This window comes from Chiloscyllium plagiosum, unplaced genomic scaffold, assembly GCF_037043375.1.
Source record: "Chiloscyllium plagiosum isolate Xiang-an unplaced genomic scaffold, Cpla_swu_hap1 HiC_scaffold_53X, whole genome shotgun sequence".
NCBI lineage: Eukaryota > Metazoa > Chordata > Chondrichthyes > Orectolobiformes > Hemiscylliidae > Chiloscyllium > Chiloscyllium plagiosum.
The window spans coordinates 19,759,422-19,881,317 of NW_028270191.1; the positions used below are offsets into that span (position 1 = coordinate 19,759,422).

At 42.3% G+C, this 121,896-nt stretch overlaps 1 protein-coding gene across 1 annotated transcript; it reads right to left on the minus strand.

Moving 5' to 3' along the window:
- Positions 1 to 58,347: 58,347 nt before the first annotated feature.
- Positions 58,348 to 120,695, minus strand: lmbr1l (limb development membrane protein 1-like). The gene is made up of 17 exons (XM_043681824.2): positions 120,559 to 120,695; positions 97,306 to 97,390; positions 91,332 to 91,365; positions 88,897 to 89,036; positions 87,021 to 87,124; positions 85,394 to 85,520; positions 83,902 to 83,970; positions 83,244 to 83,308; positions 79,858 to 79,930; positions 79,459 to 79,545; positions 79,305 to 79,381; positions 75,667 to 75,744; positions 73,574 to 73,647; positions 71,784 to 71,874; positions 69,449 to 69,515; positions 67,319 to 67,480; positions 58,348 to 62,952 (listed from the first exon to the last, which is right to left on the minus strand). The coding sequence occupies exons 1-17, from the start codon at positions 120,616 to 120,618 to the stop codon at positions 62,870 to 62,872; spliced, it is 1,476 nt and encodes a 491-aa protein (XP_043537759.1). The 5' UTR covers positions 120,619 to 120,695; the 3' UTR covers positions 58,348 to 62,869.
- Between the last annotated feature and the right edge of the window lie 1,201 nt (positions 120,696 to 121,896).

Below are 121,896 nucleotides of genomic sequence, written 5' to 3' on the forward strand. Positions count from 1 at the left end.
AAGGCAGCAGCACAGTGAGCCTTGTATCTTTGGCTGAGGAAGAAGGCAGCAGCACAGTGAGCCTGGTATCTCTGGCTGAGGGACAAGGCAGCAGCACAGTGAGCCTGGTATCTCTGGCTCCGGGACAAGGCAGCAGCACAGTGAGCCTGGTATCTCTGGCTGAGGGACAAGGCAGCAGCACAGTGAGCCTGGTATCTCTGGCTCCGGGACAAGGCAGCAGCACAGTGAGCCTGGTGTCTCTGACTCAGGGACAAGGCAGCAGCACAATGAGCCTGGTATCTCTGGCTGAGGGACAAGGCAGCAGCACAGTGAGCCCGGTATCTCTGACTGAGGGACAGGGCAGCAACACAGTGAGCCTGGTGTCTCTCGCTGAGGGACAATGCAGCAGCACAGTGAGCCTCGTATGTCTGATTGACGGGGCAGGCAGCAGCCTGGTATCTCTGGCTGAGGGACAAGGCAGCAGCACAGTGAGCCTGGTATCTCTGACTGAGGGACAAGGCAGCAGCACAGTGAGCCTGGTATCTCTGGCTGAGGGATAAGGCAGCAGCACAGTGAGTCTGGTGTCTCTGGCTCCGGGACAAGGCAGCAGCACAGTGAGCCTCGTATCTTTGGCTGAGGAAGAAGGCAGCAGCACAGTGAGCCTGGTATCTCTGGCTGAGGGACAAGGCAGCAGCACAGTGAGCCTGGTATCTCTGGCTCCGGGACAAGGCAGCAGCACAGTGAGCCTGGTATCTCTGGCTGAGGGACAAGGCAGCAGCACAGTGAGCCTGGTATCTCTGACTGAGGGACAAGGCAGCAGCACAGTGAGCCCGGTATCTCTCGCTGAGGGACAAGGCAGCAGCACAGTGAGCCTGGTATCTCTTACTGAGGGATAAGGCAGCAGCACAGTGAGTCTGGTGTCTCTGGCTCCGGGACAAGGCAGCAGCACAGTGAGCCTTGTATCTTTGGCTGAGGAAGAAGGCAGCAGCACAGTGAGCCTGGTATCTCTGGCTGAGGGACAAGGCAGCAGCACAGTGAGCCTGGTATCTCTGGCTCCGGGACAAGGCAGCAGCACAGTGAGCCTGGTATCTCTGGCTGAGGGACAAGGCAGCAGCACAGTGAGCCTGGTATCTCTGGCTCCGGGACAAGGCAGCAGCACAGTGAGCCCGGTATCTCTGACTGAGGAACAAGGCAGCAGCACAATGAGCCCGGTATCTCTGGCTGAGGGAAATGGCACCAGTACAGTGAGCCGGGCATCTTTGGCTGAGGGACAAGGCAGCAGCACAATGAGCCCAATATCTCTGACTGAAGGACAGGGCAGCAGCACAGTGAGCCTGGTATCTCTGACTGAGGGACAGGGCAGCAGCACAGTGAGTCTGGTATCTCTGACTGAGGGACAACGCAGGAGCACAGTGAGCCCGGTATCTTTGGCTGAGGGACAATGCAGCAGTACAGTGAGCCCGGTATCTTTGGCTGAGGGACAATGCAGCAGTACAGTGAGCCTGGTATGTCTGGTTGACGGGCCAGGCAGCAGCACAGTGAGGCTCGTATTTCTCACAGAAGGACAAGGCAGCAGCAAAATGAGCCTGGTATCTCTGGGTGAGGCACAAGGCAGCAGCACAGTGAGCCTGGTATCTCTGACTGAAGGATAAGGCAGCAGCACAGTGAGTCTGGTGTCTCTGGCTCAGGGACAAGGCAGCAGCACAGTGAGCCCGGTATCTCTCGCTGAGGGACAGGGCAGCAGCACAGTGAGCCTGGTATGCCTGGTTGACGGACCAGGCAGCAGCACTGTGAGCCTGGTATCTCTCACTGAGGGACAAGGCAGAAGCACAGTTAGCCTGGAATCTCTGGCTAAGAGACAGGAGAGCAGCACAATGAGGCTGGTATCTCTGACTGAGGAACAGGGCAGCAGCACAGTGAGCCCGATACCTCTGACTGAGGGACAAGGCAGCAGCACAGTGAGCCCGGTATCTCTGACTGAGGGACAAGGCAGCAGCACAGTGAGCAAAACATCTTTGGCTGAGGGACAAGGCAGCAGCACTGTGAGCCCAGAATCACTGGATGAGGGTCAAGGCAGCAGCACAGTGAGCCTGGTGTCTCTGACTCAGGGACAAAGCATCAGCACAATGAGCCTGGTATCTCTGGCTGAGTGACAAGGCAGCAGCACAGTGAGCCTAGTATCTCTGGCTGAGGGACAAGGCAACGGCATAGTGAGCCTGGTATCTCTGGCTGAGGGAAATGGCAGCAGCACAATGAGCCCAATATCTCTGACTGAAGGACAGGGCAGCAGCACAGTGAGTCTGGTATCTCTGACTGAGGGACAACGCAGCAGCACAGTGAGCCCGGTATCTCTCGGGGAGGGACAATGCTGCAGTACAGTGAGCCTGGTATGTCTGGTTGACGGGCCAGGCAGCAGCACAGTGAGCCTGGTATCTATGACTGAGGGACAAGGCAGCAGCACTGTGAGCCCGGTATCTCTGCCTGACGGTCAAGGCAGCAGCACAGTGAACCTGCTGTCTCTGACTCAGGGACAAGGCAGCAGCACAGTGAGCCTGGTATCTCTGACTGACGGAAAGGTCAGCAGCACAGTGAGCCTGGTATCTCTGGCTGAGGGACAAGGCAGCAGCACACTTTGCATGGTATATCTGGCTGAGGGACAAGCTAAGGCAGGGATGTTGTGAGTATCCAGGTTGTCTCAGAGTGAGGGAGCACTGAGAGAGTGAGTGAACTGGCCTCAGGTCCGGCCCACTGCTGTCCATGGCTGGGGCCGGTGGCCCAGAGCATATATCCTCACTGTAGCATGACATTGAGAGTTCCTGGGGCATCCTGAGGGGCAGCTTTGAAGGGCTGAAGGGTCTTGTAAGTTGACTGAAGATGGGCAATGATGGTTCTTTGAAACTGCCACATGTTGGATGCCCCAGTGGCTCAGTGGTTAGCACTCCTGCCTCACGGCACCAGGGTCCCACCTTTGGGCAATGATCTGTGTGGAGTTTGCACATTCTTCCCCTGTCTGCGTGGGTTTCCTCCCACAGTCCAAAGATGTCCAGGTCAGGTGGGTTGGCCATGCTAAATTGTCCAAAGTGTTCGGTGCATTAGTCAGTGAGAAATGGGTCTGGGTGGGTTACTCTTCGGAGGGTTGTCGTGGACTTGTTGGGCTGAAGGGCCTGTTACCACACTGTCGGGAATCTAATCTATGCACATGGGGTATATGTGGCTAGTGCTCATGGAGCATGCCCTGAGATATTGGTGCCCGGAGTCCAACATGGAGATCCTTTGGAACATGGCAAGCTGAAATTGTCAGTTGCCGTCCCTAACTTCCATTCTGAGAATTCTCAGTGACTATTCTGTAGACGGCAGGTTGTGGGATAGGAGGCTGCATATGAATGAGGTGTGATTGTACAATTAATAAGGTCGTTAACAAACAACAATCATCTTCGAGTCATAGAGATGTACAGCACAGAAACAGACCCTTTGGTCCAACCCGTCCATGCCGACCAGATATCCCAACCCAATCTAGTCCCACCTGACAGCACCCGGCCCATATCCCTCCAAACCCTTCCTATTCATATACCCATCCAAATGCCTCTTAAATGTTGCAATTGTACCATCCTCCACCACTTCCTCTGGCAGCTCATTCCATACACGTATCACCCTCTGTGTGAAAAGGTTGCCCCTTAGGTCTCTTTTATACCTTTCCCCTCTCACCCTAAACCTATACCCTCTAGTTCTGGACTCCCCAACCCCAGGGATAAGACTTTGCCGATTTACCCTATTCATGCCCCTCATAGTTTTGTAAACCTCTATAAGGTCACCCCTCAGCCTCCGACGCTCCAGGGAAAACAGCCCCAGCCTGTTCAGCCTCTCTCTATAGCTCAAATCCTCCAACCCTGGCAACATCCTTGTAAATCTTTTCTGAACCCTTTCAAGTTTCACAACATCTTTCCAATAGAAGGAGACCAGAATTGCATGCATTATTCCAACAGTGGCTTAACCAATGTCCTGTACAGCCACAACATGACCTCCCAACTCTTGTACTCAATACTCTGACCAATAAAGGAAAGCATACCAAACGCCTTCTTCACTATTCTATCTACCTGCGACTCCACTGTCAAGGAACTATGAAACTGAACTCCAAGGTCTCTTTGTTCAGCAACACTCCCTAGGACCTTACCATTAAGTGTATAAGTCCTGCTGAGATTTGCTTTCCCAAAATGCAGCACCTCACATTTATATAAATTAAACTCCATCTGCCACTTCTCAGCCCATTGGCCCATCTGGTCAAGATCCCGTTGTAATCTGAGGTAACCCTCATCACTGTCCACTACACCTCCAATTTTGGTGTCATCTGCCAATTTACTAATAAACCTCTTATCCTCACAATAGACAATAGACAATAGACAATAGGCGCAGGAGTAGGCCATTCAGCCCTTCGAGCCTGCACCGCCATTCAATATAATCATGGCTGATCATCCTCAATCAGTATCCTGTTCCTGCCTTATCTCCATAACCCTTGATTCCACTATCTTTGAGAGCTCTATCCAACTCTTTCTTAAATGAATCCAGAGACTGGGCCTCCACTGCCCTCTGGGGCAGAACATTCCACACAGCCACCACTCTCTGGGTGAAGAAGTTTCTCCTGAGCTCTGTCCTAAATGGTCTACCCCGTATTTTTAAGCTGTGTCCTCTGGTTCGGCACTCACCCATCAGTGGAAATATGTTTCCGACTGCCAGAGTGTCCAATCCTTTCATAATCTTATACGTCTCAATCAGATCCCCTCTCAATCTTCGAAACTCAAGGGTATACAAGCCCAGTCGCCTCAGTCTTTCAGTGTAAGGTAATCCTGCCATTCCAGGAATTGACCTCATGAACCTACGCTGCACTCCCTCAATAGCCAGAATGTCTTTTCTCAAATTTGGAGACCAGAACTGCACACAGTACTCCAGGTGTGGTCTCACCAGGGCCCTGTACAGCTGCAGAAGCACCTCTTTGCTTCTATACTCAATCCTTCTTGTTATGAAGGCCAGCATGCTATTAGCCTTCTTCACTACCTGCTGTACCTGCATGCTTGCCTTCATTGACTGGTGTACAAGAACACCCAGATCTCTCTGTACTGCCCCTTTACATAAATTGATTCCATTGAGGTAGTAGTCTGCCTTCCTGTTCTTGCTACCAAAGTGGATAACCATACATTTATCCACATTAAACTGCATCTGCCATGCATCTGCCCACTCACCTAACTTGTCCAGGTCACCCTGTAATCTCCTAACATCCTCATCACATTTCACCCTGCCACCCAGCTTTGTATCATCAGCAAATTTGCTAATGTTATTGCTGATACCATCTTCTACATCATTAACATATATTGTAAAAAGCTGCGGTCCCAGCACGGATCCCTGCGGTACCCCACTGGTCACTGCCTGCCATTCCAAAATGGAGCCGTTTATCACTACCCTTTGTTTCCTATTAGCCAACCAATTTTCAATCCAATCTAGTACTTTGCCCCCAATACGATGCGCCCTAATTTTACTCACTAACCTCCTGTGTGGGACTTTATCAAAAGCTTTCTGAAAGTCCAGGTACACTACATCTACTGGATTTCCCTCGTCCAACTTCATAGTTACATCCTCAAAAAATTCAAGAAGATTAGTCAAGCATAATTTCCCCTTCATAAATCCATGCTGACTCTCTCCTATCCTGTTACTACTATCCAGATGTGCAGTAATTTCATCCTTTATAATAGACTCCAGCATCTTTCCCACCACTGAGGTCAGACTAACTGGTCTATAATTTCCTGCTTTCTCTCGCCCACCTTTCTTAAAAAGTGGTATAACATTAGCCACCCTCCAATCCTCAGGAACCGACCCCGAATCTATTGAACTCTGGAAAATAATCCCCAACGCATCCACGATTTCCCGAGCCACCTCCTTCAATACCCTGGGATGCAGACCATCAGGCCCCGGAGACTCACACCCAAATCATTTCTATAAATGATGAAAGGTAGTGGACCCAGCACCGATCCTTGTGGCACTCCACTGGTCACAGGCCTCCAGTTTGAAAAACAACCTCCACCACCACCCTCTGTCTTCTACCTTTGAGCCACTTCTGTATCCAAATGGCTAGTTCTCCCTGTATTCCATGAGATCTAACCTTGGTAACCAGTCTTGCTTCCCATGGGGAATCTTGTCGAATGCCTTACTGATGTCCATATAGATCACATCTACCGCTCTGCCCTCATCAATCCTCTTTGTTACTTCTTCAAAAAACACAATCAAAGAGGACTTATACACTTAATGGTAAGGTCCTCGGGAGTCCTCTAGCAGGTGGGACTAGATTGGGTTGGGATATCTGGTCGACATGGACAAGTTGGACCGAAGGGTCTGTTTCTGTACTGGATATCAAGGTGTGGGGAAATGACAGTGAATTTTATAGCTGAGAGAGGGCAATGCGGAGCCATGCACCAAAACATACAGAGACTCTCTCAGGTGGAGAGGGTAAAAAGGGCTCTGATCGATATGATGTTGTTCAAATAGATAATTACAGTATTACTGAAGAGGTGGTTGTAAAAAATCAGAGTTATCCTGCATTATGCCTCCACTTGTGATGTCTCAGTCAGACTAATTCTCCTTCAATTCTATTATTTACAATTATTTTTACAAGTTCATTGCGGTCTTTTAAAGGCCAGTCGATCAGAGTTCAGGATCAGCATGTTCCTGTAAGAATGAAAGGTAAGGATGGCAAGATTCAGGAATCCTGGATGACAAGAGATATTGAAAAGTTTAGTCAAAAAGAGAAAGGAAGCTTTTGTAGAGTTTCAGAAATTGAAATCAGACAAGGCTCTTGAGGAAGAGAAGCAGGAAAGAACTGAAGCAAGGAATGAGGAGGGCTGTAAGGGGCCATGAAATGTCCTTGGCAAGTCGGATTAAGGAGAATCCCAAAGTATTTTATACATATATTAGAAGCAAGAGGGAAGCTAGGGAAAGGGTAGGTCCACACAAGGACAAAGGAGGGAATTTATGCGTGGATCAGGAAGAAGTGGGTGATATCCTTAATAAGTACTTCACATCAGTATCCACCAAGGAGAAAAACATGGATGATAGTAAGATTAGGGAGAAGCATGTTGATAGTCTCGGGCATGTCAATATTAAGGAGGAGGAGGTTTTAACTGTCTTGAAAAATATTAAGGTTGGTAAGTCTCCAGGGGCTGATGGGATCTATCCCACGATACTGCGGTAGACAAGGGGAGAAATTGCTCAAACCTTGACAGAGATATTTGTTTCTTCTTTAGCCACAGATGAGGTCCCAAAAGACTGGCAAATAACCAATGCTGTTGCTTTATTTAAGAAAGGCAACAGGGATAATACAGGAAGTTGTAGGCCAGTGAGCATTTAATCAGTGGTAGGGAAATTATTGAAAAAGATTCTTAAGGACAGAATTTACTTGCATTTGGAAAAGAATGGACTTATGAGAGATAGTCAGCATGGCTTTATATGGGGAAAGTCACGTCTTAAATTTGTTTGAGCGTTTTGAGAATGTGATGAAGTTGATTGAGGGTAGGGCAGTAAATGTTGTCGACATAGACTTTGCTAAAGCATGTGACAAACTCCCTCATGGTAGGCTGATCCAGAAGATTACGTTACATGGGATTCATGGTGAGTTGGTAAGGTGGATGTGAAATTAGCCTGGGTGTCGAAGACAGAGAGTAGTTGTGGAGAGGTGTTTTTCTAACTGGTGTTCTGTGATCAGTGGTGTTCTGCAAGGATTAGTGATGGGACCTCTATTGTTTGTAATATAAATAAATGATTTGGATGAAAGTGTAGGTGATCTGATTAGTAAGTTTGGCAAAGACACAAAAATTGGTGGAATTGTAGATAGAGAGGAATGTTGTCAAAGGATACCACAGGTATAAATCAGTTGGAAAGTTGGGTAGAGAAATGGCAGATGGAGTGTAATCTGGACAAGTATGGTGCATTTTGGGAGATCAAATGCAACAGGAAAGTATATAGTAAATGACTGGACCCTTGGGAGCATTGATATACAGAGAGATCTTGGGGTGCAAGTCCATAGCTCCCTGAAAGTGGCAACACAAGTGCATAAGGCATTAAAGAAGGCAAATGGCATGCATACTTTCATGAGTCAAAGCATTGAGTATAAAATGTGATGTCATGTTGCAACCGTATGAAACTTTAGTTAGGCTACATTTAGAGTATTGTGTGCAGTTCTGGTTGCCACACTACAGGAAGGATGTGGAGGCTTTGGAGAGGATGCAGAAGAAGTTTACTGGGATGTTGCCTGGATTGGAGGGTATTAGCTATAAGGAGAGGTTGGACAAACTTGGATTGTTTTCGCAAGAGTGTTGGAAGCTAAGGGGCGACTTGATAGAAATATATAAAATTATGAGAGGCAAAGATAAATTGGATAGTCTTTTCCCCAGGAAAATACAAGGGCGCATAGGTTTAAGGTGAGAGGGGTAAGTTTAAAGGAGATATGTGAGGCAAATGTTTTACACAGAGGGTGGTAGGTGCCTGCAAGGCATTGCCAGGGGAGGTGATAGAAGCAGATAAAAGGCATTTAAATAGACACATGAACATGCAGGGAACATAGGGATACAGATCATGTATGGGCAGATGGGGTTAGTTTAGAATAGCATCATGGTTGGCGCAGACATGGTGGGCCAAAGGGCCTGTTCCTGTGCTGTACTGTTCTCCCAAAAACAGGATGGGAGTTTTGGATCAATTCAGCTGGTGGGAGCTGGCCACACAAGTTCTCTGTCATGTTCTTATTATGCTCAAATTCTTCTGCTGAACATGAAGTGGACTAGCCCACAGAGTTGTGGGCTAAAGTTCTCTTTCTCAACAAATTTGATTTCCTCCGTAATCTTGACTTTCTTAATCTCAACTTTTTTCTCTCTCTCCCCACTTCCCTCTCCCCCATCTTCCCCCACTCTCTTGTTCTCAGTCAGTCTTTCCCCTCATAGTTCCCAATATGCAATTCTCTCCACAACCTTTCCTATTAGTATCTCTGGCTCTATTTACATTATCAGATTACAGCCAGTTACGATCAGGATGAACTGAATTCAATGTACTGTTGCATCCTTTATACAGTCCTCTGCCCCGAATCTGTTTATGCATTGAGCCGTATTGAATTACCAGCCCAACACATGTACTTGGCTTTCCTTCAGCACAACTGATCCCAGGAGGTTCACATCAGCCTCTTACACCTGCAGTCGATTTTAAATGTGGTATCAGCACCTGGGAGCGTGTCAACTAAAATTGGAGTGAACTCTCTGTGCACAGGTTACACTGAAAGCAGTGCCAGATATCCATATAATAAAGAAAACCCATTACTAGTTTATAGGTGGTTTCTCTTTTTTTTTAATGCTTTATTTCAGGTCTGATTTTGTTCTCATTAATAGCACTTCTACGCTGCTCTCCAGTGCAATAAGCCAGTGGACAGGAGTAGCTGATATTGTGCAGCTCACACTGCCCTGCTGATGCTGGTAGCCAACACCACTGATTATATGCAAACTGATACCAAAAAAAAATGAAGAGGTGACTCCTGTGCAACTAAAATAAAAATATGTTTATATCCTAATTGTATATACTAACCTGCTGGGGGTTAACATTGAACTGGACTATCCATATGAATCCTCATGTTTATAAATGATTTGGATGAGAATATAAGAAGCATGGTTAGTAGGTTTGCAGATGACACCAAATTTACCAGTGGGCCGAGGAATGATAGATGGACTTTAATTTAGATAAGTGTGAGATGTTGCATTTTGGTAAGACAAACCAGGGCAGGACTCTCATAATTAATGGTCGGGCCCTGGGGAGTGTGGTTAAATAGAGAGACCCAGGGTTGCAGGTTCATAGTTCCTTGAAAGTGGCGTCACAGGTAGACAGGGTGGTGAAGAAGGCATTTGGCATGATTGCTTTATCGGTCAGAGCATTGAGTATGGGAGTTGCGACATTATGCTATGGCTGTACAAGACATTGGCAAGGCCACACTTGGAGTACTGTGTACAATTCTAGTCACCCTGCTATAGGAAGGGTGTTATTAAACTGGAAAGGACGCAAAAAAGATTGACAAGGATGTTACTCAGACCGGAGAGTTTGAGTTATAAGGAGAGACTGGACAGGCTGGGACTTCTTTCTCCTGGAACATTGGACACTGAGGGTGACATTATAAAGTGTTATAAAATCATGAGGGGCATAGATAAGGTGACTAGCCAAAGTCTTTCCTCCAGCATAGGGGAGTCCACAACTAGAGGGTATAGGTTTAAGGTGAGAGGGGAAAGATTTAAAAGGGCCCTGAGAGGCAACGTTTTCATGCAGAGGGTGGTGCATGCATGGAATGAGCAGCCACAGGAAGTGGTAGAGGCAAGTACAATTACAACATTTAGAGTCATAGAGTCATAGAGATGTACAGCATGGAAACAGACCCTTCGGTCCAACCCGTCCACACCGACCAGATATCCCAACCCAATCTAGTCCCACCTGACAGCACCCAGCCCATATCCCTCCAAACCCTTCCTATTCATATACCCATCCAAATGCCTCTTAAATGTTGCAATTGTACCAGCCTCCATCACATCCTCTGGCAGCTCATTCCATACACGTACCACCCTCTGCGTGAAAAGGTTGCCCCTTAGGTCTCTTTTATATCTTTCCCCTCTCACCCTAAACCTATGCCCTCTAGTTCTGGACTCCCCGATCCCAGGGAAAAGACCTTGTCTATTTATCCTATCCATGCCCCTCATAATTTTGTAAACTTCTATAAGGTCACCCCTCAGCCTCCGACGCTCCAGGAAAACAGCCCCAGCCTGTTCAGCCTCTCCCTGTAGCTCAGATCCTCCAACCCTGGCAACATCCTTGTAAATCTTTTCTGAACCCTTTCAAGTATCACATCATCTTTCCGATAGGAAGGAGACCAGAATTGCATGCGATATTCCAACAGTGGCCTGACCAATGTCCTACACATCCGCAACATGATCTCCCAACCCCTGTACTCAATACTCTGACTAATAAAGGAAAGCATACCAAACGCCTTCTTCACTATCCTATCTACCTGCGATTCCACTTTCAAGGAGCTATGAACCTGCACTCCAAGGTCTCTTTGTTCAGCAACACTCCCAAGGACCTTACCATTAAGTGTATAAGTCCTGCTAAGATTTGCTTTCCCAAAATGCAGCACCTTGCATTTATCTGAATTAAACTCCATCTGCCACTTCTCAGCCCATTGGCCCATCTGGTCAAGATCCTGTTGTAATCTGAGGTAACCCTCTTCGCTGTCCACTACACCTCCAATTTTGGTGTCATCTGCAAACTTACTAACTGTACCTCTTATGCTCGCATCCAAATAATTTATGTAACTGACAAAAAGTAGAGGGTCCAGCACCGATCCTTGTGGCACTCCACTGGTCACAGGCCTCCAGTCTGAAAAACAACCCTCCACCACCACCCTCTGTCTTCTACCTTTGAGCCAGTTCTGTATCCAAATGGCTAGTTCTCCCTGTATTCCATGAGATCTAACCTTGCTAATCATGTCCCATGGGGAACCTTGTCGAACGCCTTACTGAAGTCCATATAGATCACATCTACCGCTCTGTCCTCATCAATCTTTTTTGTTACTTCTTCAAAAAACTCAATCAAGTTTGTGAGACATGATTTCCCACGCACAAAGCCATGTTGACTATCCCTAATCAGTCCTTGCCTTTCCAAATACATATATATCCTGTCCCTCTGGATTCCCTCCAACAACTTGCCCACCACCGAGGTCAGGCTCATCGGTCTATAGTTCCCTGGCTTGTCTTTACCGCCCTTCTTAAACAGTGGCACCACGTTTGCCAACCTCCAGTCTTCTGGCACCTCACCTGTGACTATCGATGATACAAATATCTCAGCAAGAGGCCCAGCAATCACTTCTCTAGCTTCCCACAGAGTTCTCGGGTACACCTGATCAGGTCCTGGGGATTTATCCACTTTTAATCGTTTCAAGGCATCCAGCACTTCCTCCTCTGTAATATGGACATTTTGCAAGATGTCACCATCTATTTCTGTACAGTCTATATCTTCCATATCCTTTCCACAGTAAATACTAATGCAAAATATTCATTTAGTATCTTCCCCATTTTCTGTGGCTCCACACAAAGGCCGCCTTGCTGATCTTTGAGGGGCCCTATTCTCTCCCTAGTTACCCTTTTGTCCTTACCATATTTGTAAAAACCCTTTGGATTCTCCTTAATTCTATTTGCCAAAGCTATCTCATGTCCCCGTTTTGCCCTCCTGATTTCCCTCTTACGTACACTCCTACTATCTTTATACTCTTCTAAGGATTCACTCGATCTATCCTGTCTATACCTGACATATGCTTCCTTCTTTTTCTTAACCAAACCCTCAATTTCTTTAGTCATCCAGCATTCCCTATACCTACCAGCCTTCCCTTTCACCCTGACAGGAATATACTTTCTCTGGATTCTTGTTATCTCATTACTGAAAGCTTCCCATTTTCCAGCCGTCCCTTTACCTGCGAACATCTGCCTCCAATCAGCTTTCGAAAGTTCTTGCCTAATACCGTCAAAATTGGCCTTTCTCCAATTTAGAACTTCAACTTTTAGATCTGGTCTATCCTTTTCCATCACTATTTTAAAACAAATAGAATTATGGTCGCGGGCCCCAAAGTGCTCCCCCACTGACACCTCAGTCACCTGCCCAGCCTTATTTCCCAAGAGTAGGTCAAGTTTTGCACCTTCTCTAGTAGGTACATCCACTTACTGAATCAGAGAATTGTCTTGTACACACTTAAGAAATTCCTTTCCATCTCAACCTTTAACACTATTAAAAGACACTTGGACAGGTACATGGATAAGAAAGGTTTAGAGGGATATGGGCCAAACACAGGCAAATGGGTCTAGTTTAGTTTAGGAAACCTGGTCGGCATGGACACGTTGGGCCGAAGGCACTGCATGACTCTAAATACTGTGGGTGCAAGAGCAGGTCAGATGCTGAGAATTCTGAGGCGAATACTCACTTCCTAATTCCCCAAAGCCTGTCCACCATCTACAAGGCACAAGTCAGGAATGTGATGGAATATTCCCCAATTACCTGGATGTGTGCAGTCCCAACAACACTCAAAAATCTCAACACCGTTCAGGCCAAGGAAGCCCACTTAATTGACACCCCATCCACCACCTTCAACATTCACTTCCTCCACCATCAAAGTCCAATGGTACGACTGGACACCATGTACAAGATACACTGCTTCAATTCATCAAAGTTCCTTGGACAACACCTTCCGAACCATGACCTCTACCATTTAAAGAACAAGTGCAGCAGATACATGGAAACACTACCACCCGCAAGTTCCCCTCCAAGCCACCCACCATCCTGACTTGGAAATACATCGCCATTCCTTCACTGTCACTAGGTCCAAATCCTGGAAGTCCCTCCCTAACAGCATTGTGAGTGTACCTACAGCACATGGGCTACAGTGATTCAGGAAGGCAGCTCACTACAAATTTTCTGAAGGGCAATTAGGATGGGCAATAAATGTTGACTCAGCCAGCAATGCCCACATCCCGTAATAGAATTTATAACAAAAATCCACAGACCTTCTTCCTTCTTTTTAAGGAATTGCCATCAAGTAGAGGTTGGAGAGAGAGAGGAGAGTGTAAAATAGTCCAAGGACAGGCATGGGAAAGTAGAATGGTGGAGGTTACTGGGGCTGGGAGTTCTGTTGACAATTTTAAAAATATATAAATGCATTTCTTCTCGTGACTATTTTGAAGTCAAAGTGGTCATGACTAAATAGGTGTTTAGATATGAACTGTTCTATAACCTGATGAAGGGCTTATGCCCAAAATGTTGATTCTCCTGCTCCTCGGATGCTGCCTGACCTGCTGTGCTTTCCAGCACCACACTCTTGACTCTGATGTCCAGAATCTGCGGTCCTCACTTTCTCTCTGTTCTATAACCATGTTAATGATGATGGTCGATACACTAATAATTTCAGCACATTTAAAGTCATCTTGTTTACAATAAGAAGAATGTAGCGGTAGTGCCCTTCCTATCCATTTAAAAGTGCCAGTCATGCTCTATTCATCAGCTACTAGGTCAGCTCCTGGGGAAATAAAAAAAGAGCTTGCGTCAAATTTGAAGAGAATGTAAAAAGTTTTTCCCTAATTTCCTAAGGTAATCGAGCAAACCCAAGGAAGGCACAGTTATCCATGATTCAGCACCAGATGTGCCCAATCCTATAATCCTGATCCCTTTAGAAAAATAATTCTGGATCAAAAAAAAGTCGCTTCATATCCATTGGGCTAATTTTACTTTGTGTCTGGCGAAAGCCATTTTTCCTCACGCCTCTGAGAATTTATCCATAATGACTTGGTGTGGTAATGAACCAGATAGCACAGATAATTGAGGTTCACTCCTTCTGCTATGCTGAGTTGTTAATTTCAGCCAGGGAACCAACATAACTTCTCTCCCCTGAGCTTAGTAGGGGGATTAAAAACACCTTCGTGGAAGGTGCACTTTATGAGAATGTTGGACAAGTAGCATTCTCCACCTCTTCAGCCTCACCATTGGCAATTGTGCCAAGCTCTGGGATTTCTTTGCTGAAACCTCTCTTTCCTCCTGGAAGACAGTCTGTAAAATGTGCCTCTATGGCGAAGTGTCCGGTCACGTGTCCACATCATTTTTGGATCAAGTTCTATTTCTGTCCAATTATGTTCTTGCAAAGCACCTTGGAGTGTCTTACTTTATTAAGAAGTGCCATATAAAGGCAATTTGTTAATGAAGACATGATTAGACTTGGGTCTCACAGAGTGAATATTCGACACTCACCACCTTGCCTCACAAATGAAGAACAGGAGATAGGTAAGATACTGGAGGGTTATATGCACCTATGGAACTGTATCCAAATAGAAGCTAATGCATTGAGTAGGGCCAAAGGGATGAAAACTGATTCAAAGGGTGTCACTCAGTCTTACTTCACACGCAGAAGTTTGGAGCATTTATAGGTTTATGCAGCATTCAATTCTGGCTTTTTGAAGGATTGTTGTTGAAATAGTTTGGTTTTAATTGAAACAGAATACACTCAGAATTAATTTTATGCATTGTGTTGTAGTTCATAAGGCTGAACAAAATGCCATCGAATTCTCTCAGTTATACAATTCCGTTGTGTTACTGACTCCGCATTGTCACACCATTGCAATTGGCTGTCTCACTGCACTGTTACCATTCGCTCACTCACCCCCCCAGTGTCAGTAGCAGTAGTGGGACACAAGTGACTGTGTGACAGCACTATGGTAATATAAAATTCAAATTGCAAAGCCATTATGTCATTCTTCTGGAATGAGAAGCGAAGTTTTAGTACAATCTGTGCCATTGTTTTGCAAAACTAGAACTGATCCTTAAGGGTAAAGTGCCAAGGTTACTCACCTTCCAAGTAACGTGTTCCTTCTACATATTTCTACCCAATTTCTTCCTACAGTACTGTCAATTTTCATGATGATTTTTAAAAAATCAATAAGTCTGAAATATTTAACTCTATGCATCCTGAAACAGTCACAATATTATTGATGCTTCCTTTCACAGCTGAGCACTCACAAACACTCTGAGTATTAACTGCTATGGATGAATTGACTCAGATAGACAATATTAGCTGAGACATCGACAGTGGCTCAGTGGTTAGCACATCTGCCTCACAGCGCCAGGGACCTGGGTTCAATTCCTGCTTTGGGCAACTCTAACTGTCTGTGTAGAGTTTGCACATTTCCCCCTGTGTCTGCGTGGGTTTGCTCTGGTTTCCTCCCACAGTCCAAAGATGTGTAGGTCAGGTGAATTAGTCATGCTAAATTGCCCATAGTGTTAGATGCATTAGTCAGGATAAATGTAGGGGGGGGGGGGAGTGGGCTGCTCTTTGGAGGGTTGGTGTGGACTTGATGGGCCAAATGGCCTGCTTCCATACTGTACGGAATGTAATCCCATAATTATTCTACGTAAAGATCAAGGATTTCATTTAGTGAGCATCTGAGGCATCCAAATCAGGAATGGGTCAGACTCAAGGATTAATTGTTTGCAACAGAATAACCATGAGAATTGGCCTCAGCATCCCTCATTTTGGGGGAGGGGGAATCCAGTTAGGATGTTCCTGTCTGACCCTTGTGTACATGAACATGTGTAAACTCAGGATTGGGTGCAATTGTGACATGCTGCAGAGTGAGACAGCTTTCCAACTTACTGTCAGGCCTCATACATAAGTAATGACTACTTCGACAAGGGAACCCCTATAGTAAGCAGCTACAAGAAGGATGAAATACTGTCTGAAGAAGAGGTTAATAAAATAGGAGAGAACAAGAATCTACAATCGAACATAGAAAACGAGGAGAGAATTGTACTAGCTTTTTTTTCAAGCTGTCATTCTGCAGAATGTGGGGATTATTTTTAATTGGAATTACTGAACTTTGATCCAGGTCATTTTGTCAAATGGTATGGCGACATCATCAAATGTGGGTGGAGAGAGAGAGTGAACCTGAATTCCTCTACTGTAAACAATAAAAAAGAACTATGGATGTTGGAAATCAGAAATTGCCGGAGAAACGCAGCAGGTCTGGCAGCATCTGTGGAGAGAAAGCAGAGTTAACATTTCAGGTCCACTGACCCTTCTTCACAGAACTATTTTGGAAAATGAATGTTTGAGTGTCAGCTGAGGGCATGATCAGGTTTCTTTCCCCCCAACGTTCAATAACTTCACACATGAAGAATTAGCACTTGTAGATGAAAAAAAATTGATGCCTCAGCACTGAACCAGAACCTGACTCAGCAAATATAGTCTTCAAAGCTGTTCGGACTCTGACATGTTTAAACAGAAGACTGAGGATTCAAGTTCCACTCCAGCACATCATTACAGTTGATGTTCCAGTGCAGCATTGAGGGCATCTATACTGTTGCTATCCTTAAATTAAATGTTAAAACAAAGTCCTGTCCGATCGTTTTTCTGAAGAAGAGCCAATGAGCTCTCCCAGTGTTAACCAGGTTAATCTTCCTCCACCAACTCAATATCCTAACCTGTTCATTGAGTTCATTGCTGTTGGCGACTTCTTAGCAGAATCCTGCTCTGGGTGATGCTTGTTGCATTCGCCTTCAAAACAACAGTCACTGTACTTCACAAAGGCAGCAGTTGCAATGGGAAGTCACACCTTCCTGACTTGTACATGTATCGCTATTCTTTCATCATCATCGGGTCAAAATCCTGGCACTCTATATCAAATAGCACTCTGGGTGTGCTTTCACCATATGGACTGTTAATGGTTCAAGAAAGCAACTCATCACCACCTTCTCGTGGGTAATTAGCGACGGGCAACTGCAAAACCCCTATCTCCCAAGAATTGGGGGAAAAAAGGCAAGTCAAAGATATAGAAACACTTAGAAATGAGCCACATGTAAAAGCAAATCTTTCTTCAATTGACAACGAAATTACCCTCATGCACATGTTATGTGTAATAAACATTAAACAACCGAAATGGAGCAAAGAGACAATTTTTACTATCTGTCCAATTTGTATTTTTGGTCCTATTTAGGCAGGATGTAAGGCCATTGAGAAGGTAAATTCCATTGTTTTGTATTTAGTCCAGAAACAGATCCACCATTAACTTCAACAGAAAACAAAATATATAGGGTTGGAGGATTTGAGCTATGGGGAGAGACTGAACAGGCTGGGGCTGTTTTCCCTGGAGCGCAGAGGTTGAGGGGTGACCTTATAGAGGTTTACAAAATTATGAGGGGCATGGATAGGGTAAATAGGCAAGGTCTTTTCCCTGGGGTCGGGGACTTCAGAACTAGAGGGCATAGGTTTAGGGAGAGAGGGGAAAGATATAAAAGAGACCTAAGGGGCAACTTTTTCACACAGAGGGTGGTACGTGTATGGAATGAGCTGCCAGAGGAAGTGGTGGAGGCTGGTACAATTACAGCATTTAAAAGGCATTTGGATGGGTATATGAATAGGAAGGGTTTGGAGGGATATGAGCTGGGTGCTGGCAGGTGGGACTAGATTGGGTTGGGATATCTGGTCGGCATGGACGGGTTGGACAGAAGGGTCTGTTTCCATGCAGTACATCTCTATGACTCTAAATGACATGATTTTTACTTTCACAAATACTATGTTTTAAATAAAGATGCTTCAACCTGTAATTTCATGATTTTGAAAAAGTATTTGGTGACTTAATTAACATGATAAATAGCATTAAGCTTTAGGCACCGTGCTGTTTCTCCTGAAGATAAAAGGTTAGTATACAGGTACAGCATGTGATCAGGGCTAAGGGGATGTTATCCTTTATTGCAAGAATCGAACATAAAAGTAAGGACATTACGCTTCAGTTATATAAGGGCATTGACAAGACCATATCTCCAATATTGTGAGCAATTTTGGTCTCCTTATTCAAGGAAGGATGTTCATGTGTTGGAGGCAGTTCAGAGGAAGTTTACTCGATTAATACCTGCAGTGTCTTATAAGGAAGTATTGGACAGGCTGGGCTTATTTCCACTGGAGTTTAGAAGGGTAAGGAGTGATGACTGAAATATACAAGATCTCAAATGGTCTTGACAAGCTGAATGGAGAAAGAATATTTCCTCAGTTGGGACAGTCCAGAACTAGGAGCTACTCTTTAAAAAAAAAATAAGTGTTGCCCTTTTCTTCCAGAGATGTGGGGATTTTTTTCCTTTCTCAGAAGGTTGTGCAACTTTGGAACTCTTTGCCTCAGAATGCAGTGGAGGTGGGATCATTGAACATTTTTAAGGTGGAGGTAGACAGATTCTTGTTAGGCAGGGAATTCAAAGGTTATTGGAGATGGATGAGAAAGTGGGATTCGAAATGCAAGCAAATCACCTATCATCTAATTGAATGGCAGAACAGGCTTTCGGGACTGAATGGTCTACTTCTGCTGCTAATTTGCATGCTAGCATGGGCCTCTCCCTTCTGTTATTTTTCACAAAATTAGCCATTTGTCCCTGTCCCTTTCTTTCCCAAATATACACTGTACATAGCAGGCCATTCACAACCAAAGCAAATGTTTCCTGCTCCCCTGAGTATTTTTCTGTTCCCACTACCCACTTCTCTGTTCAGGATAATGATGATTAGATTAGATTCCCTACAGTGTGGAAACAGGCCCTTCGGCCCAACAAGTCCACACTGACCCTCCGAAGAGTAACCCACCCAGACCCATTTCCCTCTGACTATTGCACCTAACACTATGGGCAATTTAGCACGGCCAATTCACCTGACCTGCACATCTTTGGACTGTGGGAGGAAACCCACGCAGACACGGGGAGAATGTGCAAACTCCACACAGACAGTTTTCCCAAGCTGATGATGATGAAGATGAGAGTTACTTGGACTATTTCCTCTGAATGGCAAACAGGTTTCAGTCAGCTATGGAGGGTGTCTGCAGTCTATGAAGTTTCATAAAGTTGGTGGGATCTATAACAAATCCCCAACATCCCCCAACAGTAATACAACACTACAACAGCCCACAAAGGGTATTATTCTCAAAACAATGAGCACTCATCAAGTTTGTACAAAATTCTTTGGTCACCTATTTAACATAGGTGTTCATTAAAATACACTAAGATCCATATGCCAATAGTGCCAACAGTAGTTTCTTGCCTTACCAATTTCACTGATGAATTTCACAGGGTGTCTCTCAGGGGCTCTGTACAACCTGTGTAAAAGGTACAACCCTATCATTTCAGATAAGATGGGCTGATAACATTACTGAAATGTCCCTTTAAGATGTGAAATCACTTGAACTCATCTACTTTGCAATGTGAAAGAGTTAACAGTGCACACTCCTCCACGATGAACCAAAGGGGGCCCTTCTCTCGAATGGGTCAGTATAAAGTATGACCTGATTGTAGCCTCAGTCAGTGCATTGTGGGCAGATTGCAAGTCGAGGCTATCACTGTGAGCCCAGTTGGTGTAGCGTGGGCAGAGTCTGAGCAGATTGTACATGCTCTGTCTGAGTTCACAGACTGCTTAAATTCCACTCACAGCACATTGAGTGTCAATGGTGCTTGCTTAGGATTTGATTTTGCAGCCATTTTCTTTCTCCGCCTGCTCCTTCTCTCCTGAAAATGCTGACTTTGGAACTACTGATCCACAGGGTGGCCCCCTCTGGTATCTTGCTCAAGTGACCTTCTTGTATCAACTTGGCAGGGTGTCCACAAACTATTTTACAAGGCATCACAGCTAAGCCATGTCATCTCCTCATTGAATTTTCACACACACGTGCAACTTTCTGACAAGGCACTGGGAAGTAATCAAACATGTGGTTTCTAGTTGACTACCTTAGTTCAGGAGTACTAAAGTCAATTGTAGCTGCTCCTTCACATCTCCATCAAGAAAACATCATGAAAGGTCATTGGTCACTGAAGATTTGCCATGTGGTTTGAATTTTATATTCATCAATAACTGGGAAAAAATTAATAATTTTTAATGGCTCCAGTCACCTGAGTGAAGGGGCTGGAAGCTGACTTGTTCCCTGATGTCTGACAATGCTGTTTCTAGCAGTGCACAGGAAGGCTTATCCTGGGGTTTCCCCCCTCTTTTTTGGGAAGTCCTTCAACCCAATGTGTTTCCCTAATAGCGGTGAAAAGTATGTGAATCAAACTGTTCAGGTAATTATAGATGACCATTCCAAGCGGTTCTTCAATGAATCCCAAGTCTTCCACCTCCACTACTCCATCCAAGAATCTGCAATGTCCATTGTACCCACAAATAAAATTTTACAGCCTACACACAGTCCTCCAGATCAGAACTACATTTAGCATTTATTGCAGTAAAACATTCCAGCGTGCTCTGTAAGGACGTTAACAAACACTGACCCACATGAGATATTCAGGGACAGCTGCCAAAGCAGGAGTCAATATGAAGGAGTACCTTAAAGGCGAAGAGAGAGAGAGAGGCGGAAAGGTTTAAGGAGGGAATTCCAGAGCTCCAGCCCGGGCAGCTGAAGGCAGTGCCGCCGATAACAGTGTGATGGTAACTGTGGAGATGGAAGAGGCTGGAATTGGAGCAGCGCAGAGATCTCACAGGAGCAAGGAGGATGTTGTGATGAATTCGTACACGTTCGCTTAAATAAAGCAATTGCGTGATTTCCCATCAATGTTCATTGAGAAGTTTCAAAACGCTCAATGGTGCGGACTGGATAGCAAAACTTACTGAAATGTGTCGTGTGGGGTCATACCCCCCAGTTACAGGTTGCTCAAGAGGTACGGGGGGGGGGGGGGCAAGCGGAAGTGAAGATTAGTCAACGTCATGAACAGAGGAGTGAATATTGTTGAGAAGGCAAAGAAAAGTTTGCTTTTTGAATGAGATTAATGGAAAGAATCAGCCTTTGGGGGGAGGGGGGCGCTATCAGTACTGTCCATGGCACTTGTTTTACAACATTGACTTAGAGAGAAACCAGGAGAAAATATATTTCAATGGGACTAGGGGTGGATCTTTCCTACTTACATCTGGTGTAATAAACCCGCCCCCCCAGCACCAGTTCATCGGTTCTGATTTCACGCTCCAGTTCCGAGTAGAAATGTCATTTGCTGGGTTCGATGTACAGGATTTCGTTTCCTCGCTTGCAGCCAAGTGAGAATATACTGTGCACTATCCAAATACACATTTCAGTCCCCTCTCCACAATTCCCCGAGAAAACTCGAACACACTCATTCTGGCACTGAATTCCTTCCCCACCCTTCCTGCCTGATTATAAAGACGTTCAACTCTTCACAACTTCAAGACTTCACGCATTCCGAGAGGGCCCTAGACTGTGATAACCAGGGTCTAATTCTGTCCTCACTCAACGTCCACGCACACCGGCATTTCGAGCAGGGGAGGTGCACTGATAGTGATTACAATCCTTTCTATGCATTCCTTTAGTGGAGAATTACCAATGGGAACTCTTGATGAGGCCAAACCAGCTTTCAGTACACTCAAGCTGAGGTCACTGCTCATCATCTATATTCAATCAACACACGTGGACTTTAATGTGACATTTGCACATGTATGTACAGAAATATTACACAAATACCAGGTAAAGAGGCAGTGCAATGGATTCTAGGCTGCCAGCCCCTCCTCTTCTCATTTCCCTAAAATAGAGAGTTTCCAGGCAAAGATGGGCAAATGATGTGGGATCACAATTGCCCTTTTAATGATGAAGATGCACCAAAAAGCAAAGTAACAACAGTTTGTATTTTTATTCCGGTGCGTCATCCACAGAAAGCAGAAAGATGCCTCAGGGCATTTTGTAAGAAATAACTAGTGACTCCAGTAACTACTATGAATTAAATAACATTCTTGATTACTATCCTTTCTAACCAATGACTAATGCTGAAAAAAAGCCTACTGTTGTAGGTTTGTGTCTTGCATTTATTTGGACACATGCAATAATGTCAGAACTCAATTCAGAGTGCATTAGAAGACAATGCTAATTGCTTGACTATATAATTCTGATTGGTTGAGGCATTGGCATAGACAATACAGCATGTCTCTTCTTTCAGCAATACTCAAGTTCTTTACTATCAAGTGAATATTACTCATTAATGCTTCACATCATTAACATAGAACTGCCAGTGAAATCATTAATCTTCACTTTTGAAAAAAACAAACTTTTGGTGCTCATAAAATCATGCAGTGTGAGAGGAAGCTGTTTGACCCATCATGCATGCTCTGTTTTTAAGGAGAACAAGCCAATCTCCTTCAGCCTCCCCACATAACTAAATCACCCATCCTTATACTATTTTAGTAAATATCCTCTGTGGCTTCATCAAGACCCAAACATCTTCCATAGTACGGTGTCCCAGAACCGAAGACAGTACTACAGCTGAGAACTATGCCGTGATTTATAAAGGTGTTTCAATTTATAAATCATGCATAATTGAGCCGTCTCAACTTGTCGTGCTACTGGCAAGAATTTATGAACATGAACTGTCAGGCCTCCCTATTCCTGGACCCCCAACATTTTACAAGATGGAGTTTTGGATACCTTTCACAAAATAAAGGGCCATCCTGTCCAATACAGAGAAGTGAAAGCAGACAACTTTTTGCTTACTTCCAATCAGCAGCCAGCTAGTTGGCTGACCTCACTTCAGAAGGTTGACTCCACTTCAGGAATCCCCATAAAAGATTCGACTCCCAATGAAGATGTCAAAAAATCTGGTTATCTGTTGGTTGGCAGCAGAAAACCCATAGAAAAATCCACTGTTCCACTGATGTTCGGGGATGGGAACTAGTTATCTCTGTTTTGGCTTCACCTACATTGAACTCCAATTCTACACAACATTATTGGCTCTTGTACTCTTTGCTATGATCCCAGCTCATAATAATACTGGATAAGTCATATCCTTGCATGAAACCTGGCTTGATAGATCTTAAGTTTAATTTTTGCATTTTGTTACCATGATGGTCAGTTACTGAACATATTCGTATGAGGCTGCCAATGTTCTTAAATGAAAGAATGCAAGATTATTAAGCACAAAAAAGTTATAAGACTGTTTAGAAAGATCTAAGCAAACAGCAATCAAAGTTTCAACCTGTTTCCCTGCAATGACCTTTGCAGAAACTCAATCCCAGAGATTCGTACCTCAACTCTACTTGGACTCTTTCTTGGACTGCTGAGACTGTTTTACAGTTGACTTCCAGTTCTGCTGACCTGAATCTCCTTTTGGTTCTGCTTGTCTAAACCTCTTCAATTATAAGTTCATACGTTCATAAGATATAGGAACAGAATTAGACCCATCGAATTTCCTCTGCCATTCAATCATGGCTGATATGCTCCTCACCCCCATTTTCCTGCCTTCTCTCCATATCCCTTCAACTCAATACCAATTAAAAATCTGTCGAACTCCTCCTTAAATTTACTCACTGTCCCAGCATCCACCACACTTTGGGGTAGGGAATTCCACAGATTCACAACCCTTTGGGAGAAGTAGTTTCTCCTCAACTCTGTTTTAAATTTACTACCCCCTTATCCTGAGGCTATGACCCCTCATCCTAGAATGCCGCACAAGAGGCAGCATCCACTCCATGTCTATTTTATCCACACCTTTTATCATCTTGAATACCTCAATTTGATCTCCCCTCATTCTTCTAAATTCCAATATGACTTTTTTTTAAATCCAGAAGTCATATTTGATCTCCCCTCATTCTTCTAAATTCCAGAGAGTATAAACTGTTCAATCTCTCTTCATACAACAAACCCTTCATCTCTGGGATCAGTCTAGTGAACCTCCTCTGAATTGCCCCCAATGCCACTACATCTTTCCTGAAATAAGGAGCCCAAAACCGTGCACAATATTCCATGTGCGGTCTCACCAATACCTTGCATAGTTGCAACAATGCTTCCTTACCTTTATATTCAGTTCCTTTAGATATAAAAGCCAATACTGACAAGGTAAAAACTTCTATATGAACTCTCACATCTTGGCAACTTCACAAACTTAAAACCCCTCTGCTATGGAGAGAAAGAGAAACAGAGTTAACATTTTTAGTCTGATATGACTTCTGGATTTAAAAAAAAGTCATATTGGACTCAAAATGTTAACCCTATTTCTGTTTCTTCACAGATGCTGCCAGACCTGCTGAGTTTCTCCAGCATTTTCTGTTTCTAATCCTTCTAAACTGGAGTGAGCCCTGATCATTTGTTTCTCTGTAAGTCTTAAACTTAACAGTTCAAACATTTCATCAGTTAACATCACAGTCATTCTGCTCAGCACTTAACTGAATTATAGGTCTTTTCTCTGGAGTGGGGGAGTGCTGAACTAGAGGGCATAAGTTTAAGGTGAGAGGGGAAAGATTTAACAGGGACCTTAGGGGCAACTCTTTCACGCAGAGGGTGGTATGTGTATGGAATGAGCTGCCAGAGAAAGTGGTGGGGGCTGGTACAATTACAACATTTAAAAAGCATCTGGATGGGTACATGATTAAGAAAAGTTCAGAGGGATATGGACCAGGTGCTGGGAAATGGGACTAGATTAATTTAGGGTATCTGGTCAGCATGAATGAATTGGACTGAAAGATCTGTTTCCATGCTGTACATCTCTATGAATCTATGACTATATATTTTCTTGGAACTGATATATTTAGGTGACTGTTCCAAATAACCTTCTGGCCTCTTGTAAAATAAAAGTTTACTTCACAGAACTGATACCAAACTCTGGTAAAAACAATGATTGCAGATGCTGGAAACCAGATTCTGGATTAGTGGTGCTGGAAGAGCACAGCAGTTCAGGCAGCATCCGAGTACTGCTGTGCTCTTCCAGCACCACGAATCCAGATACCAAACTCTATTTCATTCTATTTTAACAATCCAAATTCCCACATGATAACAATATGTACTGTGCACCTTTATCATATCTTCAATAAAGAATTCAGTTGTAAAAATCATCATTGCAAAAGATCTACAACTAGTTTCTCAGGATAATTAAGGAGGAGAATAAATGCAGCCATATTAGGATCACCCAAATCTTAACAGCAGATTAAAGAAGGATACTGTTTACTTTTTTGTTTGCTTTTATTGAGAAATGAATTATCTGATTGGTCACCCCATAGGCAATCCCTCTCCCATTGGACAGTGATGTCCAGTTGTTGCCCACTATTCCAAAGGTCAAGTGCTAGAAATGGGTTGATCTCCAAAATCAGGCTTAGTTAAATCAATATCCTGCAACTGAATCTACCCTGGGCAAAAGGGTAGATCCTTGTCCACTGCACTGTAGATCGAGGTGGAAGAGCTGGAAAAGGAGAGAGGTGGACTGTATTGGCAGCAGCAGGAGAAGAAGAGCAGGGAGGCAGCTGGAGGCCCGCCTGCTACCTGATAAGAAGGAAGTGAGCTGCTCCCCTCTCCCCTCCCCCGCCCACCCCATTCCTCGGTGAGCTTCTCCTGTGGATCTTTGAGCCATCCTGATGGTCTCAAGTTCAATCCCTGGTTTGTGCTGCATTCACTGATCTCATTTGGAATGCAGTAGAGGGTGTCACATTTGATCTGTACATGATGCGAAAGGAGGATAGAACAATTGTTGGCCAGAGCTTTGTCTCCTGAATGCTATTTACTCTCGGCATGCACACATGAAATGCCCTCTGTAGAAAAAAGTACAAACCTGCATTTACATGAATGAATTAATGATGATTTATTGTCATTTGTATGAATAATACGGTAAAATACAGTGAAAAGCTTCAACAGTCACAACAATCTGTCGCCATTTTGAATAGTTTAAGAATAAAAAGATATGTCTGAAGGAGAGTCCATCTTTGTTCCGCTGCCTCTGCCATGAGTCCTGAGCCCTGAGCTGGGGCACCAGTAACACCTGCACTACTATCCCTCCTCCACCACCTCACTGCTGCCTGTGCAAGACCCACCAATGTCAGAGTTGCTGCTCTTCAGGCGTCACCCCTTCACTGCTGGGCCCACCTCGACGATCTAAGTCCCATGCTAGACCCACAATTGCTCCGCAACCAGGAGCCCCCTTCACACTGCAATCGCCTCCACCTCGCCGATAACCAGGAGTCCCCAGCTCTGGGCCAACCATAACCAGGAGCTGCCATCGCTGCCCCACTGATAACCAGGAGGCCCCAGTTCTGGGTCTACCATAACGAGGAGCTGCAGTCGCTGCCTCACCGATTACCAAGAGGCCCGGCTTTGGGACAACCATAACCAGGAGCTGCCATCACCGCCTCACCGATAACCAGGAGCTGCCATCACCGCCTCACCGATAACCAGGAGTTCCCAACTCTGGGCCTACCATAATCAGGAACTGCAGCTGCTGCCTCACACAAAACCAAGAGACCCAGCCATGGGCCTACCATAACCAGGAGCTGCAGCCGCTCCCTCACCGATAACCAGGAGTCCCAGCCATGGCCCTACCATAACCAGGAGCTGTAGCCAGTCCCTCGCCAATAACTAGCTGTCCCCCACTCAGGGCCTATCATAACCAGGAACTGCAGCTGCTACCTCACTGACAACCAGGAGACCCCAGCTCTGGGCCTACCATAACCAGGAACTCCACTCGCTGCCTCGCCGATGACCAGGAGTCCCTGACTCTGGGCCAACCATAACCAGGAACTGCAGCCACTGCCTCGCTGGTAACCAGGGGTACCCAGTTCTGGGCCAACCATAACCAGGAACTGCCATCGCTACCTCGTCGACCACCAGGAGTCTCCGGCTCTGGGCCTACCATAACCAGGAGCTGCAGCCGCTGCCTCGCCAATAACCAGGAGTCTCTGGCTCTGGGCCAACCATAACCAGGAGCTGCAGTCACTGCCTCGCTGGTAACCAGGGGTATCCAGTTCTGGGCCTACCATAACCAGGAGCTGCAGCCACGGCCTCGCAGATCACCAGGAGTCTCCGGCTCTGGGCCTACCATAACCAGGAGCTGAAGCCACGGCCTCGCCACTCACCAGGAGTCTCCGGCTCTGGGCCTACCATAACCAGGAGCTGCAGTCACTGCCTCGCTGGTAACCCGGAGTCTCTGGCTCTGGGCCTACCATAATCAGGAGCTGCAGCCACGGCCTCACCACTCACCAGGAGTCTCCGGCTCTGGGCCTACCATAACCAGGAGCTGAAGCCACGGCCTCGCTGACAACCAGGAGTCTCCGGTTCTGGGCCTACCATAACCAGGAGCTGCAGCCATGGCCTCGCCGATCACCAGGAGTCTTCGGCTCTGGGCCTATCATAACCAGGAGCTGCAGCCACGGTCTCGCCTATCACCAGGAGTTTTCGGCTAAGGGCCTACCATAACCAGGAGCTGAAGCCACGGCCCCACGACTCACCAGGAGTCTCTGGCTCCGGGCCTACCATAACCAGGAGCTGCAGCCACGGCCTCACCGATCACCAGGAGTCTCCGGCTCTGGGCCGAGCATAACCAGGAGCTGCAGCCACAGCCTCACCGATAACCAGGAGTCTCCGGCTCTGGGCCTATCATAACCAGGAGCTGCAGTCACTACCTCGCTGGTAACCCGGAGTCTCCGGCTCTGGGCCTACCATAACCAGGAGCTGCAGCCACAGCCTCACTGATCACCAGGAGTCTCCGGCTCTGGGCCTACCATAATCAGGAGCTGAAGCCGCTGCCTCGCCGATCACCAGGGGTCTCCGGCTCTGGGCCTAACCAGGAGCTGAAGTCGCTGCCCCGCCGATCACCAGGAGTCTCCGGCTCTGGGCCTACCATAACCAGGAGCTGAAGCCACGGCCTCCCTGGTAACAGTGAGGTCCTCTCCTGCACTCATGTCATGTGGTGGCTTGTTATGTTACTCCACTGCCCCCCCCCCCCGGTCTGACTACAGATTGGCTTCTCAGTTGTTGAGTACATTGTCGAGTAGTTGGTTGGGATTCAATATTGGCTGTCAAATGAATAATGACTATTTGGGGGAAGCTGATGGAGAGCAACCAGTGCTTATGGAACTCAAACTCCAGTAAGAAATCAACTTCATTACGGGAGAAGAATCCAGAGGAAGAAAAAAATATTGGACTCATAAACTAAGGCAGTGTGTAATATTTCCATATTTTTGGATCCATTCTACACTGCATACAAAACAATAGGTTTTCAATAATGTAAAAGAAAGTTTCCTCGGATAAAGATCTCAGTTTATGTGAAACAATTAGCTCTACAAAAGGCACTCCTTTCCCTCCAAGAGTCCCAAGATCTTTCCTCCAGTTTTCAGGAATGTTTTTAGAGCTGGTGTTACCCCCCCCAACTCCGGTAAAGAGATTTACTGGGATCTCATTCTTTGGCCCATGAGTTCCCGGCTAAATTACAGTGCTTTGCATGTAACTTCCTGCAATGCAACATGGTTTCCTCTGCTTCCGAGCTGCAGGAGTAAAAATAGCTGAGAGTGTGACACATTCTGGGTTGGGAAATTGGATGCTCTAAAATCAAAATAAAATTGTTTTACTTGGTAGTAAATGTACAATTAATAGAGCGCGCCTCTCCCACATTCCGGAATATTGTTACGCTGCCAAAATCCATTCCAAAGACACAGGCCTTTCTCAGGATGGGAGTGAGTTTCAGAAATGCTTCCTCTCCCATTAGGACCTGTTGGATGAATTTAATTAAACTCTCTCACCAATGAAATCAATCAGCAATTTCAGACAGTCATCAAATCAGAGTGGAGACATGCAATTAACAGGAACTCATTGCAGCAACTCCAACAAACCATCACCATTCAGTACTATCATGTGGATAGCTATGTTACACCTGCTTGAGTGTTGCTTCCCTATACTGCAAGGCAGGAGGCATTCTGCAGGCAAACTTTCACCTGATAAAGTAAACTTGGTTTATTTTCTATTCTCCCCACCCCATTTCCATCAGCAACCAGTCAATGGTCGGCCAGTTGAGTGTTAGCAGGTGACTGGGGTTGCAGCCAGTACCAAAGTCAAGCCCAAACTTGTTCTCACTTGATATGCCCCATGTTTGAACTTGATGACAAAGCAGCAGAAGTTGTCAGGGTGGGGGGGGTGTTACAATTGGCATCTTTGTCTGTGGATTGTGAAGGGAGAGAAAATAAGCCAGGAATCACCATTTGTCGGCTTCTCATTAATAGTCTGTTCCCATTAAGACCATTTTATTGTATGCAGCTCTTCAAAGATAATATATTTATAGAGAACCCCTGGGTGCTTAGAGTCAAGTAGGTTACTCAAATAACATATTCTATATGGATTCTACATGACAAACAATTGCTTTTTGAACTGTGAAATTTATTTTGGTGCAATCGGGGGAGAGGGGAGAAAATGAATCACAATTAACACTGAATAGCACCGTGGAATGGTTCAGCAACAGATACTGCTAATGAGAAATGGGAGCTCACTCCAGCAATGCAATTGCCCACAAGGCACATTCTCAATCTCAGCCTGGCAAATAAAACAGCAGGAATGCCCATTTGGTTCTCAAGGGGTTAAACAAATATCAGTACAGTAAATGTAATGGGAACAGAACAAAATCCAGCCAATATGCCCTAGGGTTAAAAGCCAGAGGTCAGCAGCTCTGCAGATTGTTCCTGGCAGGAAGAGTCCTAAATCCCAGCGGTGACTACAAATGGAGCAGTCATTCAAGTATTTAGATGATGTTGAAACACAACATTAATTGTTGAAGTCGGATAGCTGAGGTTATAGCTATTCACAATGGAAATCCTATTGGGATCCTTAAGCAAGCCAACATTATTTTGACTAGTGTTGGGACTCTCTCTCTCTCTTTCTAGTCTCAACTTTCTGGTGGTCTCACATCCCAAGTGATGTCAGTTATAATGCCCACAATTGTACCAGCCAGAGACATTTACAATTGTACCAGCCAGAGATACCAACACTTGTACCAATCAGACATTTTCACACTTGGACCAGCTAGAGATATTCATACCCGTACCAGGTAGAGACGCGCACACTTGTACCAACCAGAGACATTCACACTTGTACCAACCAGTGAGCCCCACACTTGTACCAACCAGAGATGCCCCACACTTGTACTAACCAGAGATGACCACACTTGTACCAACCTGAGACACCCACACTTGTACCAGCCAGAGATGCCCACATTTGTACCAGCAAGAGATGCCCACACTTGTACCACCCAGAGATGCCCACAGTTAGGGGGAGGTGATGGCCTAGTAGTATTATTGCTGGACTGTTAAACCAGAAACCCAGGTAATGTTCTGGGGACACGGGTTCAAATTCCTCCACAGCAGATGGTGGCATTTAAATTCAATAAACATCTTCGATTTAGAGTTTAATGATGGCCATGCATCCACTGTCAATTGTCAGAAAAACCCATCCGGTTCACTAATGTCCTTTAGGGGAGGAAACTACCATCCTTACCTGGTCTGGCCTGTATGTGAATCCAGACTCACAGCAATGGGGTTGACACTTAGCTGCCCTCTGGGCCAATAGGGATGGCCCAGTGACTCCCATGAATGAATAAAATAAAAACTTGTACCAGTCAGAGACATTCACGTTTGCATCAACCAGAGATGTTCACACTTGCATATATGTGTGTGTGAGAGAGTGTAAGGGACAATGTATATATGTGAGAGTATGTGAGAAAGAGAGCGTGTACATGTGTGAGCTTGTGTATCTGTGTTTGTATGTGTGTCTGTACGGGAGTGTATGTGTATGTGTGAGAGAGAGAGCACGTCTGTGCATTCGTGGGAGAGAGAGCGGATGTTTGTGACAGACAGCATGTGTGTGTGTAAGGGAGAGTGAGAGTGTGTGCATGGGGAGCAGTGGGGTACTGCAGGGGGAGGTTAAATTCAAACCTAATCTGCTAAGTAGTTCAGTGAGTGAGTGGTCAATCTATGGAGCAGATTCCCTAAAGACATGGTGGAAGCAAATGACATAGATCTTTTTCAGACAATAATATTTTAGGATGCAGTGTATGAGTTACAAGGGACATGACGTAGTGAGCATAGTATGATCTGGAGTAACAGTGATTGTGAACCAACTGTATTAAAGCTCTTCATGTCTTGAGTTCTCCCTTGTCTGTCTCTTGGTCTGTTGTAGACCCATTAATCGAGATCATCATGATGGTGAAAAGTGATCTAGATACATCCCAGTCATTAAGTTTGCAATTTTTATGTTAGAGAGAAGATTTACAGAGACACAGGAATTATTGTTCAAAAATATAGCCCACTGCACTAGTCGAGGAATGACACAAGATACAAATTGTCCGAAAAGAGACACCTCAATCAAGCTATGTTTTGGTAGACTGGGGCTAAAAATAGAATGTACCCACATGACATAAACCTTTTGCTACATTGTCAAAATCTACCTGCACATCACACTGAGGCAGACACAGACAAATCTGCTTACTAAGCTGTGGGACATCCTGGCTTATAAAACGGACAAGCAAGTTGTTGGATGGAAATTTGGTTCCCTTCCTTCAGGTTGAGGATAAAACCCGCAGCAAGTGTGCCCACAGGCTTCCAAATTGCAAAGCCACAGCTCTCCAGGTTGCTGAGTGGGTCATGACAACATCTAATGAGGTGCTGAGCCATACAAAGCAGGCTCCATCTTCACTCTGGCTTCAAACACAAGCTGAAGGGGGTAAAACCCAGTGAAACTTGTGAATGACGCCTATTGGGTCCAGACTGTCTTGTATATCTCAGTCTCAGAACAGAGCTCCAGTACAACCAGTCCATTCATTTCCCAGTATTACTGTTTTTTTTCTCTTTGGGTGGATAAGAGATCAGAAACAAAATGCCCACAGCTCCCAATGCCCAGTTATTCTTATTGAAAAGTATGCACACATCTAAGCAGACACACAGCTCCCACCTCACGCACACGAACAGTCTTAGCTTGAGTGAAATCATCTTTATTCAAGGGATCTTGCTTGTGTCACAAAAAGGCCTTTGGACCCATACCCTAGCAGAGAGCAAAGCCTCAGATAATCTACCCCGATTCCAGCATTTGGCTCTGACAGTACATTTCATTTGTTTGTTTCCAGGATGAAGCAGATTGTCCAATTCTCAAGGGGTTAAAATACAGCAGAGAAAAAGAACATCAAGCAGTATTTTTGGTTTCCTGAAACAAAAGACAGGAAATACAATCGCTGTATCTGGAATATATAACATTTACTTTGAGAAAACTGTTAGATCACTCAAGAAAAGAAATGGGTTTTGCTCGCCTCATTGTCTCTGGTCCAGTAAACTGCCAGGCATTGCTGGGAGTACAAGGCCCTCAGGGTGTGGCTGCCTGTCCATCGCCTGCAGGTAGTGGCTGACACTTGGCTGCTTTCCCGCACTGAAATCATTTGTAATTTTATTGCAGATGATATCTGATAAATCAGCATTCTTTGTGACAGCGTATTGTCCTGATAATCCAAGCATTTCTGATTCCAGCATGTGTGGAGGAATGCTGGGGGAAGGGTGGGGCCCAGGACAGAAAGAGAAAGCCTCTGAATCAGGGTTAGAAACTGCTGTGATAGGAAATGGCAGGATGTAAATACAACTTGACTCCCAAGGCCAGTTTCCAACTGGCTGACAGACTCGCGTGAGAGACAGGCACTCGCACCTCATTGTATAGGCAAGGCGGATTCAACTTGTCACTTCCAGCGCTGGCTGGGCACAAGGCTGAGCAAAGACAGCTTCATTCACAGCCTCATGTCTCAGCGCAGGCCACTCACTGGCTTTCAACACATAACATATCAGAATGCTTTCAGTCTTCAACAAAGAAACAAAACTCCCTTCCCCTTCCAAATAAACTAACCCTAGTCTCAGGAACACAGTCCTCAGTCACCAAACCCCCCCCCCCCGCCACCCTCACAGCAGTGTCTTAGCCCCATCGGCCAGTCAGTCCATGTGCATTTGGACAGAATAGTTCAGATAGTTTTTTTTGTGCCAGTGAGCTAGCTGTGGCTTCAAAGATGCCAAGTTCAAGGCCCACTGTGGGGCTTGAACACAATAATTAAGGCTGATATACCAGTGCATCACCAAGGGAGTGCTATACTGTCAGAGGTCAGAGGCACTGTCTTTGGAGGAAATACAGAACTGAGGCCTTCCCAGCCTGCTGGGGTGGATCTTGTGACCAATATGTATCCCTTAATCAACATCACAAAAAGGTTTGCTGCTCATGGGAGCTTGCTGTGTGCACATTGGCTGCTGCATTTCCTACATCAGACACAACATGCCAGGAAATTCTTTTAAGTGTTTCAGAGATGTTCAACGCTTGTGCCAAACCATTAGGAATGATAGAAAGGCAAAACGTTTCCTCCCCACTCCCATTTGATTCCAGAGTGCATCCCAGGTGAGGCAAGCGGTCCTCTTTCTGACTCAACATCTTCACATACATTATTTGTAGCTGGGGTACTGATCTTTGGCTGTCCTGAGCTAACAGTGGCTGCTGGAAGGGAAGAGGTGCCAGGTGCTGTATTCTAACCAATAAGCCCGGGCTGAAATCAGCTGACACAGGTCAGAACTGTTCACTGAATTTCAATCTGCTTCACTGTGAAGAATGGCAGGACTGGGGAGCCTGCTTTACCCCACCTTCAACATGTCTTACACCCAATGGAATGGTGGAAAAGCTCCGATATACATTGCCTACAGGGCAGCAATATGTGAGCACAGGGCTGGAGAAAAACACAAGCAAATATCCTGGTGGTGAACAGATGCCTGTGGCAGAGTACAGTTGGATTCCGTGTCTCTTGGGGCACGAGGCATGAAGCTGGTGAAATCAGACAATGCTTCTGATCACAGTCTAGCCAGTCCTGCTAGAAATGACAGGTGTGGAGGACAGGGCTGGCGAAGTGATCCAGTCATTCACTCACATGCCACTTTGGTGGATCACCAGAAGGTCACAAACACACATAGAATGGCACCCAGAGTGGCTGCCTTCCGAGAAGGTGAGATCAGAGCAGAACGTGGTGCGTATGTATGTGTCTCAGGCTTTATGTATGTCCATGTCAATAGGTATGCATCTGTGTGTGTAAGTATGTGTCTGTGTTTGTGTGTGACTGTGTATGTGAGTGTGTGTATCTGTGATGTGTCTGTGTATCTGTGTGTGTGTGACAGTATGTGTCTGTGTGTGCCTGTCTATCTGTATGTCTGTGTGTACTTGAGTGTGTGTCTCTGTGTGTATGTGTCTGTGACAGTACGTATCTGTGTGTGAGAGTGTGTATGGTCTGTGTGTGACAGTAGGTGTCTGTGTATGTGTGTGTGTGAGAGAGTGTGAGTGAGTGAATGTGTGTGAGTATATGTGTGTGAGTATGAGTGTCCGTGTGTTCCACAGTGGTCAAATCAGATTACCTCAGCCTGGAATCAGAATGTCACTTCAATATACTGTAGCTATGGGACTCCTTACGTCACAAGGCAGCACCCTACTGTCCCATTCATTTTACACATTCAGTACAGTTGATACAGTTAATAAAGAGAAAGAATGTTAAATATGCAAGTGTTATACTGGGGCAGCTTTGACTTTATTAAAATAAAAAGAGGATTGGCACATTGACCTTATAATTCAGTTCAAATCCAGCCCAGACAGATGGATTTACAGTCTCTGGTGCTTGTAAGGGTCCCCTGTGAAATGAACTCGAGGCTGTCTCAACCCAGCTCCTCGTGTGTGTGTGTGTGTGCACCCATAGCTCACTGGCACTGAATTTACAGTCTCACTCAGGGGCTAGAAGGGTGGTGATTCGAACAAAAGACATTTTCAAACAGCTGCAGTAGGGGGCACTGTCTAGTGATAAAGACACATTTAATGGGCCCAGAGCAGAGAGGTGAAGCGTTCCGTTGCTTACCTTTGACAGAACATCAATTCAAAATTAAAAAGAAGCAGATTCCTATCCCTGCCAGCCAGAGATAAAAATCCTTTATTTTTCAGTTGCAATGTTTCATTAACTTCTAAGTTCCCAAAATAGTGTATAAACAAACCATTAATGTGGTTCTGTTCGCCGAGCTGGAAGTTTTTGTTGCAAACGTTTCGTCCCCTGGCTAGGCGACATCCTCAGTGCTTGGGAGCCTCCTGCGAAGCGCTTCTTTGATGTTTCCTCCGGTGTTTATAGTGGTCTGTCCCTGCCGCTTCCGGTTGTCAGTTTCAGTTGTCCGCTGTAGTGGTTGGTATATTGGGTCCAGGTCGATGTGTTTGTTGATGGAGCTTTGTTTGTGTGTGTTGGGGTGGCGTGTTGAAGCTGCATCAGGACACTATTCAAAAGGGCCACAACACACTGCAGTACACCAGGACTGCAAAAAGAAGAAGAGGAACACCTATACAAGGTATTCGCCAAAAACGGATACCCGCGCAACTTCATCAGCAGATGCCTAAGAGAAAGACCACGGAACGAGGACATACCACAACCAAAAGGACTAGCCACACTACCATACATCAGGAGCATCTCGGAACTGACTGCCAGACTACTGCGACCCCTAGGACTCATAACGGCACACAAACCAACAGCCACGCTCAGACAACAACTCACCAGAACGAAGGACCCAATACCCAACATGAGCAAGACGAATGTAGTGTACAAAATACCATGCAAGGACTGCACAAAACACTATATAGGACAAACAGGAAGACAGCTAACAATCCGCATACATGAACATCAACTAGCCACGAATCGACACGACCAGCTATCCTTAGTAGCCACACACGCAGACAATAAGCAACATGAATTCGACTGGGACAACACTACTATCATAGGGCAAGCCAGACAGAGAACAGCCAGGGAATTCCTAGAGGCATGGCATTCATCCACAAACTCCATCAACAAACACATCGACCTGGACCCAATATACCAACCACTACAGCGGACAGCTGAAACTGACAACCGGAAGCGGCAGGGACAGACCACTATAAACACCGGAGGAAACATCAAAGAAGCGCTTCGCAGGAGGCTCCCAAGCACTGATGATGTCGCCTAGCCAGGGGACGAAACGTTTGCAACAAAAACTTCCAGCTCGGCGAACAGAACCACAACGAGCACCCGAGCTACAAATCTTCGCACAAACTTTGAACAAACCATTAACTTAGAAGAAATCGGAAAAGGAGTAAACCATTGAACTGTTCAAATTCACTCCACCATTCAATATGATTATAGCTGACGTAAAAGAGCTTTGAAGGTTTTCACAATGAGAGTATGGGCTTCTTTTCAGAACAATCTTTTTGTGCTATGAATATAAAATTGAACGTCATAGCTAAACGTCTGGCTGAGCTCAGCTTTCTTGCCTACTCCCCACATCCTTTGAAAATGCTGAGAGATTAAAGATTTATCCAAGAAGCTGAATGGACAACATAGTTCTCATATTGCTGTAAAGAACGACGTTATTGAAGCTTTTCATCTTGCACTCCTCTGGACCAGGGCAAGAATGCCAAATTTCAAACAATTACAACAAATGATACCACTAGAGTAAAGGGTACTGATTGGTCAGCAGGTTGACTGTGATTGGCCAGGGCATTGTCATGGAAAAAGCAACAAGCAACTATAGTATAGGCTCACCTAGATCTTGTATAATTCAAAAAAAGGCATAAGACTTAACCATATTCCTTTTGTTTGCTGAGAATGTGATCCTGTGAATGAGTTTCAATTCTAGCATATGTAAATGAGTCACATTACAATCTCAACTGATTATTTTAAATTGGTTGTTGTTCAGGTATTAGCGCACTCAGGGTTGCTTACCAAGTGCCGCACAGTCACAGAATCACAGCACCAGGAGATGTTTTGGTTTGTGTTTTGCCAGTGAGGTGGGTTCAGAACAGGATGTGTTCTAGTTATTACATTCAACCGAAGGGACATGCCATTTGATTGGATCAGCCAATCACTGCGAGGTACGGTTCACACACCTGATGTTGCATCAAAGAAATTCATACACAACACTGCTCAGTTGTCTGGGAAACATCACCTCTTTTTGAAATGACAGCATCATCATATAGTGGGAAATAACCCCCTCACAGCTACCATACTATGGCACAACAGCAGTATGAATTAGCTTGCTTCCCCTGTTTTTGATACCCATGGTAATTTAAGGTAAGCCAGGTATTTTTTAAAATTTGATTGATTATTGTCACATGTACCAAGATACAGTGAAAAGTATTGTTTTGCGTGCTATCCGGACAAATCATACCTTACATAAATACATCAGGGTAATAGAACAGAATGCAGAATACAGTATTACAGCCACAGAAAAGGTGCAGAGAGAGCTCAACTTTAATATATGAGAGGTTCGTTTATACGTCTGATAACAGCAGGGAAGGAGCTGTTCTTGAATCTGTTTGTCCATGTTTTCAATCTTTTGTATCTTCTGCCTGATGGAAGAGGGTAGAAGGAGTCTTTGATGACATTGGCTGATTTCCTGAGGCAGTGGGAAATGTAGACAGAGCCAATAGAAGGAAGGCTGGTTTGTGTGATGGACTGGACTGTATTCACGACTCGCTGTAGTTTCTTGCAGGCTTGGGCAGAGCAGTTGCCTTACCACACTGTGATGCATGCGGATAGGATGCTTTCTGTGGTGCAGCTCTAAAAGTTGGTAAGAGTCCTTGTGGACATGCCAAATTTCCTTAGCCTCCTGAGGAAGTAGAGGCGTTGGTGTGCTTTCTTGACTGTAGCATCGATGTGGATGGACCAGGACAGATTGTTGGTGATATTTACTCCGAAGAACTTGAAGCTCTCGACCACCTCTGCCTCAGCATCGTTGATACAGACAGGGGCATGTCCTGCACTCTGCTTCCTGAAGTCAGGGGAGGACTGATACACTTAATGGTAAGGTCCTGGGGAGTGTTGCTGAACATAGAGACCTTGGAGTGCAGGTTCATAGCTCCTTGAAAGTGGAGTCGCAGGGAGATAAGATAGTGAAGATGTCGTTTGGTATGCTTCCCTTTATTGGTCAGAGCATTGAGTACAGGAGTTGGGAGGTCATGTTGTGGATGTACAGAACATTGGTTAGACCAGTTTTGGAATATTGTGTTCAATTTTGGTCTCCCTCCTATAGGAAGGATGTTGTGAAACTTGAAACTGTTCAAGATTTACAAGGATGTTGCCAGGATTGGAGGGTTTGAGCTACAGGGAGAGGCTGAATAGCCTGCGGCTGTTTTCCCTGGAGCGTCGGAGGCTGAGGGGTGACTTACAGATGTTTATAAAATCATGAGGGGCATGGATAGGGTAAATAGACAAGGTCTTTTCCTTGAGTTGGGAAAGTCCAGAACTAGACGGTATTAGTTTAGAGTGAGAAGGGACAGATTTGAAAGGAATCTAAGGGGCAAAGTTTTCATACAGAGGGTGGTGCATGTATGGAATGAGCTGCCAGAGGAAGTGGTGGAGGCTGGTACAATTACAACATTTAAAAGGCATCTGGATGCGTATATGAATAGGAAGGGTTCAGAAGGATATGGGCCAAGTGCTGGCAAATGGGACTAGATTAATTTAAGATATCTGGTCAGCGTAGATGGAGTTGGACTGAAGGGTCTGTTTCCGTGCTATACATCTCTATGACTCTAAGTCAATAATCAGCTCCTTCATTTTGCTGACATTGAGGGAGACATTGTTGTCCTTACACCATGCCACTAAGCTCTGTATTTCCTTCCTGCACTCGGTCTCGTTGTTGTTTGCGATCCGACCCACGATGGTAAATGTGTAAATGGAGTTCGAGCTGAATTTGGCCACACAGTTGTGAGTGTAGAAGGTGTATAGTAAGGGTCCGAGGGGGCAATTTAGCATGGCCAATCCACCCTAACCTACACATCCATGGGCACTATGGGGCAATTTAGCATGGCCAATCCACCCTAACCTGTACATCCCTGGGCACTATGGGCCAATTTAGCATGGCCAATCCACCCTAACCTGCACATCCCTGGGCACTATGGGGCAATTTAGCATGGCCAATCCACCCTAACCTATACATCCCTGGGCACTATGGGGCAATTTAGCATGGCCAATCCACCCTAACCTGTACATCTCTGGACACTATGGGGCAATTTAGCATGGCCAATCTACCCTAACCTGTACATCTCTGGACACTATGGGACAATTTAGCACGGTCACTCCACCCTAACCTGCACATCCCTGGGCACTATGGGACAATTGCACATGGCCAATCCACCCTAACTTGGACATCCCTGGGCACTATGGGTAATTTAGCATGGCCAATCCACCCTAACCTGCACATCCCTGAGCACTATGGGACAATTTGGCATGGCCAATCCACCATAACCTGCACATCCCTGGGCACTATGGGACAATTTAGCATGGCCAATCTACCCTGACCTGCACATCCCTGGGCACTATGGGTAATTTGGCATGGCCAATCCACCCTGACCTGCACATCCCTGGGCACTATGGGTAATTTGGCATGGCCAATCCACCCTGACCTGCACATCCCTGGGCCCTATGGGACAATTTAGCATGGCCAATCCACCCTAACCTGCACATCCCTGGGCACTATGGGTAATTTAGCATGGCCAATCCACCCTGACCTGCACATCCCTGGACACAATGGGACAATTTAGCATGGCTAATTCACCCTAACCTGCACTTCTCTGGGCACTATGGGTAATTTAGCATGGTCAATCCACCCTGTCCTGGACATCCCTGGACACTATGGGACAATTTAGCATGGCCAATCTACCCTAATCTGTACATCCCTGGGCACTATGGGACAATTTAGCATGGCCAATCTACCCTAACCTGTACATCCCTGGGTACTATGGGACAATTTCATGTGGCCAATCCACCATAACCTGTACATCCCTGAGCACCATGGGACAAATTCACATGGCCATTCCACCCTAACCTGCACATCCCTGGGCACTATCTGTAATTTAGCATGGCCGATCCACCCTAACCTGTACATCCCTGGGTACTATGGGTAATTTCGCATGGCCAATCCACTCTGTCCTGCATATCCCTGGGCACTATGGGTAATTTAGCATGGCCAATCCTCCCTGACCTGTATATCGCTGGGCGCTATGGGTAATTTAGCATGGCCAATCCACCATGTCCTGCACATCCCTGGACATTATGCGACAATTTAGCATGGCCAATCCACCCTAACCTGCACTTCCCTGGGCACTATGGGTAATCTAGCATGGCCAATCCACCCTGTCCTGCACATCCCTGGGCACTATGGGTAATTTAGCATGGCCAATCCACCCTGACCTGCACCTCCCTGGGCACTATGGGTAATTTCAGCATGGCCAATCCACCCTGACCTGCACATCCCTGGACACTATGGGACACTTTAGCATGGCCAGTCCACCTTAACCTGCACATCCCTGGGCACGATGGGTAATTTAGCATGGCCAATCCACCCTGACCTGTACATCACTGGGCACTATGGGTAATTTAGTATGGCCAATCCACCCTGTCCTGGACATCCCTAGGCACTATGGGACAATTTCACGTGGCCAATCCACCCTAACCTGTACATCCCTAGGCACCATGGGACAAATTCACATGGCCAATCCACCCTAACCTGCACATCCCTGGGTACTATGGGTAATTTAGCATGGCCGATCCACCCTAACCTGTACATCCCTGGGCACTATGGGTAATTTAGCATGGAAATCCACCCTGACCTGCACATCCCTGGGCACTATGGGTAATTTAGCATGGAAATCCACCCTGACCTGCACATCCCTGGGCACTATGGGTAATTTAGCATGGCCAATATACCCTAACCTGTACATCCCTGGACACTATGGGTAATTTAGCATGGCCAATCCATCCTGTCCTGCACATCCCTGGACACTATGGGACAATTTAGCATGGCCAATCCACCCTAACCTGCTCATCCCTGAGCACTATGGGACAATTTAGCATGGCCACTCCACCCTAATCTGCACATCCCTGGGCACTATGGGACAATTTCACATGGCCAATCCACCCTAACCTGCACATCCCTGGGCACTATGGGTAATTTAGCATGGCCAATCCACCCTGACCTACACATCCCTGGACACTATGGGACAATTTAGCATGGCCAATTCACCCTAACCTGCACTTCTCTGGGCACTATGGGTAATTTAGCATGGCCAATCCACCCTGACCTGTACATCACTGGGCACGATGGGTAATTTAGTATGGCCAATCCACCCTGTCCTGGACATCCCTGGGCACTATGTGACAATTTCACGTGGCGAATCCACCCTAACCTGTACATCCCTAGGCACCATGGGACAAATTCACATGGCCAATCCACCCTAACCTGCACATCCCTGGGCACTATGGGTAATTTAGCATGACCGATCCACCCTAACCTGTACATCCCTGGGCACTATGGGTAATTTAGCATGGCCAATCCACCCTGTCCTGCATATCCCTGGGCACTATGGGTAATTAGCATGGCCAATCCACCCTGACCTGCACATCCCTGGGCACTATGGGACAATTTAGCATGGCCAATCTACCCTAACCTGTACATCCCTGGGCACTATGGGACAATTTGGCATTGCCAATCCAGCATAACCTGCACGTCCCTGGGCACTATGGGACAATTTAGCATGGCCTGTCCACCCTAACCTGCAAATCCCTGGGCACTATGGGTAATTTAGCATGGCCAATCCACCCTGACCTGCATATCCCTGGGCACTATGGGTAATTTAGCATGGCCAATCCATCCTGACCTGCACATCCCTGGACACAATGGGACACTTTAGCATGGCCAATCCACCCTAACCTGTACATTCCTGGGCACTATGGGACAATTTGGCATGGCCAATCCACCATAACCTGTACATCTCTGGACACTATGGGACAATTTAGCATGGCCAATCTACCCTAATCTGTACATCCCTGGGCATTATGGGACAATTTAGCATGGCCAATCCACCCTAACCTGCACATCCCTGGGCACTATGGGTAATTTAGCATAGCCAATCCACCCTGACCTGCACATCCCTGGGCACTATGGGACAATTTAGCATGGCCAATCCACCCTAACCTGCACTTCTCTGGGCACTATGGATAATTTAGCATGGCCAATCCACCCTGTCCTGGACATCCCTGGACACTATGGGACAATTTAGCATGGCCAATCCACCCTAACCTGCACTTCTCTGGGCACTATGGGTAATTTAGCATGGCCAATCCACCCTAACCTGCACATCTCTGGGCACTATGGGTAATTTAGCATGGCCAATCCACCCTAACCTGCATATCCCTGGGCACTGTGGGTAATTTAGCATGGCCACTGCACCCTAACCTGCACATCTTTGGAGAACCCAGAGGAAACCGGAGCACCTGGGGGGAAACGCGCAAACTCCACACAGACAGTCACCAGAGGGTGGAATTGATCCCGAGTTCCTGGCGATGGAAGGGAGCAACGCTAACCACTGAGCCACCCCAAATGTGGCATAAATGTTGTAATTGTACCTGCATCCACCATGTCCTCTCGCAGTTCCTTCCACACTGAAAGCATTCTCTGGGTAAAAAGGTTGTCCCTCATGTCTGTTTTAAAACTTGCTTCTCTCACCTTAAACATATACCCCCTAGTTTTGAACTCTCTCACCTTCGGGAAAAGATCCTTGCTATTCACCCTATCTATGCCCTTCACAATGTTGTAAACCTCTGTTAACCTCCAGTACTCCAGTGAAAAGGTCCCAGCCTATCCAACCTATTTTTATAACTCAAACCCTCTATTCCTGGCAACTGCCTGGTGTATCTTTTCAGAACCCTCTACAATTTAATAAAATCCTTCCTTTAGCATGGCAACCAGAACGGCGCACAGTAATCCAGCAGAGGCCTCACCAACATCCTGTACAACCTCAACATGACATCCCAACTCCTATACTCAACGGTCTGAGCAATGAAGGCAAGCGTGCCAAACAACTTCTTCCCCACCCTGTCTATCTGTGATGCAAATTTCAAAGAATTATATACCTGAACCCCTAGGTCTCCGTTCTACAACACTACCCAAGGTATTACCATTAATTGTATAAGTCCCATCCTTGTTTGTTTTACCAACATGCAATATATTGCATTTATCCAAATTAAACTCTATTTGCCACTCCTCAGCCCATTGACCCACTTGATCAAGATCTCTTTGTAATAGAGTCATAGAGGTGTACAGCATGGAAACAGACCCTTCGGTCCAACCTGTCCATGCCGACCAGATATCCCAACCCAATCTAGTCCCACCTGCCAGCACCCGACCCATATCCCTCCAAACCCTTCCTATTCATATACCCATCCAAATGCCTCTTAAATGTTGCAATTGTACCAGCCTCCACCACTTCCTCTGGCAGCTCATTCCATACACGCACCACCCTCTGTGTGAAAAAGCTGCCCCTTAGGTCTCTTTTATATCTTTCCCCTCTCACCCTAAACCTATGCCCTCTAGTTCTGGACTCCCCGACCCCAGGGAAAAGACTTTGCCGATTTACCCTATCCATGTCCCTCATAATTTTGTAAATCTCTATAAGGTCACCCCTCAGCCTCCGACGGCTCCAGGGAAAACAGCCCCAGCCTGTTCAGCCTCTCCCTATAGCTCAAATCCTCCAACCCTGGCAACATCCTTGTAAATCTTTTCTGAACCCTTTCAAGTTTCACAACATCTTTCCGATAGGAAAGAGACCAGAATTGCACGCAATATTCCAACAGTGGCCTAACCAATGTCCTGTACAGCTGCAACATGACCTCCCAACTCCTGTACTCAATACTCTGACCAATAAAGGAAAGCATACCAAATGCCTTCTTCACTATCCTATCTACCTGCAACTCCACTTTCAAGGAGCTATGAACCTGCACTCCAAGGTCTCTTTGTTCAGCATTACGACCTTACCATTAAGTGTATAAGCCCTGCTAAGATTTGCTTTCCCAAAATGCAGCACCTCGCATTTATCTGAATTAAACTCCATCTGCCATTTCTCAGCCCATTGGCCCATCTGGTCAAGATCCCATTGTAATCTGAGGTAACCCTCTTCGCTGTCCACTACACCTCCGATTTTGGTGTCATCTGCAAACTTACTAGCCTCCTGTATTCTCATCTAAATTATTTATATAAATGACAAACAAGAGTGGACCCAGTGGAAACCTGTGGAACACCACTGGTCACAGGCCTCCAGTCTGAAAAATAACCCCTCACCACTGTCCTCTGTCTCTGCCATTAAGCCAATTTTGTATCCAATTGACAAGCTCACTCTGAATCCCATGCGATCTAACTTTACTAATCATTCTACTGTGCAGAACCTTGTCAAAGTCTTTCTAAAGTCCATGTGAACAATATCTATTGCTCTGCTCTCATCAATCTTTTTGGTTGCTTCTTCAAAAAACTCAATCAGGTTTGAGATTCACCATTTCCCTCGCAAAGCGTAGTGGATCAAGGCAGCCTAGGAGGCTGGAGTTGATATGTGCCATTACTAACCTCTAGAAATACTTTATAATGATGATGTCAGAGCCACCAGGCAGTAGTCATTAAGGCCTTTTGGCTGATTTTTCTTTGGAACTGGGATGATAGTGGTGCTGTTGAAGCAGGTGGAAACATCACATTGGAGTAAGGAGAGGTTAAAGATGATAGTGAACGCTCCCGCCAGCCGGTCTGCACAGGATCTGAGTGCACGGCCAGGGACTCCATCTGGGCCAGTTGCTTTCCGTGGGTTCACTCTCAAGAAGGCCAATCTGACACGTGCGCCCCAGGCTTTTCATAAAATCCATACACATTTCATGCAGGTCTGAAAGTGTCATCCTTTGGCCCATTTGGCTTTACCTGATGTACAGTGAGCATTAATCCGATCAATGTAGCCATTGTCCTGCCAGAGAGCTTTGACATGCTCTATTTCTGCATCAAGCTTGTAAGATGAACAGATATCTAGGGCCCTACTTGCAAGATTGGTGATAAGGCCAATCTTACAGAGTATGGAGCTATGTGAATCCTAGTGAGCTTGTTAGTGGTGGAATAGGCTTGCAGTGGTGGAGAATCCGTTATCAGATTTCTCAACCAACTCATTGAGGAAGTGGAGTGTGTTAGATTCTGACATCGCAAATATCAAGCTGAATGCAGGTGCGTGTATATTCCAGTCTTGAAGGAAAGCCTTATGTGTGGTTATAGATTCAAAGATTGTGAAATATGCACATGGTCGGAGGTTCAACTACATTCCATCAAAAACACATTCTTTGAAGAAACCAATGAATATGTTCAGGAGTGCTGGACCCAGGGGAGAGTCTCCTGATGACACCATCTATTTGGATACACTTGGTGCCACTAAAACTGAACTTGACTGCGCAAGTTGCTAAATTCACAATTTCAATTAATACACATTCAGGAGATAGCGGCACATGTATGTTACTGTGATATAATGATGTGGCACAAATGCCACGGCCTTCAGTCAGTGGTATATTCAGAAATAAGGTAGGAATGTGTATGAACATTAGTGCCAGTGAAATTCCAGATACTTGGGATGTTTGAATTGTCTGATTGAATGACACAACACATTCCTAAGCCTGGCTTACAAAACCAAAATAAAATGTCTGCTGTTAGATGCATTTCTGTAATTGAGCAGCAATTGCCAAACAATCCTGGGTGTGCTAATAGTTGCACTAATAACCAGCTTAAGATATTCATACAAGTTTGTAAAGAGACTCATTTATACTTGCTCAAAGTGACTTACATTCCCACACAGGGATCCAGGACTTTGTTCAAGCTTTGCACCCTTTTTGGTCCCTTTATCTGAGAGAAGATATACAAGCAATGGAAGCAGTCCAGAGAAGGTTCACTAGGCTGCTACCAGGTTTGGAGGGACTGTCTTATGAGGAGAGGTTGAGTAGATTGGGCCTGTAATCATTGGAGTTTAGGAGAACGAGAGTACACTTTATTGAAACACATAAGGTTCTTAGGGGAATTGACAGAGATGCAGAGACGTTGTTTCTCCTTGTGTGAGAATCTAGGATCAAAGGATATGATCTCCGAATAAGGGTTCATTTAGGACTGAAGTGAGGAGGAATTCCTTCTCTCAAAGGGTGATGAATCTGTGCAATTGTTTACCACAGAGGGCTGTTGACGCTAGGTCATGAAGTATATTCAAGGCTGAGATTTTTAATCAGTAAGGGATCAAGGGTTTTGAGGAAAAGGCAGAAGAGTGGACTTGAGGATGATCAGATCAGCCATCATCTCATTGAATGGCAGAGCAGACTCAATGGGCTGAATGGCCTATTTCTGCATTTACGTCTAATTGAATTGCCTTGAAGCTTACGGAGCCAATCATTACCCGTTGTGTTTCGAGGGCCAATCAGAGTTGACTTGTCAACCAATCAGCATTGTTCTCTCCCGCGGCATTACACTTTTATTTGAACTTTGCCATTTTTGTGTTTGTCTTGGTGAGCGTAAGGCAAGAAGATTCAAAATTCAACTCTACCTTTACTTCTTGGTTACGAATGAGTCTGTCTATCCGATGACAAGGTCCATAATCATCTGGTATGTTGATCTTTCTTTTAAGAATAGACTATATGGAAAGTTAAGTTCAATGGAATTGTTTTTTAGTACTTTCTCTAGTCTGGAGGTCATTATCCACCAGAAAATATTCAAGGTTATTGCTAAACAGTCCACAAAAATATATCCACCTCTCACACCAACTGATAAAGTTAACCCTGCACAAAACAGATGGAGAGTCAGGTACATCAAACGCACAACTACAATACGAGCAGCAGAACCAGACCACATCATTTTTGCCTGGGTTTGGAAGAGGATGTTATATACTCAATCATCAGCCACCTCTTCCTCTCATCGAAATCACTTCTTACCTTGTGCCAGCTTACTCTGATAATTGCCTGCATTGTGATATGAACAGCTAATCACTTCCTCTGGAACATTTTCCAAGTTACCCTGTGAATCAGTTATTACTGACAGCTCCTTTCCTCTTCCAACACTGTCAAAGCTCAGTTGGCACGACAGCAAGGACAAGTCTGCACTGTGCATTGTTAACCATTTTGCTGCCAAATCGGTTTACTTTCTACAGCATGACATTAGCTAGGGGATTGATTGACTACATGCCGTGTCTAAGAACCTGATGTTACTCATGCTCGTGCACACTGAGCTTGAACCCAGCGATGCAACATGGTACAGGCTTGTGAACAAAAGACATTCTTGGCATATATGTGTTCCATTTCTCCTGCTCTCTGAGTTCCTTCGAAGTCCCTGTTTCATTTATTCAACACTGCTGTAATCTGTAGATTTAGCAGAAGTGAACGTCAAGGGGCAAAAAGGTTAGATCCAGCGAGTAGTTACCACATTTCACACCAATACATGCATTGGCTTGACAGAGTTCAGCTGTGGGTTAAGACGGTCACTTGTAGCATCTCTGCTTCTGTTTACATTGCATACAAGGGGGAACCTGAAACAAAAGGTGTGACATTTCCACAGGTAATGTGAGCTGCTGTTTGGGGAGAGGGCAGGATGGAGGGCAAAACCCAGACCCTTCACCACTTTTGCTGTTGCAAAGAGAGTCTGGGTCAGGCTTATGTTGGCATCCAGCATGATTGCACCCATCTCGCTCTAGGAGTGGCAGCGTTATGCTGTTGCAGGCTTTGAAAAAGGTCACATGTTGGCAGAAGTTGGCACACAGTGTGGCAAATGAAGCCACCACAGAGTCCATTGTTGCCTGCAGGCAAACGGGAAGATGAAAGGCCTCGTCCCTTTGTGAAGCCAGAGGCCATTATATTGTACTGGTACTGGCACCAGATCAGTACAACAGGGGAGAAAAAATGCTACTTCTTTTCATGAGTCTTATCAACAAAGAGATCTCAGGACAACTTACACTTATGAACCTGGCAGCTACTTTCATACGTATCCTGGAGACTAAAAGAAAAAAAACAAATATTTGCGCAACTTAATTAAACGATTGACCATTGACATCTCTATACTACTCAATTCATAGTAAAATATATAAACAATCAATCAAGTGACACACTTCAGTTGTCCTGCAATTTCTGTAGCGAATACATTTCCACAAAGAACTTTTCCCTCCTGAACCTCCGCTTACTCCCTTCTCCTCTCCTGAACGAATGGCTTCTTCCTGACATACAACTCATAGGTGCTAACATTCAAGTTACCTTGACTAGGTGAAGGCTCCTCAAACTCCTTTTCCAACCAACCAGTCTTCATGGTGTTCAGGACCATGAATGCTAACAAGCTGTTTGACTATGTGGACCATCACAGTGTTCTCTAATCTATTCGGTATCCAACCACCGCACAGACACATGCACTTATCAGCAAGAGTCACTGAATGTTATTAGGAGCAGGGAGAGTTAAGAGGAACAAAACTAATTAAAGAATAGCATTAAGTACCAGCAAATGAAGAGAAAGGTGAGTGTTTTGAAGAGCTCAGAATGTGGGAAATATACTAAGGATTTCAAAACTTGTGTCTCAGGAAGCCATAGATTTAATAGCACCAGTAGAAACTTGTTTGTAGACTGGGCAGGTTTGGACAGTAAACATTGAATTGTAATTTTGTTTTCCTTAGGAGGGACAGAATAAGTAAGAAAGGCGATAGACTGGCAATAGGATAGGATAGGAGATAGAATTGCCTTGTGGTATTTTTGCTAAACTATTAATTCAAAGATCCAGATAATGTTCTGAGGATCCACATTTGAATTCCACTCTGCCAGATAGTGGGATTCACATTCGATAAAAATCTGCAATTAGAGTCTAATGACGATCATGAAACCACTGCCAATTGTCAGGAAACCCCATCGTATTCATTAGTGTACTTTAGGGAAGGAAATCTGCCATCCTTACCTGGTCTGGCCTATGTGTGACTCCAGATGCACAGCAATGTGGTTGATGCTTAACTAGGGAATCCACCTAGGGATGGGCAATAAATACTGGTTTAGCCAGCAATGCCCACATCCCTGAATACATCTTTAAAAATAAAAGATCAAATAGAATGTTGTATTGAATAGAATTCTTCACTAAGGTGGAGTATGATGTAGTTGATTCTAAGACTAGGGTCCTGAATTTAAATAAAGGAAAATATGATGGTATGGGATGCAAGCTGGCTGTGATAAATTGAGGACCTTTATTTAAAGGGATGACAGTAAATAGCCAATGGCAGAAATGTGTGTTGTGAGGAACATGTGAAGCAGCATCAGGAGGATTTGGCCAGGCTTCGTGAATGGGCAAGAACATGGCAAATTGTATGTAATGGGGAAAAAATGGGAGGTGATCCACTTTGGTAGGGGAAACAAATGGACAGAGTATTTCTTAAATGACAAGAGGTTGGAAAGTATAGATATGCAAAAGGAGCCTGGGTGTCCTTGTAGATATGTCACTGCTGGCTAACGTGCAAATACAGCAAGTTTTTGAGGATTTGAGTACAGGCGTACTGAGGTTTTGCTTTTATTGTACAGGAACTTGGTTAGACTGCACCTGGAGTAAAGGACTGTGTACAATTTTGGTCTCCTCATCTCAAGAGAGATATTTTTGCCAGCAGACTTGTTCCCAGCCAAGTCAGGATTGTCCTATGGAGACAGGAGGCAGTGGTATAGTGTTCATGTTACTGTCATGTACTAAGTACTTCTGATTTTTTTCTATTTCAGATGTTCAGCATCAGCAAAATTGTGTTTTTTTAAAACTATTTTCCCCACCGTGGGTTCTGAGCACCTTCTGGCATTCGGCCTCAGTGGCCTCACTTCTTCACGCACAAGTTGAATAGCAGCAGCCCATTTCTTCAAAGCAAAGTTGATCCTGCCCTCACCAATGTCCACACAAACCATGGAATGAATATTCCTGGGTAGCAAGCAGGAGTGGAAACCCCATCCTTCCCTTCCTCACCTGAGGACACTACAACCACTTGAACTGCCCTTACTGGCTGAGTGCAAAGGCAGCACTGGTCAAAACATCCTGATTCACTAACTGGTCCAGGCATTGCAATTGAGCATTTGGGAGTTCCCGTATGGTTAATCTCTTAGAGGCAACTTCCAAATCCTAACAGGAAAGTAATAAAGTCATGTAATTGTAAAGAGTAATACTAATCACAAGATACAAATTAAAATCAGTCCAGTTTCAAATTAGGTCTCTCTATCCATTAAAGTAGCATTGCTCAATCTGACCAATTTTACTTGCTGTCTGTTCAATGACAGTCAGAGTGAGCCAGGAGCCTGTTAGGCTTCAGGATGGGATAGGTTTACCAGAGACACCTATCTTCACTCCTCCCCAAATTTAAACTTCAGACAAAATTTGAAAGCCACAAAAAAGCCTTTGAATGTAAGCCAGTCAGGTGACTCTAACTTGAACAGTTACCCAAGTCAGACAGGAGTTCCACACGATTTGGAACGGTGACAGTGATTTGAATCATACATTTGTTTGACTGTGTTCAGAAGGTTGTCTTGATGATGCTTGTCACCTCACCATTATTTTCTGATAAAAACTGATGTTATCATCATAATGTTTGTTCAAAAGCTGCTCACTCCCTTGTTCATGGTGTAACTCATCCTATGGATATCAATAAAGGCCCAAGGGCTTAATTTAATATCCATCATGAAATTACTTGCAACATCATTCCAGTGACGCACGTCAACTATGACTTCAAGCATTAAATGCTTCCTCTTTCATACAGGAAAGAATGAGGCAGCTAGCTTGTTAATTCCCAGGCCAGGGCCTAAGAGCATGGGAAAATATAGCAGGAGAAAAGGACCACGAAGCTAACTCGGGCTTGCTCCTTCCACAGATCACAGGAATGTCAATGGCATCTAAGTTCAGAATAGCCTTGCTGCCTATCCTCTCCTGTTTAGGGGAAGTAGCTCAGCGAAATAAACTAGAAGGAGAAGAGGAAGGATTATTCTTGGAGCTCTTTGTGGACAGTTGAATGGGACAATCTCTACTGAGAATTCACATCAAATTTTTTTAAATGATTTTGAAAAAATCTTGCATTTATATAGCTACTTACCATCAAAACGTCTCAGAGCAGTTCAAGTCATGAATTCTTTTTAGGCACAATGATTGTTGTGATGGAGGGAAAACTGCCACACTGAGAACAAGCCTTGGAAGACCCCCTCACAGTTATAATGAATTCATCCACCCACACCACGTTCAGATTAAAGCTAAGCTTACATTTGTTTTGCAAACTCATAGTGCTGTTAGAAGCCAACCTACATTTGCAGTTCCGTAACTCTAATCATTGCCTGATATTTCAGCATGAGGTAGATTTCACAGCTCAAATAGACTGGGGGAGCATCAGATGAACACAGATGGGGACATCTCATTGTGAGCTGGAAAACAGCCACTGTCCTCACTGCTTTGGGAATGAGCTACAAGTAGGTCTAATGCAAATGGCGCTGTTTCATCCTCACTAATCCATAACAAGGCCTTGCCTTGTTCGAATATATCTGTAAAAGTGTTCTCTCACGGTGCAGAAGTTGTATCCCTACTCCTGAACTGAGAGATCAAGTTCAAGTCCCACTTGCTCCAGAGATGTGTAATAACTTCTCTGAACTGGTTGATGAGAAAAGTAGATTGAATGTATCTGTATGGCATTGGAACCAAGATACCGCTCATCAACTTGGATAAAAGTAACATTCATGAGCAGCTTGAAAAAAAACTGGTTGGTTGCTAAATCTGGAAGTGTAGGCACCATTTAAATTGTGAAACTGCAATTATGAGAAAGAAAGCCTTGAATTGATATGCTGTTTTTCACACCCCAGGGTAACCCAGCTTAACAGGTAGCTGTGAAGTTTAAAGTTGCAGTGTGTGAAACTCCTTACAGTGATTATCAAGTATTGTTCCTGTAAGGTTTCCAATTTGAGCTACAACTGTTTTCCGTTTTTTAAAAATAAGGTGGCCTGGAGGATTATCAATTTTAACCAGTATTTTCAATCTCACATTTAAACTGGACAACTGTTTGAATCCTCACTACATACCACACCATCCATTGTAAAGGTTACTGGCTGCTTTTTGTATGTCTATTGAACATTATATCCTCTGGTTATATATTCTATTGTTGAATATTCTGTTGCTCAACAAGTGTTTGTTGTTATCCTGGGTATGTAGTGCTTGGCACAATGGAGTTGGTAGCATCTAGAGTGTCTTACCAATAGTGTGCCTGACAAAGTTGCAATCCAGTCCCTAATGGACGCAGCCCACAATTATCTTGACACTCTCACCAAGAGTGCACATTAGTATGGAAAGTGGAAAAGTTGTCATGCCATCACAGTGCTGCCCTGAGACAGAGGCAGATTGCTGGGACTGCTTTACACTGAGTCTACATATCACTGGCTGTCTGAAATGACAAGTGATTTATCTCTTACCTTTTGGAGGCCAACATTCACAGAATGAAAATCAGCTTACATTGCTGGATGGTGAGGAGTGTGAGGGGAATTCAAAGACTTTGTTTTGAGAACGAGTTGGATTGTTCCCAGATCAAAAAATTGGCAAAACACAGGCTTGATCTTGCAAGGCTGCCCCAAATGCATTTCTTGATAAATGTTCAAATGTGGATTGAGTCGAACAACAGAAACAGAACCTGCAGCAGGAAGGAACATTCTTCTTATTTTCACCATTTTATAAGTGAGGCCATTTTGAAACAACACGTTTTCAAAGCTGAACCATTACCAGTGGCGTGTGTGCGCGCTGCTCATTTCCAAATGTTGTTGATAGATGTATGAGCTGGCATGAAAATCACCAGGAATTGTACAAGTTTGACTTGTCTACATATCGGCTGAGGAAACACAACCCCTCCTTTGATTTCACATTTTACAATTTCCTCAGCCAGATTGCACCCAAAACATGCATCTGCATCAACACATGCAAAGGCCAATCGGAAGAGGCTCATTAGGCAAAATAAATGTTTGTTGTGACGCAATTCAAATAATTAAAGCACACTTGACAGAAAGATGTACTCTGCACTTCCCTCTTTTCCTACAAATACTGAGAAAGACAAAGCAACTAGGTCTCTTTCAAACTAAAATTAGCTAGAAGGATACTAAACCCTCCGAATTGGTCATGTTCCCAGACAACTCTAGTGTGCTTCCTTTCCAGCTGCCATTGTCTCAAATCATGACAATCAGTACGATGACAATGTTACAAAGTATGCTTTGTAGTTTTTTTGGTAACATTATTTTCTTTATGTATTTTGTGTCCGCAAATGGTTTTCTCCCAGTCTCCTTTTGAGGTGTTGATGTATGTGGAGACGACAGGCAGCCAACAGTGTTCTATAGTCTATGTTAGAGTTCAGCCATTCAGAATTGATGGCCTGGCCCAGGCCAGAGGAAGATCCCTCCCAAGTGGCATCACCCAATATCAACAAACCCGCAGTTTCTAGTGCAAGATGTTGGGGATTCAGGGGCAGTAATGCCATTGTTGGTGTCACTAGCTGGACTAATATTTGACACCCATTACTAATTACCCTTGAGAAAGTGGTGGTGAGCTGCCTTCTCGAACTGCTGCAGTCCATTTGGTGTAGGTAAAGCCACAAACACTTCGACCCATCAACACCGAAGGAATGCTGTGTTTCCCAGTCAGGATGGTGCGTGTCTTGGAGGGAAACTAGCAGGTGTTCCCATGTATCTGCTGCCCTTGTAGATGGTTTTGACCGTGGGTTTGTAAGGTGTTGTCAAAAGATGATTCAGACAACCTGGCATTTCACAACTCCCCAGCTACTAAAGTAGTCCATATCCACCTGCAGAAAGATCTGGACAATATCCAGGCTTGTACTGATAAGTGACTAGTCACATTCACACTACACAAGTACAGTTCTCTCCAAAAGGAGTGAATTCAATTGTCACCCCTTAACATTGAATGGGATTACCATCACTGAATCCCCAACTAATCAACATCTTGGGGGTTACCATTAATCAGAAACTGAACTGAACCAGCCATATAAATACCACAGCTCCAAGAGCAGGTCAGAGGTTAGGAATTTAGTGGCAAGTAACTCACTTCCTGATTCTCTAAAGCCTGTCCACCATCTACAAGGTAGAAGTCAAAAGTATAATACTACCCACTTGCCTGGATGAGTGCAGCGCCAACAACACTCAAGCAGCTCGAGACCATCCATGACAAAGCAGCCCACCTGATTGGCATCATATCCACCATTAATGCTCAGTAGCAGCAGTGTGTATCATCTACATGATGCACTGCAGCAACTCACCAAGTTTCCTTTGATAGCACCTTCCAAAACCCATGACCTCCATCCCATGTCCTATAAAGTGAAGGGCAGAAGCACATGGAAATCATCACACCTGCAAGATCCCAGGTTATACATCATTCTGGCTTGGAAACATAGCTCTGAACTTTCATTGTCTCTGGTTCAAAAATCCTAGAACTCAGTTTTAAACTGCTGTCATCTGTGCAGTGTTGGTATATTCAGTGCCATTTGAGAGGGTAGCTCACTACCACTTTCTCAGTGGTAATCAGGGATAGGTAATGAATGTACTTCTCTTCAGCGCCAGTTCCTATCAGGTATAGTTCCATTGGGGGCTGCTGTCTTCTGATAGGTAGGTCCAATCTTGAGCAAATTTGATCAAAGTTTAGTTCTTCCACTTAAAAGGATATTTTTTCTCTTCAAAAGGGATGTGGTGGCATAGTGGTAATGTCACTGGACCAGTAATCCAGAACCCCAAGCTAATGTTTTGAGGACATGGATTCAAATGTCACCATGGCAGAGTTCAATAAGATCTGGAATTTATAACCACTGTTGATTGCCACAAATACCTTTTAGGGAAATCTGCTATCTTTTCCTGGTCTAGCCTACATGTGACCCCCAGATCACAGAGTAATATGATTAACGTTTAACTACCCTCTGGGCAATTAGGGATTGGCAATAAATGCTGTCCCAGCCAGTGAAAAAATTTTTAAAACGGAATATATTTAGCCTTTTCTGTTCCCCACCAGGTAGCTGAACTATATGCCATTATGCAATCATAATTGAAGTAAATCCCAAATCCACAGATGGTGTAGAAATTCCAACTCCTGGCCATTTTACAATATTCACTGTACCCTTAATAGCAATAGTGAAGTAACAGGGTACTGCCACAGGCCTTTCAGTTTTGGTCCCAAGGTTCAGGGTCAGTCCACACTGACGGTGTGGATGTTGCGTCTCTCCTCTGGCTTGAAGGGTCTTTCTGGGAAGGAGTTGAGGCAGTCTTAGGCCAGTTGTTAATGTGTGTGGGCGCTTAGTACAGGACTGGCAGTCTCACAGGACAATGGTGTGGGAAGTGGAATTGACATGTTGGTCCAATAGTAGGAGGGAACCTTTTGAGGTTGAAACAAAGACTCATTGTTGGGCTAGAGCAGTGGGAGCTTTATTCTGCAGCTAGCCCTCGTGTAACTGATTGTTGAGTACTTAGTACCAACACTGGGTGAAGTGGAATGTGCTCTTTATTCAGCACTGAGCTATCCCTCATTTTTACATGGGGAAAATTTACAAGAAAATTGGATACAGACCCTTTAATACATCCAAACATTTAAGAATATGTTACTGCTAACCCTTCAGAGGTTGCAATATCACTTATTTTGGTCTAACAGGATCATCTTGGAAATATCTCTTTACTCCTGCTCCAAACTGTTTACTGCAAATGATAACTTGCTATCAAAAATCTGATTTAATTTCATGGATATGGAAGGGAAGATTCAGAGGAACTTCATGAAACTTAAGTGGCGATGTACTTTGTGATTTTAGTACATCTCTCCTCAGTGAGAACTTCCCATGCAAGTTTGAAGCAATCAGCAGGCAGGAAGCACAGAGTCATTAAAAAGAAAAATAAATTTCAAAATCCAAGCACAAAGTGGTGTCATTTTCTCAGCACTATCTGTAAATGCAGCACAGGCAACATTTGAAATCAAATTTCCTTTCCTTAAAAAAATAGAAATCGTTGTCGTGACAAACACAATTGTACTCAATAGAATGGCAAAATAAAATAGGAAGGCTTTCTTCCTACAATCCTCCCAGTGTAAAGTGCCACTTGATGACAACCACTCAGGAACTGAAAGAAGAAAAGGCTTTATAGATCCTGCCAGCAACTAGAAATCAAAGATATCTAGTGATATGAAGTTAATTTGTTGCTTTGCATGCTCAAATGCAGGATGATTACTTTTATCAGTTTCAAAACTACTTTCCATCTTGCAAATCCACCCATCTTACAATGAACAGAAAGAATAGTATTAACAGCTAAAACAAAAAAAAAACACATATAGGCACAAACTTTACAACTGTGTCCACTCTTACAAAGGTTATAACAGTGCAGAGCTCCCCCTGTCGTCTCCCCCAACGGCTTCTTGTAAAAAGTCCAGAACTTTCTTCTGACTGATTTAGAGGATTTGCTACTTCTGAAAAAAATTTTCCTCACCTTCCTCCCACCCCATGGCCCATAAAAGGACTCCACTTACCCAATATAAGATCCAAAGTTAGTTTTGTGAACCAGTACCCACAGGAGACCCGGATGACTGAATAGTACAGAAATATTAAAAAAAAGGAAAGAAAGAGTGGGTGAAAGAATTATCCAATGAGCTATTTTCCTGCCTTTTCCCCTAGTCCTGCAAAGTTCTCCATTCCAGTTCCAATTAAGGATTGGGGCTTATTTCCCAATGTATAGATGATCACTCAATTTCAAGACATGAGTGAATACCTCACTCATGGCAGTGACGTGCTCACCAACTTTGAGCAAAGCAGCATTTCTCTAATAAAAGCCAAGCAAGTGCCCAGCTGAAGTATTGCACTTGGATCACTGAAGGGGTGAGGGGGTGTGCAGAAACTGCACAATTAGGTCCTAGTGCGGCCATACCATGACCAAACGAACAGGTGTGGATATCACAGGTTGTGGCCAGTCATTCATCACAGGTTTATAGGACAGTAAAGTAGAATCTCAGCCAAGTAAATATTACAGTAATCAGCACATCAGGCAGCATTCACTGTATTTAATGTTTTCATGTAGAAAATGCTTTTGAAAGATTAAACATACTCTAATATGCAATCATATTCAAGGTAACTGGTCTAATCTATGCTCAAGCTTACAGGCTCCACAACTGGTAAAGGAACCAGGCTAGGTGAATCACTTGGAGAGGAACACTCAACATGCAAAATATAGCCACAGAGAATAACTGTCCAGCCTCCGAATAAGCAACTGTCACTGTAACATTACAGAAGCAGGATTGCATTTACTCATTCTCATTCAACTCCTGTGGCACGTTACAGCTAACAAAAATACATGTCTAGTGCAATAGACACAGCTTAACAAAGTTACATCAACAGTTTTGCAGTTCAAAAGAAAAGCACATTATCATCTTGTCTAATCAGGAAGGGGCGTTATTTTGCTGCTCATTCATTTTGCTTCAGTGGTATTTCTGTTTTGAATAGGGGGGTTAAAAAGAAAACCCAAACAAAAGGTTGGGCATGGAGAGAGAGAGAGAGAGAGAGAGAGAGAGAGAGAAACTTTTTCTCACTCAACAATTGGCCTGCAGTTGGAATCATCCATTTCTGGAATAGATATATGATATGCTCTTGGCAGAAATTAGTTTGTATGCAGTCAATGTCAGAAGGAACAGACAAGTCACTAAATGGCAACATCTTTGCTCATTTGTTAGAATGTGTATTTGATTGATTGTTTACTAAAAAAAATTGAACTATTAAATTTGTTTGCACTGCAGTTATCAAGGTGAAAATAAGACAACTTGCTTGACAACAATATTTTTAAAATGTTTGACAGTTGAAACATGGCATTTTTTTCCATTTCGGAAGGCAGGAGGGTATGAAAACAGGTTAACATTAGTAGCTGAAATAAATGGAAGAGAGTGTTCTCTGTTCATCCTCCAAATTCAACTCATTTACCTGCCACAATCATGGAAGAGCTGTCAGAAACATGGAAGTTAAAAAAAAACGTCCAAGAGCAAAACAAAAATGAAAAACTGTAACCGGTGATTCATGTCACAAAGTCTTAACTAGGGACTGGAGTCTTACAAAATCAAGTTCAGAAGAAGTGAAAACAAACAGGACTTTTAAAAAAATGTATTTTACTTGTATTGTCGTTAACAGATTGTACACAAAGATACAAACAGATTACATTACAATTTCAAATCACAACACATTTACCAAACAATGGAGTTTGTAAAAAGACATTGTCACAGGAGTGATGATTATACAATCAGAGTCATTTCCCTCCAATATAGAGCAACGTTAGGAGATCAGGCTGCTGGGAATTCGGAATGCCAGACCTCCCAAGTATTTGCGATTCCTTAACTAATTCAGCATTCAGGATATTCCCTGTAACTGAAGACTTTCATCACTCAGCCCAAAAATCCTCAGAGATTTGAAAATAAAATGTAAACCTTACATTTGGAATGTCCATCTTTGATGAGAGAGAGAGATAGATATTCTGACAGGGAGCAAAGCTCACTGAAATAAATTGCTTCTTTCATCCCAAAATTCTCTTTTCCTCTTCTTAAGGCATTGACTCACGCTGGGGTACAGTTCAATGGGCACCAGTCTGTCTATAGCCAAGTAGCCCTTGAGGTACCAGTTTAAGAAACAATGTGCTTGCAGCCTACTTACCACCAAGGGTAGCAGACCAACTAATCTACATGGTTTATTAATAGAAATCCATCTGGGGAATGAATTTGCACTACATACATAAAGTGATGAAATGAGAAACACATTGGCAAAAGGCACTCGGTAATAGTTAATTTACAGACTCGTGTGGAAAAGAAAACTACGCTCTCCAAATTGTATTTCCATTGTACTTAAAATTTGACTATGATGAAAAAAAATGTAATATGCAGTGAGTACACCAAAGATGACAAACATTGTTCATTGCAACCAGAGATCAACTTCACTATAACCAATTCCATTCTACTTCTCAAAGACATTTACTGTCTGCCAATATATTTTTAAAAGCTGATTTTTTTTCAGCAAAATTGGTTTCAATTTAAAATGGCAATTCTGAAAATTAAAAATCCCAAATCAAAGTTGCAAGTGGAATTTATAGCAGCATAACAAGCTCAGTGCACTTGCAAGAACTGGACTCTCTAACAATGCTGCAAGGTTGGCAAATATATGACTGGCAAAGTATTTATCAGGAATCTATTAATGAAAGAAACATACACTTAGGAGGTGGATTTGTTACAAAATTCAATTCCAGCAACTTAATTTTAAAACAGGAAGAAATCCCGGCTTTTGTTTTTATACACACATCAGGGTGGGTTCGAGCTTTGCTGCCTTGTTCTGGCAGTTCAGAATGTTGGGCAGATCACAGAACATCATACACCGGGTCTGAAAGTAACAATCTGTTTCAAGTCATATGCATGTGCAAAATAAAACTGTTCTTTGCTTCAAAGGACATTTACAGTTGAACTGTAAGGAACAGAAAAAGAGATTTATCCACAAAACCTGGAGGCAAAGACTGAATGATCAAGATGCAATTGTGTACTCATTATGTCCTCATTAGGACACAAGTCTCATTAGTAGAGTACTGAGCTCCATCACAAGCATCTTATAGTTGATTTTTCATTTCAGTCACAATAAGTCATGCTTCAGTTGTAAAATAAATTTCTTCATCAAGAACCATCATGAAGTCAAAACTCTCTGGAGGAATGAGTATTTGAATTTGGAATCCAATTAAAAATCTTAAATAGAAAGAAATACCTTCACCACTCCAAATGAAAATAAAAGTCATCAAGGTGGACATTTAGCATTGATGATGATGGGAATTGCCAAAGGAACATCTTTGTTAAATTGCTGGTGCTGAACTTGTATCATGGATCAAACCAGTCTTTCTCCCAAATGGAGGTTTGATCATTAACTCTTAGACTTTAACAAGCATTCTATATTAGCTTCATTCATCCATATTCTCAAAACCTGAATCTTCCAGGATGCTTATTTGATACACTTGGCACACATACTTTGGAGTTAAGAGTCTGTACACATTTTAGCTTTCTCCTCCTGCCATTCATAATGCTGAAGGTCAGAATGGAAACTGTCTATTCAGCTTTTTCAACCCATTTGGGTTGGCATAAACACTAGCCCACAACAACCAGCTTGTATCTATCTGGGCTTCTTTCTATCATACCTTTTTAAACACTGCAAGAATTTTGTTGCATTTGAGAAATAAAAATTCATTTGAAGCATCACAATCCGCATGATTGGTCCGATGAAGTTCAACACAAACAAATGATGAAGACCTACACAGACCTCCAGAGAAAATCAGGCAAAGTGACTGTAAGGCTAAACATTGGGTCATCCCAAACTGCCAAAATGGCCGATACCCTCCATAAAGGATGTTTTAAGCAAGCATCAACAGAACAGGACTTCACTCACGTTCAACTTCAAGAACTTTAAATAGCCATCAGACATGGTCCTCCCCTCTCCTAAACTCTAAACAATCAACCTTTATCCTGGTTGGTATTGGGATGCTGAGAAAAAAAAACACATTCTGCCCAAGTAGCTACTGAAAAGTTTTCCTGCAGCTTTCTGTCCAAAAGTACTGACATCTATCGGTATGCTTGGCTCCCAGCACAAGCGCTTCACACTATTGATGCCTGTTCTTTTGCAGAAATTACCACTCCTGAATCTTACAGGCTTGCATATCTTAAATTAATTCTTATAATCAAATAAAACCTAAATAGTATCCCAAAACAAATTATATCTTACAATTATTTACCACTGCTGCAAACTAGCCTAATTTTTAAACTGCAATTAATTATGCCGCACTATTTTAGGAACAACATTTGAAATTGTTTTCTGCTAATTGAAGTATCAGGAACAGAAAAGCAGATTTATCTACAACACCTGGGGGCAGAAACCAAACAACCAAGATGCAGGGATGTAATTAGACTTATTTGTCAGACATTTCGCAATGACAGAAGTTTTCAGTTTCTAAATTTTGATGCCATCATGAGGAAGTTCTTCATCAATAGGAGACATAAGCACTGCAGGGGGAGCCACACAGTCACCACAAGAGCCGGTACCCACATGCACCTTTCTAGCTATTGGTTATGCAGTGCAGGCTATGGTGGACAGAAATGCATCAAAGAAGGTAACCACTTCTAAAAATTGACTAACAATAGTAACTGCAAGTTATTACAAAGAAAAACATTGGATTGCACTGGAAAAACAACCCAAATGCCCAAACTAACACGGGTAATTTTATAATAAACCATAACTAGAAAGCATTAATCATCTTGTTTTTGATGTTGGAAATGGAAATAGTTTGTCGATGGCTCATTTATTTATTCAGTCTACACCTTGTGTACGGATACCTTTCTAATCCGAAGTGCTGGCAGATAACTCAAGTCAGTGCAATTCAAATCCAGTAGAAATGAAATGCAGTTCAATTCAATCCTGGCTGAGGGCCGAGCAGAAAGCAACCTGAATGTTTGCACAGAGATGCAATTGGAGCTCCTGACACACTTCCTCCATTAACAGAACAAAAAAAAGGTTAAAGATGTAAAAACCATTACCAAGCAATGGGGCAAGAAGTTTGGCTTCATTGGTATTCTTAATGCTAACATTACCAACTCCACTGACAAAACGCCAGCTTAGTTGACACCAAAAAAATCTTGCCAGTAATCAGTGCAGATTATCACTCCAGTAATTTTCCATTGAAACAAGTAATAAAATGATAACCATCTCATCTCTCCTGTCCAAATCTCAACAACCAACATCTCACATTTACTACTTAATATTCTCTGACAGTTAAATTAGTAAATCTCACGAGTTCTAATTTTTTCTATGCATGGTCAAGTCTAGGCTTACTCAGCCAGCAGTACTCTCCACTGCTTGCATTAAACGATTCTGGAAAGAGCATGATCTAGAGAAATATCCTGGAGGATTTTCCCTAAATAGCATCTTGCAATAATTAAGATGATCAAAACTCTTCAAACTTAGTCACTTTATAGAAAATGAGTTTCCATATAGAAAATACATGTTTCAGCTTTATTCTGAACAGCTTTCAGCACTCCAAACCCCAGTTTCCCCTATTACTGGCAGACAAGGAAATGCTTCAGAGTGTAGCCATTTTGACGGACACGACTTTGAAAACAGTTTAAAACGGAAAAAATCCCAATCGATGAACAGTAAATTGAAAAAGACACTGGCAACATCCAAGGATGGAAAACACTTTAAATAAGACAGGCTAAAATCACATTTTTTAAAAAAAGCATATTGCACAGAATACATAATGTAAACATGTAACTGTTTGAAAAATCTGCCTCTTTGGATTAATTCCATCTCATAATAGTTGCATAACAGTTACATAGTGAGGTGTCGCTCATTATGATAATTCCAGCTTCACAAAGTAAACAAAGTTTGATTCTCTATGGTGGGAGAGAGAAGTTGGAGGCATCCCCAAGAGCCCTGGATTTGTTGAAAGGAACTGCCTGATCCTGAGTTTAAAAGTTCATGTTCCTTGAACATGGGGTCACGAGAAGGCCTTGGAACTTCGAAACCCAAGCGATAGCAGCATTCACAGTATAGTATTAATATTATATAGTCCCTTTTGTGGCTGACCCATCAAACATAACCATCCACCAATGTTACACAAGTCCCTTGCTACTTGCTGGACCCATCTTGGCAGAGGTGCAAGATCTAGTGACTGGAAGAGGCAATCTGTCCAAGCCTGAAGAAATAAAATGTTGAAAAGAAAAGTTATAATCACAATCAATTCATTCACAAATATTTACAAGTGGTGAAGGACCTCAATAAAAACAATTAAGTGTCTATTTTGCTCTGCAATTGCCCCAGTTGCAACTCTTAATTTAAAAACTGATTTTGTACACTCTCTTCTGTGCAAGTACTCTTTTTTTCCATCACCCATGTGCATGGTAGGACAAGCAAATCCAGATTCCAACCCATGAACTCCCAGCCTCCAGGCTAGTGCTGCACAATATTTACATTTAGAACAAGGTTTTCACCTTACCACACTGAATATCTGATAACTGCCATCACACAATTGCTCAGTGAAGCTGGTGATAAAATTATTTCCAAAGACAAACATGTCGCAAGATCTGTAATCCACGAACAAGCAGGAAAACCAAAACTCAGATTCTAACAATCTAGCTCATGTAACTCACCACTTTGCAGAGATAAGTCAGCATTACAAGAGTCTATGGTCTATTTTAAACTAATCTTATCAAATTTAATTATAAATAACTTAACATTTTTTTCCAGTCAGAATTCATTGTGATCAAGGAAGCCCCACTGTGAGCCCAGGCTTAGTCAAGCCCATTTAAATTTTTTAAAATATAATCTTTACATCCAGAAATGGAAGTTAATTATTTTAGAACACAGTATTCAAGGCAATAATGCTCAAGTTCTTTCCATATTTTGGATTTATTCCAGCTGGTCAGAGAGTTTAGTTATTGTCAAAGTTTGCCCTTGGTCAAATAAATTATTCAAAACGAAGAAAATGAATGTGAAAAATCAAAGGCACATTTGTCAATTGGGCAACTTCAGTGTCTGCAAAGCAGCAGAACAAAAATTTTACAAAGACTTTATAGACAAAGCATCCTGAAGTATTTGGTCTGAATAACCACTTACATTTTATTAGGATATCTGACATAGACACGACAGACCAAACGGTCTCCTTAGTATCATAACATTTTCTGTATTTTAGGAGGTAGAAGTATCACAGGCAGTGGTGAGCCATCGGAGGGAAAACCCCAGCAATTACTGTCAGTTCGGAAGAGACAAACAGCTAGATCCAGATATCCATATCTACCACTTGGCAGGTGATGTTGGTAGTTACACAAAACAGGGGCCACCAAAACAGAAAGGCAGCCTCTGCCAGAACACAGCAAGGGGAGGAAAGGGACCTGAAACAGTGATCAGATCACCAGATTCAAAAGAACTATTTTGCATTTCTATGCTGCTGTATGTGTTCTCAAGACATCCAAAAAGCACTTCAAAGCCAATGAGTTACTCATAAAGCCACTCTGTAGGCAAGTATGGAAGCCAGTTTGCATACAGTAAGATCCTACATTAGGTCTATCACCTCAGCCTCTACCAAAGAGGGAAAACATTTTGCTGGACAACAGAGATACAATTCCTCGCTGCAAACTTCTAGCCCTTCCCTACCCAGGGTCCATTTCGCACCGAAAAGCACTGAAAGTAGTTTTTAGTATTATATTCTGTAGAGCAGCTTGTCAAAGTCAGGCTGCTTTATTGAGGATGCATGACTTCATACGCCAGGTTCAAAAGCACCTTATTTAATGAAGCAAAACAAACAAACAAAAAAAAAGGCGTTTGGCATTGCAAGAAAGTTTGTTCATAAATTTAGGAATACAGCAAACAATGGCAGGTAACTGAACTGTTTGAACAATTGGTGCATATTATCTCGATAAACTTATAAATACCATACAATTCAACACATTGTAGTTTGCTTTTGAAGTATAAAAACCCTTCACAATCTAGAAATTGCCTTCATAAAAGACGGCTAACGTGCCAATATCAACTCCCTCCCATAGGTGCCAATATCAACTCCCTCCTAATCATATGGTGCAGGCGAGGCTCTTCATCCCTTCTTATCTTGACCCTTCGAAATGAGCTGCGGCCCTGATTTTGTGCTTGGGCAGCCATTGCATTCAATTTGTTGACAATGAGAGATTAGAAATGGCTCCCAGGAGACAAAACGTTTCACAGCAACATTTACCCAGAGGAACCAGACTGGGATTGTATTTCAGGATAAACGTCACTAATTACTGACCACAGATCTAACATGGCCAGAGTGTAACTTAACCCTTGTTGATGCATTTTTCAAATGAAATCATCAAAAATCAACTTGGAACCCGCTTTGGCTGAAAAGCGGAATGCTGGATTATGACAACAAAGTTTAACATTTCGTACCTTAATCCAAAAATAGTGCTTAATCCACAGAATTTGGCTTCATAGGCCTATGAACAAACCTGTTGCAATCAAGCCTTCAACTGTACCTCCCTTCCCACTGCCCCAACAGGCACTGTCATTATCAAGTGTTTATTAAAATAATATTAATGAGATCACTCCAGAATCAACAACCAGAGATTGAATTGGAATCAAATTGACAGCAGAATATTTGGAGAAAGGGGGCACTACAGCACCTTCTGCACAATTTGTTGTTGCAAGGAAATAAGTGTTAAATTTAGCTGCAGGTGGTACCAAAATCAGGGAATTTGAGACAGTAGAGATTAAATAAAACCAGATTTATTTCTATTAATTTGTAGATATTTCTCCCTGCCCCCCCCTTCCTCAAACAGCATTGTAGATGAATTGGTTTTCATAACTTGCAGTACGCTGACCTGCTTGCGGAGGTAGAATTCTTGTGTGTGTAGCTGTCTAGTAACTCACCCAAGTGGCCATCCTTAGTTTGTCAGCAGGCTGCTATCCCACAGGCACAAAGAGGGCAAGGGCAGAAAAGGGAGAACAAGAGTGAGGGAAGATATATTAGAAATGTTGAGCTTGATTCAAGAGGGTTTTTAAGGAGAATGTCAAAAGGAGAGGGAGGAGACAACGCAGAGTTTTTTTGAGAAAGAATTCCACAGCTTAGAGCCTAGCCAGAAGGGAGAGACTCAGAAGAGGTTAGAATAAAAAGGAATGGAATTGGGAAGTTGCAGTACTGGAGAAGGTTACAGAGATACATAGGGAATGATGCCCAAGACTAGAACAGGAATTTATAAATGAAGCATTGGAACACTGAAATAGTCATGAGAGATCGGCAAGGGAAGAAGTAATGGGCAATTGGGACTTGATGCAGGACAGGGTATACCCAGAGTTTTTGCTGAAGTTGATGGAGAGCAGAAGGTGGAATGCTGACGAGAAGATCATTGGAATAGTCGGGTCTGCACCTTACAAAGATTACAGGCGAGGGGGTTTAGTGGCAGAGAGCTTGAAGGAACATCAAAGTAGGTGGTGCTTGAGATGGAGAGGATGTGGAGTCAGAAACTCAGCTTGGGATGAAATAGGATGGCAATTTGTAAACAGTTTGATTCAACGGTGGTCAAGGAGAGCGATTTTGGGGAGGTTCAGTGGTGAAGATTGTAGCATGAATCCCCAAGAGGAAATGTAAGAAAATATTAAAAACACTACAATTCAGAGCTGTCAAGATAAGAAAAGCCCAGTGTGGCTTTTCAAGGCCTGAAAGTCACTAGACATGCCTAGAAGCATGACTCCTGATGTTAACCCAAACTAATACTGCCAGCCACACAGAGGCTACCTGTACGTGATGATAAAGATGTTCTTGGCTTGCTGGCCTGGATATATTATGCCAGCCAGTGAAGAAATTCGGAGACAGGAAAAAAAATGTCTGATTAAAATTGAATAAGTCGTGGCTACCCAATACTCTGGAAGCTACAGAATCTGCCCTGCAATACAAATGGCATGCAGCTCGGAAGTAAACACATCTTGGAACAGCTCTACAATATAAACTTGCCAGAGAATTGTGCTTCAAAACATTCAAACTAACTTCAATCCAGAAAATGTACAATTACTTAGCAACAGGGGATGTTTGCATTTTTGGACTGGCTCACTATATTCAATCATTTTGCAGCTGTCAAAAGTTAGTTGGTATTCTCAGGTGAAGCCGAGCATCTCCAATCCACACATTCATATCTACCTGTAGCAAGGGTGTGAGTTTAATGAGACACAAAATGCCTCAACTGTAGCCTTCAATTAGAATTTTGTGCCCAAAAACTGAATGGAGGTTCAATAATAAGTTATCCACATGTTTTTAAACTATTAAAATGTGAACATTTAATACAAGATGAACATCATATCATCACACTCGCAACGTGGTTCTCATTCTAAATGGATATTTAATACATTATTAAAAGCACCTTGGTACTGTCAAAATTTACCCAATCAGAATGCCTGATAGGAAGATAGCTTTTTTTTATCCTCAATATGGAGTCCAATAATTACAATCACACAATATTAGTAGATCGGCCTTCTTTTTAGGTGCCAGATTTACTGATGTGTCATAACATAGTTGCACCTGCACAGGTTGCACTTACCAAATGCATGGAGAAGTTCCGCTTGCATAGCCTTGGTGAACTTTTTGACCAGACACATTGCTGTGAGACCAGCAAAAAGCATGTTGTAGAGAAAGATGATGTAAAAATTTCCAAGCCAGTTAAAACTGCCAAAGTTCCCCAACAAGTCAAAATTTGTGATTCCTAAAAGAGAAAAAAATTCTCTGAAAGGAGGTAAGGAATTTCAATATCTAACTTAATATTTTGTCGGAGAAATCAGAAGGGTTGCATGTGCATCACTTTACTCATCATTTCCTACTGTGTAGTTCAAAGTGAAATTGTTGTTAAAATGGATCTTTCTACATTCAAACCTTCAATAAAACATGTGCTTTCATAAGACCACACCAAAGTGAGAAATAACAGCATTTACTGCCTAAAGGGCAGTTAGGAGTCAACCACATTGCTAAGGGTCTGGAGTCACATGTAGGCGCGACCAGGTGAGGAAGGCAGATTTCCCCCGCTAAGGACATTAGTGAACCAGATGGGTTTTTCCCCCAAACAATCAACAATGCTTTCATAGTCATCATTAGACTTTGAATTCAATAAAAATGTGGAATTAAAATTCCATCATCTGCAATGGTGGGATTTGAACTCTCATCCTCAGAACATTGCCTGGATCTCCAGATTAATAGTCCAGTGATAATACCACTAGGCCATCACCTCCCCTAAATGTACCTGCTTAAAGTAAATAGCTAATTAACAGTCCGGATGTGCACCAATCTGCACTATTTAGCAGATCAAGCCTGTTATGCATGCAATGAATTACAGTGAGGGAAACTAATGTCTTCAAGAGGGAAGAACTTTTGAGACATGACACAAATTCTCAAAAATTCTGCTTTGCTAAAGAGAGGAAAAACTGAATTTTATAAATTTTGGATCTGCAAGTTGAAAATGAGGCTCACCTTCCAGTGGTCAGAGAAGAGTTTGGCGCCATCTAAAGGCAATCTTAGGAACTCAAATGGCAACAGGAATGATGTTGTCTCGATGCCATCAGGACCAAAGGCTTGTCATGACTTGTGTGAAGCAAATTGGTTTTTATTGCATTTGCTTCTGGGATCTCTAATTAGCATTTTGGAGATCACATTCCACAATTTAATCTGTTTTTATGTGGAAACAGAAAACCAGTGCCTTCCTTGCATTATACAAAGAGGTAACTATTCCTTATTATCAAATATCATATTAATGTTCTCTGATTACCAGAGGCAATATGAAAAGGGGTAGCAAAAGGTCATTCAAACAGTCAAGTTAACAGGGAGCCAATTCTCTCACTGCTATTGGTTACATTCAGAGAAGTCACAAGAATGACTTGATGGGCAATAAATGACTTACAGGTGCAGTGGGAGTTCACACAGCAATTTTTCTGAGATACTAATGTCAACAACTTATTATCCAATATAGATTTTGCTTCGATTTTCTCCATTCCACTCAAGCCAACGACAAAAGGCTCCACAGTATCCCAGCCAAGTGCCCATTCATCACAAGAGACTCTTGACATTAGACATGTCTAGGCCATTTAGCAAGAAGGAGCAAATGCCTTAAAGTGTAGTACTGAGGCTGTGCTACATCGGAGATGCCATCCTTTTAATGGGACATTAAGCAGTGGCCTTGCCTACATGCTCAAACTGCCACAGAAGATCCACTGGAACTATTTGAAGAGAAGCAAAGAGTTCTTCAGGGTTCATCCCCAAAAGCAGTTCTAGTAATCTATACAAAGTCATTAATCTCTCACTGTTTTTGGGCTCCAAACTGATTATTGTGTTCAATGACATAATAACAGCATCTCATTAAAGATATCACATTGGCAGAGCTCACTGATGTAAGTTGCAGTGTAAATTCAAACTCCTTCCATCTCATCTTCACCTGACATTTCCCTCATTGGTGCACATTTTTAAAAATCACTCTTTAGTAGAGTACATGCTAACAAACTGAAAACTCGGGTCAATGTTGTTCTCCTCACTAGGCTAAGTAGGTCAAAGCAATTAAGACATCCCTGATACTGCCTCAGCAGAGATATACACACTCAGCAGATGAGGAAGATTTGAATAACTTAGAGACAATAGTTAAAAGTGGAGGTGGAAGCTACAGTCAGTGGAAAAATTTACAACTGCTTACCAAGAGTCCGGGAGAATACTGGCAGGGCTGAGCTCAGAACAAGCAGTGATACACAGTTCCCGATTATCTAAATAAAACAGATTGATTGAAAGATTTTATGCAGGACATGATAATAGTATCCTTGAAATGACTTTATCATGCTCTATCCGGAATATGGAAAAGAAGAAGCATCTTTCCACATCCACTCAATGAAGTCTCCCTTGGGATCTTAATTGTAACATAGAAGTCAACTCTGACTCCAGATGATACAGGCCTAACCTTTCCCCACAAGGCAGTCTGCTATTCTAAATATTAGTCTAGTAAACCTTCTCTAGTTGCTTCCAATGGATTAACATCCTTCCATACATATGATGGACCAGCACTGTACCCAGTGCTACAGATACAGTGCCACAATCGCCCTGCATAAGTAAAGCATAACACCCCAACTCCTGCATTCAACTCCCCTCACAATAAAAGATAACATGATCAGTTTTCCAGATTCCTTGGTGTACCTGCTATTCATGCACGAGGACACCCAGAAACATCTGCATGTCAAAGCTCTGTAACCTCTCACCATTTAGATAATATGCTTTTCTATTCTTTCTGCCAAAAGAGACATTATACATTTTCGCATTGTTCTCCATTTGCCAGATCTTTGCTCACTCACTTAGCCTAACTCTTTTTAGCCCAGTATTCTCTGCACCGCTCACTTTCCTACCTACCTTTGTGTCATCAGGAAATTCAGCTACAATACCTTCAATCCTTCATCTAAATAATTTATATAAATTGTAAAGAGTTGAGGTACCAGCACCGATCCCATTGCAGATCGCTTGTGACATCCAGCCAGCTTGACAATGTCCCTTTTATTCTTACTCTCTACTTCTTGTTAGCCAGCCAATCTTCTGTCCAAGCCAGTAAATTACCCCCAGCAACCTTTGATGTGGGCACCTTATCAAATGCCTTCTGGAAATCAAAGTACAATGCATCTATTTGTTCCGCTTTATCTGTAGTGCAAGTTACTTCTTCAAAAGAATACCAATAAATTAAACAAGATTTTCCTTTAACACAGCCATGTTGGCTCTGCCCGATTACCTTGAACTTATCCAAGTATCCTGTTATAAATGTCTTTAATAATAGCTTTTAACATTTTCCCCTTGACAGATGTTAAGCTAACTGTCTGGGGCTTCTCACGCTGTGTCTCCCTCCCTTTTTGAATAAAGGAGTTACATGAGCTATTTTCCAATCAAATGGAACTTTGCCTGAGTCCAGTGAGTTTTAACAATTAAAAGCAATGCAATAACTATCTCACTAGCTATTTAAGACCCTACAAGTTACCAGGACAGACTGAGACCTGGAGTATTTTTAAGAGTTTTGGAACAGACAGTTTCCAAGGAGATACAATCGTCATTCTTAAAGTATCTGAAGGAGTGGATTCAGGCCACATGGATAGGCTACTTAAGCTCAATAGGAAAGACCAATAACATAAGCATTGGTTACAAAAGCATAAAACCTGGTGAGGTGCTACAAGGTGAAGCTTTTTCTGCAGAATCTTATACTCTGGAATAAATTGTCAGCACATCGAGTGAGTGCAGACTCACTACAAGCATTCAAAAGAGATTTAGACAAGTTCCTTTAAATGTCTAACATCTCTATATCCAGAAAGTTGCAGGGTCAAGGGTGAGGGGGGGGGTCTTATCATTCATGGTTTGATTACCTTCAGAGTTTAGAGAGGGCTGCTGCTGAATCTTTTTCTTTCCACCTAGGTTTACCATTCTTGTCTTCATTTTTAAAACTTGTCTTTTCTGGGACAATCACACTGCTGGCAGGGTTTGGCCTGTAACTCACAATACTCAGAGGCAGGACCCATCAGCTTTTCCTGCCCTCTTTCACAGTGTTCGTAATTACATAATATTTGACCGAGTACTTGCTGGCTGTATTCTAATATTAATAATTTAATCTATTAGAACAAGCTGAACAGAGCTGTCCATAGCTGCTGTGCAAATGGACAACACAGCTTAGTCATTGGCTAACTTGGCTTTTGTATTGTGGGCAGCACTGTCTCTGGCATAGCTTGCAAATAAGAATTAGTAGCCAGTTTATAACTCTGTGCAGCCCCTGGTGTGGATGCTCTTTGGAGAGTTAACATTTATCATAATATGTAGTCTGATTCTGGAATCAGAGAGAACATGATGGGAGACTTCAAAGAGGAAATAGCCACTGATCTTACCCAATGTATCATTGTACAGTTCCCAGTGTTGTAATAGCATACACAGGAAACAAAGAGAACAATGTGACACTCTATAAGTGACCATTATAATCCTCAGAAGAAATTACTTTAACAGATATGTTTCCCAACCTTAGTCATGGTAGTGTCCTGCTTCCTGGGGGCAAGTTTGATGAAAAACGGGGAACTGTAAAATCCAACAACTGAAGACACCATTAAGTAACTGCACGGACATTAAGGTGCAATAAAACATTCAACATGCCAGTTAAAAACTAGTTCTCGAGCATCAGAAACTAGCAAGCCACCTTATGGATGAGTAGTTAAACCAAGGACCCGCCCACCCTAAATTAATGACTTGCCCTACATTATAAAAGAGATGGGGACACTTATTTGTGATTCAGTTACTGAAACAGTCTGTATCTGCATGTAGCAAGACCTGGACAGCTTTCAGGTTTGGGCTGAAAAGTGACAAGTATACTCACACCAGACAGTGCTGTGTAGTAACCATTACTTCTTGATATTCAACAGCATTGGTACCACTCAGAGTCATAGAGATGTACAGCACGGAAACAGACCCTTCGATCCAACCCGTCCACGCCGACCAGATATCCCAACCCAATCTAGTCCCACCTGCCAGCACCTGGCCCATATCCCTCCAAACCCTTCCTATTCATATACCCATCCAAATGCCTCTCAAATGTTGCAATTGTACCAGCCCCCACCGCAACCTCTGGCAGCTCATTCCATACACGTACCACCCTCTGCGTGAAAACGTTGCCCCTTATCTTTCCCCTCTCACCATAAACCTATGCCCTCTAGTTCTGGACTCCCCGACCCCAGGGAAATGTCTTTGCCTATTTATCCTATCCATGCCCCTCATAATTTTGTAAACCTCTATAAGGTCACCCCTCAGCCTCCGACACTCCAAGGAAAACAGCCCCAGCCTGTTCAGCCTCTCCCTATAGCACAAATCCTCCAACCCTGGCAACATCCTTGTAAATCCTTTCTGAACCCTTTCACAACATCCTTCCAATAAGATGTTGCAATATTCCAACAGTGGTCTAACCAATGTCCTGTACAGCCGCAACATGACCTCCCAACTCCTGTACTCAATACTCTGACCAATAAAAGGAAAGCATACCAAACGCCTTCTTCACTATCCTATCTACCTGCGACTCCACTTTCAAGGAGCTATGAACCTGCACTCCAAGGACTCTTTGGTCAGCAACACTCCCTAGGACCTTACCATTAAGTGTATAAGTCCTGCTAAGATTTGCTTTCCCAAAATGCAGCACCTCGCATTTATCTGAATTAAACTCCATCTGCCACTTCTCAGCCCATTGGCCCATCTGGTCCAGATCCTGTTGTAATCTGAGGTAACCCTCTTCGCTGTCCACTACACCTCCAATTTTGGTGTCATCCGCAAACTTACTAACTGTACCTCTTATGCTCACATCCAAATCATTTATGTAAATGACAAAAGGTAGAGGGCCCAGCACCAATCCTTGTGGCACTCCACTGGTCACAGGCCTCCAGTCTTAAAAACAACCCTCCACCACCACCCTCTGTCTTCTACCTTTGAGCCAGTTCTGGATCCAAATGGCTCCTCAACATCCTGGGAGCTACCATGAATCAGAAACTGAACTGGGTCAGGCACATAAATACTGCAGCTACAACAGATCAGAGGCTGGATATTTTGCCTCATCAGCAACACTCCTATCCCACAATCAATTAAAAACTAAGGTAGAAGATTGGAACATTCCCTCAAGCTCACTGTGGCACTTAGCCTCTGCCGACTACATGTGGCAACCCAACAGCATGCAGTAGGCAACTGGAGGATACTCTGGTGAGCAAAGGGAAGGTGACCTAACATAGTGGGACCGCATCCATCTTTACAGAAGAGAAAATTGCTGAAAGGATACAAAATGAGAACAACTTCCACAGCTGCTCCAAGTGAACCAAACATAGACAGAGAGTCTTTCCCCAGAGGAGGATCCTGGAATAGAAAAAGTTCTTAACAGCACTGGAACCATCACATGTCATGAGTCACACACGAGTTTAACTACAATAGTCTTCAGGATGGGGCTGGGGTTTGGCGGTTGAAGAAGAAAGGAGATGGAGTGAGAAGGTTGGGAAGGAGAGTAGCCCAGTTGGGATCCTGGGTGACAATTAAATGCACAATACTTTACAGTACTGTCGAGGCATTAAGCTGGATCGTGAAAATACCTTCAAACACTCTGACCAGGTTCACGCAAGAATGGCCTTTTAGACAAAGTATTGGGCAGTGGTTGTAATTCAGCAAAGAGTTGGGAGGATACAAAATTCAGAAATTCCCCACCACAATGCAAGAGTGACCTGCAAACAGACAGCTGCCATTTTCTTTCAAAAACATAGATACTGTGCACAAAGAAAAGTGGGGGGGAAAAAAGCTATCATACAAGAGGCTGGCCCATATTTGGAAGGAGAAGAAAAAGGTCAATATTGTACAATCAATTATTGTTCAGAGTTGCAAAGGAGTTGCGAAGAGTTAACCCTTCTTTTTCCCCCCTTTCTGGCAGACATACAGTGCATGTTCCAACATTTTTCATTATTTCAGATATGTGCTGTACATGGTATAGGAGCTCCCTCTCCAGGTTATTAAGATTTGTGCATGATATAACTTGGAAAAAGATTTAAGGACCACATTGGAAAACAGCACAAGTAACAGCTTAAAGGGCTGGATGATATCTTTTGGGAGAAGGTATATAAAATTCACGTTTGCTTATTTTGACACGTTGTTCTTCTGTTTGCATATATAGAAACAAAAAAGAAAATCATCTCTATTCAACTTGAAACATTAACTCTGTTGGGCAACATCTGGACAGAGAAACATGGGTTTCTCTAGCATTTTGTCTTTACTAAAAGAGTATATGTGCCATTTATAATTTAGCATCAAGTGCTGGTTTAGAGAGTTGAGTTACTGTCAAAAACAATACTTTTGCAAGTTATTAAGCAGTTGTTTTAAAAAATGGGATGACCTATTAGAAGTTTATAAAATCATGAGGGGCACGAATAGGGGAAATAGACATGGTCTTTTCCCTGGGGTGGGAGAGTCCAGAATTAGAGGACATACGTTTAAGTTGAGAGGAGAAGGATTTAAAAAGAACCTGAGGGGTAACTTTCTCATGCAGAGGGTGGTGCATGTATGGAATGAGCTGCCAGAGAAAGCGGTGGAGGCTTGTACAATTACAGCATTTAAAAGGCATCTGGATGGATATATTAATAGGAAGGGTTTAGAGGGAGATGGGCCAAGTGCTGGAAAATGGGATTAGATTAGTTTAGGATGTCTGGTCATCATGGACGAGTTGGATCGAAGGGTCTGTTTCTGTGCTGTACATCTCTATGACTGTATGGAGATGCATCAGCCGACATACATGTGCATGCTTTTCTACATTCAAACTAAACATCTTGTCATATAGAAGTTCACACAATGAAATGGCTTCTATCATCAAGATTAGCATTTAACAAGTTCAATTTCACTCCACTATAACAAGGTTACAGCTAGTTGGTCTAGTTACAGAACACACAACGTGTGACTGTCCTGGCATTTAGACATCAATCACATATATTCAATGTTGAGGACCTCCCTTGCTGAATTTTAGAAATGATAAAGACACCAGACTATGGTAATTCCAGCTAGTCACAGGGTAATAGGCAGACAGGAGCAAATCTGGAATGTTTCAGCTACTACACTTCACAAGAAACAGGAGAAGGTCATTCAGCCTATTAAGCCTGCTCCACTATTCGAATTGGACTACGGCTGAGTAACCTTTAATATCCTCACCTCACAAAAACCATGCTGACGTTTCAGAGTCGATGATGTGCAGCTTTTAAAACTCAAGTATGTATTTGGGATGGAGGTCAGGGTGAAGAGAGGCAGGAGGAGGTGGTGATAGATGAAACATCACAGGTCTGTGGATGACACATACACGCACACATACATCCAACAGGCTGTGCTTTATTTTAGATTCCTTACCTGCATTCCTTTAGGCATGGCGGTTTCATCAATTAGTAATTCAAGAACGTGGAATCCCACCAGGAGCACGGAGATACCCTGAAATTACAGTAGATAAAAAAATTTATCAACTGGGAAGAATGTGTAATCCAGCATTTCCCATTTAGACAGACATCACAGTCAGTCCCAGAACAGTTGTGATTGAGCTACATCACTATGTTTCAAGAGCAGTTTATTCATTTCAGTGCAGTCTATGCAACTCTTAAAACTGATGGAACAATACAAAGTGAATTTGGAGCCCCCAGTGTAACCCAGCATGAACAGTACAATAGAAGTTGGAGAGCATCGTGGAAGGACAGCAAAGGATGCTGAATGCTGCGCTTGGTCAATGATGCACCTCTGGTGGAAGGGCTCGATGCTGCTGCTAGCTGCTAAAGTGTTACATAGTTCACGAGCACAAACACCCTTATTTAAGTAATACTTAAGCTTGATCAGGGGCACCAATTCCAAAATACTGGAAGTTTTATTTATGGATTGAGTAATGACCAATTCCTGGCTCACATTTTCATCAGGGCTAAAACAGGAGCAAAAATGTTTGTGCCAAAGGTCAGCAAACAGTTCATCTTCTCAATGAGGGCTTTCATGTGAAGTTGGATTTTCTGGTTCAACCAATTGAACCACAATCAATTAACTCCTGTATAAAACAAAGTTTATTTCAAAACTATGATGCCATTCATCATTTTGGTGGAGTTATGTAAATGAGTCACTCATAAAGCATAATGCAGCCTCTCTTTAAAAGCTGTGCAGCTCCAGGGTACTCAGGAAGGACTGCAGACTGAACTCTGAAACCAGCACTGAATTACAAAATGTACGAATGGTAAAAAAAAAAAACCCTTCCAAACCACTTCACAATAGACCCGCAGAAATGAGATTAAAACATTTTTCTTTTATTTATAAACATACTTTCACAGGATGTGGGCATCCCAGACTGGGCCAGCATTTACTGCCCAGGCCTAATTGCCAAGGGAAGGTGATGGTGAACTGCCTTCTTGAACCACTGTGGTCCTTGGGCTGTAGGTACACTCAGTGCTGTTAGGGAGGGAATCTGACCCAACAACACTGAAGAAACAGCAATATGAGAGAGACTTGGAGGGGAATTTGTAGGTGGTGGTGCTGCCACAAGTTTGCAGCTTTTGACCTTCTGGATTTTACAAGCCACATGTTTGGAAGATGCTGTCAAAAGCATTCTTGGTGAGTTTCTGCAGTGCATCTTGTAGGTAGTCCACACTGCTGCCATTATGAATGTCAAAGGTGCTAGATATGGTGCCAATCAAATGGGCTGCTGTGTCCTGAATTGTGTTAAGCTTGAGTGTTGCTGGTGTTGCACCCATCCAGGCAAGTGGAGAGTATTCCATCACACTCCTGACTTGTACCTTGTAGGTAGTGGACAGGCTTTAGGGAGTCAGGAGATGAGCTATTCACTGCAGGGTTCTCAGCCTCTGACTTGCTCTTCTCGCCACAGTATTTACATAGCTGGTCAAGTTCAGTTTCTAGTCAATGGAAACCCCCAGAATGTTGACAGTGTGAGATTCAGTGATAGTAATGGCACTGAATGTTAGGGAGTGATGGTTAGATTGTCTCTTATTGTAGGTACCACAGTAGATTCTGTACAATTAACCCAAACTGCAATGATTAGAAAGACATGCATTCCCGTGGTAAAATTGGAACGGGCAAATAGACACCATGGAGAAAGCTCAAGCTCATTGAAAAAGTAACAATAACAAAAGGCCCAGCCTATTCTCTTCAAAGGTCATAGGTCTTCTGAAAGCTAAATCTGATCAAGTTAGAACAGAAAATTCTAGAAACACTCAATAGATCTGGCAGGGTCTGTGGAGAGAATCAGTTAATGTTTTCAGTCTAATGAGATTGTCTTCAGAACCCTCGGTTGAAATTGAAACCTGCACTCTCCCAGCCAATTTGGAATTGGGATTCCAAGACCGGAGTGTTCCCCTAAATTTTTCTTTTAACATTATAACATGTGGATGGCTGGAATGTCAAGTTGTTCGAAAATGAACAACTTAGCAATTCCTCTTAGCAATTCCTTCAGTTGAAAAAAAAATGGTTTTTAATTGATTTCGTTCACAACAAAAAAACGCTTCTAAAGATTTTGCAAGAAGAAAAATACACACCATTTAACCCTTATTAGTTTTTGTTTTACAGAAAAACACTGATTTTACAAACAGCAGATCCATAGACAATATTGCGATGACACTATGGCTTTAAGGAGGTGTATTTTGTCCTTTTTTTTCCCCAAATGAAGAGAGGTTGAAATAGAAGTGTCAAGCATAAGCCCTTCATCAGGAATAAAGGCAGAGAGCCTGAAGCGTGGAGAGATAAGCTGGAGGAGGATAAGCTAGAGGACCCTCCTCTAGCTTATCTCTCCACGCTTCAGGCTCTCTGCCTTTATTCCTGATGAAGCGCTTTTGCCCGAAACGTTGATTTTGCTGCTCCTCGCATGCTGCCTGAACTGCTGTTCTCTTCCAGCACCACTAATCCAGAATCTGGTTTCCAGCATCTGCAGTCATTGTTTTTACCTAGAAGTGTCAAGCAGTCTGCTGAAATCCAATAGAGAAAACAGCTTGTAAGGCATTGGGTATTTTTTTCAAAAAAAATAATTGGAACAATAGAAGTAGCCTGAATGGGTGTGTTGAAGCTCCCACAGAACCTAGATTTTTAGTTTTAGCTTTTTTCAGTTGCTGGGGTCTTGAAGCTGAATGTGGAAGCTCTTATTCCTCTCTCTGTTACAGCTAAAGGCAGGGTTCTCTTCCTGCTGCTAGAATTGTATGTGAGACAATCTGTTTTGTGTGCTTATGGGATGTTACTATATTAGAACAGTTAATTAGTAGTAGTTAGTATATATATATATATCGAAATGCTTAATGAAATGAGAGTTACAGTTAAGCCAATTCTTTCATTTTTGTTTTGTCTGTATTTTAACTGCAGTGTAAAGATAAAAAGTGGTTTGCTTAAAGTCAAGTAGTTTGACCAATTGAATTGCATCTGGAACGCAATGCCTCACACTTACTTTTAAGATAAGAAAAAGTGAAGGTCTCGGCTACCTTCCTAATATATCTTGAGGGAGTTTGGTCTGGTCTGGTCCGTAACAATATGCAAACATTTGCATTCAATAGTTGAACGCAAAACAAAAAAAAAAACTTGAAAACCTCTTACACTAAAAGAAAGGCTAGACTATAAAGCATGCTACAATCTCCAGGTGATATTTGAGGTGGGTTGGCTACATTGAGTTGGCAAAACATTAAAAAGTTTACAAAACACTTTGTAGTTAAAAAGTTCCGTGTGATCAACAATTCTACACAATAAGTGAACAAAATGTTATTGGGTACGTGGCCTTCTATGTTTGGACAAGGTGTGCATTTATCAGAAGAAGGTTGCAATGAGAATCAAGTCTAATTTGCAGGTTTGTATTTTGTATCATTGTAACATGGACATAAATGACACCCTTTGAATATTAAGCCAGTTAATTGGTGCTTTATTCAAGTGGCCATGGAATAGAGGCTAAATTTCGCATTAATTACAGGTGGACAGTGAAGTGGCTGGAGTTTCTTCATCAAAACCCAATCAATATTTTTAACACTTACTGTTAATGCCAGAAGCAGCAACATGACCAATGGGTATCCCAGGTTCCTTTGCCAGGGCGATGCTCTTCTCCTTATTTCTGTACGAACAAATTTGCTGTTAGACATGTCACAGGATGCAGTAGTATAAAGTTAATCCAGATTTTCTGTGCCTTACCCAACTTAATCCTCCTGGCATGGATATTCAGGAAATGATACTTAAGGGATTCCACACTGAAAAACACCCAGCAAGATGACATCTTGCCTGGCACCGTAAGAAAGCAAAACAGATATATTAGTAATGTTGCATTTCAATTCCTTTCAAACATATTAACGTTTCTATTTAACTAAAGATCAAACTTTCTATTGTAATGATCAGCTATCATTGGAACATGAAACTGCACAGCTCAAAAATATATGAATTGTGATTCAAACTATTGTTTAGGAAGCTTACATGCTTGACAGAAAATGAAAAGGTATCAAATTCAGCTATGTTTACTGCCTTATTAAGGATGGGGTTGGACACAGTATCATATGTACTATAGCATTATTGCTGGAAAAAGGTGTTTCTGCATACCATTTAGCTTATGTAGCACAGCAGCCTCCTCAAATCGTGTACAATTGAGTTGTTCATCCAGATCCTCCAAAAGCTACAAGTCAAAAAGTAAAGCATTACGATTGATGTATTCTCTCTCCCTTCAATAACAACTTGCATTTACATAGCACTTTAACAAAAACCAATAATCTCTAATGCTCTTCACAAAAGCATTATCAAACATTGTACCTTACAAGACAACACTGAGACAGATGGTCAAAAGCTTGACTTAAAACGTACATTTTAAGATCATTCTTAAGGGAAGAGTGGGGCAGAGGGGTTTACAGAGAGAATTCCAAAGCTTGGGCTCAGGCAGCTGAAAGCAAGTTCCTCAATGGCAGAACAATACAGGCCAGGGAGGCTCAAAAGGCCAGAATTAGAGAAGTGCACAGATCTCAGACGGGTGTGGGCTGGAGGAACGTGAACACAATAGAGAGAACCTTAAAACTGATGGGCTGTGTGACAAGGAGCCAGTCTGGCTCAGCAACAACTGGGTTAATGGGTGAGCAGGACCTGGTGCAAGTTAGAGTACAAACAGGTGATGAGTACAAGTGTATGGAGGGTAGTCAGCTGTTGAATCTGGAAATAACAAAAGCACAAATAAAAGTTTCAGGAGTGATGTGCTGAGGACGGACAGAGGCTGGTGATATCAGAAATACGATAGAATCGCAGAATTCCTACAGTGAGTAACCCACCCAGACTCGTTCCCCTACACTATATTTACCCCTGACTAATGCACCTAACCTACACATCCGTGAACACTACGGGTAATTTAGCACGGCCAATCCACCTGGCCTGCACATCTTTGGACTGTGGGAGGAAACCGGAGCACCCAGAGGAAACCCACACAGACACGGGAAGAATGTGCAGACTCCACACAGTCACCCGAGACTGGAATTGAACCCAGGACCCTAGTGCTGTGAGGCAGCAGTGCTAACCACTGAGCCACCACACTGCCCTTTTCCTTTCAGCAGGAACGATACCCCTTTTGTAAGGAGGGTGTAAGGAAGCAGCGTCCCCCTTGAGCACACACTGCAATCCCACCCCAGTAGCAGCATAGTCAGCATTGCCTTTCCCTCCAGTTTGTAAATGGAAGTATGAAGTAGCTCTTGGTGATGGAGAGGCAAGGGGGCCAGAAAATCAGCTTACAGTCAAATGGAATATCAGCATTCCAAACACATGGTTCAATATCTGTTACCAGGGAGGGGATGGAGTCTGGGCATTAATGAACACAGTTTGTAGCAGGGATCAAAAACAATGGTTATTCAATACAGACAACATTTAATTGAAGGAAACTTCTGCTCATCCAATACTGAGTCTTAGACAGCAGCACAATGAATTAGAGGCAATTCAGCCACTGCAAAACTAAGTTAGATGGTACCTTGAAGTTCCAATACACCAGTAACAGGGCAGTGTTTACAGTCTTGTATGTAACCATGAAGACTGATCAGGGAAAGGGATAAAGGGGACAGAGTCATCATTGATCAAAAATAAAGTCAGTTTTTGTATTAATATTCTCATGTAGCATTGACATTGGAGAACTAATTATTGAAGTAAAAGTACATTTTAAAACATGCATGGGAATGTGAGCCTCTTCTCATAGCACAAAATGCCTTTGTTTATGTCAATTTATCACTGACATTAGACGTACAAATGACAAACCAAGTCCTAACAAATTTTTGAAATCAATATTTGATTATTTAAATGTAGTACCAGAATGAAAGTTAAGAAAAAAAAAATCCACTTCTATGGTGCATTTCATAAACTCAGCACATCACAAATGGCTGCACAGCCAAAGAAAGCAGTTTGAAATTAGTCACTGTTGTAACAATCACTTAGTTCACAAAGAGGTCCCACAAACAGCAGGGAGATAATTTTGACTAAGTTGGATTTGCTTTGAAAAATTGTAATTATTTTTCAAGGGCAAATATTGGTTGATGCCTTCTGCTGCTCAAAAGAGTGCTATAACATCTTTTCATGTGTACCCAAAGAGGGCAAGTGGGGCCTCGATTTAAAATGTCTCATCTAAAAGTGGCATCTTCAGCAGCACTCCAGTGTCAACCTGGATTCTATGCTCTGAAGTGGAACTTGAACCTTGACCTTCTAACTTAGAGGCAAGCATTACCAATGAGCTATAACTGAAACCTTAAATTAATGAAAGTACACATGAATACTCAAGGAATTTGAAAATGCAATTCTTGTGGTATCTAATGAGACACATAAGAAAAAGTCTCACATTTGGGTTACTCATTGCTTATCTAATTGCTGCAGCAAAAATCAAAAGGCAGACAATTATTTAAATTGAGAGAGACTCAAAAAAAGTCCAGCAAATGGATGCACTTGTGTTTGAAACACAAAGCGTTAGCATGCAGGTGCAGCAGGTAATTAAAATGGTAAATTGCACATTGGCCTTATTGCTAGGGGCTTGGAACTTAAGAAGTAGGGAAGTCTTGTATCAACTATACAGGGTGTTGATGAGTCTGTACCCACAGTACTGTGGAGAGTTTTGGTTCTTGTATTTTAAAAAGGGTACACTGGCATTGGAAGCAATTCAAAAGAGATTCACTTGGCTGATTCCTGGGATGAAGGGATGGCCTTACCAAGAACAGTTAAAAAGATTAGGCCTTGCTTCATTAGAATGAGAAGATGATCTCATTGAAATATACATGGTTCTGAAGGGGGCTTGACAGAGTAGATGTTGAGAAGATACTTCCACTAGTTGGGGGGGATCTTGAGGAAGGGACATCATTGCAGAATAAGGGGACACTCATTTATAAGAGAGATGTGAAGGAATTTCTTCTCCCAGAGGGTAGGGAATGTCTGGAATTCTCTACCCCAGAGTTGTGGAGGCTAGATCACAGAGTATTTAAAGAGGAGGTGGACAAATGTTTTGAAATAGTAAGGAGTTAATGGCTGTGCTGAGCTGCCACAAAAGAGGAGTTGAAACTTGGAGCAGATTAACCATGATCTTATGGAATAGCAGAGTGGGTTTGAGGGGCCAAATGGTCTACTCCTGCTCCTATCTCTTAAGGAATTTAGATCATTTCAGTCAGTGGAATTGGGAGTGTTACAATGTTCATACACGGAAATGAAAATCAGATAGGTTCCTGCTCCTGGTTATTGTCCAAGCTCTCTGTTGATAAATGTAGCTGTCCACACATAACTAGACTTGACTGTTATGGTCTGACATCGAACTGACATCATCTCCATTCACAGAAAGAACTGCAACTTGAGATACACCCCAGGGTGCAGCTGGATTTGGAGGAAATGCATTCCAGCAAGAGCCAGCCTATTCTGAAGAACAGAGAAAGTTTGGAGTTATAGAACAGTCCCTTAGATGGTGAGAAGTTCCGAATAAGATTCCTTACCCTGGGTTTTACAAGTAGTTGCCCAGTGACAGTGAACATGCGGGACAAGCCAAAAGGAGTGCACACTGTGAAGTGAAAGAGACAAGTTAATTCTGGAAATCAAAGACCTTTGCAATAAAAAGAAATAAAACTAAAGCATTCTGAACATTTCCTTTTTTTTTATAAAAAGGACATGAAAAGACTTTACAATGATGAAATGCTGCGTAACATGACTCATTCTAGAAAAACTGTAGTAAACAATAATCCACTGGAGATCAAAGAACTGACTGCTTAAAGTAGCAAATCAAACTTCAATTTTCTCTTTGTTGTGCCAATGCTCAATTTAAAGAGGGGAAAGTTAAGCAGGACAAGTTTGATCAGTTCAGCTCTGGTTGTAGAGTCAACAGCCCCTGTCTGCTTCTCATGTTAAATAAATCGATTTATGCTAAGCTTTGTCCTTGCATTCATCGATAGTATGCAAGTACATAACCCAAAATTCACATTTGTTCAAGAACACAGTTTACAAGCCATTTGAATTCAAGTACTGGGCTATTTAAGCAAACTTCACACAATTGTGTGAAGCTTCATTTAATTTCATGAAAATGGTTTTAAATGCTGCTATTTAGCAGGAGAAACAGCAATCCAAGGCCATTATTTTATACTAGAAAATGTTACTCACAGAGGAGAAGCAGAACTCCAAATAGAGAAATACAGGAGTAGAGGTATGGAAGGTAATAGTCCCACAGATCTGTTGGTGTAAGAGAACACAGGTTAAAATATAGACGGAATAAGAATGAATAGCTGGAGAAGGGTCTTGTTCTCAAATTGTTGACTTTCCTGAGATGCAACATCCTGATGTATAAAGCTCCATCCCAAGATAACAGGAGCACAGAAATAATACCTGAATTTTTTCAGTGCAGAACGAGACCATTCAACCCATCCAATGAGCCTTCAGATTTTGTGCTAAGCCTGCAACAATTCTAGTGCCAATACCATCACAATTTTAAAAAAAACAAATTGCAATATGTGTTGCCACTCCTCCTCCAGGAGGTCCCAGATGATGGGATAGAAAGCAACAAATCCAAATTTGCTGATAGCACAAAAAGATAGATACATTGTAACCTTAGGCTTCTATCTCCACTACTTGCAGACAGACACTGATAGGTTAAGTAAGTGTGCAAAACTGTAGCAAATGGATTTCAATGTAGGCAAATACGAGGTCAGAGCTGAAAATGTGTTGCTGGAAAAGCGCATCAGGTCAGGCAGCATCCAAGGAGCAAGAGAATCGACGTTTCGGGCATGAGCCCTTTCCAGCAACACATTTTCAGCTCTGACCTCCAGCATCTGCAGTCCTCACTTTCCCCTCAAATACGAGGTCACCCAATTTGGACCCAAAAAGGATAGACATAGCAAATACTAAATGACGAAAGGCTAGAAACAGTGGAAGGTCAAAGAGGTGACACAGTGGCTCAGTGGTTAGCACTGCTGCCTCACAGTGCCAGGGAACTGGGTTGGATTCCAGCCTCGGGCAACTGTGTGGAGTTTGCACATTCTCTCCGTGTCTGCATGGGTTTCCTCCGGGTGCTCTGGTTTCCTCCCACAATCCAAAGACGTGCAGGTTAGGTGAATTGGCCATGCCAGATTGCCCCATAGTGGTCAGGCATGTGTAGGTTAGGTGCATTGGTCAGGGGTAAATATAGGATAATAGGGTTGGGCTATGGGTGGGTTACTCTTTGGAGGGTCAGTGTGGACATGTTGTGCCGAAGGGCCTGTTTCAACACTGTAGGGATTCTATGACTTGGGAGCCCAGATACATAATCCTTAAAAATGAACAGGTATTGAAAGTTAATCAAAAAGGTAATGGAATGCTGACCTTTGCATCTAAGAGATTAGAATAGAAAAGGGATAGGATTCATCCTTTTGTTATACAATGCTCTGGTTAGACCATGCCTAGAATAGGTGAATATTCTACCACACCTAAAGGCGTTCTGTACTGGCCTAGATTTACAATGACACCTTGACTCAGAGGGGTAAAGTTACAAGGAAAGATTTAACAAACGAGGCTGGTGTTTCTTGGGGTTTAGAAAGTAAATAAGTGTTTTGATTGAAGTTTTCAAGACATCAAAGAGAACAGATAGGGTAGCCGATTTAGCCTTTTGCTTGACACTCACCATACAGAGATTCTCTGCTAGCGGCATCATTATTGATGATTGCAGATGCCACCCACACAATCCCCAGTACCAGGAGGGTCAGAAGAAAGAGGACAACAAATGTTTCATAAACTCGAGCCATTATTCCCTGTGGAAAAGACAATACCATCTCTCAGACTGGGTTCCTATTTATTAAGAATGACAATTAACATATTTGAGCTGAAAATCCAGCTCAGATAAATGAGATGTTAAACCCAGCTATTTTAATGTCAGTAGATTGTACTACCAGTGTCAGTCAATGCAGAGAGTTGTTTAACTGACCCAGTCACCCAAAGGGAGAAACCAAACTCAGACTGGATGACTGCTTTGTGTAACACCTCCAATCTGTGTGTAAGCAGGACCCCGCCCTTGCCATAGCCAGTCATTTTAACCCAGCATCCTGCTCGCATGTCACATGTGTCTGTCCTTGGCATACCGCAGTGTTCCAGTGAATCACAGCGCAAACTGGAGGAACAACATCTCATCTTTAGATGAGGCACTTTACAGCCTTCTGGACTTAATATTAACTCAACACCTTCAAATTGTGAAGCCGCTCCCATTCCTCCCCTCTCTTTTAGCTTTACTTGTTCCATTCTCTGTCACCATGTCCACTCTCCCCTTCCCCCACCCGTGGGATTACCTGTTCCTCCCAGTCTGCCAGTTAGACACACCATTGTTCTGCCATTCTCACACTACCACCACTTAATCTGAACATTGAGCATCCTTTCTCCCCCAATACTCCACACCCCACCAACCCCACAGCCCTCCCAAACTATTACATAAATGCTGCCCCTCCACACTTCATGTCAGCCCTGAAGAAGAGTCATCCCAACTCGAAACATGAGCTTGTTCTCTCTCCGTCAATGCTGCCTGACCCGCTGTGATCTCCATAGGACATGCCATAAATCAATCAATCAATCAATCAATCAGCCAATTCCAGGATTAGTTTAAAAATCGCTGAAATTTGCCAAAGTAGCTCTCAAATAACAAAAACAGGTTACATGCAGAGAGATTAGTTTATTGAATCTTCACTATCAATGGATTCAAGGCCTGACAAAAAAAAAAACTATCAACCACACATGATGGTTAAACCACACTGTCAAATCAAGCTAGACCAAAGCACCCATCTGGTCATAGAGTCATAGAGATGTACAGCATGGAACTCTCCTCAAACTCTTCACATTTCCAGAATGAAAGATAATCCCCTAGCCCTTTTAAAAACTCCCTTAGTTTACACTTTAGCAACACGAGGAATTATTAATGTGTCATTAAGATTGAACTTCTGCCTCTTTGCTGCTTCCGCCCAGCACACAAAGACAAACATACATTCACTGCCTCCCCACAACCCCTCAATCGTTCAACCCATGTTCTGCACTTCCTAAATTCTGTCCTGCCATTGAGTACAGGACTACACTTCAGTCAAGTTTGGAGGGGAAGACATAGCCAGTCTTCCAGCTGGTTTGGTATATTCAACATTCTTGTAGATATTGCAATACAGCAATCAACCCTTCTCATCCTATTTTCCAGTAATGGTTTTAAATCCAATTACATTCACTCATTTACCACTGCTCTTTCAGTCTTTCTGCAACACCACAATATCCCTTCTTACCTTTTTTGAGCCAGCAAATCCCTCAGATTCAGTGAAGAAATACGCAAAAGGCATCAGGAACACCAGAGAGATGTTGGAGAAGAGAAAAACAAGATTCCATAGGCCTGCAGGGAGAGACACAGGACACTTACATTCTCTGGAGATTTCTGTTAACACCTGCTGTACAATTATTGGGTTCTGCAACTAGTGCTGATGCTAGATAATCAAGGAAGCTTAATTATCTGAAACCTCCATCAGAACAGTCATTGAGTTGCAATTGGGAACACTGACTCTATTAGAAGATAAAAGAAAATAACTTTAAGGAAATAAGTCTGTGCAATTGGAGACTTCGAAATGGGAACTTGAAAGGGTTCAGAAAAGATTTACAAGGATGTTTGAGGCTGAATAGGCTGGGGCTGTATTCCCTGACGTGTCGGAGGCTGAGGGGTGACTTCATAGAGATTTATAAAATCATGAGGGACATGGATAGGATAAATAGACAAGGTCTTTTCCCCAGGGTGGAGGAGTCCAAAGCTAGGGCATAGGTTTAAGATGAGATGGAAAAGATTTAAAAGGGACCTAAGGGGCAACATTTTCACACAGATGGTGGTGCATGTATGGAATGAGCTGCCAGAGGAAGTGGTGGAGGCTGGTATAATAACAGCATTTCAAAGGCATTTGGACAGGTATATGAATAGGAAGGGTTTGGAGGGACATGGGCCAATTGATGGCAAATGGGGAGATTAGGTTAGGCTATTTGGTCGGCATAGATGAGTTGGACCGAAGGGTATTTCCACGCTGTACATCTCTATGACCTAATGGAAAATTTCAAAGGCTTTTAAAATGGAATTGAATCTCAGATCCAATGCCAGCTCTGACTGAATGTATCTCTACAGGTTTCAGTATAATCAGCTAAACATTCAGTCTACCAACACAATGTCTTCCCAAATCAATTAAAAATCACACTGACTTGGTTAGCTAAATTGATGACTTGACCAGTCAAACAATCCCCTGTCAGATTTCCAAATATTTGTTTTTAATAACTAAAACAAAAAAACCCAACTGCAAAATAAGCTTTTTCCCTAATTCCCCAGTGATTCTTCTCCCAGATTGCTTGCACCAGTCTCTGGGAATTAATCTTTTGATACCTGGTACTCCTAAGACAATCCTGCAGGTTTTACGCCCCTAATTATAGCCAGCATTTTAGATACCATATTTGATGCCTATACTACAGAATGAGAAAATGCTCATTGTTGAATAACAAAAGAAATTGTGATGGAGAAGGAAATAAAAATCCAGAGTCAGGATTTGAGATACAGAACAGGCCGAGCATTGTGAGAACATGGCCACCCTTCCTCAAAACTGTAGCTGCTTGTGGTTATTCCCTTTCACCACCAGATGGCAACTTTAGCTCATTCCCATAGGCTCTGACTCACTCTTAAGAAGCACAGAAAAATCAGTACTATAATTTTGAAAAGAAAGTGAGGGCTGCAGATGCTGGAGATCAGAGCTGAAAATGTGTTGCTGGAAAAGCGCAGCAGTTCAGGCAGCATCCAAGGAACAGGAGAATCGACGTTTCGGGCATAAGCCTTTCCTGAAGAAGGGCTTATGCCCGAAACGTCAATTCTCCTGTTCCATGGATGCTGCCTGAACTGCTGCGCTTTTCCAGCAACACATTTTCAGCTATAATTTTGAAAAAGCTAACAACCCACATTTATTATTTTAGCTGCATTAGTGATTCAAATTGGAGTTCAAGCCGATACCAGGTAAACAAGAATATAGCTCTTTTCTTGATGCCCTATAGTAACGAACATAATAAAACTCAGCAGTGTTTTATAAAACTCAATTCTTTACCTGAAAATGGACAATGTTGTTATTTAAGCTCTCATTTACTCACCATGAATAAGTGAACCATTCAACCACTGCATATAATAGTTTTCCGGCAATGAAAGCAAGACCTCGTTGCTAATAATTGAAAACGGAAGAAGGAAGACAGCCCCAGCAGATACTGCGAGGGTGAACGTACACATCCATAACCTATTTACAAAAAGATTAAAATTACTCATGAGTGTCCTGTTATTTTAAATAAAAAGGTCAAATTTATGTCATTACAACATATCAACATCTTCCAATTAGCACATGGCTCAGATGTAGCACACAGATAGGAGGGCGAACTTGGTCCTTTATTGCTTAAGGCAGCTGACCATAGCACCTCCATTCTCTTGCCTTCAGCTGCACCTCGATCAATATGAATAGTACTGCACAGACAGCCACCAAAAATCCCTGTGTTCTGAATCTACCAACAGGTTAATCACACATGCATTGGGACAACAGATGGTGGGAGGTGGCTCTGTGCTTTTAAAGCAGCATCTTTCCATAAATAGTAAGTGTGGGAGAGGGGAAGCATAGGGGTGGGTGAGGAGGAGAGAGAGAGAAGAGTATAATATTTCAGTAAATAATGCCTCTTGACTAGATTTTTAAAACAAGCTTCCTCAGCACTTCAAACAATGTAGATAATCCTCTGAACACCATGGTAGCAGACAGAGACAATGATCCAGTTCAAGGTACACAAACTCTAATGACATTCACACAGAAATACATACAAAACAAGTGGCTACATTGCAAACATTGAAATTTTCAAACTGCTTAATAGCCAAAAAGATGTGAAAGATGCTTTATTAATGTAAGTTCTTTATCTCTCCTCCCCTTATTCAAAATATTTAATGACTATTTGTATGGGAAGTCCAACATTCCCCGCTGTTCAGTAAAAGAAGAACTAGTTCCACTTCAGTGCTTGCCTCTGCAACCAACTGAGCCCACATGGACTCCAGACGACATTCAAACCAGCACAGTTTGGATCTGAACAGGACAACCAGTACAGACTACAAATTCAAAACCACCAGCAATGGTTCTCCTTCAGGATCCTCCGCTCCACGCTCACAGCTATGCGCCGCCACCTAACCTCTCTACAGTCAGCTATGCCTCAACTGAGGGCCACACTCTCTCAGAACTGCAACCCCCTCTGTACTATATCCTAAGAAGAATTCATTCCTGATGAAGGGCTTTTGCCCGAAATGTCGATTCTCCTGCTCCTCGGATGCTGCCTGACCTGCTGTGCTTTTCCAGCACCACTCTAATCTTGATTCCACTTCTAGGCAATTGACAGTAATTATCTTATATTTAATAAACTCAAAGACTTTCACCATTTATTGCATCTCAAATGGAGAAATTTTGAAACCAAGATAATTAGCTTATAATCAAGGCTGTTATGTCAGCCAAAAGTAGGGGAAAAAAAAAATCAATAACGTTCCAAAATATCGTCTAGGGCTTTGGCCAATTTTTATTCATTCTTTGAGTATGGACATCTTTGACAGGACAGACACTTAATGCCTGCTTTTTTATTATGCTAAGAAGGAAGTGATAGACTTTCTTGATCTGTTGCAGCTGTTTAATACAATGGAATGGCTTGTTAGGTCACCTTAAAAGGTTAGTCAGGCATCAGAAAATAGCACAGCATCATAACAGGCCATTTAGCCCAGCAAACCTGCATGTTGACGGGGTTTGGAATTACCTCTAGGCCCAGACCAAACAAGGATAAAAACAGAAGGTGAGGGAGAAACTCAGGATTCTGATGATGTTTCAAATCCATTGACTGTGTTTTTCTCTCTCTACAGATCCTGCCAGACCTGATGAATTTCTCCAGCACTTTGTTTTTATTTCAGATTTCAACAAGCACAATTCTTGGTTTTTATCTAAGAAAAGACTGGTTTCCAAATAAAATGAACACTGACAAGCCAGTTTCCCACACCCCCCCACAAAAAAAAACTCCAACAACTTCATGGCCAATTCTGCTGATATCATATTTTTATTTCCAGATCCTTTTTTAAAAAAGTGCATTCATATTCTTGAATTGCTAGAGTGGGATCTGAATTCTCATCCTCTAGATTACTAGTGGCACAACCAGTATATTGTACAATAGGGTGGCATAAATATTTATTATGTTCTTAAAAATAATTCAGACAAAAGAAAAAGGTGGCCAAATAGCTGGATGGCTGTCTGAATTGAGACATACGTGTCTGTCCAAAGGGCAGGACTGAGCCGGCAATAATTTCCTAATTTTACCATCACATACAAAGTCCAAATGATTAGTGCCTTTGGAGACGTCAGTTCGATTGGGACTAAAGTACAACACAGAGCCATTATTATAAATTTGTGGTATAAGGCAGTAGTTCCCATAATTCCTCCTTTCGGCTGGTTTATAGCATGGCTGGTTTTAATGGAAGAAGATGAAAATAGAAGATTGAGTTTAGTATATCAAGAAGTTAAACTTACGTGATACGATTGACTGTTGCATCTTCATTATTGTCTAGAGAAGATAGATAATTTCATATTATATAAGTTAGAATCACTGCTTTATTTTTACAACAAGGATTTATTTCCTTATTAATATACAATTTCCTGATGGTAGAAAAATATATACAACAATGGATTTGTAGGGTTGAACTAGGAAGATGGTCTGTAACACCTTTGAGCCTAATCAAGCCGTCAGAGTCTTGACACTACACAGATTTCAAAAGCTTCACTTCCAGATTTCAACTGTTAGTCAGAGAAACACATCTTGGTTCAAGTCTTAAATTAAGGACTATAAAGGATAGGTAACATTTAATATATTCCAGATTTCCTTCCACAGTCTTAAGAACACAAAGGCTGAATCAAGAAAAGGCCATTTGATGTCAAGCTCACATCATCCAGAGCCTATGCATAATTATTCGGAGATGGTGAGGACTGTGGATGCTGGAGAGTCAGAGTTGATAAAGTGTGGTGCTGGAAAAGCACAGGAGGTCGGACTGCATCAGAGTAGCAAAAGAGTCAATGTTAATGGTATAAACCCTTCTCCTGAAGAAAGGTGATGCCCGTAACGTTGACTCTCGTGCTCCTCAGATGCTGCCTGACCTGCTGTGCTTTTCCAGCACCACACTTTATCAACAATGTATGATCATTACATCATAGCTACCTCTTCTCATGGGAGCAACTAAATTCCTTTCCTTAAATAAAACAAGCATTTATGTCTCCATCACCTTCAAACCCCATTCTCAACAAACAGCAATTCAGTTCTGTTTGGAAGCTTTATTTGATCTCAAACCAACCTAGTGTCCTTACCACATGTCCACTGGTTGTAGGTTTGCTTGCTGAGCTGGAAGGTTCGTTTTCAGACATTTCATCACCATACTAGGTAACATGAAGTCGCTTTATCCGGAGGCTCACTGAAGATGTTACCGAGTATGGTGATGAAATGTCTGAAAATGAACCTTCCAGCTCAGCGAGCAAACCTACATCCAGAACCTCAAACTGAGATACAAATCTTCTCAAAACTCACTAACATATTCACTGTCCTGTGAAAAGAGGGATCTTCCTCCATCCCTCCAAGCCCACTTTACAGCTCTCCAGTCTTAATAATGACTTCACCAGACCAAAGAAAAGCTCACAGCACCAAGAAAGCTCAACAGCACAGTGTCCCTCCACCCAAAAGACTGCAGCAGTTGCAGGCAGCAGCTCACCACCACCTTCTCCAGAGCATTTAATGATGGGCAGAAAAAGCTGGCTTAGCCAGCAACACCCACATCCCAGAAACAATTTTTTTTTAAAAAGTATTTAAAAAAAAATGACAGGTCCTTTTTCTTTACATTTACATACAGGAGGAACATACACTATTTTGAAGGTAACTCTCAAATAGGGATCCTCATGCTCGGGTGGCAGGCTACATAGTTGGGATTGCCATTTTTCTTTGGTTAATATAACTAGATTCTGCGTCGCTTTGCCACCTTTTGTTAATGTTTCTGGTCTGCCTCAACCACACATCTCAAAAACAAAAAAAAAGCCAAAAAAAAATCTTTAAAGTCAGATCTGAAAGTAAAAGGCTAACTTATGGACAGTATTTTGTTCTATTGGTCTTTTTACAGAAGGGCCAATTCTCACCACCTGTATGTCTGGACTTCACTTCACCCCACCAATTAATAGCCATGCCTTCAGGAGGTCTATACCCCAAGCTCTGGGCTCTCAGATGAAAAACCTCTGCTTCCCCCCTTTCAAATTTCATTGGCAAGTTTTTAAGCAACCCATTTCTTATCTCCTTCTAAAGATGGCCATAATTTTCTCAGATTACATCAACGTGATGCATTTTTCATGTTTCCCAACACAACTCTGGCCCAAAATCAATCAAAATCTGCTGGGTAATTTGATTTCACCCAAAACTCACTGAAGAGCATTTCAGCAACGGCTCTAAGATATTTGTGGCTACGGAAATGTGCCAACATACACTCTTCATTAATAGAGGAACAACATGTCCAGAATGTTGACAAGATGCTAAGGAAGTTTAAGCCACACGTAGATGTCATTGCCTGTCCAATGGTACTTGACCCTATCAAATAACATGCAGGCTTGGCACCACTAGGTACCATATGAATAACTGAAACAACATGAAGAAGTGAACAAAAATAGCCCCTGCAGCTGTTGGTTGTATTGTCTATGCAACGATGAATTGCCTGCTTTCTCTCTATGTCCTGAAATATGAAGTCATCATAATTTGGAGAATACTACACGAAACAGCAGCAAAAGCTTTAGAAGAACACAAGTGAATTAGACTAGCTAAACCGTCGCCTGCAAGGAATTAGTTGATCTCAACAAGGGAGGAAGTAGGACCTCTATAACCAACAATGCTGCCTCTGGGGGAAAATAGTCATCTGTGAAGGACAACTCCGATCTCAACACAGGAGGCACTAAAAACATAATTCTACGTAAAATAAACAGTCTCATTAAAATGCTCAGTACTGCAGGATTCTGTCAACAATTGGACAAATGAAGCAGCTGATGTAGTTAAAGATGTACAAGATGATCAACAAGGTGTGTTTAATTCCCAATCTATGCTAAGAATAACCCTTGGTACCGCTGGGATATGACATGTGGCCTTGTAGGTCAACAGAAAGAAAACTGTTACATATCAACAATACCTCAGGAATTCTTTTTAATTCATTCATGGGGTGTGGGGTTTGCTGATTAGACCTGCATTCATTGCCCATCCCTAATGCCCTTGAGGAAGTGGGGGTGACTGCCTTCTTGAGTCACTATAGTCTATGTGCTGCGAGTTGACCCACAACCCCATTAGGGAGAAAATTCCAGGATTGTGACCCAATGACACTGAAGGAATGGCAATATATTTCCAAGTCATGATAGTGAGTGGCTTGGAGGGGAACTTGTAGGTGGTGGTGTTCCCCTGTATCTGCTGTTCTTTGCCCTTCCAGATGGTAAAGGTTTTGGTTTTGGAAGGTGTTGTCGCAGGAGCCTTGGCACCTTTCTGCAGTGCACAGTGTAGATGGTACACACTGCTGCACTGATGGAGGAGGGAGTGAATGTTTGTGGATGCAATGCCAATCAAGTAGGCTGCTTTGTCCTGGATGGTGCCAAGCTTCTATGTGTTGACGGAGCTACATAAGTAGGGAGTATTCTATCGCTGTCTCGACTTGTGCCTTGGAGATGGTGGACAGGTTCTGGGGGAGTCAGAAGCTTCTCCCTGCTCTTGTAGCCACTGCATTTATTGGTCTAATCCAGTTTGGTTTCAAGTCAATGGTGACCTCAGCATCTTGATAGTGGAAATTCAGTGATGGTAATACCATTAAATTGCAGGGGCAGTGGGTTTATTGGTGGTGGTCATTGCCTGGCACTTGTATCGTGCAAATGTTACTTGCCACTTTTCAGCTCAAGCCTGGATATCATCCAGGTCTTGCTGCATTTGAACATGGACCGCTTCAGTACCTGAGGTGTCATGAGGTGCTGAACACAGTTTGCCAATGACAACACATTCCCATATCTGACCTTGTGAGGGAGGGAAGGTCATCGATGAAGCAGCTGAAGGTGGTTGGGCCGAGGAAACTACCCTGAGGAACTCCTGTGGATATATCCTGGATCTGAGATGACTGACCTCCAACAATCACAACCATCTTTCCATGTACCAGATATGACACCGATCAGAAGACAGTCCCAGACCCCAACTCCCAATGATTCCTGTTTTGCTAGGTCTCTTTGATGCCACACTCGGTCAAATGCCACCTTGATGTCAAGGGCTGACACTCGCTTCTAACCTCTGGAATTCAGCTCTTTTGTCCATGTTTGAACAAGGTTTCTGACCTCATGACAGCCTAACTGGCCCTGGCAGAACCCAAAAGGAGTTCTTTCTGTGTTTAAGGAATTCACTTACAATTGCCTTCTTGGCTTGGGGTGATGAACAGCCCAAGGTAAGGCCCTGTGGAACCTCGTACTGAATGAATCACAACATAACTAGAAAGAAATTGGGGGTGGGAGAGACTTGAAGAGGTGGGATTGTATTGGACAGGAATGTTACCACTTCAGAATGGTGTAAACATTGGAATAACCAACTTTTTGCTAACTGATGTTTTAACCACTTGTCATGCTCCAGATCAAACTCCCCATGCTTGAAACAAACTGTACGATTCTGATCTGTTGCTGTGGGAAATTTCTCAACACAAGCATTTCTTTAATTCATCGCTTCCAATAGACGGGAGGTGAAAACATGGAGATTTGAGCACTAGAGAAATTAGTGTTCAATGTCTTTCAATTTTTCCACACAAACTCTAGCTCAGCTGACAGGCTGAATGATAATAAACTTACAGTAAATTAATTAAACAGCCTTCGAAACAAACCCAATCATGGAAACATGCCCTGTGAATGAAAACAAGTCTCAACATTTAATATAAACCTGATGGAACAAATCCTCTTCTCCCTCCCCACTACTTCCCCTGAGGACAAGGTTCTGCCTTGGGAGAGCTGTCTTGACGTTTCAAATTGATGACAGCATTGCTGAGAGTGACAAAGGCAACTGGACATCAATTGATGGCAAGGCATTTGTTTTAAAAGACACATTACGCTGCAGGCAAGAGAGTCTACGTCACTCAGCTTTCATGATGCAAGGAAGTACTGGACTCTTTAAAATTCAGAATTGCACCCAGTTAATAGTTTGCATTTTTTAAAAATTAAGTCAAACTTGAGCTACGACAAAGGGTGGTGCTGAGTGAAGGTTACGTTTTAGAGGCTGGAGGCAGAATAGCAAAGCTTTTTGGATATATATCTTTTAAATGGGTTAGTCATTCTCCAGGAGCATATGGAAGTGAAAACTTTCTTTTTTTTCTAAAATGGTGTTACTATCAAGTTCTGACAAATTCCTTATTGCAGTCTACTTCATCAGCAGCCTGCAGAAATCTCAACAATGGATGGCCAAGCTGTTATTTATCAATTATTATAAATATATGGGATAGTTCAAGCTCACGTATTTCAGATAGGACTCATCTTTTCTGAAGATCATTAAAACACTAAATTAAAAAATAAATGCTGGAGAAACTCAGCAGGTATGGCAGCATCTGTGGAGACAGAAACACAGTTAACATCTCAAGTTGAATAAAGGGTCATTGGACTTGAATCATTAACTCTGCTTTTCTCTTCATAGATGTTGCCAGACCTGCTGAGTTGCACCAGCACTTTGTTTTTGTTATAAATTTCCAACATCTGCATTAATTGTAAAATGCTTTTGTTTTTAAAAATAGTTGTATTTGGATGATCATGCCATAAGGGGTTTTAAATCTCTTCTACATTGAAGCAATCAATGAAATGCAGTAGCTGCAATTCAAACATATGCAATCCTTCAATATTTCAGCAATCTAGTCAGTCAACTTGGTTAACAAAGGGGCGCCTCTCATTTCACCACTCAGCACACTTGGAACAGAATACTTACTAATTTTGAAACCAGAAATGGAACCCGCATACATAAGCAGTCACTCATCAGGATTTTCAGGCTGACAGCCACCACCCTTTCACATATATGTTACCCAACAACTTGCATTTGTATCACACCTCTGACATAGGAACAATGTCATCAGTCCCCATGTAAGTAGGGGGAAAGAAAATTACTAGTTTAGGATACCTTGGTTAACGGCCTTCCAAGATCAAGATGCTGACATCTGAAAGTAAGTATCACATTAAACCTACCACTAGGCTTTGTAAAGAGTTACAGTAAACATTGCAAATGCCAAGATACAGTGGATCCATGCTGTATTTATCTACAACAGCACATTGATACACATGTAATGTCCCACCAATGACCAACACTGGAAGTATCCACAGTCTTAAATCAGAACTAATAATTCATGTCACCCAAAGCCTTAAAACAAATCACCTGAGACAAAGTCAGAATAAGTTATTTCAGAACTTGTCAGAAAAAAAGGTTTTTAAAAAAAGTCACCTGCTGCAAAGTCTGCATTCTTCTTAAATCGAGTGATTACCAGATAGGAGAGAATATACAAAGCAGTGAACAGTAGTGCACAGATCTGTGGAGAAAGAACAAGAGAAAAAAACAGTTAAGAGTTAAAACAATTAGATCAGACAATAGAAATGCCACTCAAAATATTCAAATTCACCTTCTCCAATCATCACTTGCTGAAAGTTAGGCATGTAAAGTGAAACCTAGCTCTCATTTGGAAAGCGGAATTGAAAAAATTTATGGTTGGTTCCTTTGATGGCACAATCAGCTGTGCAACACCAGAGTTCTCTCTCTTGAAACAATTATCCTACTTCCTGGCAGGGCAGTATGAGAGAGATCAGCTGCAGTACCTTCCTCCATTATGGGGACCTACACTTGGATGAAGTACCAGAGACTGGCACACCTGCCATCAGGAAGAAGTGGAGAAACAAGATCAGGGAAAACACCAAAAAGAACTCCAACAAAAACTCAGAAAACAGCACCTTTCTCTTTCGTGCATCCATTTACTGAATAAATCTGGTCTTAAATGCTATACTTCAATTGGGAGGAATAAACAGGACTAAAACACTCAAAATGTTTTGTGTTCAGACCAGGTGATTCTAAAATTATTAACAGGAGGATTTTTTTTTTAGAAAACAATGCACAAGACACCTTTCAATCACTCTGCACTTTTTTCATTGTTCTTCCTCAGGATGCAAGTATATTTGAAGAATACAGAGCTGCTTTCCTTCTCTTGCACTGTTCCATGGAATCTATATGCAATCCCAACAACTGATCCCAGACCACAACATTTTAAAGTCTCACTATTATGTATTAAATCTATTACATGAGAAATAGATTTTTGTTGGTATATTAATGGATATGGAACCATGGTAAATCAACTATGATCTGATTGAAATGGCAGAACAGGCTCAAGAGGTCAGAATGGCCTATTCCTGTTCCTTGTATTATACAAGAGGTAATTTTTTAAATTGCTTGCAATCTCTTTTTTGAAAGCTCCCGGTTTCCAAACAGTGAACTATAAAACTGAGGCAAGTGTAAATTGGTCTGCATGAACTAAAATGGTTAATAATATGATCAATGATTTAAACTGGTCCAGACCCAAAAATGATACAACCAATAATTTGAGAAAAACAACTAATTCCTGCTGATAAACTGGTTCCATTCTTATGATTGTTAAAGCTGCACAAACATGACCATTCACATATCTGCTCAGCAGTGACAGAGTCTGCTCTACTGTTCCTGATAGGAACCAAGCACATACAGGGTACTATGACTGTTCCCACCATGAACAAGGGGAGTGGGCTAGGAAATCAGGAAGAAAGATCACAGCTGAGAAATCACTGCACACCCCCACCCTCCCAAAGGAGTCAACTGCAATCAGATGATGTAGATAATACAACAAAATAAAAGGTGAATGGAAAAAAGGGATAACAAATAACAAAATAAAAGAAATAGAAGGAATACGCCATGTGGCCTGTCAAGCCACTATTCAATAGCGGAGGATTCATTAGTTCCACTGTTAGCCATGGCTCACAATGCTGGCTATGAGCATTACCCAGATCTGGGGCAAACTACCAAAGGGCAGCATGATCACATCTGTGGTTTTCAGTTACCCTGCTTGGAAGCAGTACCCTTGTGCAAAAACCAATACATTCAAGAGGTGAAGAAGAATTTCTCTCATTCAAATCAAAACAAGGGTCAGATCATTTTAGGGGATGCAGATCCCAAATGGTCTTTTATGCAAAAATATTCCTGTAAAAGTTCAAAAACACACAACCAAACAACAAACATGTTAAACTGGTGAGTTATTTTTGTAAAATTTTGTAAAAGATTCACATAAAATTCTTAATTGATTCTAAGTTAAACAGTGACCCTTAAGGCTTACAAGCAGCCCCAGACATCAGTGTTTCCAGATGTGGAAATAAACGGTTCAACTCATTACGTCAACTTTACATTGGGGAGGGGACAGAGTGAATAAGGGAATAGCAAGAGGAAAGAGTAAACTAGAAAACAAAAGCAAAATACTGCAGTGGCTGGAGAGCTGAAAAACAAACAAACAAAGTGCCAGAGAAATTTACATGAAGAGAAAACGGAATTAATGTTTAAAGTCCCATGACTCCTCTTCGGTTCTGAAACTAGACTGGAAACATTAACTTTGTTTCTCTCTCGACACCTGTTGAGTTTCTCCAGCCCTGCTGTTACCTGTAGTAAATAGAAAGCCTAGCCAATTAGAACATGGCATGGACTTCTGCACTGCCAAATGTGTGGAACCCAATCCTAAACCATATTTCAACAACAAGCATATCCTTGTATCGTGTATACAGATTAAATGAGCAATTCCTTAGCTTGGGCAAAGATACAAACAAAAAAGACACAGTGCATTAGTTTAATGCAGGATCCAAGAATAGACAAGTTTGCACAGGTCTCAAGTGACAGCTACAAGCCACAAATGTATTTTTGTGTCAATAGAGACTGGCACATGTATAACCTATATTCCAGGCATTCACACATGACATGGAGATTTTCTACCAGACACATTGCTTTTTAGATTTATTGCCATCAGGAAATGCTTGGCCAAAAACCAAAACAAAACACATTATGAAATTCTTGTAGATGGTATACACAAAACAACCAAAAGTTAAAACAGGTTTGGTGGATTTTAAACATGAACTCCAATTGTTCTCCATTAATTTCTTTTTCAGTTATGCACCATTTCAGCTGAAAATTTACTTGGGGCTGGAGGAGGAAAGAAAACATGATGGCTTTGTATCAGGATGCGAAAAGTCATTGCTGATTTTATTTTACACATGCATTCCATTTGTCTGGCATCCATCCATCTCCAGAAGATGTCAGGCACAGAGTAAACAAAACCATTTTGGATGGCGCGTCTTCATTTGGTACACTCTTACTGACAGCTGAAGAAACCAACCCGAGTGGCAGAACCTGCTACAAAAATCATTGTGGATTGTTTTCGGTGTTGGTGTCTGTTGCCAAGCAGCTCTTGCCACTGATACAATTTAGCCCAAAAAGTGTCACCATTCTTCCTGTTGTCAGCTAGCAACCATGGAATAATTGCTGTTAGAGAGTCTTCATGTCACAATTTTAAGTACACTTGGGGATCCTACTGGTCACCAGGTTCCGGTTACGTCATCATGTGGAAAGTCGTTGGTTACACGACCATTTTCATCCTGTGCACATAGACAAGACTGAGCCAAAGCTACCTCTATCTGGTGAGTATCCAGGAGGACTGCTGCATTTGTGATTTTGTCCTGCCAGGAGACCCCCTTAACATGCAGCAATAACAATAGAAATTATGGAGCTTTTTTCTCCCCCCCCTTTAGACTTGTATACCTTCCAAGTTTCACAGCCATACAAGGTGCCGAGACCACAGGCTTTGCAAACTGTTGACTCAGCCTTCATATATGCACACGTAATATTTTTGGCCAAGAGAGCAATAACCTGCTCTGCAAAGTCTACCAAAGTAATTCAAACCAAAAAAAAAACTCAAAAATTACTCAGCCCTCCTACTGCAAGGAAACACTTAGCTTCAATACACAACTTCTCCAACTGTATTGTTAAAATCAGTGGGTTGGGAAAACTGAAGGCCTGTAACCTTTTGTGTTTCCACTTAAATTTGCCACCGGCATTCTGAAAGTGAAAAGGTTTTAAACATTACACTCCGAACATCAGACAATTTCAAATTTTCAATAATGGAGAGAGAGAGCTTCATAGCCAAACCCAATCCTGTCCTGAGTAAACACCTGCACTGACAGTTCAAATTTACAGCAATCAAGGGCAACAACCGTGGCCAATGTTCTCCTTAGCCTAGAGCAAAGAAAACGAAGGGTGTCAGAATGCAAATTCAGACAGCTCTGGACCCTGGTAAATGGAGCTCAGGTTGACATCCAGCAAGTAGATACATGCATCCAATGGGAGCAGATGCCACTCCAATGTAATGAGGTAGATGGGTTTTTAGTCTTGTTTTCACTCCACATAGGAGAAGGTACTCTACCAAGATAAAAACAATGAGGAAGGCAGTGGGAAACCACCTCAGCTATTAGAGTCATAGAGATGCACAGCAAGGAAACAGACCCTTTGGTCCAACCCGTCCATGCCGACCAGATATCTCAACCCAATCTAGTCCCACCTGCCAGCACCAAGCCCATATCCCTCCAAACCCTTCCTATTCATATACCCATCCAAAAGGCCTCTTCTTTGAGAATAAAGTGACTTAAGAACCTCCTGTGTTTCAAACCGGCCCTAGAAGAACACAAGAGATGGCTGAAGTAATCCAGTATAGTGTATGTGCCGAATGTTGTGGTTTTGTTCGCCGAGCTGGGAATTTGTGTTGCAAACGTTTTGTCCCCTGTCTAGGTGACATCCTCAGTGCTCAGGAGCCTCCTGTGAAGCGCTTCTGTGATGTTTCCTCCTGCATTTATAGTGGTTTGTCTCTGCCGCTTCCGGTTGTCAGTTCCAGCTGTCCGCTGCAGTGGTCGGTATATTGGGTCCAAGTCGATGTGCTTGTTGATTGAATCTGTGGATGAGTGCCATGCCTCTAGGAATTCCCTGGCTGTTCTCTGTTTGGCTTGTTCTATGATAGTAGTGTTGTCCCAGTCGAACTCATGTTGCTCGTCATCTGCGTGTGTGGCTAAGGATAGCTGGTCGTGTCGTTTCGTGGCTAGTTGGTGTTCATGGATGCGGATCGTTAGCTGTCTTCCTGTTTGTCCTATGTAGTGTTTTGTGCAGTCCTTGCATGGGATTTTGTACACTACATTAGTTTTGCTCATGCTGGGTATCTGGTCCTTCGTTCTGGTGAGATGTTGTTGGAGAGTGGCTGTTGGTTTGTGAGCTGTTATGAGTCCTCGTGGTCACAGTAGTCTGGCTGTCAGTTCGGAAATGCTCTTGATGTATGGTAGTGTGGCTAATCCTTTGGGTTGTGGCATGTCCTCGTTCCGTTGTCTTTCCCTTAGGCATCTGTTGATGAAATTGCGCGGGTATCCGTTTTTGGCGAATACATTGTATAGGTGTTCTTCTTCCTCTTTTTGCAGTTCAGGTGTACTATAGTGTGTTGTGGCCCTTTTGAACAGTGTCTTGATGCAACTTCTTTAGTGTGTGTTGGGGTGGTTGCTTTCGTAGTTCAGGACTTGGTCTGTGTGTGTGCGTGCCTTTCCTATATACCTTTGTGGTGAATTCTCCGTTCGGTGTTCTCTGTACCATCACGTCTAGGAATGGGAGTTGGTTGTCCTTTCCTTCCTCTCTAGTGAATCGGATTCCTGTGAGTGTGGAGTTGATGATCCGGTGTGTGTGTTCTGTATTTCTGTGTTTTTAATGATTACAAAAGGTGTCATCCACATATCTGACCCAGAGTTTGGGTTGAATTTGCGGTAAGACTGTTTGTTCTAATCTTTGCATTACCGCTTCTGCTATGAGTCCAGAGATGGGTGAGCCCATGGGTGTGCCGTTGATTTGTTCATATATTTGGTTGTTGAATGTGAAGTGTGTTGTGAGGCACAGGTCCAATAGTTTGAATATGCCGTCTTTGTTGATAGGTTCACCGTCCTGTTGTCTGTTCTGTATGTCCAGCAGGTTGGCTATTGTTTCTCTGGCTCGGGTTTTGTCAATAGAGGTGAACAGTGCCGTTACATCGAAAGAGACCATAGTTTCTTCCTTTTCTGTGTATATTTCTGATGATGTTGAAGAATTCCTGTGTTGACTGTATAGAGTGTCTGGATCCGCTGATCAGGTGTTTCAGTTTCTGCTGTAGTTCTTTAGCCAGTTTGTGTGATGGTGTCCCTGGTAGTGATACTATGGGTCTGAGTGGGATGTCTGGTTTGTGCACTTTAGGTAGTCCATAGAATCTGGGGGTGTTGTTGCTTTCAGGTTTCATACTTTGTAGGTCAGCCCTGGTTATCTGTCCGTTTTTTTGTCGGTTCCTCAGTGTGTTGTTTATCCTATTAGTGAGCTGTGGGGTGGGGTCAAACTCCCTCTTTTGGTAGGTGTTGAAATCTGTAAGTAGTTGTTGCGCTTTTTGGATGTACTCTGCTCTGTCTAGGATGATCGTCATTCTGCCTTTGTCTGCTGGTAGTATGATTATGTTCTTATCGACCACTAGGACTCACAACAGCACACAAACCAACAGCCACTCTCAGACAACAACTCACCAGAACGAAGGACCCGATACCCAGCATGAGCAAAACCAATGTAGTGTACAAAATCCCATGCAAGGACTGCACAAAACACTACATAGGACAAACAGGAAGACAGCTAACGATCCGCATCCATGAACACCAACTAGCCACGAAACGACACGACCAGCTATCCTTAGTAGCCACACACGCAGATGACGAGCAACATGAGTTCGACTGGGACAACACTACTATCATAGAACAAGCCAAACAGAGAACAGCCAGGGAATTCCTAGAGGCATGGCACTCATCCACAGATTCAATCAATAAGCACATCGACCTGGACCCAATATACCGACCACTGCAACGGACAGCTGGAACTGACAACCGGAAGCGGCAGAGACAAACCACTATAAATGCAGGAGGAAACATCACAGAAGCGCTTCACAGGAGGCTCCCAAGCACTGAGGATGTCACCTAGACAGGGACGAAATGTCTGCAACACAAATTCCCAGCTCGGCGAACAGAGCCACAATAACGAGCACCCGAGCTACAAATCTTCTCACAAACTTTGTATGTGCTGAATGTTTAATGGTTAGTCAAATAGTTCACAGAAATATTGAATCAGAGGGTTTGAGCATTTGTCAAAATTCAATTGTCTACTAGGGATCCTAAGCAAATTTAAAAACCTACATGAAATTCCCAAATTTGTTGACAAAAGAATCTTCAAAGATTTTTATTGGACATGAACAGTCCATTTGAAAACTGCAAATGACATTGCACAAAAAGTAAAGTATTGAATTGATATGATTGCATGACTCATTAGAAAGGGAGAACACGTTAAACACTGACATCACTACCAAAGCCAAAAAAAAACCTTGTTAATTTCCTAATCACAATGAAATTGCGCATTATCAGACAAGTATACACAAAGTCACTGCTGCAAATAACAAATCCAACACTGAATTCCATATCTCATAACTGTGGATTGTATTCACAGAAGCCACTTATCTCATTGAATTCTTCCCAACTCTCAAGAATCTACAATGCTGATACATTTGTAGAACGGGATGTAGAGTTAAACCGTCACAATATTGCACAAATCAGTTAACTCCTCCCAACTAAAGATTTTTTAGTGTGGCTTGTGGTCTTGAGAGTACATTACAAGGCCAGTGTAAATCCTCCTCTGCCCAGCACAGCCAAAATAAATTTCCAACACGTTAGAAACATACATTTATATACAAACCAGCTCAGTTTTTTTTTAAAAACTGTTTAAAAGTATATTTTTGTACTTCTGCTACAAGGGAGATATCCCCAGGGTTGATCTAGTTAATTTGCACCACTTGGTTGCACAATATCATTGTTCCAAACTAAACCGATCAGCACCGAAACATAATCGCTCAAAAAAAAACCAGCACTCAGTACTTCATGTTTCGGACAATCCAGCTTCTTCAGTGTTAGCGAGAAAGGACGAGAGGTTAAAGGGACATCTGTACAGGCACTCCCCACTTCCTTCCTCACCTTTCACCAATTTGGCTGTAAATTCTGTCCCTCCTCTTTGATCCACTCCTCAAAACCTAACTTTTTAATTAAACATTTGGTCAACTGTCCCAGTATCACTCTGTGGTTCTGTGTCAAATTCCGTTTGCTAAAAAGTGTTGACAAAATGCCTTGGGACATTTTGCCATCTGAAAGACACTATTCAAATGCTGCTGTTGTGAAGGTATAGTTCCCAGTATTTTGCAGGCTAAGCTCAATTACCAACCAGGGCCTGTCAGAAGTCCCCTTATTCATTTGCAAGTACTGCACACAACTTCACAGTTTTGAACAAAAATCTTAGAAATCATAGCATCTCTCTAACTGCAAGGTACATTTAAAATATACACATTAGCAGAATAGGACAACATGGACGCGTTCCAACAATTCTCTAGTCAGTAAGTTACCAACCATAGGCATGAGTCATCGCAAAATTGGAAGAAGAAAATACCACTGAATTTGTCAAAAACCCAATTGAAGCAGAAAGCTTCACATTTTAAAACTTTGAACCCCAGAGGTACTTCCCTGAATTACAGAAGTGACCACATTTCAAAAGTAATTAACTAGGTACAAAGCACTTTGGGATGTCTAAAGGTCACAAAAGTAGTTATATAACTGTAAATCTATTTTCTCTTCTCTAAACAAAAAAAAAGTGGTTTCATAAAAATTTCCCATCTTTCTTGAACTAGTCAAGTGGCATAAAAGAGCTCATGACTTGATGGCCCAAATGGCTCGAGTGCTGTAAATGTCTCGCTGCTACGATTTGAAGAGCAGGAAACTATCCAATATTCTGTTAACATTTCCCCTGAAAAAAAGTATCATCAAATCATATTAACTTAAGTCATTTATATCGTTGATTGTTGGGGGTCCTTTACTGATTGTGAAAATTGGCTGCTGTGATGATCATAAATGTCAGTCAATACATTTAGTAATTTATTGACTCTGATCTTCTTTGGGATTTCCAGAGGATGTAAAATGCACCATACATTGTAAATTCTTTCTTCAAAGCCTATAAACCTAAAAGTTAAAAAAAAACAGGATCCAGAGCACTTGTTGGAACAGAAAGATAACTACAATTTTGCGTGCTTGAAGTCAAGTGAACATTTTCACACACAGCTGGAAGGATGGGATTGTAAACATCCTCAGCTCTCAGCATCCTGCCCCGCTCTGAAAACATTGCAACTCACTCCATTGGGAGGAACTTAATCAACCCAGAACAGTTTCCTCCTAGCTGGTTGTTGGAAGCAGATTTTACTGCAGACTCTAACCAAAAGCATAAGATTTACAAACCAGCAGTGACTGATGTTTCTGTCCTTTTGCCCTCAGACCAGCAGTTTAACTATTAACTTTTAGTAATAGGTTTAAAACTAGCAGAATCACATCTGCTGACACCACCAAACCTGGCAGCTATGAAAAAGGTCAATGGCTCAGGAGTGAAGACAACAAACACTGGAGATCACAGTGGGTCAGACAGCATCCATGGACAGAGCGCAAGCTAACATTTCAAATTTAAATGACTCTTCATCAGGAGGTTCAGGAGTATCCCTTTAATCGATCAGCTCAAAGATGCCAAGAGAGTAAAAGACAAAACAGCATGATAGAAATTCTGGTAGCATCTCATCAAGGCAAACACAATGAAGGACAGTTCCTTACTTAAAAGTCCACTAAACAGGAAAGAAGTTTAAAGATGAGGTTCATTTGCACAAAGTTATTGAAGAGTCATCTCACTTGAGTATTGTAGGCTCAAATGAAAGGGTATAAAAGAAAATAAAGCTGCTACTTATAATACCAAACTCTAAAAAATGATTTATACTTACTGCACATTGAAGACTTAAAGTGCATTTATTTTCATTAATTTCTGATCAGTGCACCAATTTCTTTTGCAGGACACTGTGCTGCTTTTCCCAATCTGCTCACAATACATTATTCCACTAGAAATAGTTAATGGTAGATGTCATTACTGCTATCAAGCCACTCATAAGACAATCATTTAAAAATTGTTAGAATTGGGTTTTACATGAGGATGACTACAAGCCTCAAAACAGTGAAAATCAGATATACCAATTTGTTTTGAAAAGCCTAGTATACTTTTGAAGAAAGGTCAGGTCACAGAGTAAATAAAATTTCAAAATTAAACTTTTAACAGCTCAGCAATAGAAGGAAAAACTATTAAGCTAAAACTCACCAATATTGACTTGGTGAAAGATACAAGACTTTTGGGATCCTCTTTCACCAAGTTTATATTGATACAAGGCAAAAACTACCTTTCCTATAGTGATCAATATGTTAAACTTCTTCAAATTATACTTCAGACTCCATTCTCAGAGAATGTGAACTTGAACTGTATAGCTCCCTTCATGACCTCAAGATGACTCAAAGCACTTTGCAGCCAAATGAAGACTTTTTTCTGAACTCTAAACACAGCACACTTGTAAATGTAGCAAGTTTTAGTGATATTAATTGGGGGCTAAATACTGGCCAGAACACCAGGGAGAACAATCCCATCCTTTGTCAAGTCCATACCATTGGACTTTTTATAACCCTCCCAAGATGACAGGGTTTCAAGTCTAACTTCACATCTGAAAGGCAGCACCTAATATCTGAATACTCAGTACTGGCCCTTCAAAAACACAGCACTCACATGGTACTGAGACCAGAACTCCAACCCTCGATCTCAGAAGAGAGGGTGCTATACAGTGAGCCAAACCCTCCTGACAGACAGGTAGATGCTTCACCTGAACTCAACTGATAGACGGATTTAAATAGCTTCACTAATTCTGTTTCCTGTGCCTTGTTTATTGGCTCATTTTGTGTATGACCTCAAGGGCGTCTTGCAGCAAACTGTTCTAGCAATACATCAACCAGTGGTGAAAGGTGAAAAATAGAAGGTTCAAATGTGAAAATTCACATTGCTAAATTTGCAAGAAATGCAGCTCAAACAAGAGTAAATTTTGAATCAAGGCATGACATTTCAAAGCATAATAAAGACCAGACTGAAATACCAAAAAGATTCTGTAATCTTGGTGGTCTTTGGGATAGGCAGAAAAAGGTTCCAGATGGTTGCCACTTGAAGGTTCACTCTCACTCAGATAAAGGATTCTAAAATGGAAACTTTCCTGAAAACGTGTGCATGCACATTGAGAAAAGGCAAGTCGTGGCTCAAATCTGACTCTTTCGTCTTCCCCAAAGTCATGACACTGTGGGATTGTTGGAAGCGACCCATTGCAGCCTCAAGCACTCACCACCAAAGCAAAGGGCTTGTCAAGAAAGAGATGGCCAGTCACTTTTGGAGCTGCTGCAGCAATGTGAGTGCTCATTCAAAAGTCAGAAGAACAAAGTGCTCATGATAGAGCATAGGGATAGAGCAGATTGCAATGTCAGGGTGGAACAAAGCCATGGCTGAACTTTACACACAAGAAAGAGTATTTTAATTTTACACATAGGGGATCTGGAACTCAAATAGATCAGTGAAAAAATAATGGATAACGGATAACCAGCCTTAATATGCAACAGAAAATATGCAGAATTTTGGAGAAATAGAAGCTTAGAGGATGGAGAATGGAAAACAGCAAGAACATCATCAGAATAGTCCATCATGTATAGACGTCAAACACAATTAGAGTTTCAGCAGCAGAGGGGTGAAGATACATAGCGTGATGCAATTCCCACCTGCCTGTCTGCAGCACACTTAATGTTCAAAGAGGATATCCTGTCTTTGTTTGAGCCTCTGGTCTGTAGACTTGTTTTCACCATGTTGTTTTCATTGCTGAAATTCTGGTTTAGCATCAAGTTAGTAGCATTACCCAGCAACTGTCAGATGATGTAAAATTTATCTCAGAGGCAAAAATTGTTAATTTTATCACTGGCTGGTTATTAAACTACCTTGTTTCTCAAGATGCTGATTGACCTGCTGTGTATTCCCAGTACTTCATAAGAACATAAGAAATTGGAGTACAGGCAGGCCATTCAGCCCCTCAATCCTGCATGGCTGACCTGAGTATAGGCTTAATTCCATGTCCATGCTTGTCCCCACAGATCGATCAAAATCAATGTTGTTGTTTTATCTCTGGTTTCATGCTCCTGCAATGCTTGCTTTTCAGTTCGAGTATTTCCAAACAAATTTCATTTGTCATTATATGGAGTCTGTCTGACTGTCCCTCCAGGGAGTAGTTTACTAACAAGACTTTTGTAAATCGGAACAATTTTGCTTTCTTATACTGGTAAGAACTATTTTGTATCAGAAAGGCAGGTGTTTGACATCTGAACGTATTGACACTAGGGTCAGGTCAAATCATAAGAATTATTATGACAAACCTTCACTCTCATTTTTTAGCACAAAGGATCTAAATTTGAATGAGTTTTAGCTCAAACTATACACTGCTAGCCAAATGCTTTCAAAGAGCCATCCATCCTTTTGCTGGTGTCTCAGGCTTGTAGGGTCATTTTCCTTCATATTTCCTCCTCAATTACGCATGATCATTTAAGGCATCACACAGTGGTCCTTATTAGCCAGTTTAAGTGCAAATATTTCCCTGATCATTTAGTCACTAAGTTTATTCAGTACAGAACCCAATCTTACAGACAAGGGTGATCATAGATCTCTGATTTATGCTGCCCATCTGATCACAGCCAGGCAGTCAATTACATGTGGCCTTGGGTTGGGGATGGGAGCAGGGGGAATCAATAATGTTAGAAACCAAGAAGCATGCAAAGCTTAGGGAAACGTCAAATGCCAAAGATTTTGTTTTTGATTAAAATTAAAAAAGTGACCATCTATCTTCTCCACAACATTGGTGACTGCACAGTTACCATTAGAAGGCAGATTGCAAGAATATTTAGAAGTCAGTGTGGAGGGAACTTTGAGCCAGTGGACAGTGTTCAGTCAGCATTTAATTTGAATATATATTTGTTTGATGGTGATGTCCAGCTCAATACTGGGTTACATTAGCACCAGCATGCCTGAAGAGATCGAACAACTACAAATAAATGGCAATTGATATTTTATCTTGTTTCTCTTTTTGGAAAGCAGAATCCTTTAACTAACAAACAGTGCAAGAAAGCTGAATCACTCTCACTCATACAGCTTCTGTCCCTTCAGACAATATGGATTATCACATCCTCAAAAATGTCATGAAGCAGGTGAAGCAAGACATATATTTTTGAAAACTATGATAGTTGGCCAGTGCTAGCTTATTTTTATACAGGTTCAATTTCAAGTCCATTTGTTTTCCAGAGCAAGGTCAGCCTCAAATAACTGGCATTTACCTTGGGAAGTGGACAAAATTACAATAGTTTTAAAAAGTCACCTTTCCTTCACGTTTCCACTCAAATTCTTTGTATATCAAAAATGTAAAATCTACCATCATTGTCCCTTGGTACATTCCAGTTTTAGGAATACAGTTCAGGAAAAATAAAATCACAAAATCAGCATTTATTGCAACACCGGAGAATCAGCCAATTTTTAATAGCTAACAATAGCTTAAAGAACAGGACCATTTGCTAGTGATATTTATGTACAGAGGAACCTCGATTGTCCGAAGGACACAGGCAGCCAGTATTTCGTTTGGTTAATCAGATGCTGGATAGCAGTTAGCCAAGCGTCGAGACCTTGTGATCTTGTTCGGATTATCCGAAATTTGGTTAATCGAATGCCTCTGCATAGTAGATAGCTCTTTAATAATTTTTTTTAAATTAAAAAAAGTGTGTTTAAAAATAAACTTTTTAAAAGCCTCTTTGAAGGCCCACAAATCAGGCACAATTGGGGAAACCAGGCAGAGTGATTAATGCGATTGGGGAGTGTGTGTGGTGCCAGCTTCTAACATAACTGACACATGCAAAAGATTGCAGAAATGTGAATTGAGTTGCTGGTTTGGTTGAATTTGGGTTAATGGTGTTGAAAACAAATTGTGTTGAACATCCATTGTGGATATTGTTGACATCTTGGTAATGGTAATTGGCATTTCATCATAGCCTTGTCATAGTCATAGCCTATGAAGGACTGTTGACATCTCGTCTTTATCATATAACATATGGCAAAAGTCACCATAGTCCCACAAGATCATGGGGCTGCTCTCTGAGACAAACAACGGTGGCGAGTCTCCACACCTCAAGCAACTACTGCAGCTTTATGTTGTAGACATATTGGGGCAATGTTGAGAAGGTGGGACCTTCAAGGTGACCTTGGGCAATATGGGAATTAAACACATATTGTTGGCATCACTGCACGTCACAAACCAGCTGTCCAGCAAACTGAGCTAACTGACCCCAATAACATATGATAATGACATATCTCATCAATTTCTACAAAGAACTCAATGTGGTTGAAAACTTTGCACTCAAGAAAGTGAATAACAACACCAGGTCAGATGACAAGTATAATAGCACTAAACTTCCCATCGCTAACAGAGACAGCAACAAAAACAAGCAAAGTCATTTCCAATACAATTCCTTGTGAGTAAATGTCTACAACATAAAGCTGCAGTAGTTGCAGTCAAACAATCCACAAAGGGTATGCAGTGTGGAAAATAGAAAGAGTCTTATGGATTAAAAAAGGTGCTCAAATGACTAGGGTTAGAATGCAGATAAAGTCACTTTGCATTAACTTTGCATTATACTTCATCTTAGAGCAGTTACATCAGCATGAGCTTGTTTGTGTTCCCAAATTCAATGTTTCTTTTGCTTGTCCAAATGCTTAGGGGAAAAAAAGCCATTCTTCTTATGAAATTATGAATGTTCCTCCCTCCAAACCAGAAGTACAAGAAATCAAATACTGATGTAGCATGTGACACATTCATACATAGTAGATGGTTCCCGGTTTGAGCCCTGATCTTTGCAGTTAGCCAACTCAACTCATCCAATGAGGTACAATAGTGCTCAATGCTTCTGATTATCCATCCAGAACTAGCATACAGACAAAATTAGTGAGGAGGATAATGTGTTCAGCTATATCTACAGGGGCAAACACCTTGCCAATAATCACTGCATGGCAGTAGCTAGGTTATTTCCCTTGACTACTTTGAATTTACAATTTCTTTCCATTTTTCTCATTCTTAAACTATCAAAATGGAACCGTATTGTGGTGATGGATGAAAGTGTTTCACTCTATTGTAATTCTCACTGCAAAATACTTGCGACAAGAAAACCATTCATTCCTTCATCAAGTCTACAAAAGGAAACAGATTGTCAGGTAATCTTACTCCAGCACATAAATTATACTTTCATCAGGTTTAAATTATCCGTTTCCTACGAGCAACCAAATCTGCTTTAAAATCTGTGGTACCTTAGGGAATTGGTCAATAACTGAGTCAGAAAATTGGACTAAAATTGCTCCTGCTGGCAAAGTTCATAAGAAAAACAAATGGTAAACTAGAGTTGAAGATATGAAGATTAGTCATTTTAATCAGCAGCAGATATAGTCCTTATGGAACATAGTAGCTGGAAGAATTTTGAAGAAAAAATGCAAAATAAATTCTGTGTGCAAAGCACCATGAAACAAAGCAGTGTTTACTCGCAATCACAAAAAGCAAATTGCCATCACAGTTACAGTGTCTAATGCTGCAGGAAGACCCATGGTAAGGAGTCTTAGAGAACAACTATACAAACCCAAACAACTCGCATGTTATTCTTAACAGCTAGTTACACGATAGGGGATAAGGACCTGGAAGCACACCTTTTGGCTGATCCAATGGAGTCAGGTATAACATGTACTGCCTAATGTGTGATCTAAAAGGAAATTACTGGGGGTGGGTGATGGAGAGGTGGGTAAAAAGGGCAGAGATAGAAATTATATACAAGTTGTAACTTTAATCACTGAAAAATTATAATTAGTAGCATAATGCAAAAAGGAATTGACTGTATTCTGCAGTCATAAGCAAAATGTTATCCTGCATTGTTAACAAGAACAGCAGGATCAAACTGCAACTGTTACAAAACCTTTTGATGACCTCTGATACTAATTCAGTTGTGATTTCATAACCTGCAAGTCATGACATAATGCTTACAATAATTTGCAGATTCATCTCATTATACACAGAAAAACAAAGATCCTGGAGGATCTTGACAGGGTGGAAGTGAAGAGGATGTATCCTCTTACAGGAAAATCAAGAACTAGGGGCCACTGTTTAAAAATCAGGCATCATCCATTTAAATCAGACAGTAGATTTTTTTTTCTCTTGGGGTCATGAGTCAGTGTCTTTGACATTTTGAATATTTTTAAGGCAGAGGTCAATAGACTCTTGTTAAGCAAGGAGATGAAAGATAATCAGGGGTAGGCAGAATTGTGGATTTGAGACTACAATCTGATCCGCCATGATCTCATTGAATGGCAGAACAAGACTTAAGTGGCTGGATAACCTACTGCTCCTGGCTCAAATGTTTATAAACAAGCATCTTGCTGAAATGTACGTTTCCAAGATATTTCTAAAGTCTTTCTGGCTGATTTTACTGGGATGTGAGCATAATGAGCAGATGGTGTGAAGCAATGTTACAGAGGAAGAAATGGGCAGTCTTTGTGATGAAGTGGAGGATGTGGGCTTGGAAGCTCAGCTCAATAGGATGTCAAATGTTACAAGCAATTTGGTTCAACCCAGGATGATAGCTAAGAAGAGAGGGATAATAATGACAATAAGCACAGAGTTTGGGTGGGGGTGGTGGTGGTGGGGTGGGTGGGGGTTAGTAATAGTTATGGTCTCTACAATGTATTCAGGAGATAATGGTCATTAGAGCAAGGGTCTGAGGACTGGAAGCTTGAAAAACAGAAAATGCTGGGAAAATACAGATCCCTGTACAGCAGAGAGTAAAGTATGGGCAGCATTTCAGGTCAAAAACATTTTTATAATTGTAATCTTATGCTAGCAAGGAGCAGATACTGTCAGTGACAGAAGCAATTTGTTTCAGTGATATCAATTGTGGGATAAATAGATAAATATTGGTCAGAATGCTGAGGAGAACTCCCCTGCTTTTCTTCAAAATACTGCCTTGGAAGCTTTTAACTTGGAGAACTGATGTAATGCCTCTTCTGACAGTCTGCACCTCTGATATTGCAGTAGTATTGTACTGGGAGTATTGGCCTAGATTTTCATGCTCAAGTCTCTTCAATAGGAATTAAACTCAATCTCTGACTTAAAAAAGGTGAAAGGTAGTATCAACAGAAAGTTATTGCTTGTACTCACTCGAGTAGAGAATCCCTGGGTGGAGATCAGCAATGGGAATATTAGCTGATTTTTCTTTTCACCAAAATAGAAGGGGTGGAAATATCATTACTTGCAGTCCATTTTTGAATCTTTTATGGTTATGCACAATTATTCATTTTTGAAAACTCAAAAAATACATATTGGTTTAAGCTTATCACATGATGTTAGCCGACTTTGAACACTTCAAAGTGACAGATTATCTCAGCAATTCTAAAAAACAAAGAGGCTACTTTGTGCAAAGAAGCAAATGCTTTTCTCAGCAGTAATACATTGATGGCCAAGTTTGATATTGACAGCATTAAATATTCATCCATGAGCAGGTTAAAGGTTCCCTTTATGTTTCCACGTTGCAACAGAAACATTTGGCAAATAAGCAGAAAACTTTGTGCCTGGTGTCTTAAGTATGTTATCACGTTTGATTTCCTTTAAAGCTCATTCCCTCCACCCCACCCAAACCAAGACCACACACTCCCAAACTCAGGGACTGATTCGTTGTGCTCCTTCCTAAACTGGTACTCGCATGGTGCTTAAATGCTGGAATACAATACAGAGGATGTCAGCAGTAAGCTGGCATTCTGCTCAAATAGTGAAGATCAATACTTATTTATCCCATAATTGACATCACTAAATCAGCATCACAGTCAAAGACTAATTTTGTTCTTCTTCAAAGCCAGCACATGCATGTTTTGCAGTGGGCTGATGAGATAGCAGTCAGAAGTAGAAAAGTTAAGTTATTCCACACCACAGTCACAATTTAGCCAGAGTTCCTCTTTGTCTGTACAGGTTAGGTAGTGTATTTATCCACCAACTATTAATGCGGCTATTTGTACAGAGGAAGATAAATTCCACTGCTGTCATATATTGGTTAAGTAAAACATTAAATAGTTTGTATTGTTAAGGACCAGACCAAACTCCCTCAAAACATTAAGAAAATAGCTTTAAGATAAGAAAAAGTTAGGGTCCAGGCTAAGTGTAAGGCAGTGTGTTCCAGATTTAATTTGATGGGTCAAACTGCCGGAGTTTAAGCAAAACACACTTTATTTTTACACTGCAGTTAAAATACAAACAAAAAAAATTGGCTTAACTATTACTAATTAAATGTTCTAATATAGTAACATCCCATAAACACATCTTTGGCAAAAGCAAATTCAGTAAAACAGATTGTTTGTCATGTGCAATTCTAGCAGCAAGAAGAGAACTCCAGCTTTAAGCTGTAAGAGAGAGAGGAATAAGAGTTCCACATTCAGTTGCAAGATCCTAGCATCTGAAGAAAGCTAAAACTAAAAATCCTGGTTCTGTGGGAGCTTGACGCTATCCATTCAGGCTGCTTTTGTTGTTGCACCTTCTTAAAAACAAACCAAGACCTCACAAGCTGTTTATGGCTTTGAGCAGACTGCTGTCACCTCTGTCTCAACCTTTCTTCACAAATAAAGGACAAAATACATCTCTTGAAGCCATAGTATCATCACACCTGCTCCTGAAAAAAAATGAACCAATGTACAAAGATAGCTTAATTTTTAAAAACCTGAAGCTTTAGGGTGGCATGGTGGCTCGGTGGTTAGCACTGCTGCCTCACAGCATCAGGGACCCAGATTTGACTCCACCCTTGGGTAACAATGTGGAGTGTGCACATTCTTCCAGCGTCTGCATGGGTTTCCTCCAGGTGCTCTGGTTTCCTCCCACAGCCCAAAGATGTGCAAGTTTAGTGGATTGGCTATGCTAAATTGCCCATAGTGCCCAGGCTAGGTGGATTAACCATCAGAAATGCAGGATAACGTAGGAGGGACAGTGTGGACTCAATGGGCCAAATGGCCTGCTTCATCGCTGTAGGGATTCTATGATTATGCTATTAGTACATTACAATACTGTCAAATATGGAAGTCACAGATTCTTTCCTGAAGAATGTTGCCAAGTGCAAATATTCATGCCAAGTCTTTATCTAAACACAAGTCAGCATAAAACATTGAAGAGTTGGACAATTTACCAGAATCTAACACCATATTGGGCTAGGAAGTATCCCTGAAAGCAGTACCAGATATGTAATTTATTCAAAGTCAGATTACATGCATCACATTTATAAAGATGAAGTGAAGATTATACCAACCCATTGTGCAATAATGCAAGTGGAACACTTGATACATAATGTCCATTTAGAAAAAAAAAGAATTGTATCAGGCAGTACAAGAATCAAGTGGACTCTGAATCACTTAAAAGATAGAGACAAATCAGCATTCAATTTCAAGTCAGTCTCTTGATAACTGTCTAATGCCAAATAAACATTCACATTTCCATTTCATTTATTGAAGTTAAAATGCTTAGCTAAAGCCAGCTTAGTAGCTGATCATTCCTGGATCATCCAACAATCTGAAACTCCACTTTACTTCTAACTGTCAAGCTTTTGGTTATCGGTACTAATATTTCCTTATGTGGCTCAGTATATAGTGTTTTATGATGCCTCTGTAAAAAGCCTTGGAATTTAAAAAATATATATAATGGCACATTTTAAAATTATGTTGCATCTACCCCACACTAGTCCCCATTCCTTCAACCACTTAATCTGCTCTTAAAATGTGGTAATGACAGTTTCTTCACTCATTAACACTGACAGTTCATTGCCACAGTTTTACAACCCTCTGTGCATAAAAAAAATACACTATGTCCTGCTTCATCTGAAGTCACTCATATTTAATCTTAAATCATATAAGCCCTCACTCAAGATCCCTGAAACATTTTTTTATCTAATCTGTTCCATCCCCAATACCTCCTTCAAATAAATCACTTCAATCTTCTCTGTTCAAGCAGACCTGATCAAAGTCCCAATATGTTTACAATACTATAAAACATTCCAACTCGACTTCACTGACTTTTTTGGGGCAAGATTGATCAGGATAACATTCCTCATCTATCTTCCACAGTTTATATCAGGGGAGCCACTTCATTTTGGTCCTATTCCTATCTTTCCCAGTTTAGGTAACAGAGAGCTTTGCTTCGAGCCAATCGACACACAAAATGTTCAAGACTCAATTCTTAGCCTCCCCTTTTCCATGTGTGTGTGAAGGTTTTGGAGATAGTATAGGATGGTTTCAGGGATGAAGGATTACAGTTATCTGCACAGACTACTTTTGATGACAAGGTGCCAGTGGTGGACTGTGGTGTACAAACTTAAAAATCACACAATACCAGGTTATAGTCCAACAGGTTTATTTGAAAGTACTAGCTTTCAGAGCGCTGCTCCTTCATCAGGTAGCTAATGAAGCAGGACCGTAGGACACAGGATTTATAGCACAAGATCATAGTGTCATGCAACTGAAATGATATATTGAACAAACCTGGATTGCTGTTAAGTCTTTCATCTTTTAGAATGGGTTGCAGGTTTCCGTTCATAAATACGTAAATCCCAGAACTTCTTTCAAGTCACAATCTTGAGACAACTTAAGGTTTTGTATTAAAAAAGTGACATCTCAGCTCAGACAATGCATTAAAGGTGTGAGGTTAGAGTCTGTCTGTATTCCAATCTTGAGTCAGATTGGTTCTATTTCCCAAATAGGAATTTATAAAATATCACACGGATTGACTGCTTGCAGATTGTGTGCTTTTTGAGCAAAATAGAAAATATCTGCAAATATAATTCTGCGTACATATGGGGGGTGGGGGGGGGGAAGACGACAGAGAGACAGACAGACAGAGTATAAGCCTGTGAGAGGGTGTGCACGTGGGTATGCGTGTGGGGCATGTATGTGTGTGTATGAGAGAGGGTCTGCATGTGTGTGTGAGTATGTAAAAATGTGCGTGTGTATATGTATGCTTGTTCGTGAGAGGGTGTATAGTATAGTGGGGTCACCTGTAGTGTAACATGAACCCCAAGTCCCTGTTCAGGCCATCCTCATGGGTAGTGAACATGACTACTTTTCTCAGAGCAGGGAAAGCCACAAGGGCATTCAAAATCATGGAAGAACTGGATAGAAAAATCTTCTCCATTTACTCTAACAGCTGAAGCATCAGCAATCAGATGGCACAAATTTAAGCAGATTGGTATAAAAACCAGAGGGAACTCAAACTAATACTTCACCTTCATTTTCAAGTAACCATTAGGTAACTTAATAAAACAAGTCAGTAAAGTCTCAAATAACAAATAAATGGGAATATTATGCACAGCTAAAGTGGTTTGCTGTGTTCCTCTATGAACTTTCAACTATATCTTAGCAGGTATCAAGACACAGAAACAGTATGGCACAGCAAGAGGCCAGTCATCCCATCATCTCGACACTGGCTGAATAAACGAGTTGCCCATTCTAATGCCATTTTCCAGCATCTGGTCCATAGCCTTGTAGGTTACAACAATTCAGGTGCAGATCCAAGTTCCTTTTAAAAGGAGTTGAGGGTTTCCACTCCAAACACCAAACTGGACAGCCACCACCTTTTGGGTGAATAGGTTTTTCCCTTATGTTGCCTCTAACACCTTACCAATCATCTTAAATCTGTGTTCCCTGGGAATTGTTCTCTCCATTAGGGGAAACACTCTTGCACACTATCCAAGACCCTCATTGTGTACATCTCAATTAGTGTTACCTATCGGCCTTCTCTGTTCTAAGTAGAACAACCTTCACCTAATGAATCTTCATGTCTGCAATTTTCAAGCCCTAGCAACATTTTTGTAGATCTCTTCTGTACTCTCTCTACAGCCATTATGCCATTCCTATAATATGGTAACCAGAACTAGACGCAAAACTCTAACTGTGGTCTAAAAGTATATAGTTCCAGCATTATATCCCTGCTTCTGTATTTAATACCATGCCCGGTGAAGGAACATATCCCATATGCCTTCTTTACCAACTTACCCAACTATCCTGCCATCTTCAGAAACCTGTGGTCATGCACTCCAAGGTCTTGCACAGCCTCCACCTTTCTCAATATCCTCTCATTTGTGCATTATCTTTCTTTGTTTGCCCTCCCCAAAATTTATAACTTCACACTTCTTCAGATTGAATTCCATTTGCTACTTTTCTGCTGACTCAACCAAACCATTGATATTGACCTGCAGTCATCCTCTTCACTACCAATGTTTGCGCTGTCTGCAAATTTCCCAATCATGCCTCCCACATTTAAGTTTAAAACATTAACATATACAACAAACAGCAAGAAACCAAACACTTAGCCCCGCAGAACACCACTTGAAACTGCTTTCTATTCAAAAAGATATCAGTCAACCTTTACCCTTTGGTTCCTGTCACTGAGCAAATTTTGGATCCGGTTCACCATATTTCTGTGACCCATGGGCTTGCATTTTTCTGACATTTCTCACTGATGAGAGACTTGTTTTACTGGTAGCATATAAGACATTCTCTCATTTGCTGATAAAAATAGAATTGTATAATGGTTACAGTCCAGAAAGGAGGCTAGTTAGTCCTTTGTGTTCAGGTTGGCTCTGTGCAACAGCTACTTGCCCTATGCCACACATTTCTTTCCTCCTTTTCAGATAATTAGCCAGAAACCTTTTGAAAACCATGATTGAATTAGCCTCCACCACACTCAGGCAGTGCAATCACCCACTGCATAAAAAAAGATTTTTCCTCATGCTACCTTTGGTTCTTTTGTCATTCTTCTTAAAATGACCATCTTCTGACCCTTCATCCTCCTCCCAATGGGAACAGTCTCTATTTTATCTTGACGCCATAATTTTGAGCACCTGTATTAACATATCCACTCCAACATTTTCTTCTCTAAAGAGAACCATCTTAGAACCCAGACCACCAAATTCCCTTATCTCTGGAATCATTCTTGTGAACCTTTTTGGCACATTTCTGGTGACTTCACATCCTTTTCTAAAGTGTGGGGCCTAGAATTGAACACAATACTACAGTTGATGCCAAACCTGTGTGTTTTGTAAAAAGGTTCACTGAAACATCCTTGCGTTGGTACTCCAAGCCTCTACTTATAAAGCCTAGAATCCCATATGATTTATCAACCACTCTCTCAACCTATTTTGCCATTTTTCAGGTTTTTTTTAAAATGTATGCAGTTCAGTCAAGGGGTTTGTAGTGTGGAGTGGCAGCATTACATGACATATATATTACTTACCAAAGTCACCTTCGAGATCTTTTCTAATCAACTTGTCCAGAGATTTGTTTAATATTGCCTTACCTCATTCTTCCTCCCAAAATTAATCATTTTGTATTTAACATCGTACATTAAACTTTATCTGGAAAGACATGCAGTTCTCATAATTTTGCACAATATTGATTACTAGTATAAGAGATAGCCGACAATCAAAAGGGTTTGTCTGGTGCTGAGTTCAACTGAGTAAAATACTTCTTTCGCTTGAGTAAGAATTAAAGGAAAGTCAAAAGTAATCACTTCCAGAAATCCAAAAAAAAACTTACAATACATTCACGAACTCTGTTGTGGAAGAGCTTTGCTCTAATCATAACGTCGTCTTCCATCGCGACCCTTCATGGCTAAGAGGACACACGGTACCTGTTGCCTCAATCTCTGAAGTTGTAGCTCTCTCGACAGCTCGAGCTCCACACAACGACCAGCTTCCAAGCTGCCACACGCTGCAAAATCACCATAGAACGCGACCCCGGATTGGCTCCGAAACTCCAAGAGAAAACACAGCCCCAAGCACACCATTGGCGGAGAGAACTGCTCAAATGTAACGCGGCAGGTAATTGGCTAAAATGCAAACTAAACTCTTCAGATTGGCTGCGGCTCTAAACTGATTAGAGCGAAGTGATGTGAATATAACCAATAGTAAGATAGAAAAGAAAGGGCTTGCCCATTCGATTGGGCACAATCTTGTCCAACAAGTAGCTGAAAGACGAGGCGAGGAGCTCCGCTGAAGACTGTAATTGGTCGAATATCTTCCATTTAAACCATGCATCAATGTCTGGAAATGTGGCCGAAAGATCTTTTTTTCTCTCTCTCTCTAATACAGGCACTGTGAAACAACGTGTAATTCATAAACGGAAGAAAACCAATGTAAATGCTTTGTTTGTAGAGCAAATTATGCGTACCAAGGAAGTTAGTATGCAAGTTATGAGCTTTACACACAAAAGAATGGAAATTGTGTTGTTTTGTATAAAAGCACAGCCTTTAGTAAGTAAGACATTCAGAGACGATACTTATTGGCTTAAACAAACTAAAAGGAAACGCATAACTCGAATAAAAACATAAAATTGTTGTATAGAAACATTATCTTTAACAAAGTGAATGCTTTCAATAATCTCTGCTTTTATTTTCTGTAACATCCTGTCTTCGTTATCCGTGGACTCGGAAGGTCGGCCCCACACCCCTTTTTTTTTGTTTTTCCCTCACTGACACGTCCGGTCTGATCGCGGTCTAGAAATGAGTTACATCGGAGCGGTATCCGTGTCCTTATATCCCGCAAATAACGGGGAATTGGTAAATGTCTGGATGCAGACTGACAGTAAAACTGTGATTAGCAAAATATTATGAATGCCGCCAGTCACGTCCAGATTTTGTTGCAACGACTAGCGAGAAAAAGCTAACGGTTATTTGAATGAATTAATGATGAAGGAGGGAAATTCAAATTGACGAATCAACAACTAAATCCGCAGGAACACATCGCCGCCTGGAGGCAAACACTGGCATTTAGTTTTCCTTGGATACCAAGACCATGTGTTCCAGCCTCTCAAAATCTCCAATGTATTATTTGTAGCGAAAACGGAATATGATAGGAATACCCCGCAGATCAGTGG

Excerpts from the sequence above, each read along its gene's own strand:
- lmbr1l (XM_043681824.2), bottom strand. The coding sequence starts at position 120,618 with ATGGAAGACGACGTTATGATTAGAGCAAAGCTCTTCCACAACAGAGTT. Across the intron at positions 89,037-91,331 it reads GCAACAGTCAATCGTATCAC|GTTATGGATGTGTACGTTCA; the intron begins GTAAGTTTAACT and ends TTTTGTAAATAG. Across the intron at positions 69,516-71,783 it reads AGGACACTACCATGACTAAG|ATAATCGGGAACTGTGTATC; the intron begins GTTGGGAAACAT and ends TGTTTTATTTAG.